Raw genomic sequence first — 144,179 nt, forward strand, 5'->3', positions numbered from 1 at the left:
TTGAGGGTTTGCTGGAATCCGTGATCCGACAGCTCTGGTTAAATATGCTGAATCTGATAGTACCAAAGACCCTGAGTCTGATGATGATAAAGTAGGAAAGGGGAAGAGGAGCAGCAACGCTAAGGGGCATCAGTATAACCCGGGAGGCAACGGTAAGCACAAAGCTGATAATAGTTTTGACTTTGTGGCTAACACCAATGTGTAGAATAATGGTCAGCGTCATAAGGGTAAACCGCCCCCACAAACCGGCAGATCCGATATCAATCTTGAGCGTATGTTGAATCAGCCCTGCCCACGACATTGTATGAAAGAAAGACCATCCGGGCATCTATGGAAGGATTGTCACATCATGAAGGAGTACAAAAATTCAAACCTTTTCCATGACAACCATGGGCTAGGTGGCGGTTCTGGGCCCGGCTCTCACGGCCCGGGTTATGGTGGCGGCGGTTCTAACTCTGGTTTCTAGGGAAACCATGGTAATCACAACAACCAGGGTGGTTACAACCAGCAGAGTAATCAAGGGGGTCAGCAACAGCAACAGTCTGGTTACCAGAGCAACCCGAAGAAGTTGAATAGTGAGCAATATCATGTGTTTACCACTAGCTTGTGTAAGCGTGACCAGAAACTTCATAAGAGATTAGTCAATGCTGTTGAGCCGGCAGTTCCTCGCTATCTACGTTGGTTCGAGCAGCCCATCATGTGGAGTCGGGAAGATCATCCACCCTGGGTCGATAATCCGGGTCATTTGGCTTTGGTGGTGGCACTGTAGGTCAGAGGGTATAAGTTTAACAAGGTACTCATGGACGGAGGGAGCAACATCAATATCCTTTATTATGAAACTTTTCGTCGCATGGGGTTGATAGATAAAAATCTTAAGCCATCAAACACTCTCTTCCATGGCATGGTACCTGGTAAGTCGGCATATCTAGTCGATAAGATAGCTCTGGAAGTTTTTTTGGAGATGATCATGACTCTAGGTCAGAAACATTGACCTTTGAAGTGGTCAAGATCCACAGCCCATATCATGCTCTGTTTGGACGGCCGGCTTACGCCAAGTTCATGGCGCGACCGTGTTATGTGTATCTGCAGCTCAAGATGCCGGGTCACAAGGGGACCATTACAGTTCATGGGAGCCGTAAGATAGCTCTGGAGTGTGAAGAGGGAGATGCAGCTTATGCTGAGTCAGTTTGTGCAACGGAGGAGTTAAAGTTTTACAAGGACAATGTTGACCCGACAAATATGTTGTCTTTGAAAAATCCAACCACAGAGCATGATCTGGTGTTCAAATTTAAGTTGGGAGATGATACCAAGATGGTTGATTTTGTTCCTGGCGACTCATCCAGGCAGTTCAGCATCAGTGCTAATCTGGATCCGAAATAGGAAAGCACGCTCATCGAGTTTAACCGTGAGAACTGGAACATCTTTGCATGGAAGCCTTCAGACATCCCGGGTGTACCGAGAGAACTCACTGAGCACACTCTTAATATTGATCCAAAGTTTAAGCTGGTCAAACAGTTTCTTCGCCGTTTTAATGAGGAGAGACGAAAGGCCATTGGAGAGGAAGTAGACCGGCTCTTGGCACCTGGGTTTATCATTGAAGTTTTCCATCCTGAGTGTTTGGCTAACGTGGTGCTGGTACATAAGAAAAACGGCACTTGGCGTATGTGTGTGGACTACACGGATTTAAACAAGGCTTGTCCGGCTGGTCCTTTTGCTCTCCCTTGTATTGATCAGATTATTGATGCTACCACGGTTTGTGAGCGTTTGAGTTTTTTGGATGCTTATTCTGGTTATCATCAGATCAAGATGGCAGTTAAGGACCAGGAGAAGACGACTTTCATAACTCCCTTTGGAGCCTTCTGCTATGTGTCTATGACTTTTGGGCTCAAGAGTGCCCAGGCGACTTATCAAAGGTGTGTGCAAAATTGCCTTCATAACCAAATTGGGCGTAATGTTCATGCCTATGTGGATGATATTGTGGTGAAATCTAGAGAGAAAGAGACATTGATAGATGATTTGAAGGAAACCTTTGATAATCTCCGGGTCTACAAGATGATGCTTAACCCAGCCAAGTGTGTTTTTGGTGTGCCGATAGGCAAGCTCCTGGGTTTTTTGGTGTCTAACAGAGGAAATGAAGCTAATCCGGAGAAGATCAAAGCTATCACCTCTCTGGCTAAGCCGGCGTGTATCAATGACGTGCAGCGTCTGGCGGGTTGTATTGCAACATTAAGCCGGTTCATAAGCCGGTTGGGGGAGAAGGCTATCCCTCTGTATCAGATGATGAAAAAGACAAATTACTTTAACTAGAGTGATGTTGCTGATGCAACGTTTGAGGATTTAAAGAAGCAGTTGATTGAGCCGCCAGTACTCACAGCCCCTATTGATAAGGAGCCTTTGTTGTTATATGTGTTTGCTAATAGCCGGGTTATCAGTGTGGCTATTGTGGTAGAAAGAAAGGAAGCATGAAAGGAGTATCCGGTTCGAAGGCCAGTTTATTATATTAGTGAAGTGCTTATTGAGTCCATGCAAAGGTATCCGCACTGGCAGAAGCTTGTATATGGGGTGTTCTTGGCCAACCGGAAGCTTAAACATTATTTTCTAGGCCATCCCATCACCATGGTCAGCTCTGCTCCTTTGGGAGATATCATACAAAACAGAGAAGCAACTGGCCGGGTCGCTAAGTGGGCCATTGAGCTTGGGCCTCACGGGTTAAAATATGTGCCTCGCACGGCCATCTAGTCTCAAGCACGGGTGGACTTCATCAACGATTGGACAGAGCTGCAGATGCCTAAGGAAAAACCAGATAACACATATTGGACTATTCACTTTGATGGGTCCAGGCAATTGGAGGGCTCGGGGGCTGGAGTTATTCTTGCTTCCCCTCGAGGTGATAAATTTTGCTATGTTCTTCATTTAATTTTTCCTTGTACTAACAATGCAGCCAAGTATGAGGCCTTACTCCACGGTCTTCGGATGGCTAAGGAAATGAACTTAAGCTGGGTTAGATGCTTTGGCGACTCAGATTTGGTGGCTCAGGAAGTCTCTGGTACTTGGGATTCTAAGGATCCACTCATGGCGGCTTATCAGTGAGAGGTGGATGTTATTGCTGGTCACTTCAAAGATTATCCAGTTGAGCATGTTGATCGAAGAAAAAACGAAGCGGCAGATGCTTTAAGCCGGCTAGGCTCTCAATGTAAGCTAGTGCCGCCTAATGTCTTTCTTGACATCTTGCATAACCCATCGGTTAAGATTCCTACAGAGGAGGATTTGGCTATTCCAGACCCGGAGGCTCAGTTGGTGGCGGCTCTTCATGTAATCCCAGTCCCTTATTTGGCCTATATGACCCGGGGCGAGTTACCTAAGGATGAAAATTTGGCCAGGCAGATAACCCGGCGGTCTAAAGCAATGAAGATTGTTAATGGCGAGTTACATCATCGCAGTGTCACAAGGGCATTTCAGCATTGTGTTTCTCCAGAAGAGGGCTGTGAGATCTTACGAGAAATTCATGAAGGAGATTGTGGTCATCATGCCGGTTCGAAGTCCCTTGTGGCTAAAGCTTTCCGTCATGGGTTTTATTGGTTAACAACTCATGCTGATGTAGAGGACCTCGTCAGCAGGTGTGATGGATGCCAGAAATTTGCACATCGAACCCATGTGCTGGGTCAAGAATTGAGGATGATTCCAATTACTTGGCCGTTCGCAGTTTGGGGGCTCGATATGGTTGGGCCTTTCAAAAGATCTAAAGATAAGAATACCCACCTTTTGGTGGCGGTGGATAAATTCACTAAGTGGATAGAGGCAGAGCCGGTCAGTAAGTGTGATGCAGCAACGATGGTTCAATTCATGAAGAAGGTGATCTTCCGTTTTGGCTTTCCACATAGCATTATAATAGACAATGGCACTAATCTCTCTAAGGGTGCTACGGAAGAATTTTGTCAACGTGAGCATATCCGGCTTGATGTATCGTCAGTGGCTCACCCCCAATCCAATGATCAAGCTGAGAGAGCAAACCAAGAAATCTTGAAGGGTATCAAACCCCGGCTTATGGTTCCCCTGCAGAGGACGCCGGGTTGTTGGGTGGAGGAGTTACATTCCGTGTTATGGAGCATCAATACCATCCCAAACAGATCTACCAGATACACACCTTTCTTCATGGTTTATGTGTCGGATTTCGGGTTCCGGCAGACCCTTGAGGTTCGAACACTGGGGTGCGTGCGGGGATATCTCCCCTACCGATCTATGTCCGATCCTCTCGTGCGAACTAAGATGAAAACGATGAACAACACAAGAGACACGAGGTTGATACTGGTTCGGGCCACCGTTGTGGTGTAATACCCTACTCTAGTGTGTGCTGTGGTGGATTGCCTCTGGGCTGATGATGAATAGTACAAGGGAAGAACAGCCTCGTGAGAGGTGTTCTTAAGCTGGTGCGATGAACTGCTAGAGAGAGTTCAGTCGCCTCTCTCTCTCTCTCTGTTGGGGTTCTACCAGATTTCCAGCCGTCCCTCTACTCTGTGGTGGCTAGCTCTATTTATAGAGGCCCTGGGCCTCTCCCCAAATAATGAGTGGGAAGGGCGCCAACAATTGGCCATTTTGAAGGGGAACATGTAGTACAAGTTATCCTGACCAAAGGTGGTCTTCGGCTGACAAAAGCATTGGTGATGACGCTGTCTTGGGCTCCACGGTGACCTCCGTCCTGCTGCTCTGCTGGTCTTGGTCTTGTTGCACCGGAATGGCAACCTTTGCCTGATGCCTTGGCCTGTGCTTGCCCCCTTTGCACCAAAGGGGAAACAAGGACCCTGCGCAGGTCGGCGCCCGCCTGGCGCCCGCCTGGCCTTGATCGTCATGCCTTGCGTCATGGGATCTTTGCGAGGTACCCTTGCATTGATCTCTCCGCCTCCTCCCAAGCCTGCCTGATGAGGCCGCTCTTGAGGAAGCTTCCTGTCGTCCGCCCCGCCAGGCTTGGCCCCTCACGAGGGTCTTGAGCTTGGGCTGATGAAGATGGGCCGTGCTGGGCCCCCACCTGAGCCACGCCGCAGGCCATAGGCAGGCAAGTCTGGGGACCCCCGTTCCCAGAACGCCGACAGTAGCCCCCGGGCCCAAGGTGCGTGTGGGCTTGGCTTAGCAGAGAAGAGAAGGGGCAAGCGTGAAGCGCCATGGGCCCTAACATCCTGCGGTCTTGGGCGCCGCGTGGAGGTTGATTGGGCGTGGGTGTCTGCGCTTCCCCACGACGCCTCGGCGACCGCACGACTCGACGAGTCCCTGCATGCAGAGATATGGGTCATGATTACCTGTGATCGTGGTGCTCGGCGGTTGGCCTTCCCCGGCTATAAGAACGGGGCCGCGTGAGCTTCTTCAGTTCACCCCTTTCTGCTACTCCCTTCTTCTTCTTGGCCACTCGCCGTTCTCATGGATCCGAAGAGATTCTCGGCCGTAGAGAAGGGAAAAGCCCGCCAGGCAGTGCCCGACTCCCCCCCGGCCAAGCGCGGCCGGGGTCGTCCTCGCAAGCATCCCGCGGTCCCCGCAGCGGCTTCCCGCGGCCACGGAGGCGGCTCCCTGCACGATGGTGAGCGCTCGGCTGCCGAGGGGAAGCATGTCGGCGGCCGCGCTTTCGCTCGGCGGAGGTGCTGTCGGAGTTCGTCGTGTGGTCGGCAGACCCGACGAGCTCCTGGCTCCAGCTCCCCCGCTTCTTCGTAGGTGAACTGCCGGCCAGCGCCTGGTGCGGCTTCTGGCTCGAGCCAGATGGTTGCTGCAGCAGGGCCTTCTGGGCTTCGCTGGAGGTCTCCCCTTCCGAAAATGGGGCCCTGACTCGCGGCTGGCAAACGTTTGCCCGTGCGCGCGGCCTTAGTCGGCGGTGCACCCTGCACTTCAAGTTCGATGGCGACCCTCTACGTGAGGGTGTTTGGGGAAGATGGTCGCCGCGCTGGGTGCTTCCCCGAAGATGGTGACCGCGGCCGCCTGCCCAGCCCCGGCACCGACCAGGATGAAGACAACGCCAGGCCTGCCGGCGGCGGTGCTCGGGGCTCGCCAAGCTTCGGCGACTCTTCCTCAGGTAGCAGCTCCTCCAGTGGTGGTTGCGACCAGCCCCCGCGCCGTCGCGCCCGCCTGGGTGAAGGCAGCGGGTCCACCCACCGCCGCGCCCCGGTGAAGCGAGAGGAGGCGCCCACCTGAGCCCCGGGAGTAGCTCGAGCTTTTGCTGTAGGTTGGTGTTGGAAAGGTCGTGTCCATTTTTTTCCTTCCTTTCCTGCGTAAGAAGAAGGTAGTACAGGGCCCCGCGGGGGCGTGTTAGAACTGTTGCTATCAAGTGTCGCGTTTGCTTTTGCCATTTCTGCGCTATGTTTCCATGCTGCGTGTCCATGTGTGAGAGTCATTTGAGCTTCGTGGAGCTTGACGCGGCCCTCGCTTCCCGAGGCTGAGGCATCGCCGTGCGCTTCATGCCCTGCAGGGATTAGTTAGAGGGGTAACCTTTGGTCCCGGCAGCGGGGGCGATCAGCCCAGGTCCTGCGTTCGTGTTGCGATGCCCGTGAGGCACGGACTGGGAGGGGTGCTCCCGCAGAGGACTCAGGAAGGAAAGCTCCAGACGATCGGGGAAGAAGACGCTCGCGAGGGCGCCCGCGAACATCCCTCGCGAGACTTGTGCGAGAGAAAATGAGGCGCGTGGATGAAAAAGACAGAGAGTCACAAGCCGGGAACGCCAACAACTCCAATAAGACTCCAAACGGGAATAAACATGCCAACTGCAGAAAGCAAATGAAAAAGCCGCGTCCGGCACCTGTTCTAGTCTTCAACGTCTTCTCACCAGCGGAGCTAAGTGCTGCCACTGGGCGTGGGCGGGAGCCCTCGAGGCCCAAGGGCGGCACTCCGGAGACTCCGGGGCGTGTACATCCCCACTCATTATTATGTGAGAGTGTCATGGGTGGCGAACTTCACAGGCGTTTGCCTTCTTCATAGGCACCGGGCCTTTCCCAAAGCGCGATAGCTTCACAGGCATTGGCCTTCTTCACAGGCACCGGGCCTTTCCCAAAACGCGATAGCTTCACAGGCATTGGCCTTCTTCACAGGCACCGGGCCTTTGCCAAAACGCGATAGCTTCACAGGCATTGGCCTTCTTCACAGGCACCGGGCCTTTTCCAAAACGCGATAGCTTCACAGGCATTGGCCTTCTTCACAGGCACAGGGCCTTTCCCAGGCGCGAGGCCTCGCTCAGGGGTAGAACCTCTGGAGATGTTGAATGTTCCATGCGTTCTGGATGGGTACTCCCTCCGGAGTCTCCAAGCGCGCGGAGCCAAGCCTGGAAACATGAACAACCTTGAACGGGCCCTCCCACATGGGAGAGAGCTTGTGTAGCCCCTCCTTGGAGAGAACCCGTCTGAGCACAAGATCCCCTACCTCAAGGGTCCTGGGCGGATGTTGCGGCTGTGGTATCATCGTAGCGCCTGTTGATACCTTGCCGCTCGCAGTGCGGCTTCCCGACGGCATTCCTCCCCCAGCACGAGATCCGTTCCCCGCATGGCATCCTACTGAGCCTCGTCGAATGCCAGGACCCGTGCAGAGCGACGCCGGACCTCGTGAGGGAGAACAGCCTCCGCTCCGTAGACGAGGAAGAACGGGGTCTCGCCAGTCGGCTTGGTCACTATCATGCGGATTGACCACATCATGGACTGGAGCTCGTCGTGCCAGCCCCTGCCACAGGCCTCTAGCTTCTTCTAGAAGGTCCTGGCCTTGAGGCCCCTCAGGACCTCCGCGTTGGCTCGTTCAGCCTGGCCATTGCTCCGGGGGTGTGCCACCGAAGCGTAGCATATGTGCATTCCAAGGTTACCACAATACGTTTTGAAGAGATTACTGGTGAATTGGGAACCGTTGTCAGTGATGATGCGGTTAGGCACCCCAAACCGGCTCACGAGGCCCTTGATGAACTTGACTGCCGAGCCTGCCGGGATTGTGCGGACAACTTCCACCTCGGCCCACTTGGTGAACTTGTCCACAATGACGTAGAGGTAGCGATAGCCCCCTGGCGCCCGAGGGAACGGGCCTAGAATGTCCAACCCCCAAACTGCGAACGGCCATGAGAGGGGTATGGTCTGCAGACCCCCCACAGGTTGATGGATCTGTTTAGCGTGAAACTGGCAGGCCTCGCAAGCCTTCACCAGCTCAACGGCATCGTTAAGTGCTGTGGGCCAGTAGAACCCGCTGCGGAACGCCTTGCCGATGAGGGTTCATGATGACGAGTGGTGCCCCAGTCTCCGTTGTGTATGTCCGCCAGCAGTTCCTTTCCTTGCTCCCTGGAAATGCAACGTAGGGACACGTCATTGGGCCGCTTCCTGTAGAGCTCGCCATCCTGGATGCAATAAGCCGTGGCCTGCCGTGCCACACGCTCCGCCTCCTCCTCGTCCTCCGGCAGAATCCCTTGCATCAGGTAGTCCTTGAGCTCTGGGATCCGACATCCTTCCTGAGGCTCCAACGCCAGGAGCAGGCGTGCCCCTGAGGCTGGGCCGCAGACCAGAGCTCCTGAGGCAGGCGGCTAAGGACTCCTCCCTTGGTTGCGCCATGCCCGATAGCGATGGCACCACCAAGGGCTTGAAGAGCCGCTCCTCAAAGACGCCAGGTTCCTGCAGCAGCCGCCTTGATGCCCTCTTGGAAATGTTGTCAGCCTCCTGATTGGTGCCGCGGGGCACATGCTGCAGTTCCAGCCCCCAGAACTGTTTCTCCATCCTGCGAACTTCAGCGAGGTAAGCTTCCATGTGCTCGTCCTTTGGCTCGTATATCTTGTTGGAGAAGTTGACGAGGAGCTATGAATCGCCCTTGATGGTGAGGCGCTTTACCCCTAAGGCGATCATGGCTTTCAAGCCTGCTATCAGGCCTTCATACTCTGCTATGTTGTTGGAGACCTTCTCTCCGTGTTGGAAGCAGAGTTGCACAGCGTAATAGAGTTTGTCCTGAGTGGGGGATACGAGCACTGCGCCAGCTCCCGCGCCGTGTCGGGAGAACGCCCCATCGAAGTACATGACCCAGCCGTCTGGCGCTTCGCTTCCTGGGGAAGTGACCGCTCTTCGCCTGCCTCGAGACCCGGTGCTTCTGCCCATTCTGCCACGAAATCCGCAAGTGCGGCTCCCTTGATGACCCTGTCATACTGAATTCCAGCTGAAATGCTTGTAGTTCGATGTTCCATTCAGCGACCCTTCCATCTGAGTTGGGGCTCCTGAGTACCCTCTCCAAGGGGTATGCCGAGGCGACCTTGATGGGGTGGCCTTGGAAGTAGTGCTGCAGCTTGCGTGAGGCCACCAATAGCGCGAGGAGGAGCTTTTGAGGCATGGGGTACCGCGCCCTCGCGTCCCGTAGCACTGTGCTGACAAAATACACGGGATGCTTGACGAGGTTGAGGGTGCTGATGCAGATTGCGTCCTCCAGGGGTCGAGGCATCTCCTGAGGCAACGGAGCCCCCAGCCCTTGATCGTTTGAAGGGGCCTCCCCTGCCCCGGGTGTGCCCTCCTGCTGCGGCTGCCCCTCTCTGGCTATGGTTGTGATCCTCGCGAGGCCCTCCTGGCCTTGCTCTGCTTCAGCCTGGTCAGTCGATGTGGCCTTGGCCCGGCGCTCCTCCCTAACCGCCACCAGATCTGTGCTAGCGGAGTAGGGCGTGGCCGCAAGGTAGAGCACCAGGGGCTCCCGAGGGCGAGGGGCTACCATCACCGGTGGGCTGGTAAGGTACCTCTTGAGTTCTTGGAACGCTTTGTTGGCCTCTTCAGTCCATTCGAAGGGGCCTTTCTTCTTCATAAGCTTGAAGAAGGGCAGTGCTCACTCCCCTAGCTTGGATATGAAGCGCCCTAGCGCAGTTACACGCCCGATGAGCTTCTACATCTCCCTGAGGGTCTTCGACGGGCTCATGTCCTCGACCGCCTTGACCTTCTCTGGGTTGGCCTCTATGCCTCTGTGGGACACTAGGAAGCACAGGAGCTAGCCCGAAGGGACTCCAAACACGCACTTCTCCGGGTTGAGCCGTAGATCCACTTCGTTGAGGCTTGCAAAGGTTTCGTCCAGGTCTTGTATCAGGGTTCTTGCCTCATGAGACTTCAGCACAATGTCATCGACGTAAGCTTCAACGTTCCTCCCGAGCTGCCGACCTAAGGCGATGTGCATCAGCCGTTGAAAGGTCGCGCCTGCGTTGCGCAGCCCAAATGACATGTACATATAGCAGTACACTCCACACGAGGTCAAGAAAGCCGTCTTCTCCACGTCTTCTACCGCCATCTTGATCTGCTGATAGCCCGAGAAGGCATCCAGGAAGCACAATAGGTCACACTCTGCGGTGGAGTCGACTATCTGGTCGATGTGGGGGAGCGGAAATGGATCCTGCGGGCAGGCCTTGTTGAGGTTGGTGAAGTCGACGCACATGCACTCTTTTCCTCCCTTCTTAGGCACAACGACCAGATTAGCCAGCCAATCAGGGTAGCGAACCTCGCGAATAACCCCTGATGCCTCTAGCTTCCGGGTCTCTTGAATGATGAAAGCCTGTTTCTCAGTAGACTGCCGCCTTGCCTTCTGCTTCACGGGGTGCACATTGGGGCACACGTTGAGGTGACGCTCAATCACTTCCCTTGGGACCCCCGCTAACTGATCTGGTTCCCACGCGAACACCTTCTTGTTCGCGCGCAGGAACCTGATCGGGGCCTTCTCCTGCTCGGGCTCGAGGTTGTCCCCTATGGTGAAGGTGGTGCCAGTGGACCCGTCCTCATCGACTGGTACCTTCTTGGTTTCCGCCTTGTCTTGGGTGAACAACTGCTTCTTTTTAGCCGGCGCAGCCCCCTTGGGCTCAAGGGCGTCGGTGCTAGTGGGCTGCGCCACCGCAGCTGCCCTGAAAGCAAGCTGGAGCACCTGCAGCGCATCCCTTGTGTCTCCTGACACGGTGAGGACGCCGCTGCTCCCGGGCATCTTCATGAGGTTGTACGCCGGGTGAGTTGCCTCCATGAACCGAGCCAAGGCCGGATAGCCGAGGATGGCATTATAGGGGAGGACGATGGGGGCGATGTCGCAGTCGATCAGCTCCGTGCGGAAGTTGTCGCTGGTGCCGAAGGTCACTGGGAGGCGGATCTATCCCAAGGAGGCGGTGGAACCGGCTCCGACGCCCGAGAAAGGCCTGCTGGGTTGGAGCCGCTCCAGCGGCACGTGGAGGAGGCTGAAGGCCTCCACCGAGAGCACGTTGAGGCCGGCACCATCGTCGATGAGGGTCCTGGTGACGGCCACCTGGCAGATGGTGGGGGTGCATAGCATCGGGACCGCGCCCGAACCAATGGGGTTGAAGGGGTGGTCCTCAGAGTTGAAGGTTAGATCGGCCTCAGGCGCCACCCAGCCCGGGGGGGGGGGCTTCTCGGCGCTTGGAGGCGGTGCTGATCCGGCGGGCGAACGGCTTGATGTGATGACTCGAGGGTGGTGCCTGGGAGCCACCCAGGAGAGCTGCGACGACGGGCGGCGCTGGTGCGGCAAAACGGGCGAGGAAGAGGTCGCGCAGCTCCTCCCAGGAGGTGACAGAGGCCGTCGGTAGGTGGAGGAGCCACGAGCGTGGGATTCTGGTGAGGGCCATGGGAAACCAATTGGCCATCACCTGATCGTCGCCCCCGGCTCCGAGGACAGCCTCCTCGTATGCTAGCAGGAAAATCATCGGGTCCGTCGCGCCGTCGTAGCGCGGCAGCATCTCGGGCCTGAACTTGCGCGCCCACTGCACCTGTCGCAAGGCGGGGGCCAAGGCCCGGAGCCCCCTGGCCCTAGTGTCGGCATCTGTTGCTGGAGCGGGCGGCGCGTTGTCCGCCATGAGGGCGGGATGCGATGTCGGGGGAGAGAGGGTCGTCAGGAGGGAGGACTCCGGCGCACCCCTACCTGGCACGCCAAATGTAGGATTTCGGGTTCCGGCAGACCCTTGAGGTTCGAACACTGGGTGCGCCCGGAGATCTCTCCCCTACCGATCTACGTCCAATCCTCTCGTGTGAACTAAGATGAAAACGATGAACAACACAAGAGACACAAGGTTTATACTGGTTCGGGCCACCGTTGTGGTGTAATACCCTACTCCAGTGTGTGGTGTGCTGGATTGCCTCTGGGGCTGATGATGAATAGTACAAGGGAAGAACAGCCTCGCGAGAGCTGTTCTTAAGCTGGTGCGATGAACTGCTAGGGCGAGTACAGTCGCCTCTCCCTCTCTCTCTGTTGGGGTTCTACCAGAGTTCCAGCCGTCTCTCTACTCTGTGGTGGCTAGCTCTATTTATAGAGGCCCTGGGCCTCTCCCCAAATAATGAGCGGGAAGGGCGCCAACAATTGGCCATTTTGAAGGGGAACATGTAGTACAAGTTATCCTGACCAAAGCTGGTCTTCGGCTGCCAAAAGCACTGGTGATGACGCCGTCTTGGGCTCCACGGTGACCTCCGTCCTGCTGCTGTGCTGGTCTTGGTCTCGTTGCACCGGAATGGCAACCTTTGCCTGATGCCTTGGCCTGTGCTTGCCCCATTTGCACCAAAGGGGAAACAAGGACCCTACGCAGGCTGGCGCCCGCCTGGCCTTGATCATCATGGCTTGCGTCATGGGATCCTCGCGAGGTACCCTTGCATTGATCTCTCCGCCTCCTCGGGAGCCTGCCCGATGAGGCCGCTCTTGAGGAAGCTTCCTGTCGTCTGCCCCGCGAGGCTTGGCCCCTCGCGAGGGTCTTGCGCTTGGGCTGATGAAGATGGGCCGTGCTGGGCCCCCACCTGAGCCACGCCGCAGGCCGCAGGCAGGCAAGTCTGGGGACCCCCGTTCCCAGAACGCCGACATTATGGAGCAGAGGCAATTCTTCCTAGTGACATTCGTCATGACTCGCCTTGTGTAGCGGCTTATGTGGAAGTGGACATTGAAAGAGCACATCGAGAAGCACTCGATCTGTTGGATGAGGAGCGTGACATAGCAGCAGCTCGTTCAGCGATTTACCAGTAAGATTTGCACCGTTATCATAGCCGCCGGGTTAAAACCAGAACTTTTCAAGAAGACGACCTGGTGCTCCAGCTTATCCAGGATCAGACTGATATGCATAAGCTATCCCCACCTTGGGAAGGACCCTTTGTGGTCAGCAAGAATCTAAACAACGGGTCATATTACCTTATTGATGTTCGAGACCACAAGGACTCACACACGTCGGAGGAGGAGACCCGCCGACCCTGGAATATTGCTTAGCTTAGGCCATACTACACCTGAGCCACTGGCTCATTCAATGTACATATTTTGATGATGTATATATTATGATTAAAATAATAAATCCGGCATCCCTGCTAAAGCAGGGCCTCTACCATTTTCTCTCTCTAAATTGAGGAGTCTTCGATTACTTGGGGGCTTCTGCTTTATACAGCAAAGTTATAATTACCCTTTGATCCGGCTTATAGGTGATATATAAAAAAACTTGGGACGAAAGAGAGTCTTTGGCAAAAGCACGACTCAAACATAGGTACCCCCTGAGCACAGCTCAAAATGTCACTTGGGGGCTCTTTTGTTCTAAAGAATGAAGAGTTCATAACCTTGTGATAGGCTATAAAATCCGGGCTTGGAAGCCAGGTGTATTCACCTAAAACCCTGGGTTATCCTGCCTGTATGCCAGATGCTTCTCCATCAGGTAATCCTGATTGACCCACCGAACTCTTAATAGTCAATCTTTTAAACAAGACCCTGAACTCGTTAAGGTTATAACACCGGTTTGTTATGAGAGGGCACGGTTTTATGGATAGCATGGAGAAGCTCAGGCTGTAAAGCCGCCTTCCTTGAAACTTGGATAAATCGGCCTGTGATGCATGATGCTGCTCTAACCCCGCGTACTCCTGATAAGTCCATCTTTAAATAAGAACTGAACTTGCCTAGGTTAAAATGTCGATTGGGTCAATGAGGGCCGGCTCACGTAAAGCGCGTACCTTCCAGTGGCTAATGCTAGTTTCATTGAAGAAGATATTTTGGCTTGGTGGCTTATGAAAGCCTCGGATTTTTCTGTTGTTTTGATTTGAATGTATTTTTTGAGATTTTTTCTTTTGTGACATCGAAATACGAGGTTGAAAAACAATAAGGCTTATAATGCCTTCTGAGTCATATATGACATTAACCGGTGTTAATAACCCAGCCTGGTCTTCTACTATAAGTCACCAGTATAAAATAAAGGTAAATATCCGGTGTTTATTAACCCAGTCCGGTTTCTGTTCATAAGCCAGCAATCTCTGATAACTACCAGCATCCAAAGTCTTGGGTTATTACCTGTACTACACTGGCTTGGTAAAATCAACAAGTGTGATAAAAAATCACAGGTATGATATATTCTCATATATGATTAATATTTTGACCAGCTTTGGTTATGAATGATGATAAGTTCATGTTGGGGCATTATAACCCGTCCAGCGGTAAACCGCCAGGACACTTTTAGATGTTGTATGCAGGAACAGATTCAAACTTATTAAAATCATAAAGGATATATAGCATATCTTCATATAACGGATAAATAAGTGTTATAAGCAGCACAATATGCACAATGGCATAGCAGAGCAAGAAGTTTTTGGCTAGCCTATTACAAGGCGTTTGGAGCCCAAAATGATACTGTTTTTCAATCTCCCATACAACAGATGATAAACCGGAGCCGGTTCATGATTCTTGGCACGACTGACTTGATGGTTGCGCCTCACCCCTTGCCGGTTCTTTTTCCTCCATCGTCTAGAAGTTGGGTTTGGACCAGTCAAAGCCATGAAGGGCGACGAATTCAGCCTCATCATCAATCAGACCAGACGGGCCAATCTCAGGGGCGAAATTGTGCTTACGAATCGGCGGGATTAAGTCAATCACTTTATATGAAGGAGTCGCCATCTTCTTATTATATGCATCAAAACCTAGCTGGTACTTGGTGAGGTTGGTTTCTTCACCAATGATGGTAGCATGAGGACGAATTTCCTTGACACAAGCAGCAAAATCTTCTTGGTCGAAAGGCGTTCCATCTTCTTTGAGGCTGGGATACCCACTTGCTACGTCCGCTGGGTCTAATTCTGGCACCCAGGCTTTAGCACGGCTTAAAGCTGTTACAGCTCCGGCTCTCGCGCACGATCGCTTGATTTCTTGAAATCGAGCGAGCAAGATGGGCAGCTTCTTCAAGATGTCACTTAATAGAGTCCGCACTTGGTTCACGGGGGAGATGGTGGCAAGAGTCCGTTGGGCTCTGGTGTACAGCTGTTCAACTAGAGTGTAAACCGCCTTCAGCTTTACTATGGTATCTTGGCTCAGATTACCGCTCCTGGGACCTGTAAAGGTTACACAATGAGTTAAGTAGCGGCTTATAATGGAAAATACTCACTTTGAGTACGTAACAAGGTGATTTACTGAAGATTGCAGAAACCATCTGAGACACACGGTTCTTTAAACCGGTGAGTTCAGCGGTAACCTCTTCCAGAGCCGCCTCACCCGTCTCAGCGCGCTGCATCAAGGCAGTCTTCTTATTGGCCCAAGCCTCTTTCTCTGCCATGAAGCTGGTCTTCTGCTTTTCGGCCTTAGACGCAATCAACTGGAATTTGGATTCAGCTTTCTTTGTCTCAGTCTCTTGAGTCGCCAGCCAGGACTTGGCCTCAGATAATTGGGATTCCAGTTCTGCGGTCGCAACCTGCATACAGCATAACATTGTTCAGTTTCATGGCAGTTTATAAAAGACAAGTCCCAAGTGCTTTGCAAGCAATAACACTTGGTACTTGGGGGCTAATGTCTGTCAGCGCAAGTTTTTCAAAGGAAACAGCTCTTTCTAAAAAGTCCCAAGTGTTTTGCAGGCAACAACACTCGGCACTTGGGGGCTAATGCATATTGCTTGACTTTTTTCTACAAACGAGCCGGATAAGATGTCAACAGTCTCAGCCGGCTCATGAGGGCTATACGGTTCAGTTCTATGCAATAATTAGTAGGACCGTCTCATTCATACTGATTAAACCGGCCCTTGGGGGATACACATGCAAATTGAAATACTATAAGCATCCGGTTTAGTTGCAAACCGGACTTGGAAGGAGTCTACGACAGAGGTTTCTAAGGTATTCTAAGTCTACAGATCATTCAATATTTTCATAATCAGAAGACTTGGAGGCTAGCAGGGTATATAACTTATATAAGCCGGAGAACGTACCTCATATTTTTGGTGCATCAGCTTGACCATCTCAATTTCTGAATCACGGCTAGAGTGCACTTGACTGAGTAAACCAGATAACACTTCACTAATACTGAGGTGAGCATAGTGGGAGACGTCAAACCTCACCTTCCGCCTTTCCATAACTTCTTGTTTAGCAGAGTGTCTTGCTAGAGCAGTTGGGTTCCCTGGTTCAACAAATCTGGTACCAGTGATTAAAACATCATCACTGTGTTTCTCCGGCGGGTTAGCTGAGCTTGACGGCTCAATACTTGATGGACCGATAGCTGTTTCGTCCACAGATGGTTCAGGTATGTACGGTTGAACGTTGAAGGCAGGGTCCTCTGGTTGTTCAGCGTGTTCTGGCACAAAAGTTGACTGCTCCGGTTCTTTAGGATGTTCTGGTACAAGGTTTGGCTGCTCTGGTTCAGTGGTTTTTGGATTCTCAGTCGGCTTTGTCACCTTTGCTTTCATGGGATTTGCTTGACCGCTAAAAAATGATTTAGACAAGTCAATATATTGATGCATATGTAAAGATATATAAGAAGGGAAGTTATCTTTACCCGGGGGTGGTTTTCAAGGCCAACAATTGAGTTTGTGATGAATTGCCAGAGGAGGATCAGGAAATCTCCTACAAAGATAGACTCGAAAATGAGTAATGAAGGTAATTCATGGAAAAAATACAAGGGTTGAAGGTCAAAAAGAACCTCATTCTGGCGTTTCTGAGGAGTCTTTGGTAGGCCGGAGGGTAAATCGTCATCTCCACCAGACCGGGTCTGCCGGTGGCTCTCATGTTGCTATCGTTTCAAAAGAAAATGAGGATCGAAATAAGCCAAGGGGTGTGAAAACCTTACTTTCTGGGTTACCTGGCAAAGTTTCTGCCTTGGTAAAGGTTCTGAGTCGGAGGAAATGATATTTACCTCTTCTTCAACTGCCTGGCTGTCCCCCGTGTCATCCTGGCAATAGTCAGTGTCAATAAGGTGGTTAAAAAACATACCAAGACAGTCAAGAGCTACCTCGGACTCAGAGGTGTCATCCAGGTTGAGTAACTCAGAGGCGGTTGGCTTCTTCTTAGATTTTCTGACGGTCTTCTTGGCGGCTGTCACTGTAGCTCTAGCTTTTTTCGCAGCCTCATGGTCATATTTTACTTTCCAAAAGTCAGATTTGGCCTGTGGAAAAATAACTTGTTGAAATTCACGCAAATACATAACTGCTAAGGAAAAAGAAGTTAAGAAGATATACCTCTAGCGCCGAGTTAAGCTTGCAGAAAGGATTCAACCCTACTATGCTGCAGTCTTCATACTTGTTATTGACAAGAGTGGTTGCCATTTCAATAATGGCCTCTTCAGTCAAACGCATACACTACAAAAAATACACTTCCGTGATGAAACGTGTTTGTCATAGTAGGTCGCGTTTTCTGTCATACATGTACATCCATGACAAATTTATGACAAAATCAAGATAGTCATACCTGTGCTGTCGTAGAAGTGTTCCATGACATTGCCAAAATTATCATCACGGAAGTGTCCACTTCCATGACGATAAATCGCGCGTCACAGAAGTGCTTTCGTCAAGGGTGACCGACACGTGGCATCCACCATAACGGAACACCGTTAAGCTATCGGGTCGGATTTTGGATCCGATAACCCGTTAACAACCACGACCAATGCCGATTTTCCACGTGTAAAATTCTCATTGGCTGACAGATCCATGCGCCAGCTCCACGTTGGCACAGGTGTCACTCATCCAATGGTCGAGATGGGCTTATGATATGTTGACACGTGGACCGGCCCAAAAGTGGCCCACAAAGATTAAATGGGCCGGCCCAACCGAAGGCCCATAGGATTTAGAGGACCATAATGGGCCGGCCCAGCTAAAGGCACACAAAATTTAGCAGACCATAATGGGCCGGCCCAGCTAAAGGCCCACACGATTTTGCAGACCATAATGGGCCAGCCCAGCTAAAGGCCCACTAGATTTTGTGAACCACAATGGGCCGGCCTAGCTAAAGGCCCACAAGATTCTGCCGACCATAATGGGCCGGCCCAGCTAAAGGCCCAACATTCTCTGTCAAATCAGCCCGTCAACGGCCTGTCCTAAACTTTTCATCAACGCGTCCCATGGTCATTTCTGGCCCGTTAACAGCCCGCTAAGTAATTGGGCCGAATTACGGCCCGGTGTATTTCCGGCCTGTTAAAGGTCCAGCTTCATTTGGGCCCATTTACAGGCCATCAAAACTTTCGTCCCATAAATGACCGTGAAGGATTTGGGTCATATTCGGCCATGTCTGACATTCGGCCTGTTAGAGGCCCACTATAGCTTTGGGCCACTTTCGGCCTGTTGTCATTTTTGGCCTGTTAATGCCGGACGTAAACCATGGGCCATATGTGGCCCAACGTCATATGGGGCCCATTAACGACCCATATAAAAATGACAATAATCTAGCCTGACCGAAGTTCCGGCCTGTTAAAGGCCCGTGTATTAGGTCGGCGCACTTACGGCCCGTCCGAATTTTGGCCTGTTAAAGTCCAGTGGGTTATTTGGCACAATCAGGGCCCAATCTCACTTTCGGTCTATTAAAGGCCCATGTATTTTATGGCCTCGAGATATTTACACCTGTAAACGGCCTATTTTTACTGAGGGCCCAAATTATGTTTAGGCCTGTTAAAGGCCCACTATGGGCACAGGCCTACCAGAAAAATATGAAAGCTTATGCTGATTTAGGCCCAGATATTTTTAGTGGGCTAGATGCCAATTTCGGCCCGTAATCGTTTTTAGCCCAATTGGAATGGGCCCGACGAATGTTGGCATGTTGGGCTCCTATGAAGCTTTCGGCCGAATACATTACTAAGATAAACCTACACTATACAAAAACAGCGTCGTAATTACTGCAGCCTGAGGCAGCATCATAAATGTTGTATCACAACAAAATAAATTCCGACCATACAACAAATGGCCTGTTGGCATAAAGTTTACAGTCCTTCCAGATAAAAGCACCATCAGATGTATAGAAGCACAGATCATTTGACCTGAGTGCTAATGTTTCAGGCTGTAGAATCTGATGGAACAGCACGATCTCCACCTTTTTTTCCGCCATTGGTCTTGAACAACGAAGCGAATGTCTGATAGTCTGGTTTCAAAACCATTCATATCTTGACGACATTTCTCAACCACTATTCTTGTTTCCGAAACAAAGTCCATTAGGGATTGGACTTGTGTCTGGAGCACAGATATATCACTCTGTCTAGCAGGAAAATTTTGTTCAGTAGGTGATTTGGACGAGGTTACCTTGACAACCAACCCAGAATTACGCAGGAAGGTGCTTTTTGCACTGTTAGTGGAGAGATAGTGACGCACTACAGCAAGAGGTGACATTGTGCCTGTAGTAGCCTCGTCACCTTCAGGTGGTTGTGGCTGTTCAATTATTTGTTCCATAGCTTCCTGAAAGTTCGAACTTGTAGATTAGTGTACCAGATAAGTTACTAATGAGACAAAAACAAACAAAGTAGGTTAAACGTTTATACATAACTTATTTTGGTGAACTACTGTAATACATTAGCATGTATTGTAGTGCCAACTACATAATAAAATCACTTTCAGAACATATGTCCATGTAGCATGCCTACTGTATTGTCTATTTCCTCACATTCATTGACATCTAAGGATAAAGAGACATGGTTTAAAGTAGGATGAACATAGTATGACATCATTCATATCATGGGCAAACAGATATAAAACAAACAGGCTATTTTATCATTGTGTGCGCACGTGAACATAACAACTAGATTACAGATCAAGACCAAAAGAATATCCTTCATCTCTTTTAAACCATGTAAGGTGAAATGATACGTTAAGACAACTGTGAATAAAAGTGAACATAGTAACGGACATTGGCTGCAAACCAAGTAGTTAAATGAACACATCACAGTACCAATCAGTTCAAGGCAGGAGGAGTAAGGACTTACAACAGCGGCTTGAACTGGTGTGCTCACGCCCTTCATCTTGCTGGTGTGGCAATCCTTGAAGATTTGCACTGCATTCGGTTTAGGTTCTTTTTGGTCCGCACAGGATTTCCTCTGTATTTGGAACAAGTCAATATAGATATGATAATATGGCACAAAAAAAGAAGGAAGTAGTAGCTATTAACAAGAGCTTCGAAGTGTCCAATATAGCTACGAGATCCTGTGGTCTGTTGGAATTTCACTTTAGAACGGTTGGTTTTGTTCTTCAAACAGTTAGCCTAGAAGAAGATACACTTGTAAGGCACATACATAAATACAAGTTCAATATGTGGTCTAATCAAATACATATAGCCTACCTGATACTTTGGATCAGACCGGTGTTTAACAAGGGCTGTCCAGTCTTCATCTGTAATATATTAGACTGGAGATGTTTGGGCAATTTCATTGTTAGCCTTGCCTTCAAAGTGAGATTTTCTAAGGTGGTATCGATACTATCGCAGAGCAGACTGAAAAACATGAGTGCATGCTTGTCTAGTTGCATCATCTTTCGGATCCAACTTGAACCTCATCTGTTGAAAAAAGAATGTAAGTCTTATTAGGAGGAAGCTAGAAAGTATAGGACATAGCAAGACAATATTACTAATTGCAATGAATAACATTACTTACGGATAAATGGTCAAGGAAGGTGTTAAACTTGGTATTGTCTTTCTCATTCCTGTACTGGATCCACGTTGGGAGGATACGTGCATGACACCTAACGGCAATGGCTGCCTCTGATACTAACTTGGCTGACTCTGTAGCATCACGTGGCCTTTTTAAACCTGCCTCAAAATGGATCTCCATTCTTCCTCCTTTAGATTTTGTTAATCTGTCAAGCATTATCCCTGACGTCTGTTTCTGCTTGCGCCGTGGTGCTAGTTCAACAACGAATATGGAAAGTGTTAGTGTACATCAAACTGTGAGAGTACATATAAAGGAGCATGCAACTGCAACTTGACTCGGTCAGGTACCGTCTTGGTGTTGATGCTCATGAGGTTCATCTGATCTTGCCAAGTCCTGTTGTGTCAGCAGTGCTTCAGAAGTAGTGTTAGGTGTGAAGGCAGCTTGGGAACTGGCCAGTTCCGGAGCAAACGAACGAGTAACTGGTTGAGATGCTGGTACAGTTGAAGCGGATGCTGCAGCTGGTGGAGCAGGTGATACTGTGTTTGTAGATTTAGCCGGTGAACTTGGACCTTCTACTGCACTATAAGTACCAGCAGAATCTCGACGGCAGAACCTTTTCCATTTCACCCGATGAGTAATAGCACTTCCCTACTATATTATTTTCCTTGCTCTTTTTTGACTTTGCCATGTCAAGCTGTACCCACAACACAAAAGAATAAAATCACTCTTCAGAACTCATTGATGCATGATATAGACAAGCAATACTTTGATGTAAGACAACTATATGAGGATGGAATATGTAAGAAAAACAGGACGGCATGACATATTCATAGCTACGATGTGCAAACTAAGTAGAAGGATTTTCAAGAAAATAGAAGTAATGCAAGCTAGACACCATATGAAAGATGCAACCAATATTACTCTGCCAAGTTAAAAGTGTCTTGTCATAAGTGGCAATTCAAAAAATTAGAAGCAGTACAACATAGAAATCAATCCAAGATGCAACCACTATCAAACTGCCATGTTAAAAGCGTCCAATCATGTGTGACTGATGCGGGATACACAACAACAGTACTTTGATGTAAGAACATGGTATGACAGATAGATGCAGTGTATTCTAGACACAGAAAAGCCATGTCATATGCACATGTATAACGTATAAACTCAGCAGGTGCAATTTAATCAAAATAGAAGAAATACAGGCTAGACAACATATGCAACAGGAAACCAATTATCACACTGTCAACTTAGAGCAAGCAGCTGCGATGGTGGAGTACGGGAGATGAACTCATCATGTAGACTTGGGACTTCAACTTCATTAGCAGTAGCAGTGGCAAATCTAGAGAGTCTCTGTTTGTGTCGGTGCGGAGGACCACCAACATCCCCTAACTTACTATTTTCCTTCCTATATTCTGATATTGCCTTATGAAGTCAAAACCACAAGAAGATGAATAAAATTAGCTCTGCATAACTGGTTGATGCATGATACAGACGAACACTACTTTGATGTAAGGCAAGCACAGGATAGGAGGATGGAATATATACAAAAAAGACAGCATTTCATATTCACACGTATGATAGGAGGATGGAATATGTATGAAAAAACAGTAAGCGGAAGGCATTTCAACAAAATTAGAAGAAATGAAAGCTAGGCACCATATGAACATGCAACCAATATCACTCTATCAGGTAAAAAGTGTCTCGTCATAAGTGCCATTTCAATAAATTAGAAGCAGTACAAGCTAGAAGACAATGCAAGATGCAACCTACATCACAGTCCCAATTTAAATGTGTCTTATGGGTAAGTGATCGTTGCAGGTATAAGTTGTAAGCTACGCAGATGCAATTCAACATAATCAGAAGCAATACAAACTAGACATCATACGGAAAATGCAACCACGTACAACAGTTCCAAGTAAGAGCAAGCACCTGTGATGGTGGAGTAGGGGAGATGTGCTCATCATGTACACGTATGTTCTAGAAACAGGAACATGTGTCATATTCACAGGCATTATGTGTAAAGTAAGCAGATGCAATTCAAGTTAGAAGCAATACAAGCTAGACATCATACGCAACATGCAACCACATATAATAGTGTCAAGTTAGAGCAAGCACCTGTGATGGTGGAGTAGGGGAGATGTGCTCATCATCTACACAGCTACGTTGACTGTCCAGCCTTGTGTTGTCTTGCGAATCTTGTTGGGAGGATGGTGGAGTAGAATCTGTAGAGACCCCCTGTTTGAGTTGCTCCGAAGGACCACCATCATCCACTGTCGGACTAATTTCCTTCAGCTATAATGATTTTGCATTGTGAAGTCAAACCGATAAGAAAAAGGAATAAAATTCGCTCTTCAGAACTCATTCATGCATGATACTGACGAACACTACTCGGATGAAAGGCAAACACATGATGCGAGGATGGAATATGTATGAAAAATAGGATGGTGTGACATATTCACACCTATGATGTGGTAAGCAGAAGGCATTTCAACAAATTAGAAGCACTGGAAGCTAGACACCATATGAAAGATGCAACCAATATCACTCTGCTAAGTTCAAACTATATGGTGTTTCAACAAATTAGAAGTAGTACATGCTAGAAATCATATGCAAGACACAACCAATATCACAGTGGCGACTTAAAGGTGCCTTATCATAAGATATAGTATGTACCAAAAACAAGAAAGCGTGTCATATTCACATGTATCATGTGTAAGCTAAGCTGATGCAGTTTACACTAATTAGGAGCAAAACGAGCTAGACACCATATGCAACATGCAACCAGATATCACACTGCCAAGTTAGAGCAAGCACCTTGGATGGTGGAGTAGGGGAGCGGAGACATGGACCTTGTAATGCACTATCAGTACAAGGAGAATCGGTACAGATGCTCCGTTTACGTTGCTGCAGAGGACCACCATCATCACCTTCCTTACTCTTTTCCTTCCTCTTTCTTGATTTTGCCTTGTCAAGTCAAACCCACAAGAAAAAGGAATAAAATTTCCTCTTCAGAACTCATTGATGCATGATACTGACGAACACTACTTTCATGTAAGACAAACACTACATATCACACTGCCAAGTAAGAGCAAGCACCTGTGATGGTGGTGTGGGGGAATTGTCGTGATCAACTAGAGAGCTACGTTGACTATCTTCATTTAGCCTTGCTATTTCTTGAGAATCATGTGGGAAGGATGACACTGCACTGGTTAAACGAGTATGGCGTCTCACAGAAACCCACCTGGGTGACTGTCTCATCATAAGTGATTGACGAGGGATACAAAAGAGCATTAGTTTGATGTACGAACATGGTTAATAGACATATGTAGTATGTATCAAAAACAGGAAGGCATGTCATTATCAAAGGTATAATGTGTAAAGTCAGCAGATGCAATTTAACCAAATTGGAAGCAATACAAGCTAGACACCATATGCAACATGCAATCACATTTGACAGCGCGAAGTTAAAGCAAGCACCTGGGATGGTTGTGTGTGGCAATTGAGATCATCAAATGCAGAGCTACGTTTATTGTCTCCAACTGTTGACATTGCACCCGTTAGAGCGCTGGAACGCTTAGTGCTTATCTTCGAATTACACTAGAGCGACTTCTGTCTTTTCTTTTTTGCATTCATCAACACTGTGTCAGAGTCTGAAATACCCATGCATAAAAAACAATAGTGTGAGTATGGGTGAAGTGTGTGCACAATTAGTATAGTGTAAAGGTAGCAGATAGCAGGTCGGTGAGAAATAAATGATGGGAGACATATGATAGCTCTACAACATGCATGACACACTAAATTACTATAGGATTATATGAAAATAACAGTCGACTGAAAGCAAATAGGTCAGTCCATTTTTTCTGCACCGTCCGATGTACATAGAACGGGCTGGTCGCCTTCATCTACCTCCAGCGAGTCAGTGTTGACGATCTTCCTCAAAACGCCAGCGACCACCGGCCCAGTATTCCACCCCTGCCTGCGCCCTCCCCTCGACCTCACCGCACCGCCGTGCTTGGCACCGCCCCCCGGCCATCCATTCAAGCCCCGCCGACCTCCAGATCGGGCGCAAGCAGCTCCTGCGCCCCACACCCCTATGATAGACACCGATGCGCCGCTTCCCCGGGGAACAGGCGGACTAGGTGCTCCGCGCGCCTAAGCGGGTGCTGCTTCTTTTAATTGCGGTTCGACTGACCCTGAATTGAAATCCAAGCGAGCTACTGACCTCTAGCATAGGTGAAATAGTAAAAGGGAGGAAACCTTGTGCATTTAGTATCACGAAGAAGATGCAGTAAGAAGCGCTCAACTAGTTTCTTTCGTGGGATGAATACGGTGTGAGCGGAGACGTAAGATTTTCACGAATAAGGGAAGAGGAGTACCTCTTTCTGCTGGCAGTGTTGTGTCCTCCTTCTGTTTTTCCGACGATCTTCTTGTTGTTCGCCGGAAACCAGAAGTTGTGGAGAATGGTGCAGCCTTGGACGAACCCATGGCCAAGTTGTTGAGTGTGGTGCGATGGCCGTCGGTCGGTGGCGGGGAAGCAGATCCGAGGCCGCGAACGATGGCGTAGCGGGAACAGCTCCGGTGCGGCAGACGGTTGCGACAGTGGAGCCGCAGCAGTGAGGCGCAGGACGGCGTGGTCGGCGTGGTTCTGGTACGGCGCACTGTGGCGTCGGCATCGTGGAGGCAGCTCTGCCTCGGCTTCAGCTGCTAAGTCCTTGAGGGCGTTGCGGTTGCGTTGGATGACGACGTCGGGGTACCGGCTCCGGCGTGATGGAGGAGGGCGGCGGTGGATTGGCCGCTATGGGGTGGAGGACGGAGGAGGTTGGGGTTTCGCGGCTAGTGGAGACGGCGTTTTCGCGCCCACGGAGTATGAAAGGGGAAACGGAGGGAGGCAGGGAACTAAGGGGGAACAATGTTTCGGTTTGAGACGCGCTTGTTTGAAATTTGGGGAAAGTTACAAACTTCCCCCCCCCATCTAAAATTTCGGACATGTTGCGGGTTAGGGGTAGGACAGTCATGTCAGGTGTCCCAAATGTGGGCGGGATAGATTTCGGCCGAGAGCATGGGTAGGCGCCCACGGCATATGATTGCTTCTCTGGCGTCTTGGTAAAGTTACAAACCTACCCCGGTTTAGACCTTTGGACATCGGGCCGATAGGCTACGCGGGCCAGAGTCAGGACAGTAATTTCCTACCACCAAAACATTACTCTCGCGCGGTTTCGGGTGACCAGAGGCCTATTTGGCACTTCGTTCAATATTTGGGAGCAGAAGCATTAACGTTTTCGGTTCTCTTGAATTGAACTTTCAGGATTTGTCAAACTTCACAAATCTTTACTCTTGAAAATCCTAAAGCTACGATTATTTTGGAATGGAGGGGGTACATTTGAATATACATTGTACACGAGTATATATTAAAAAATATGCAACTTACCTCAGTTCATGCATGGTTCCAGATATAATCTCCTTGGTTGCAAAAAAAAAGTTAGATATGCGTATGAATATATATAGCATGTTCAAACTCACAACAAAGATTGATGCCCCCTTTTACATCTGATTTACAAATGCCATTATCACGGGTTCAAATAGATGAATGCACTTCCTATGAATTCGAATCTTCGAAACCCCCTTTATGTTGAATTCGACATGTATTCTATTTCGTTGCTAGCAATTTGGAATGTATCTGTGCAAGTGACAAATGTATAAAGTGCTTCACACTAACAACATGGAGTGCACTAATTAATGTTTATATATGAATTGCAAAAGCATCCATTGCATGTATTTCAAATCGCTCTCACTCTATGGATCAATAATATGAAATAAACACATGCACATGCTAGAATTCAATTGCAGTTGAAGAAAGAGTCTACTCCTGGTACTGTATATATTAGTGATAGGGGTGTGTACAAAGTACACGTGAATACCATGCATTGTGCGTGTGTGTATACTATTGACGAACTCGCCCCCAAGCTTGTATAACATACTGAGGGCCTAGGGTTACAAATCATATATAGTCGGCTTATCACCAGTGGGGATAGAGTCCTCCGTGACTCTGGTAGCTTCGTGTTGTACGCCGAGTCGTCCACATGGGTCTTCGTATAACACGTCTCGGTCCAACCTATATGTGGCGCAGGATGGAACCGACCCATGAGTCTTCATGTTGACCCACCACAACTAGAAATGATGTGCCCACCACACCACACACGCAATCGGCCACTAAGAAAATAAGCATATAAAATAGTACAACGGTATCTAGCTCACGATACGTCTCCATATTTTGTTGATGACACTGGCGGACTTTGCATTTGATGCGTGCTCCGTATTTTGTTGACGACACTTATGGTCATTGTATTTGAAGCGAAAGCACGATATGGTCACTGGACTTCAGAATAAGCTCATCACGATCACCACATACATTTCGTCATGCTAACCAACATGTGGTTGGATGGTTAGAGGACAGTGATTTCTCGAGCCCACCAAGGTTAAAGTCTCGGTGCTCGCATTTATCTTGTGTTAATTTCAGTATTTTCTAGCGACGTACGTTCAGTGGGAGGAGACGTTCCACTCGACTACGAGGCACCTATGGTGACTTTGTAAAATCTCAAGATCATATATGCTGGCCCACTCTCTCGAAGGTGCTCATAGGGGTAGGGTTCGCGTGTGTGCGCTTATAGCGGTGAGTGCTTGCGCTTATATATGAGCCCTTGCGTCTGTACCGTGTTAAACAAATACATATCATGATTATACGGTCACTGGCTCACCCGTACGACTCCGTATTTTCTTGATGACACAATCAATTGACTAGTCAAACGTTCCACGCGGCGCAACTAGTGTTGCACCATCAGGGCGCGTAATCGTGGGGCCCACCTGCCAGCCCGTATATGAAAGAAAGAAATGGTAGTTTGAGTCCGTACTGTGTTAATAAAATAGGAGTACATTTTAGGGTGATCATAAGGTCACTGGCTCACCATACAGCTCTGTAATTTGTTGATAACACGGTCAATTGACCAGTCAAACGGTCCACATTCAGCAGCGCACATTACCATAGGGCCCACCCGTCAGCGCGTATATGAAGGACTGAAATGGTAATAAATTAGTGGTCGGTGGGTGAGGGAGTCCCTGGATTAGGGGGTGTTCGGATAGCCGGACTATACCTTCAGCCGGACTCCTGGACTATGAAGATACAAGATTGAAGACTCCGTCTCGTGTCCGGAAGGGACTTTTCTTGGCGTGGAAGGCAAACTTGGCGATACGGATATGAAGATATCCTACCATTGTAACCGACTTTGTGTAACCCTAACCCTCTCCGGTGTCTATATAAACTAGAGGGTTTTAGTCCGTAGGACAACATACACATCAACAATCATACCATAGGCTAGCTTCTAGGGTTTAGCCTCCTCGATCTCGTGGTAGATCTACTCTTGTACTACCCATATCATCAATATTAATCAAGCAGGACGTAGGGTTTTACCTCCACCGAGAGGGCCCGAACCTAGGTAAAACTTCGTGTCCCTTGTCTCCTGTTACCATCTGGCCTAGACGCACAGTTCGGGACCCCCTACCCGAGATCCGCCGGTTTTGACACCGACATTGGTGCTTTCATTGAGAGTTCCTCTGTGTCGTCGCCGTGAGGCTCGATGGCTCCTACGATCATCAATAGCGATGCAGTCCAGGGTGAGACCTTCCTCCCCGGACAGATCTTCGTCTTCGGCGGCTTCGCACTGCGGGCCAATTCGCTTGGCCGTCTGGAGCAGATCGAAAGCTACGCCCCTGGCCGTCAGGTCAAATTTGGAAGTTTAAACTACATGGCGGACATCCGCGGGGACTTGATCTTTGACGGATTCGAGCCACTGCCGAGCGCGCCATACTGTCACGACGAGCATGATCTAGCTCTGCCGCCGAACACTTCCCTGGAGGCCGCACCCGCATCGGCTCCGACCCTTAATTCGGAGCCAACTGTGCCGATCGGGGATGGGCGGTTGGACGCCACCTCGGGGGCTGTGACCCCAACGGCGATTGAGCCGAACACCAGCCCCGTACTCTGCGAGACTCGTGACTCCAAGGAGCCGGACTCTTCTCCGGACTCTGAACCCTCCGCGCCCCGGCCGATCGAATCCGATTGGGCGCCGATCATGGAGTTCACTACCGCGGACATCTTTCAGCACTCGCCTCTCGACGATATCCTGAAGTCACTGAAGTCTCTCTCTTTATCAGGAGAGCCCTGGCTGGATTACGGTCAGCAAGGTTGGGGTACGGACGATGAAGAAATTCAAAGCCCACCCACCACCCACTTTGTAGCCACTGTCGACGACTTAACCGACATGCTCGACCTCGACTCCGAAGACATCGACAGTACGGATGCTGATGAAGGAGACGATGAAGAACCAGCGCCTATTGGGCCCTGGAACGCCACCTCGTCACATGACGTATACATGGTGGACGCACCAAAAGATGACGACGAGGAGCGGAAGGACACACCGAAGGCTTGTTCCCTCGAAAAGCAGTCAAAGCGGCGACGCAAGCGCCGCCCCAAATCCCGCCCCGATAGAAATAGCGATCATACAGACCCAGCGCTGGAGCAGGGCGAACCGCTGCCGGACAGCGGCAATCCGGATAAGCAAACCGAACAAACAAATCCTATCAAGGATCATGGTCCGGACGACATAACGCCGGACAGGCACCCGGAGCAGCAGACTGCCCGTAAAAGGCTTGTTGCCACCGCGAGGAGTCTGAGAAAGCAGAAGCAAAGGCTCAAGGCCGTGCAAGACACACTCCAAATCAGATGGAGTAAAATACTTAACACAGCAGCAAGGTACGGCGACAATCGCCCCTACAAGAGCTACCCAAAGCGGAAGCTGCTACCCGAATTCGATGAGGAGGCCTCAGACCCCCCACAACCAAATATCAAAGCAACCACCTGGTTGGATGGACGAGCACTCTACCAACATAGAGCGGCATACAATGTCGCTCACCATACAACATGCAACCAATGCGAGGGCTCGCACACGAAGAACGGTGCAACAAGATCCATCTATGGACCACACAAGCGCGCCCCAGCATACAATGCAACACAACAAACATCCGAACAACGCGATACACCCAGCTACAGGGGTGCCGCACACCCCCTATGTTTCACCGATGAGGTGCTGGACCACGAATTTCCAGAGGGATTCAAGCCCGTAAACATAGAGGCATACGACGGAACAACAGACCCTGGGGTCTGGATTGAGGACTACATCCTTCATATCCATATGGCTCGAGGAGACACTACTAGGAAAAGGCCTACTAATGGCGCACCAGTTTTTCCTACTAATGGCGCATCACTGGTGCGCCATTAGTATCATGCCACTAGTATTTATTACTAATGGCGCACCACATGTGCGCCATTAGTATCTGGTATACTAATGGCGCACCACATGTGCGCCATTAGTATCTGGTATACTAATGGCGCACCACCCAGTGCGCCATTAGTATATAACACCATGCGCCATCAGTATGCCTCCCAGGGCCATATTTAACCATGTGCTTTGGCACACTAATGGCGCACTGCGGATGGATGCGCCATTAGTATACTTGGCATACTAATGGCGCACTCTGTAGTGATGCGCCATTAGTATGAATATTAGGTTTTATTTTTTTAATTTTCTGATTTTTGCACAGGTTACAAAATATATTATTTGACTGAATATAGACAGTAGCACACAACAACAGCAGATTCATCGAATACAATAGAATATTAGTCTCCGAATACAATTCATCATATTAGTCTCCGAATTCAAAAGACCGAACAAAGATAAAACATTACAAGTCTCGAGACCACGAGTATCGAGTTTGTCGGAAGTAATACTAATCCTAAGAAGTCCTACTAATCATCATCGTACAACTTCTACTCGTTATTCATAACAAGTCATACGATCATCATCTTGATAGTCATCGAACCAACCCTACTTAATTGTTCTTAGCACATGATCATCAGTATGGGCCGGAACAGAAGTTAATCGACATTCCGGCAAACTCAAGGGCCTCTCGGGGTACCTGCAAATTCATCACGACACAATGGTCGGAGACAAAACCCAGCAAACTAGCAAGATGATCATCATCTTTAAAAGTCATTACATGTCAAATACAGAAGAAGGAACAATTTATTTGTGACATAGTTGGCCCATACAGAAGAAGCAACACCCTGCACTAGCCTAAATACAAGTGAAGTTTCACCCATATAAGAACAACTTTATAAAAACAGAGAAGTTGCTATGTTTTTTCTACTGCTAGGAAAAACATCACTCATTGGAAATGAAAATCTCAGTACCAGCATTTTGAACTTTGAAATGAAATACAGTAGTAGTATTAGTAGTATATGGAGTAGTATCTTGTCTAGTAGTAGTATTAGTTGTATATGGAGTAGCAAGTTTTGCCTCAGAGACCGCAAAAGCTATGTTTTTTCTCAACTCAGATAGCTAAGTGGAAAACCATGTCAAGTCCTGTTTTAATACTCTATTTCTCAATGCATGCAATTGGTTTCATCTGGACTACATCATAGAACCACCAATAAAGGACATTGAAAAAATATATAGAGATGCCTACGGTTCCTATCCTTGAATAGCATGATTAGAGATGAGTAGATCTCCTAAAGGTGTCATAAGCACCTACTGTTACTCTTGGAAGCAATGCAAACATGTAAAAGTTATTACTGTTGACAATAATACTCAAATATCCAACTATCAGGACACAAGGCATGATAATCCATCTAATCTAATGAAATCTGAACTCAACTTGATCATGGTTCATGCCCTCAGACACATCAGCACCTCAAGAATGCCATGACAAAAATGAAAAGGACCAAGAGAATCACCACACAAGTGAAGAGAGAACTCGGGGCCTCTTTGACAAAAATGAAAAGGACCAATACAATGAAAAGGAACACTGAGATGAAAAAACTAAGGTAAGGGGGGACATCAAAACGCAGAAGTGCATAACACAAGCTCACCGACATAGACACACATAACAGCCGCACAACATCATAGACATTAAACATGTGCAGAGATCACAATCAACAGAGGCATAACAGTAGAAATTACAGGTGTAGATTTCTCTATTCAACAAACTTCCTATTAGTCCAACAATGTTTCTAAGTCTAAACTTTTTCAGTTAACAGAACCTAAACCTGACAATGTTCAGTTAACAGAAAGGGGGGGGAGGGGAACTGGTGCAGCTCACCGAGAGGAAGACGATGGCGAGCTCGTGCGGGGATCGACAGTGAGGCCGCGGTGGCCGGAGGTGGAAGAAGGCGCAGGCGCCCTCGACGGTGGAGGCGTCGGTGTCGTAGAGGTGCCGGAGACCTTGCCCTGCGAGACAGAGAAGGGGCCGTCAGCCCCGGCGCAGGCGGGGGGCAAGGGGAGGAGGAGGGTCGGGGGGGGGGGGGCGTACGGTGCTGCGTCGCTGCTCGGCGCCGACGGCGAGGAGGAAGGCGAAGATGTTGAGGGTCGGGGCGGCGGGGGTTGGGCGCGGGGGCGGTGGGGGCGGCGGGGGTGGGGGCGGCGAGGGTGGGGGCGCGGGGGCGCGTGGGCGGCGGGGGTGGAGTCCGGCGGGGGTCGGGGCGGCGGCGTCTTGGGTCTGGCGAGGGAGAGAGGGATGAAAGGGGATCTCTGGCGAGGGAGAGGGAGGACTTAGCTATAGGGGGAAGCTTACTAATGGCGCACCACCCGTCGGTGCGCCATTAGAAATCTTTTTTTAGATAGCAATGGCGCACCCACCGCCGGTGCGCCATTAGAAATCTTTTTTTAGATAGAAATGGTGCACCACCAGGCCGATGCGCCATTAGTATATTTATTATTATTATTTTTTAATAAATGAATATGAATATGAAACAGTAATATTTTTTATAAAAACAGTAATAATTGTTGTTTAACAACAATTGTAGTCTACAATTTTTTATAATTATTTTTTAGAAAATGAATATGAATATGAAACAGTAATAATTTTTTATAAAAACAGTAATAATTTTTTTAAATATATCATCAAATTTGTTATTTGAAAATATCATCGGCGGCGGCGATGGAGCGGGGGAGGGTGCGGGGGGTCGTCGGCGGCGGTGGAGCGGGGGAGGGTGCGGTGGGTCGTCGGCGGCGGTGGAGCGGGGGAGGGTGCGGGGGGTCGTCGGCGGCGATGGAGCGGGGGGAGGGTGCGGGGGGTTGCTCGGCGGCGAGGGGGATATCACGAGGGGGATAGCTATCGAGAGGGAGGGGGATCGAAAATATCATCAAATTTGAAAAAATATTCATGAATTCAAAAAGTGCCCATGAAATTTAAAAATATTCATGATATCAAAAAGTAAAAAAAAAGTGCCCATTACTAGTTTAAACTAGTAATGGCGCACTATGCAACGGTGCGCCATTAGTAGTTTTGCAAAAAAGTAAAAAAATACAGTAGTGGCACACTCTACGGCTGGTGCGCCATTAGTAGTTCTAACTACTAATGGCGCACTCTGCCCGGATGCGCCATTAGTATGTTTGAAAAAATGAAAAAAAACATTTTGTTACTAGTGGCGCACCGTGTGCCTGGTGCGCCATTAGTGTCTTCCACACTAATGGCGCACCAACAGATGGTGCACCATTAGTATATAGTAATGGCGCACCACATGTCTGGTGCGCCATTAGTGTCATTTCCATCTATAGCCCTTTTCCTAGTAGTGAGATAATCTCCACGCCATCAAGTACCTACCCCTCAAGCTCAAAGGGCGAGCTCGTCACTGGCTCAAAGGCCTCCCCGAAAGCTCCATTGGAAGTTGGGAAGAGCTCGAAGACGCCTTTCGAACAAATTTTCAAGGGACTTATGTCCGACCTCCGGATGCGGACGATTTGAGTCATATAACTCAACAGCCCGGAGAGTCAGCCCGAAAGCTTTGGAACAGGTTTCTTACTAAAAAGAACCAGATTGTCGACTGCCCGGACGCTGAAGCCTTAGCGGCTTTCAAGCATAGCGTCCGTGACGAATGGCTCGCCAGACACCTCGGCCAAAATAAGCCGAGAACGATGGCTGCATTAACAAACCTCATGACCCGCTTTTGCGCGGGAGAGGACAGCTGGCTAGCCATATGCAGCACCAGCGACCCCAGTACATCTGAAGTTAGAGATGGAAACGAGAAATCACGGCGCAACAGCAATAACAAACGCCGGAATAAAGAAGACAGCGCGAAGGGCACGGCAGTAAATGCCGGATTCAAAAGCTCTCGGCCATGACAAAAGCCGCCCCCTAAAGGTACCAGGGATGAATTTTCCAGCCTCAACAAAATTCTGGACCAAGTATGTCAGATTCATAGTACCCCTGTAAACCTGCTAATCATACCCACGGAGAATGTTGGGTCTTCAAGCAGTCCGGCAAGCTCAACGCCGTACATAAGGGGGAGGATACACCAAGTGAAGACGAGGACGAGCCCCCCAAGCAAGACCCAGGGGAGCAAAAGCAATTTCCACCAGAAGTCAAAACAGTAAACGTGTTACACGTAATCAAGGGAAAAAACAAGGCGGCACTCCCCAGGAAAGTATACCCAAGTGCCTGTCACCACGAAGTCCTACCACTGGTCATCTCAACCGATCACTTTCGACCATCGCGATTACTCAGCAAGTATCCGGCACGCAGGATGGGCTGCCCTGGTATTAGACCCAGTAATTGGCGGATATCACTTCACAAGGGTCTTGATGGACGGCGGCAGTAGCCTAAACCTAATATATCAGGATACAATCCGCGGGATGGGGTTAGACCCAACCCAAATTCGCCATAGCAACACTACCTTTAAAGGAGTAATGCCAGGCCCAGGGGCTCATTGTACGGGCTCCCTCCTACTACAAGTTACATTCGTCTCCTCCGATAACTTTCATCGTGAGCATTTAACTTTCCACATCGCTCCGTTTCAAAGTGGTTATCAAGCACTGCTCGACGCGAAGCTTTCGCTCACTTTATCGCAATACCACACTACGCCTCCCTCACACTCAAGATGTCCGGTCCACGTGGCATCATCACAGTGCACGGTAATATCAAGCGATCTCTACGCGCCGAAGAGAGTGAGGCTGCCTTGGCCGCCGCAAAATAAAGGCGCCCGGACAAGCGAAAGCATCCAATAGGTCGTCAAGACCTCAGATACAACTAATCAAGTCCGGCACCGCTATTTATACGGAAATAAGTGGTCACACCCCTATTTGTCAATACAAGGGGCTCAACACGCGCAGACAAGTGGCAATTACTTATCATCTTGAATTATACATGGTTTCTTCGAAAACTATCATTTTGCACGACAACTTTTTCACTTAACTTCCTCTCTTTTACAGACGATCATCGTGCTACACCCGTCCAAGATACGGCACAACGGAGACACAGGCGCAGACGTGCAGTAGGGACCCGCTCCAAGGATTCTTTTTATATTAAGACCCTGCGTAAACCTTTTTTACTGTCTCTTGTTGATACATATCCACCGTTGAGGAGGATGCTAACGTCTTGGCATGTGGCCACGCCATAACAATGTACATACCTGGACACACGGGGCTTCTTACAAAGGCCACTATTAAGGCCCGGTTTATACCACAAAGATCAAATACCTTAGGGAGTGTTCGACATCGCGACTTTGGCCCTATATGCATCAGCTCCGAATCATTGTCTTTGGTCAAATGTTGGGCTTTCCTAGCTCCTGTGTTTTGGTGCCTTATGTTCTGCCTTGCCGGCTAAGGTAGCACTAGGAGAACTGCTGTGATTGTGCCCTGGTTCATCCGGACGAGCACCTTAGTAGAGAAAGCCGAAAACTGACTGTCATGATATAGCGTGAGACTGGTCAACCACTCTATGACCTGTGGGAATGTTAGGATTCCTCCACCTTAACGAAGGGCCATTTCTTGGCCAGGCATGTACGCACCCCGAGATCGGGAGAGTGCGGAGCCACCAGGGGCTATCTAGTAGCCCCACTATCAAACTCCTATGGCTAAGTGAAAGTGCTAAAGCATTATAGTCCGGTTGCCTCGCTCGCTCCGCTATCACCTCCTTAAATAGGACCAAGACGTTGGGTTAAGTGTGAATGTTTGTTTTTGCGAACACCTCCACATCACATGCGTGAGGGTTGAAGACGACGGCTGCAATCTTTTAGGTTATACACATGTATACATAAACGGCGCCCAGGAGGCATCATATTACTTTCAGGAAAAAGTATAAAAATAGCCTCATAAAAATTTATAAAAGCATTTCGGTTACAATGAGATTACATATCACTCAAACATAATATTTTTTGAGCACTGGGTCTCTATCAAACGGGCACCCTCAAGAACTTCTTCAAAGTAGTGCTCGGCAGCCTTTCGACCTATAGCCGAATCCCGCGCTGCAACATTGGTAGCATCCATCTCCGCCCAATATGCCTTAACACGGGCAAAGGCCATCCGTGCGCCCTCTATGCACGCCGACCTCCTCATCGCATCAATGCGCGACACCATGTCAAGGACCTGCTGCACCAAGCTGAAATAGCTGTTCGGTTTTGGCCTTCCTGGCCATAGCTGATCCACAACAGACCTCATAGAGAGTCCGGACAACCTATTTAGTTCGGCCCATTCGGCTAATTGGTCAGTCAATGAAGGTGGACGCTCGGGAGAATGGAATTTTCTCCAAAACAGCTAGTCTACTCCACGGTCTGTCTGAGCCTGGAAGTACTTGGCCGCATCGGCAGCGCTCGCCGCCAAATCCATATACGCATCCTTCGAACTCCACAGCTGATCCAGAGGGGCATACCGTGGATCTCCGAATTTCCTCCGCAACATAAAGGATTTCCCAGCTACAATATCCCCAGCTTCCCGCAGCTCCTCCTTCTTTGCCCTCATAGCAGAGCGGAGATCCTTTTTTTGTCACAGCAGCCTTCTCAAGGTTCGATGCCTTCGCTTGGTTTTACTTTTCAAGAACCCGGCAACGGTCGGCGGCGGCTTTTAATTCTATAGCCATGTTGGCCATCTTGTCTCGGGTCTCGCCATGCGCGGCCTTCTAGGCTTGCAACTCTTCGGCCGCCTTCACAGCAGCCGCATTACCTAACCTCGCTTGTTCCTTGGCTCGGGCAAGTTCTGCCGGCAAGGCTTCAACAGTGACAGCTCCATCTGCAGTCACAACATATTTAAGATACTGGCATCATGCTGCTCTTCCTATGTGGCATTTACCAGATATTGACACTTACCCTATGCCTCGTCAAGCCTTTTGTTAACAAGCTCGATGTCGGCTTCTACCGCATCCAACTACCGTTCTAAATGGGCAAACTCGCTAGTCCGGCTAGACACCGGAGCTTCCATCACCTGCACATAAAGGCAGTATGGTTATTTCCTGTAAATATGATCCTCTATTGGTCGTCGTTTCCGACGACAACCAGAGTCTCAGGGGCTACTACCTACACAGGGCACACCTAGCATATGCAGGATTATCATACATTCTTTTACATACCTCAAAGCCTGTCAGTAGATTCATAAAAGCTTCATGCAATCCGCTTTTGGCGGACGATATTCTCTCCATCATCGTATTCATCATCACACGGTGTTCATCTGAGATGGCCGCTCGCCCCACCAACTCCCTCAGAACATCCGATCGCACACTAGATGAGGCCGGACTCTTTTGTCTGCTCCCTTCGGGAGCCGGACACTGGGAGCTTCGGGGGTCAATGGGATTATCTTCTGGCCTCACCGGACTCGGAGAGGCCCTCCGCGACGACACTTCAGGGTCGCCCGCTTTTGGAGCAGAGGAGTTCAGAGGAGGCGTTTCGCTCTCCATCATCTCTGGAAGAAGATCCCCCGAAGATGAGCTCATTTGAGAGGGGCTAAGGCCCGAACTGCAAAATATATGCGGTGATTATCTTCTCAGAAGGAAAAAATGGCATATCTGTACTATTAAAGGTATTTCAGGGTCACTTACGACTCGTGGGAGAATTGATCCCCCCGCGGACTTTGTGCAGCAACAGCGCGCCCCAAGGTGGGACCCTCTGTGGGAGACTTCTTCTCCCGTTTGGAAGCTTCGGCTTCTGAATCCCCGGGCGCAGTCCTTTTCCTCTTCTGGTCGCCTTGGAGATGCTCGCTCCCTCGGCTAGAATGGACAGCGTTGGGGGCCGGCATCCGCCCGCATTATCCTCCACAGTATCTTCCTTCAAGGGCTCCGGGCAAGGTGCGGTCTGGAGCATCTTTTCAAATACCGGATTTTCCAAACCCTCAGGGAGGGGGGCCGAACACTGAATCAACTTCGCCTTTGTTAGCCAGTCCTGGTCAAAAAGCGAACTCTCAGAAATAACTTCGTAACAAAGTAGAGAAAGTATGTTTGGCCGGAAGATGCCTTACCTGTTCGGCGGTGCGGTTACTACTCAGGCCCACGTCCTCGGTGATTTCCGGACACTCCGTCTGAGGTCCGAAGAATGACTTGTACATCTCCTCATGCATCAGGCCGAGAAAATTTTGAATGGCACGCGGTCCCTCGGGGTTGAACTCCCACGGGCGAACAGGCCGACGTTTGCAAGGCTGGACTTGACGAACCAGCATAACCTCTATCACCACAACCAAACTGAATTCTCCATTGAAGAGATCTCGAATGCGGCCTTGCAGTATAGGCACGTCCTTGACTGGACCCCAGCTCAGACCTCTGCTGATCCATGACATCAGCTGTGGTGGGGGCCCGAGCGGAAAACAGGGGGGCTGCCCACTTGGCTCTTCTAGGAGCTGTGATGTAGAACCACTCCTGTTGCCACAATTTAGACACCTCTGGGATGGGACCTTTGGGCCACGGAGCTCCCGTTATCTTGCGTATTGAGGCACCTCCACATGCTGCATGTTGCCCTTCGACCAGCTTCGGCTTCACTTCAAAGGTCTTGAGCCATAGGCCAAAGTGAGGGGTAACCCGGAGGAAGGCCTCGCACACGATAATAAATGTCGTGATATGAAGAAAGGAGTCCGGAGCTAGATCATGAAAATCTAGCCCGTAGTAAAACATCAAACCCCTGACGAAAGGATCCAGGGCAAGGCCTAGGCCTCGGAGGAAGTGGGAAACAAACACGACGTTCTCGTTGGGTTCGGGGGTGGGGACGGCCTGCCCTCGGGGAGGCAGCCGATGCAAAATCTCGGCGGTCATATATCTGGCCTCCCTCAACTTCTTGATGTCTACTTCCGTGACGGTGGAAGGCATCCATCGGCCTTGAAGGCTAGATCCGGACATGACTGAAGGTTCGGGGCGCCTGGCCTGAACTTCGGGCGTTTTGAACTTGAGGTGGGGGAAGGATTCGATTGAGCACGGGGAAAAAAATAAAAGCCTTGTCCCCTTTATAAAGAGGGTGAATATCAAGCGTCCTCTCCGTGCCGTTTGGACTTGCCTATAATCTAGGAGTCCTAGACGCGGTTGGGTTACCCACGCCCGTATTGATGAGAATCCCGGGATATGGGGACACGATCTCTGCTTTAACAAGACGTGCCAAGGAAACCGCCTCGCATGACGCGTTGAGGTGGGATAATGAAACGACTCGGATAAAGGCTTGGTCGTGGTGTGACACGCTACGGAATAGGTCAGCATATTAGATTGGTGTAAATATTATTCTCTCTATGGCAATATGTGGAAACTTATTTTGCAGAGCCGGCCGCTATCTTTGTGTTCAAAATCTTCTATGAAGTACTTGGAGCAGGAACCAGCCTTGCAATGCCGAAGACAATCTGCGCACCGGACTCGTCGTCATTGAAGCCTGGTTCAGGGGCTACTGAGGGAGTCCCTGGATTAGGGGGTGTTCGGATAGTCGGACTATACCTTCAGCCGGACTCCTGGACTATGAAGATACAAGATTGAAGACTCCGTCCCGTGTCCGGAAGGGACTTTCCTTGGCGTGGAAGGCAAGCTTGGCGATACGGATATGAAGATCTCCTACCATTGTAACCGACTTTGTGTAACCCTAACCCTCTCCGGTGTCTATATAAACCAGAGGGTTTTAGTCCGTAGGACAACATACACATCAACAATCATACCACAGGCTACCTTCTAGGGTTTAGCCTCCTCGATCTCGTGGTAGATCTACTCTTATACTACCCATATCATCAATATTAATCAAGCAGGACGTAGGGTTTTACCTCCATCGAGAGGGCCCGAACCTGGGTAAAACTGCGTGTCCCTTGTCTCCTGTTACCATCCGGCCTAGACGCACAGTTCGGGACCCCCTACCCGAGATCCGCCGGTTTTGACACCGACAGTGGGTATTCGAAGTCGTGAGACCTCTCGTTGGTAGTCATCGGCGGTTGGGGGGCGTTCATTAGGCGGTGGGGTGGGGATCCCTGGAGAAAAAGCTCGGCGGGGGGGGGGGGGGGGGGGGCTAGAGGGATGGCCGGTGCGGCAGCGGACCGGCGGTGGGGAGTGGTTTCGGGGAGGGCGGGCCGGCCGCGGGCGGCAGGGGCTGGCGGTTCGGCCGGTGGTGGATGGCGGCTCAGGGGGGTGGAGTTTGATGATAAACTGGAGGCCCTTGATTTCGTATCCAACGGTTGGAAAATCTAATGACCAGAGATGAAAAAGTCCGTCGACTGACGTGTAGCCTCACCCCGCATGTACACATGCACGCACGCAAGAGACGCACGCAAGACACACACGCCGCGTGCAACACTAACGCATACACACACACGCATGCTGGCGTGCAACACTGACACGTACACATGCACTCACGAACACACGCACGTACGCAACACTGAAACGTACCCTTGCACGCACTCAACACTCGCATGCATGCATGCACACAGCACACTACGCAAGACACACGTTCAACCTATAAGTGCATGCACCCTTTGTTAAGGACATGGATTGTTACGGGTATTACTCAATCTTATCTGTGATAAGCTGAACATTGATGTTTGCAGCGGTCTTTATGAATCACAACGTATCGAACGGGATATCAACAAAGTAGGCTTATCTACATGAAAAAGATGACGTCACACTCAATGAACAATCATCGGTTTATGAAATGCCCGCTTCTAACCGCCCTGGCCCACCAAAGGTTCCTCTGCTGTGCGCTGCCTGCGTTGGGTCACCGACATGCATGCCATGCACCCAAAGAGCCCACATGTTAGTGGAAGAATGGCGCGGTGTCCTAGGTTAGAGTCGAGGGCGCCACTCGCGGCATGCCCGGCTGAACACGCCTCTGTGCCGCATTCAAACGCCTCCATGAAACCCGCCCGTGTGGAAGCCGAGAAACCCACTCTGGACACACGTCCGTTCATGACCAGGCCGGCGTTAAACGCAACGCCGGCCGAGCTCCTCCCATCCGCCATCTATTTAATCTCCTATTTAAACGAGGCCAAACGCCGGCCAAGAATCGCACACCTCTGCCGCTCCCCTATCTCCTCCACCATTTTGTCGACTCTTACAATGGCTTACGAAGAGTAGTTATTCCGCATCCAAGGCGGCTGGGTACCCCGCCGGATACGAGCTATGCAGCTCGCTGATCCACCTCCCTCCCCTCGCCCGACGGAGCCAGTTGCCGCCCCAAGCCAGCGCGGTTCAGCAACTCGCCGCTGCAGGCCAGCTCGACAAGGAGCGGCGCACGGGCGTCGTTGCTGCTGTCCATCCCGCCGCCTCGTACCACATCTCCCGTTTCTGTGGCCGAGGCTCCCATGCCGGCGGTCGCGCCATGCAAGCAGCGATAGAATTCGGGTGCACGGAGAGCGACGAGTCGGTGGCCAGTGCCTCCGCGTCTGCCGCCATCATCAAGGAGAAGTAGAACACGGGAGGCCGCCGCCGCTTGGGTCCCATGAAGGCCACTGCGGAGGCGACGCCAGGGTACATAGCAGGTGTCTTGCCGGATCCTTTTTTTGTGAGGACCTTCGTCGACCCCGCATGGGCTCCATGGAAGAGGGGAATGTTAGGATGAACTCAAGCCGGTGGCGGCCATGGCGAAGTAGTGGCCGGTGATGAACTCGAACCGGTGCCGGCCACCATCATCTTCGGCACCAGCCAATGATATCAGTTGGGCAGTGGGGAAGCGAGCCGTCCTTTGCGCTGAAGCATATATCTCCGGGGCTCCCGGCAGTCCGGTGATCGTGCTGCCAGACATGAGGAACACAAATCGATCGGCGGGCGACGATTTACGCCAGGTATTATATACCTGTGCTGTCCAGAACTAGCACTGCGTAGTTCATTTGAATGTAATGAAATCCGTCATGTTTGTATGAAAATCCAGTATTTTATATGATTTCCATCGTTGTTTATATGAAATATCAGTTTGTCAACGTGTTTGCGTGAATTTCGTCCGGTTGGTTGAGTTGCTGTCATAATGAGTGCGGCTACGGTTGGATGGCGTAATTTGCGGGTCGTCGGTCGGTCTGCGGGCGGCTCGGGCGACGTCGTGGGACAAAAAAACACAGCTCGTGCGAGCTCGTCTCCAATGTGCACGCTGGAGGATGCATGACAGCATGAGCACCCGAGCCATTCCTCGTTCATCGGTGGCAAAGGCACCGGTGGACAAAAGGGTGGCCAATATTTTGGCTACCCCGGGCAAGATCCAAACAACCCCTCCCAATAGATTCAAATCCCTCGTTCACCGCAGAATTTCACCATGTGTTGTTTTCATGGACTAGCAAGATGCCCGTGGATTGCACGAAACATCAAGATGTATTTTTTTACAAACTCCCGTATGCATGCAAGGGATAATTAATGTCCTCCTTTGCTAGTACCATGAGGCAAACACCATTAATATTGCATCGATTAGTGTTAGTGGCCTTGTATATTTGCAAATTGTAATTTTGATAGTGGCCCCTTGTATATAAAAATGGAGGGAGAAAGATGAGAGATAAGGCGAGGAGGAGTGGGGCGTGGTGGTGACTGGTGGTCGGACTGGGCGGAGGCATGGGGATGGACGATGCATTATGTCTAGGTTTGTATCTCTCTCACACACACCCACGTAGGTGGGGGACGTGCACGAAGAGAAGAGGTGCACGCACGGCGCACGTACTCCCTTCTCTTTCCCAACCACACCCACGCGGGTACACGGTGGAGCTCATTTCTGTACGAAAAAGGCAGCCCACGTGGTAATTTGGCACGTCTGCTGGTTGTCCACTTGGTGGAGGGAGGATCGTCTACCACAGGTGAACAAACAAATTGCGACTTGATGCGTTATGTTAAATTAAAAAAAGAGGCAAACCATGTGGGGCCTACCTTAGAGGCAAGGCTCTATACACTGGAGTACTTTTGATGTGTCCCGTCAACTCACAAAACGAGGAGAAGCTTGCTTAGTACGCCGTCTCCCCCGCCCACGGGCACGGTGGCTCGCAGGATGAGGTGAAGCTTGCTTACTACGCCTTACGCCCGCTCCCTCGCCCACGCGCGCGGTGGCTCACAGCACGAGGAGAAAATTTTACTACTCCCTCCGTTTACTCCTCGTCCCTACTACTTACATTGGTTAGTACTCCCTCCATTTACTTATACAATGCCACTATAAAAAATACATTTTGCATCTATACAAGGCCACAAATAGTAATCGAGACAAAAGTTACTACTCCCTCCTTTCTAGTTTATGGATCAATTTCAAAATCTCTCCAACCAAGGTAGACGGTGAGTGGTCAAATTAATTTCGTAGTTTGCACAAGTAATTAGTACGCTCGTTTTTCTCAAGAATTTATGTTTACCGAGGCATTAATTAGAATGAATGCATGAATGACCACTAAATTTCCATGAACTTGTACATGCATTGGTTAGTTTCCTCTTGACACTGCTTGCGTCGGGTGATCTAACGCACCTCGAAATCCAACATTTAATGGTACTACTACTAGTATAGTAGAATTGAGAGTTATCAAACGGAAAAATGAATGTTTTTTAGATGAGCCCTATAAACCCTAGTGGGTATGTACTCCGTAAAAACAGATTTTTCCAAAACTAAGTTGCTCCCTTTCATGAATTCTGTAGTATACTCCTCCGTCGACGCTCCCTTTCATGAATTATGTACTTCCTGTCGCCGACATGTGGGACATATAGAAACCGGGTCGACGTGTCAAGCACCAAATAACAGTGCAGAACAGCAGGTGGACGCACCCCACTCATACCGGCCCAGTAGTAGTAATGAGTAATGAGACGTCAAATCACAATGCCACACTTTCCCAGACGGACGAAGCAACCATTATTTCACACTTCGGTTCGCCATCATCTCAAACCACGTACTAGTATTGCTTCTGCCTCAAGAGGGACACGCGCATCGCCTTGGTACATCATGACACGTGGGACCGCATGACAGGCCATGCTCCCCCGCCGATCGCTCTATAAAATCACCTCATTTTTACTATACTTCCTCCGTATCAGTTTACTACATGGCATGCACGTCGTTCTAGGTTGAGAATTTAACTGGCTATATATGTGATGAACAGTACTCTAGCCTTTTAAAAAAATATACTTTTGTACAGTAGTACTATCGATGGATTGCGCCATGGAGCAAAAATTGAAATTAAAAAAAAGGTGGTACATATAGAGAGCGCTCGTCGCCAAATTATGCATATAGTACTATTAAAAAAGCTAGTACGTGCTTAATTGGGGTGCTAAATTCTATTAAAGGAATACTAGTAGTATGTACATACTGAAGAGTTAAAGTAACGAGAAGAAACATAACATAGTTCTGCTGGGGGCTCAGCACAACACACCCCTCAAATTAAACTAAGCACACCTGAAATTAAACTATGCAACTAATCCGGTAGACACTGCATAAGAAGTTTAGAACCACCATGAGCAACGACACTACCACCTTACTCCGAGTCCTCATCCACGTCCTCGACTTCGTCCTTGTTCCTATTCCTCTTGGCCGATACTTCTTTGCTTGAACCGCACACTCGGCTGTTGCTATTCATCCAACCCTTGTAGATATTCAAACGAAGGTAGCCATCCATTGCAGCATAGTGGATGTGGTCTATATCTAGTACATTCCGCTGCCATGCATGATGATGAAACGTGTATGGAGGTTTCTCCAGTTTACCGTACGAAGGATGAACCATGGCTCCTGCCAGGGTCAGCATTGAAGGCTGATGAGAGGGCACCAGCCGATTCTTATGGAGGTCGAAGGGGTTGCCTACAACGAGGCCTATTCGACCCAGGACTTCTTCGTCGTTCGTAAAGTCTACAGTAATGAATTTCACTATTTTGTCCTTGAGGAAGTTCTTAAAATCCTGGCACTCAACGTCGGCATGGCATATGTGGTAGACCAAGCAAACGTTATGTACGCAAACCTGGATCATGGCGGGCTTCTTCCTCTCTTCGTCCTTTAGATCCTTCTCTCATCCCAGGACTGTGGTGTACTCAACATCTAGCCCAGCGACCCACTCATCATCTGAGTTTTCGAACCTGCGTCTGAAGCGAGAAAGGCATCCTTTCACCGTCACGGAAGAACGGGTGTAGATGACGTCGAACTCATCGCTGGTCATGGTTCTAACCTTGTACTCACCACCGATTGTGGAAAATTTGGGATGCCATGGATTTGGGAGGAGGGTTAGTATTAGTGGAACTGCCGTAATGTTAATGGACGGGACAACTAGGAGCGAACCACCGTAGTATTGAAGGACATGCGGGGATGAGTAGGAGCGAACTGCCAGCGTGCGAATGGCAGGGTAGTGGCTTTCCATTCTCCCATGATACGGGCTTCCGAGAGCCCTTGGATCTGAGATCGAACGGTTGCATGGCGTGATTGTAGACCTATGGGTGAATATCCTATCCTGGAGGGTTATTCTGCAAATTTTCAGCAACTTAGCATGCGACCGTTTAATCTCAGATCCAAGGGCTGCCAGCAGCCCGTATCATGGTCGCGCCTACCACGACCGTCGCGTCGCTCGCGGCGGTCGCGCCCTTGGAGATTTAACACGGTGCGTTAGGCTATCTGATGTTGGAATGTCATACATAGTCATCACTTAGTCACTCATACTAGAACAAGGTTGGCTATAAGTGTATTTTTTTACTCCTCTCTATCTCTTTCTTCGTACTCAAGGAAGAAACGGTGCTAAGCGTGTGTATTTATTGCATTTGCCAAGGAGTGACCTCTTCCAATGAAATGGTGTTGCTAAGTTTGCTTCATTTAATTAGCTATAGACTCAAAATTGTCTTTTCACCTAGGTACACGCGCTTAGCATCGTTTCTTCCTTGGGTCACCAAACTATTCTCTCTCTTCTTGATTAACTTGCCACATCAGACTTTATGCCTATGTGGCAAGCTTAAGCACATGTAGGAGCAAGTAAAAGTAAGTACAATAGTGTGCTTTACATGGCATTTTTGCATATGTTGAGGAAAGGGAGGCAAGGAAAAAGTGGAGAAGTGGGCTCTCATGCAAGAGCCAGCCTCTACTACATGGTGGAGCATTGGGAGAGGCACCTGTATGGAGGTGGTCAGGAATCTGGGAGACTCACGCCGGTCGTAGCGCCGCAGTTAAAATGATAATGGCAAGTCAAATCACGGGGCCCCACCTATCTAGCAGTAACTCGCTGTCAAATCACACAGCCCTACGTTTGCAGCAGCCTACTCCGTCGTCTTCTCGTGTCTCTGTCAAACCGACTAGGCGGAACTGCCCTGCTGCCTACCGCGTAGAAAAGCCCCGCCCTCGACTTTTAAATACAACTACATCCGCTTAAGAATCCAATGATATACTCTTTCTGACATAGTAACTCATATTTAGTTAGTCAAATGGATGACCTAGAACTACGTGCAGGCCCTATAAACTGAGACGCCTAAAAATAAAAAAACCGAGACGGAGAGGGTAGTTCAGCACATATCTTTTTACATCAATATAGTCGGGATTCAGCAAGGAGCAAAACCAAGTGGTAGGCTGCTCCTGTCGTGTTGGCGTAGCAACTCAAGCAGGGTCAGTCTGCACACGAAATGGCGACACACTTAACAGGACCCCTTTGGCCGACATGTTGCTCATCCACCGTCTTGTTCCATGTGCGATGCACTAAATTATAGTTCGGAGCAGCGGTTGGAATTGGAGGCACCCCGGTCGTAGCGCCGCAGTAGTAGAAAATGAGCGACGGGGGTTCAAATCACAAAGCCCCACCTTTCTCGCATTAAGCTGGACGGACGAAGCAACCATCATTTCACTCTAGGGCGCAAGAGCATAAAGAAAAGGGAAAACAATGATGCATGCGGCAGCTACCTAGGGCACCCTAGGGTAGGGGTCTCCACTACAGATCCTTTTTTTGAAAGCGCCTCCACTACAAATCGGCTTCTCCCTCGTCCTCCTGAAGAAAACCGATGATGAGTGCGGCGGTAGGGTTTGTAGGAGTACTACGGTGTGCGGGGCCACGTCGTAGTAAACGGGTTCAAGCCGACGCCCTAAATATGTGTGGGCCTCTTGGTTTTACGGGAACGAGGCAGCATTTTGGGTTCGGGAACCAGTGGAGATATAGTACGCACGAAAATTGTGGACGTAGGTTCGACCGAAAGGCAATGATGCATGGGCCCTGCATTTTGATATACCCGGGGCCACGTGAAATTTGCTACTCTACTCAAAACTAGTAAGGTACACATGTATTGAACGCATGAGATTTCGAAACCAAATTATGAATAAATACACACTATAGCATGTAAAGCTTTGAGTCATATATGCATGATGTAGATCTTCGTTTAGTTTTTATAGTTCATCTCATTCAAAATCAATAAGTTTTATAAAAATGTTAAGATCCATGGGGTTGTGCATTGTACTGCCTCCGTTTCAAAATAGATGAGCCAACTTTGCACTAACTTTGTACAAAGTTAGTGCAAAGTTGGGTCATCTATTTTGGAACGGAGGGAGTAAATCATAAAGTAAAAAACAAATAATGGCAATTCATTTAGAAAAAAATAATCAATTATGATAGAGAAGATTCTAGAACAAAGGAGAAGTGCTGGTGTTTTGAGGTTTGTGTATTATGCTTAAGTTCAACCATGGAGTCTTCTAAATTGTACATGTGGCTGATCTGGTTGAATGTTGATGATATCCAACGACCAGTAGTGCTCAGATTTGCCTATCTCTGCACTGTCGGGTTAGCTTCATCCAGCGACCATCTTTCAAAGTTATTGGCTCACTATATAGTTCTTGTGCCGTAGTTGCATGTTTTCGAAAAAAGCTACTAGTGGGTTGTACTATCTATTTAGGAATAGAAGATGTATACATGGAAGTTGTAGGGAAAGAGATGACATGGAGCATCTCAATTCCTATGAGTAGGGATTGGAGAAGAGATGTCATTTGGTTCACATCATAGGAACTTTTTTATTGAATCTAGAGATGACATGTTTCTCAATTCCTATGAGGAGGGATTAGAAAAGAGATGTAATTTGGTTCATATCATAGGAACTTTTCTATTGAATATACGCTAATGTTTATTTTCCTTTGAAATTAAGGGAGTATAGGAATCCATTCATATGAACCAAGTGGCTCTAAAGCTATAGAAATGATATCATGTTTATTTCCTTTGAAATGTGGAGTATTTGAATCTATTCCTATGAACTAATTGGCTCTAAAGGAAAAAATCCTATAAAAATCATATCATATAGAATTCCTATGATATTACTCGACACTAAAGGATGCTTGAAATTGCTGCGGGTGATACGATGGTCTTTCTTTGTAGACTCCTCACCCAACTTTATAGTTACCTCTCGAAGATGAATGAAATGATATATACATGGTATTCTACATGTGCAATTTGGTACACGAAAACTCAGTAAAAGTTTGCGAGGTTTGAATTTTCAATAAAGCTATATGCACTGCATTTCGGAACGGAGGGAGCATACGGCAGTTGCTAACACTCATGTGGAGGATTTGTGTGTAGGAGGAGTGGCTGTTCTGTTAAATGACATGGCAAAACTGACACTGTCGGATGCCGATCTAACGGTCCTTACGGCGTTCCTCAGGAAAAGGCTTGTGGCGAACGTTTGTCAGATAATGATTTACGGACACATGCATTGCATTGATACGTGCCCCCCTCTCTCTCACGCACACGCACCCTCACAAGTCACAACTCTCCCGAGTCCTCTCACAGACTCTCACGTCGCACCCACCATCTATCTGCAGGTAGACGTCACGCACATATGTGCTCTTCACATCCTACCCTCAGAACTTCTAAAAAACAAAAGACGACGCGCACATTTTATTTTAGCTCACATGTCACACACTTGTACTATTACTCTTGCGTCGAACGTTCTTTGGGCATAGTATATTGTACTCTCACGAAGAGAAGCGGTGCACGCACGCACTAGTTCTCTCACACCCACTCGCGGGTACACATTGGAGCGCATTTTTCTGAAGTTGGTACAACAAAATCACTCCACTATATATAAAAGCAGGAGCCTTAGCGCTTGCTTTACTAGGGTTCCTCTCGTTCACTCTCTCATGCCCTCCAGATCTAAGCAACACATAGGTGGCCACACTCTCTCTCAGCTCACAGCTGGTCACAAATCCGGCCGGACAACCTCGACCGGGGCAGGGGTGTAGGTGCATTTTTCACGCTGTCGTCGGCGGCGAGGGAGGAGACCAACGGCTGCCCGCGCATCCCGATCGGCGGCCGTGCCGTTTTCTCCGAGAGAGCGCCGGCTCGGGAGGGCCTCCGACCCCTTGTTCCTCCCTACGGTATTGTGGCCAAGATGCGGCCTCCCGACGCCGTCTTTGCGACATGCCGACGACCCTCAGGTATATATTCCTTCGAAACCTACCTTGCTCTACTGCCCCAGCTCCCTTCGTGTGGATCCTTTTCTACTTCCGTCCGCTGTTCCAAAGCCACCTAGACTTCTACTATTATTAGAAGTAAAGCTATTTCATACAGTCGACTCAAAGCGTTGGTTCAAACAGGGAAGAAAGTGGGAAAGCTGTAGCATGAATCTAGGACTTGGTTCTAAGAGGAAACAGGGGAAAGTAGTAATATTTGTCACTGTTTAAATAACCGTATTTCTTATTTGCGCAAACAGGGATGTCTGTCTCCATATTGTTTTGGGATGTCTATCTCCGTACCGTTTCTATCCGCGCAATCAAAAGCACACACCTCAGTTTTAGTACAACTGCGCAAAATGAGATGGCTATCCCTCGCTGCCGTCATCTAACCTCCCGTCTTCAAGGTATCCCTACATTGGTAGTAACTAAGGTAGAATGACCAATGCAATCTAAAAGAAGCTGATTCGCACGTTTTACTTCCTGATTGCAGTGCAGGGACGAGCGAAAACAACTGCATCCTAGTCCGGAATGCACTTTCTACCAGTTCATCCATGGACCAAGGACTAGCTGGCACGGCTGCACGGTGGTTTTTTGGACAGGTGTGCGGACAAGATGCATTGTGGTCTGCTTATTTCTGCAAACAGCGGTGCTTAAATTTAGTGGAATGCACAAGCATTTCAGCTGGTCAGTACACTGCATGGTTCAGTTCAGCATTCCAGCTGAGACCACAATTATAATTGGTTATTCTGGAATGAGAGAACCTAACCCTGAATGGTGGCAACAAGAAAAAACCAGAGTGAACTCCAGGAAATTTAAGCCTGCCGGGAGGCCCTTTGCTCAGAGAGAAGCCTTGCTTGTTTTTTCCTGATTTGTAAACCTTCTCATAACTTTGTCTTTTGCTGTGAACTAGTATATGTTTGTTATGTTCTATGAATCATTGAGATGTATAAAATTGCTTAACTTATGCTTTTCATGTTTTTTATGAAGACGAGTTTAATGTGAGTGTTCCACATGAGCGTTGGACTAGCGTGTGAACGTTTGGAATTTATTACATTGTGGCCTCAATTAACTGCATCAACCATTGTAACAAGATACATAGTTGCTTATATGTCAGATAGCAGATTGTTGATTGTTAGCTGGTCGATAGCCTAGTGTTGAAGTGAGCTGAGCCAATGTGCCGTGTTTTGCACAACTGCTTACAAGTGGGGTAGCACCAACAATGTTTACAAGTACTTATGTATACATCGGCGCACGTTCTCGAACAAGTGCTCTATTTCATCAAAACACACACTGCTCGTATGATAAACCGTGACAACTTATGTCTTACCATGCCATATTCATGAAAAAACTAGTGAGGACGCATCTGTTTCGGCAACAATTACGATGGTTCTCACATGATTCACGGGCACACAAAAGTAGCAGCAGTTCCCATAGACGGATTCAAACAGAGTACTAGCCCCAGAGGGGTCGATAACATGCAAGGTTCGGATAATTAGACACAATCCAAACTACTATTAAACACTATCTGGGGCAACTATTTCATGCCGCGATCTAGTTTGGGCTGGACAGAAGACGGACCTTGCCATGAACATCATCGAGGACATCCCGCAGCAGCTCAATCCTGTGAACCTTCACGAAGACAACCTTGTGGCCTTGCCACTGATAAACTTGTTTGTGGAGGCATGCCACGTCATCTTCCTGCATAAGCTTGACAAGAACAGTATTCCTCACAAACGAAAGGGTAGCTTTGAACTTCTTGTGCTTCAGTACACCCTGGACAACACGCCTGACAATAGTGAGGCTGGAATACAACTCTTCATTAGTAAAATCGCAAATGGCTTCCGGGATCCAACAGCCTAAGAACTATGTTTTCCCAGTGCGTATATTCAGGTCTTCTGCCTCATAGCGAGTGACATGTACAACCACACAATCCTTGTCTGCATCAGGGCTCTAATTGAAAGAGAAACAAATTCTGAATTACTTTTCAGTATAACAAACACAAGTTATTTAAACCACTACGTATACCATGGCATTGAAGCTAATAAAATTTTGCATTATTAATCACCACATACTTCCTTTTCTAAAAAAATCACCACATACTTAGATGAAAAACCACAATCGAGATCGGCAAAGAAGGAAATCACCTTGGGTAGCTCAGCGGGGGGGGGGGGGGGGTACACATCCTCGAAGAGGGAAAACTGCTCCTGCAGTGCCATGGGGGCTGTAACCTCAAACGGGGCATTGACCATCTCAGTATCTGGAGTCGCCTCGGTGGTTGCCTCCATCTTCTTGGAGCTCTGTGTCTCGTGGGGATCAGCCTCCCGCGTCTGCTCCGATATCGGCAGATCTTTGCCTGGTTCTCCTTGGTCCATCATGAAACTGACGAATACCAGGAGACCACTGAAAGGAAAACACAATCGCAATGACAATGAAACAAAAAAGAGAGTGAGGATCGGTTACTGCTTTGCAAAAGTTCTACTTTTTTCCTCTGAACGAAAATATACCAACATCACGGATCCGCTTACCTTCCCTTCGTTCGGAGAGAAGAACAGTGGCAGATGCAAGTATTGCCTTTCTTGAAGACGGTGAGGGAGAAAGGGATTCAGCGAAGAGTGAAATGATGGTTGCTTCGTCCGTCAAACTTAGACTGCGGGGAGGTGGGGTTTTGTGATACGACGGCTCGTTACTGCCGCGCTACGACCGGGGTGACTCTCTGCCTGCATACTGCCTTCTAATTTGGTGGATAGCATTTGGGCCCGCGCGCTGCATGGCTCGCATCTCGGTGAACAAAAGTATAACGACATTCGGTAGAGGGAGACGTTTCAATGACCTAGGAGGAGCTAGAAGCGGAAGAGTGTCTCCACTGTACTAGTAGTAATTGTTTTTCTGGGTAGCTGTAGAGTGTCTCCATTGTACTAGTAGTAATTGTTTCTCGGGCCCCAAGACAAAACAGCCCATCCACACTAGTAAATAGTAAAATCAATTCAAAAGCCCATATATTTACTGAATGAGAGGCGCTACCCACACCCAGCACACCCCCCCCCAAAAAAACCTGGGTGCTTTTCTTCCTCCTCGCTCCCACCCACCTCACGTCAGCTCGCTCCACTTGTACCCCCAAATTCCTCACCTCACTCCTACAGAAAACCCCAGCTCCCCTTCTTCCTCACTCCTACAGAAAACCCCCAGCTCCCCATCTTCTTCGCTCGCACTACAACTAGGCTCGTCATTCGTTACTCTGCTCAAATCCGTGAGCGCGACGCGATGCCCTCGAGGAAAATGGAGTCGGCTGACCCCAGTGCCAAGAAGATGAGGCTCCCGCTAGCGGCGACGCCTGTTGTAGATCCCGCACCTGGCAGCGCGGGGAGAAGCGGCGACCCCGCCCCCACCGGATCCCAGGAACCCATAGAATTTCAGGTGGACCGCATCAGCGATCTCCCAGATGCCATCCTTGGGGAGATCATCTCGCTTCTCCCCACCAAGGATTGCTGCCGCACCCAAGTCCTCTAAATTCGGTGGTGCCCTCTATGGCGCGCCGTTCCCCTTAATCTCGACTGTCGTCAGCTATCTCTCTTCAATTATTTTGAAATCCCCAGAGCCATCATCTCCTCCCACCAGGGCTCCGTTCAAAGCCTCTGCATCCCGTCATGCTACCTGAGCAAGCATACCATGCCCTGCACGGTGGACGCTTTGGCTGGAATCCCCTGAATTCATAGAACTACAGCTGCTTGAGTCCTACTATTCCCCTGTGTCGGTGTCAAAACCGGCGGATCTCGGGTAGGGGGTCCCGAATTGTGCGTCTAGGCTGGATGGTAACAGGAGGCAGGGGACACAAAGTTTTACCCAGGTTCGGGCCCTCTTGATGGAGGTAAAACCCTACGTCCTACTTGATTAATATTGATGATATGAGTAGTACAAGAGTAGATCTACCACGAGATCAGAGAGGCTAAACCCTAGAAGCTAGCCAATGGTATGATTGTATGTTGTGATTGTTGTCCTACGGACTAAAACCGTTCGGTTTATATAGACACCGGAGAGGATTAGGGTTACACAAGGTCGGTTACAAAGGAGGAGATATCCATATCCGTGTTGCCTAGCTTGCCTTCCACGCCAAGTAGAGTCCCATCCGGACACGAGACGAAGTCTTCAATCTTGTATCTTCATAGTCTAACAGTCCGGCCAATGGAGATAGTCCGGCTGTCCGGAGACCCCCTAATCCAGGACTCCCTCAGTAGCCCCTGAACCAGGCTTCAATAACGATGAGTCCGGTGCGCAGTATTGTCTTCGGCATTGCAAGGCGGGTTCCTTCTCCGAATACACCGAGAAGAATTTGAATACGAGGATAGTGTCCGACCCTGCAAAATAAGTTCCACATTCCACCGTAGAGAGAATAATATTTTCCCAGATCTAATTTGCTGGCTTGTTTTGGTAGCATGACATTATGTCATGGCCCGGTGATTATTCGAACCATTTCTTTTAACCAGCCCCGCACATAATGCGAGGCAGTTTTTCGACACGTCTTGTCAAAGCAGAGATCGTGTCCCCTTATTACGGGATTCTCATCAATACGGGCGTGGGTAACCCAACCGCGCCATTAATTGTGGCGCTTGGGGGATAAGCGAGTTTTACTAGGCAAGTGGGGACGCTTAGTTTCGTCCGCCCATATAAAGGGATAAGGATTCCCCTTTCTATCCACGCCTTCTTCCTCCTTTGCTCATCCGTTTTCACACACTCGAGCTCTAGCGCCCAAGTTCGCACTTCCCACCTCGACCTTCTCCAATCATGTCCGGAGCGGGAGGCAAGTGGATGGTCTCCTCCTTCATGGGGGGAGACATCAAGAAACTGAGGAGAGTCGGATACCTGCCCGACGACATCGCGCACCGGCTCCCAGATGAGGGGCAGCTCATCCCCACCCCCAGGCCCCATGAGAGGGTAGTATTCCTCACCCATTCCCTCCGCGGACTGGGATTCCCTCTCCATCCCTTCTTCCCGGGGCTCATGTTTTATTACGTCCTGGATTTCCACAATCTGGCCCCGAACTTCAACCTCAACATCCCGGCGTTTATCTCGTGTGCGAGGCCTTCCTCCGCATCAAGCCCCACTTCGGCTTATGGCGGAAGACCTTTAATGTTAAGTTGAAGGTGGTGGGCGGCCGCCAGGCGGAGTGCGGAGGCGCCATGGTGGGCAAGATGCCCAACATAACATGGCTCGAGGGCTCATTTGTGGAGACCATAAAGGGGTGGCAATCGGGGTGGTTCTATATCATCGAGCCGCGCGACCCTGCATCGGCAGCGGCCCCCGATTTCTGATCTGGCATCCCCATGCGGCTCACCTCCTGGAAAGAGAAGGGCCTGTCCTAGGGTAGTTCGAAAGAGCTGACCGGACTCCAAACATGTATTCAAAACATGGTGGACAAGAAGCTCAAGCTTGTCAACATAGTCCAAGTTATGCTCATCCGCCGGATACTCCCGTGCCAACAACGGGAGTTCAACTAGTGGGAGTTCAATCCAGTGCAGCACCGAACTCTGAACAGGCTCTTCGACATGACTCATGGAGACTCCTGGAGGGTGTTGTTCAAAAGTGTAGAGGTCCCTCCCCCTATTACTAAGGATCGCAGATTCAGCGCGAAACGCCAAGCTAATGCGGTAAGCTGCTTTACCTTTCACAGGATACTTATTTTTTATATAGATTGACTCTATGCGGGATCTAAACTCCCGTACCTTTGACAGGACGGGCAGAAGATGGCCGGACAGATCGACTATCCGGCTCCTTTGCCCGAAGGCCCCGCCGACACTCTTCTGCCGAAGATGCTGACTCCGACCCCTTATAAGGTGCCGGAGAAGACCAAGAAGGCCAAGGGAACCCGAAAGAGTTCCCAACGCCAGGCGTCGTCGGACTCACCGTCCGATGACTCTGTGATGCACTCTTCCCCCGAAGACGAGGAAGAAGAAGAAGAAGATGCTCCCCCACCGACTGGGGGAGACAAGAAAAGGAAGGCCGCCCCTTCTGGGGAGGCCGGAGGGTCCAAGAAGGGAAGGACTCTCCTTCCGGACAGTTCCACCGCCGCCGACGAAGGCGAAGGCGAGTGGATGCCCAGGGTCAAGCCCCCGGGGAGATTGTAAGTATTCGGTTACCAGAGTAACTCCTAGGATTCCTTTGTCGCACTGCTTTCCCTAACGCCGAACGCAATTATGCAGGCCAACACGAGCCAGTATCGATGTATCATCGGACGGCTCCTTGGGCTTGTCGGACATGGATAGCGATCCAGTCCTGACCGCCACCTCCCCTCATCCTGCAGACGACGCCGAGTTGTTGTCTCAAGAGGCACCGGATCGGGGGGAGATAGTCCTGGAGGCGCCTCAAGGCGACCTTCCGGACTCCAGGAGCTGCGGGGACGGGGCCCCCGAGATCTCCGAGTTCGGCCCTCAGCCGAACACCATGCCGGACCCTCCAGTGGTTCCGGGCTTGGGCGGGCGGCCTCCTTCTAAGAGGGGCAAGACGCCTGTGTCGGTGACCTCTGTCCATCCAGAGGCACCGGACAATCTGCTGGAAGCGCTTCGCAGCGCTTCCATCGACGAGGAGCACCGCACTATCATGAGTGTGGTGATCCAAAAGGTTCAGTCTGCCAAGAGCGGATTGACTGAAGCCTGTGCCAGCCTTCTAACAGGCTTTGAGGTAAGTGTTTTAAAATGTAGTAGAAATATTACCACATAGACAGTAGCCCCTGATGCTCTGTTCGGTGTTCACAAAGAAAAGCCGAACAGAGGATCAAATAATATCGCAGGAGTCTAATATAAGTATGTCAATATGCGTATGCAGGCTTCGCTGCTGGCGTCCGCCGCACTAACTGCGGAGCTCGCCGTATTGAAGCAGGACCTCGAGGGGTCCAAGAAACAGCTCGGCCTTGCCAAGAGGCAGCTCGAGGAGAACAAGGGTAAGTAATACCCCGTCTATAGATATGTATATATAAAAAAGAACACGATTGCAAAATGACAGGATCATTGTATGTTTGCCAGAGGTCACGACTGAGGTGGCGACCCTGAAGCAAGCACTGACAAAGGCCGAAGATACAGCGGCCAAGGAGCACACCGACCGAGAGAAGCATGAGGCTCGGGTGGGTGAGGTGCAGCAAGAGCTCCAGGCTCTTGTGGCGAAGCACGAGGCGTTGGAGCTTGACTCCAAGACGCGGGAGTCTGAGCTTGCCGCGGCCCTCGAGAGTGTAAAAAGTGCCAAGGCCGAAGCCCAAAAGGCCCTCCAAGAGATCGACGCGATGAAGAAGATAGCGGCGGGTAAGGCTTTCTATATGCAAAGCAAGCATGTAAAAGTAAATTACCGATTACTTACCCGGATCCGGAGCTCTTCAGGAGCATTCGCAGATTTGCCCCGCAGTGTGTCCGATGCCGCACAATTTTACCAGGCCGAGGGCGGAAGCTCGATGGAGAAGTTGTTCTGGTCTCAGTATGATGAGGCCGAACATCCGGTGCCAATGAGAGACCAGCTGAAGCAGATGGTCGAGCTACATAAGGCGGCCGATCAGGCCATGAAGAGCTTTATAGTCCGGGTGTGGCCTGGCGACGCCCTTCTGAACAGCTTTTTCGGCCTGGTGATGCAGCTTGTGGATGCCTACCCATGGCTGGAGGTCGTCAAGCGATCCGTCTGCATTGAAGGTGCACGCCGGGCTTTCGCCCGTGTGAAATTGCAGTGGGTCAAGCTAGACGCCGTGAAGCTGATCAAGGAGGGGACGCTGGAGGGCAAGGAGCACCGCCACCCCGAGATGTACTACGAGGGTGTTCTGCCGGGTGCCCGTCTTATCGCGAATGAATGTTCAAAAGATGTAATATTTGAGTAAACTTGCTCGTTTTATCCTGTATTTATGAAAACTTGTTTCATATGCGCTATGCAACGCTTGTTGGAATTTAAAATATTACCTTCTGTTTGGCTGTTTATCCAATCTGAGAGATGGCTAGTCCTCGGCTTCTGCCCCCATGCCACGAGTGCTGGGGTGTTCAGGATAAACTTGATCACTCTTGTTCCCATGTTTGGGTCCTTCAAGGGAGGTGCTCAGCACAATGAACAAGGCAACCGGACTAATAATGCTTTATCACTCTCACTTAGCCATAGAATTCTATAATTTTAAATTTCGGCGAAGCCCCTGGTATTCGAAAGGCCGAATTCGGGGCGCGATACACGCCTGTAAGCCGGACAGGGCCGGCCCCTCGCCCTAAGCGGCGTAAGTCTTTAGGGACTCTAAAAACCTCGCCGAACATCGACCAGTCTCTCGCCTTATCATGACAGTCAGTTTTAGCTTTCTCTACTGAGGTGCTCAGCCCGGCAGAACCGGGGCACAATCGCAGTAGTTCTCCTAGCGCTACCTTAGCCGATAGAGCGGAACGTAAGGTACCAAAACATAGGAGCCGGGCAAACCCAACATTTGACCAAAGACATGATTCGGAGCTGATGCATATAATGCTATAAGTTCGGGGTGCCGCACTTGTGAAAGTGTTCAGACTTTTTACACCGCATTGTGGGGTACGTAAGCCCCTGGTGTATTGGCCGTACCAGAGTGTATGGTTGCAAGGCGTCATTAATGAACACATAGATATATATATATATATAACAAAAATGCAATAATAGTCATAATGTCATGCATTGTTTATTAAAAAATTGCGTTAAAGCAGAGTGATACAGATAGTGCGATAAGCAAAGAGTAGGACTAAGTCCCTTCCAAGGGCAAGCTGAGGAATGATATTAAATTGAATATGTCACTCGTTACTGTAATCAACCTGGGAATTCCATGATATAACGTAGTTGTCTGCCTCCTTGGCTACTGCATCATGTGTTTGACAATAGTGCTGCCGGACAGTGTTTCCAGAGATTAAGGTCCTGAAAGAAAAAGGAAAATAACCGAACGGGAAGCCCCTAGTGCGGTTTAGGCCGCGTCTTGGGGCGTGCCGTAGTTGTGCCCCCTCCCCACCTGTGCCCATGGTATTTTTAATGCGTAATTATGTACGCACGGCACGAGTTTCGCTGTTGGGCTGGGATTGGGGTGGCCGCCGTATTGCTATGCGAGCTCAGATCGCGCCAGGCGGTCTATTTGCCAATTGCCCTGAGCGCGCCTGAAGGTGTCCGGGCTGTGAAGTGCCGAACTGGTTGATTGCCTTGAGAGGCTGCTTTGCGGTTCTGCTGCGAGGGTCGCGGTGTGCTCCTCTGTTAGGAGAGAGCGCTCTGTGTTTCCATTGACTGTAATAACTCTGCGAGGTCCTGGCATCTTGAGCTTCAGGTATGCATAATGCGGTACCGCATTGAATTTAGCAAATGCGGTTCGCCCGAGCAGCGCGTGAAAACCACTGCGGAACGGGACTATATCGAAGATTAACTCTTCGCTTCGGAAGTTATCCGGGGATCCGAAGACAACTTCCAGTGTAATTGAGCCTGTGCAATGGGCCTCTACACCTGGAATGACGCCCTTAAAGGTCATTTTTGTGGGTTTGATCCTTGAGGGGTCTATACCCATTTTGCGCACTATGTCCCGATAAAGCAGGTTCACGCTGCTGCCGCCATCCATAAGGACTCGAGTGAGGTGAAATCCGTCAATGATTGGGTCTAGGACTAGTGCTGCGAATCCGCCATGACGGATACTGGTGGGGTGGTCCCTGCGACCGAAGGTGATCGGGCAGGAGGACCAAGGGTTGAACTTTGGGGCGACTGGCTCCAACGCATATACGTCCCTGAGCACACACTTCCGCGCCCTCTTGGGGATGTGGGTCGCGTATATCATGTTCACCGTCCGCACTTGCGGGGGAAACCTCTTATGTCCTCCAGTGTGCGGCTGCCGGGGCTCCTCCTCGTCATCACTATGCGGCCCCTTGTCCTTGTTTTCAGCAATTAACCTGTCGGCCTGCTTGAACACCCAACAATCCCTATTGGTGTGATTGGCTGGCTTGTCTGGGGTGCCGTGTATTTGACACGAGCGATCGAGAATATGGTCCAAGCTGGACGGACCCGGCGTACTTTGTTTGAATGGCTTTTTCTGCTGACCGGGTTTAGAGCCTTTGAATCCGGCGTTGACTGCCGTATCCTCAGTATTTTCTCTGTTAATGCGGCACTTATGCTTGTTGCGACGTGACCTGCTATTGCCGTCCTTGGTATCTGAGGTACCATGGTTCTTTGATATGTTATTACTGCGAGCCAACCAGCTGTCTTCTCCCGCACAAAAGCGGGTCATGAGCATCGTGAGAGCTGCCATAGATTTCGACTTTTCCTGACCAAGGTGCCGGGCTAGCCACTCGTCTCCGATGTTGTGCTTGAAAGCCAGTAAGGCCTCCGCATCCGGACAGTCGACAATTTGATTTTTCTTTGTAAGGAACCGAGTCCAGAATTGTCTGGCCGACTCTTCTGGCTGCTGAATTATGTGGCTCAAATCATCGGCATCTGGTGGTCGCACATAAGTGCCCTGAAAGTTGTCGAAGAATGCAGCTTCCAGATCCTCCCAACAGCTAATGGAGTCCGCTGGCAAGCTGTTAAGCCAATGCCGCACTGGTCCTTTGAGCTTTAGTGGGAGGGATTTGATGGCGTGTAAGTCATCGCTGCCGGCCATGTGGATGTGGAGGAGGAAGTCCTCAATCCATACTGCGGGATCTGTTGTGCCGTCATATGATTCAATATTTACAGGTTTGAAACCTTCTGGGAATTGATGTTCCATTACTTCGTCTGTGAAGCATAAGGGGTGTGCGGTGCCTCTATATTGGGCTATATCTTGACGCAGCTCGAATGGGTCTTGCCCGCTGTGTTCGGCCCGGCCAGATTTGCTTTTACTGTATCCGGCATGACATTTGTCGTCTCGCAGAGTGGTGCGCCCTCGTGATCCATAGATTGATCTTGAATGCTTTGCCTTGTCCTCCAATATGTCTCGCAGGTCTGGTGTATCTCCCCAAGCCTTTTCATTTGAATGGCGTTGGGGTGGAGGCTGAGCTTTTCCCTGGAATGCCTCTCTATCGCGGCCACGAGGTGGACGATCAACCATATCATACGCTTCTTCCTCCAGCTAGGGTAGTAACCAGCGCCTTGGGTTACTCTTGGAGGGGCGCTTGAGTTTATATTCCTCGGCCACGAGGACTTCAGTCCATTTGTCAGCTAGCAGATCTTGATCAGCTTGAAGCTGCTGCTACTTTTTCTTCAGGCTATTTGCCGTGGCAATAAGCCGGCGCTTGAAGCGCTCTTGTTCGACGGGATTCTCTGGTACCGCGAATTCATTGTCGCCGAGGCTTGCCTCGTCTTCGGAGGGGGGGATGTAATTGTCATCCTCCTCCTCTCCGTCTGCCGCTCTCTCAGGAGAGCTGGCTCCTTCATCCTCCTGCTCTAAATTTTGCTAGAGGGGATTGTTGTTGTCTTCGGCACTATCCGGAGTGTTATTATCTCCTGTGCCGGTATCACCACTTTTGCTTAGGCAGGGCTTAGAGCAGCGCTGCTGACATCGGCGCTTGGGTTGCTTCTTGGAGGGGTCATCCTTCGCTATCTCGTCGCCATTGCCTTCGTTGGGTGTATCCACCATGTATATGTCATATGACGAGGTGGCTTTCCAGTGCCCTATAGGCGCTGGTTCATGTTCGTCTCCTACATCGTCGTCCATACCGTCGATGTCTTCGGAGTCGAAGTCGAGCATGTCGGCTAAATCATCGACAGTGGCTACAAAGTGGGTGGTGGGTGGGCGTCAAATTTCTTCATCGTCCGAATCCCACTCCTATTGGCCATAACCCAGCCAGGGCTCTCCTGACAAAGAGAGAGACCTTAGTGAATTCAGAATGTCGCCGAAGGGCGAGTGCTGAAAGATATCCGCGGCGATGAATTCCATGAACGGCGCCCAATCAGATTCGATTGGCAGGGGCATGGATGGTTCGGAGTCCGGGAAAGAGTCTGGCATCTTGGAGTCACGGGCTGCGCAGAGGGTTAGGCAGGTGTTCGGCTCGATCGCCATTGAGACTGCAGCCCCTGAGGCGGTGTCTAGCCACCTGTCCTCGATTGGCGCAGTTGGCTCCGAACTAAGGGTCGGAGCTGATGCGGGTGCGGCCTCTGGAGTACTGTTCGGCGGTAGAGCTAGGTCATACCCATCGCGACAGTGCGGCGCGCCCGGCTGTGGCTCGAATCCGTCGAAGATCAAGTCTCCGCGGATGTCGGCCGTGTAGTTCAAACGTCCAAACCTGACCTGATGGCCAGGGGCGTATCTTTCAATCTGCTCTAGATGGCCAAGCGAATTAGCCCGTAGTGCAAAGCCACCGAATACGAAGATCTGTCCGGGGAGAAAAGTCTCACCCTGGACTGCATCGCTATCGATGATAGTAGGAGCCATCAAGCCTAACGGCGATGACACAGAGGAACTCTCAATGAAAGCACCAATGTCGGTGTCAAAACCGGCGGATCTCGGGTAGGGGGTCCCGAACTGTGCGTCTAGGCTAGATGGTAACAGCAGGCAGGGGACACGAAGTTTTACCCAGGTTCGGGCCCTCTTGATGGAGGTAAAACCCTACGTCCTGCTTGATTAATATTGATGATATGGGTAGTACAAGAGTAGATCTACCATGAGATCAGAGAGGCTAAACCCTAGAAGCTAGCCTATGGTATGATTGTATGTTATGATTGTTATCCTACGGACTAAAACCCTTCGGTTTATATAGACACCGGAGAGGATTAGGGTTACACAAGGTCGGTTACAAAGGAGGAGATATCCATATCTGTGTTGCCTAGCTTACCTTCCACGCCAAGTAGAGTCCCATCCGGACACGAGACGAAGTCTTCAATCTTGTATCTTCATATTCTAACAGTCCGGCCAATGGAGATAGTCCGGCTGTCCGGAGACCCCCTAATCCAGGACTCCCTCACCCTGGAAATCACATACCACATACCGAACGCCATGAACTTGTGTCCTCAGCACTGATGTCCATCTCGGGGTTTTCGTCCTCTCTCCACACCACCACCTTTGCGTAGTGCTACCTACCAGACAATCCGGTACAAACCTTCGACTCCCATTTCTCAAGAAACTTTCACTTGTGCGGGTTCGCATATCGGAGGCCTCATTGCACAACATCATCTACTCCAGTTGCCCTATGCTGGAGTGCTTGGTGCTTGTTTTCACAGTTAGAATCGGCTGTCTCCAAATAAAGTCGCCTAACCTTGTAAGAATTGGAATTTCTTTTGACGGAAGGCAGCTCATCATCCAAGATGCCCCTTCACTTCAAAGGTTGATCATTGATTCTAGTTATTAACCGTTGCAAATAACCATCCTCTCCGCGCCTAAAATGGAGACCTTGCGTGTAATACATGATCTCTGTGCTCATTTCAATATGGTGTTTGGCTCCACAGTTCTTCAGGTACTTTATATTATCATCTGCACTTGTAACCATAAGCTGCATTTTAAATTTCTGCGCATAATTTATATATCATCTTGGAGTACACATTTTGTACTAATATTATGTTCTATGGTCAATGAAGAGTTTCTCCATGGATGGCCTATCAATGGTGCTGGATTCTATCAAGATCTTATATATCCACATGAATAGTTTTGATCTGAACAAGATTATTGGCTTGCTGCAATGCTTTCCATGTCTGGAGAAGTTGTATATAAAGGTGATAATTTCGCGCACATAAGAAGCCCGCATATAGTGTACTAGAATTAACCATTCAGCTGTTGCTCTTTCGACACTCTTCTTTTAGACCTTAACTGTTTTCAATCTTCATGTCTATTTAGGCAACATGACGGGGTAAGAAAGTTATAACCAATCGGTGGATTCCTAAGCATCGGGATTTTCTCACTTCTCATGAGATTCGATTGAAGACAATAACGCTAGAACGATATGTAGCCAACCGTGCAAACACAAGATTTGTCACATTCTTCCTGCTGAATGCGAGGTTAATATTGTCCATCAGGCTTAAGTTTATCTACAGCATGGTTTTGACGGATGGGTATGTCGAAGAGCAAAAAAAGGAGTTTCAGGTGGGCAAAAGAGCTTCTGAATGTGTCAGGCTTCTATTTACAACATATTGTGGTCATAATCCAGTAAATTTTATGACCCAGGATGTTCATTCTATGGACCTGACCGATCCATTTAACTGTGACTGCCGAAAACAGTGCTAGAGTTAGATGTTGTTGCCCTTTTCAATCTGGTTAATTTTGTAAACCTGATGAACAATTAACCCACGTGCTTTTGTACAGTTTATAAGCTGGAGTTAGATGTTCCTGCCCTTTTCAACTCGGCTGTGACTGTCATATTTTCTTTGAAACAAGGCAAATGGCTTGCCATTCGTTTAATTTAGAGTGAAATATTGTAACAAATCCAAATCAAGGGAAATAACATCACTCTCGCCGGCTGCTTGAGCTCACTGTGCATTACAGAAGCCAAGTGATTAGCCCCCACCAGCACCCACAAACTTATTTTGAACTAGCACATCAAATGGGCTGTAAATTTTCATAGGAAAGGTTGCATGACTGTGACAGATTTGGATTCTGACATTTGGGACCCGCGAGGAAATAGCCTATCCAAGGTGGTGTCGACTTACTAGCCAGTAAACAAACGATTCTGCCTACCAGCCGTTGGATTGACATCCAACATCTGTCGTGTATCTTCTATCTCTTGTCTTCTTCTTACTCCAATTGCCCAAACCAAACCACCCTGTCGGCTCCGCCTGGTCCCGCCTCCCATGGCTGGCTGCGCCTCCGCCACTCTACCGTACGTACCCTCCAACGTTGGCTAATCCCTCCCTCTATTCCCCCACACGTCCTGTTATTCTCTAGCGACGTCAGCCCCAACACACACCTGCGCCTGAACCAGTCAAACCTCGTACACCCCTCCGCCTGCGACTGGACCGGCGCATCTTCAACGGCTCCTGTTCCTCCTAATGGTTGCACATCTGGGGCTCACGCCATTGTCAACATAGTCAATAAACGACAGAATTACACTACGAGCGGCTGACACCAGGGACCCAGCAAGTCGCGCAGTTTTTTTTGAGGAACAAGCAGTTGTTATTTATACTAGTTTTAGCGACGGATCAGGGTAACAACGTGGCTGTGCGGGGGCTGTGGCCCATCTAGCCAGGGTTTTATTTATGTTTACCACATCATGAGCCCAGTTGTGTTTTTTTCTTGCTGAAAATGGCTAGCCCAGTTCTATTTTTTTAAAGAAATACCCAAACAAGGCCTACTTGCTTTATCGGCCCTGCTGGGCTGCAAATCTTTCAAGACGAGGAGAGTTTCATTCGGTTTGACCAGAAATGGGCTATACATTTTTAAAACACATCAAACCGGGAATTAGTTTCAATTTTTTTCATTACAAGATCTTAAATTCCATAGATTTTTATGCGTGGACAATTATTTGGATTTTATATTTATATAAATTATTTTTCAAAATAGTTTGAATGTGAATCGTTATTTCTGGATTAAAAACAGTTGGCCGCACTGAAATATGCAAAATTTCGTATACTTTTTAACCGTGGCCACAATATGGGGTGTGATGCTAACAAAAAGAAGATGGGCTCCAAAAAAATTCTTAAGAATTAGCAAATGGGCTGTACATTATTAGAAATAATGGCAGATGGGCTGTATGCTGTTTTCCACAGATTTGAGGCTAACTTGTGCGCCTACTACAGGTTGACCCGTATGCTTTCATAAAAAAAAGGTTGACGCACACGCAACGCCCTGTCAACTTAGTCAACACACGAGAGCATTGACTATTGGATGTCCATCCAATGGCTGTCGTGCTTCTTCAATCTCTCCTCTTCATGCTCAAGCCGCTCAAACAAGCGCCGGCGGGACTGCCTGCTCCGTCCTCCCGCGGCCGGCTATGTTGCCGCGCAGGCCTCACGGCCCCATCGTACTCCCATCACTGGCCTAGCCATCCCTCTACTCACCCACACATGCTATTATTCTCCGGCGACGGCAGACGAACCAGTAAACCCTCGTACTCCTCTGCGTGGGAAACAACTGCCGAGTATTCCCTAGCTCCGTGTAATTCCCTTCCTAGGCCTCGCCGTCGTCCACCGCCCTGGTGCTCTTGGCACGGCCTGGTCAACGTGGTCAAGGAACGACATCCATCAGAAGTGGACTATACGTGGAGAGGCTGACAGCTGGGTCCACGGCCGCACGTAAGGAAATTCCTTCCTTATTATGCGCAAAATAATGATTCCTCCACCTCACAGCTAGGACCCACAGGAAGGGCCTCTGTATTTCGCGAAAAAAACGTTCCCCCCGCTGACAGGTCGGACCCACCAGCTATATCTTCGCATGCAAGGAAGTGCCTCCTTATTACGCCCAAAAAACGAATACCCCCTGCTAGCTGGGACCCACCATATTGTTGGGATAACTTGTGGGCCTACTAAGTTGACAGGGACGGAGAGCTTTGTCAACATAGTCAATACTCCAGTGACCGTATGATGTCCATCCGACGGTCATAGTGCTTCTTCAACCTCTGGTCTTCTTGCTCCAGCCACCCAAAGCAGCGTCGGTCGTGCCGCCTACTCCTGCATCCCATGGCCGGTTGCGCTACCGCGGAGGCCTGACCACCCCCATACTACTCCCACCACTGGCCAGGCCATCCCTCCACTCACCCACACCCCCTGTTATTCTGCGGCGACGGCAGCCTCACACCGCAGCCGAACCAGTGAACGCTCGTACTCCTCTCCGCGTGGGCATCCACTGCCGTGTCTTGCACGGCTCCGCGTCGTCCCCTTCCTAGGCCTCGCTGTCGTCCACCGCCGTGGTGCTCTCGACGTGGCATGGTCAATCTGGTCAATGACCGACTTCCATCGAAAGAGTACTGTACGTGGAGAGGCTGACAGCTGGGTCCACGGTAGCCGCAAGGAAGTGCCTCCTTATTACGCGGAAAATAATTATTCCTCCACCTGACACCGGGGACCCACCGGACGGGCCACCAGTATTTTGTGAAAAAAATCATTTCCCCCTGAATGCTGGGACACACCGGACGGGCCACCGTATTTCGTGAAAAAACGTTCCCCCGCTGTCAGCTCGGACCCACCGGAAGTGCCTCCTTATTACGCACAAAAAAATGAATACTCCCCCAGCTAGCTGGGACCCACCTTGCTGGGAGGCTGACTAGTGGGCCTACTAAGTTGACGGGGGCGAAGGGCTTTGTCAACTTAGTCAATATGAACAAATTCTAGCTCCAGTGACCGTACGATGTCCATCCAACAGCCGTAGTGCTTCTGCAACCTCTGGTCTTCTTGCTCCAGCCGCCCAAAGTAGCGCCGGTCGTGCCGCATGCTCCTGCCTCCCGTGGCCGGCTGTGCTGCCGCAGAGGCCTCATCGCCTCCTACTATTCCCACCGCTGGCCAGGCCCTGCGGCGACGGTAGCCTCACACCGCAGCCGAACCAGTGAACCCTCGTAGTCCTCTCCGCGCGGGCTTCCACTGCCGCGTCGTCCCCTTCCTAGGCCTCTCCGTCGTCCACCGCCGTGGTGCTCTCCACGCGGCGTGGTCAACGTGGTCAAGGAACGACTTCCATTGGAAGAGTACTGTACGTGGAGAGGCTGACAGCTGGGTCCATGGCCACAACCCAGTTTTTTTGTGATTTGCCAAGTAAGTCGCATTGTCAGGCCTGTTGGGCTACAAATCTTTCAAGATGAAGAGAGCTTTCATTCGGCTGGCCGAGAAAATGGCCCATCAGTAATGAGAAATGGGTTGTACATTTTTAGAACACATCAAACCGGCAATTAGTTTCAAATATCTTTTTTTTCATTTCAAGATTTTAAACTACATTAATTTTTATGCATGGAGAATTTGTTGGATTTTATATTGATATACATTTATTTTTAAAATCAGTTTGAATGTGAGTCGAAATTTCGGGATTAAAAAAAGTTCGGACCGCACCGAAATATGCAAAATTTCGTATAATTTTTTAACCGTTGCCACCATATGGGCTGTAATGCTAACAAAAAGAATATGGGCTCCAAAAAAAACCTTAAGAATTAGCAAATCGGCTGAAATTATTAGAAATAATGGCAGATGGTTTGTATGATACTTTCCACAGATTTGAGGCTTTCCTAAAAAAGGTTGACACACAAGCACTGACTATTGGATGTCCATCCAATGGCCGTCGTGCTTCTTCAATCTCTGCTCTTCCTGCTCCAGCGGCTCAAACAAGCGCCGGCGGGACTGCCTGCTCCCTCCTCCTCGCGGCTGGCTGTGCTGCCGCGCAGGCCTCACCGCCAGCCCCATACTCCCATCGCTGGCCTAGCCATCCCTCTACTCACTCACACCTGCTGTTATTCTCTGGCGATGGTAGACGAACCAGTAAACCCTCGTACAGTCGTACTCCCCTCCGCGTGGGAAACAACTACCGAGTCTTCCCTGCCTCCGTGTCATCCCCTTCCTAGGCCTCGCCATCGTCCACTGCCCTGGTGCTCTCGGCGCTGCGTGGTCAACATGGTCAAGGAACGACTTCCATCGGACATGGACTGTACGTGGAGAGGCTGATAGCTGGGTCCACGGCCGCGGCAAGGAAGTGCCTCCTTATTACATGGAAAATAATGATTCCTCCACCTGATAGCTGGGACCCACCGGACGGGCCACTGTATATCGCGAAAAAAATGTTTACCCCTGACTGCTGGGACCCACCAGCTACATCTTCGCATGCAAGGAAGTGCGTCCAGGCAAAGAAACGATTCGCCCCCTGACTGCTGGGACCCACCAGCTACATCTTTGCAGGCAAGAAAGTGCCTGACAGTCGGGACCCACCTAGTCGAAGCATACGTAGCGTTGTCATTCTGGTCGCGAACGTGTACGTACATACTGGTCGATGTAGAGGCACGCACGTGTCGTAGTAGAGACGCACACGTAGCATGTACACGTACGTACAGCGGCCAGGGTGCAAGAAAGAAAATACGACCACGTATGCATACATACGGGCGGGGTCTCAAACGCCTACTCGCGCATACGTACGGCCAGAGCTCGTGTACATGGCTGGGTCGGAATAGAGAAACAGCGTCGTCATCGTGTTCATGGGGAGGCAATGGAATGCGTCGTGTTCATGGGGAGGCAACGGAATGCGTCGTGTTCTTGGGGAGGCAACGGAACGCGTGGGAGCCAACCGGCAGGGTCGGAACGGAATGCGTGGTCGTGTTCATCGGGAGGGCTTGGACGGAACAGGCGATGGAAACGAGGCTTGGCGTACCGCACAACGGAGGAAACGGACTTCCTACGTTCGGAACAGGGTCCTGTTGATCGGGAGGGGTCTGGCATACCGCAAAACGGAGTAAACAGACCTCCTACAGTTGAAACGGGGGTCCTGTTCATCGGGAGAGGTGTGGCGTACTACAAACGGACGAAGCAGACCTCCTACGGTCGAAACAGGGGTCCTGTTCATCGGGAGGGCCGTGGTGTACTGCAAAACGGGACTCCACAGGATACTATTCATCTCCACCATCGACCCCCTCCAGCCTCCACTAGCTACTGTTCATCCACCGTCAACCTCCTCCAGCCTCCACCTGTGACTGTTCATCCATGGGCTCCTGTTCATCCAGCCTCCACCGCGTGCTACTCCACCGGCTACTGTTCAACCAGCCCTCTCCACGGGCTCCTGTTCAACCACCCCTCTCCACGGGCTCCTATTCAACCACCCCTCCACGGGCTACTATTCATCCTTCCCTCCATCGTCTACTGTTCATCCTGCCCTCCATGGGGTGGTCCTGTTCATCTAGCCCTCCACGGGGTCCTGTTCATCCAGCCCCAACCGGCTCTATTGACAGAGGTCCTGTTCATCCAGAGGCAACACCACGGGGTCCTGTTCATCCACCCCCATCGGGAACTGTTCATCCAAACCCCCTCCCCCCCGCAACGCTCACTGTTCATCCAGAGGCAGCATCGATCAGCTTCAGTTAGCAGCAGTAGCGAAGGAATCGCTCGATCAGGTTCAGTTAACAGCCATGAATCGATTGCTCGGGTTTAGTAACGCGTAGCCTGCAGTGCAATCACTCGGTTCAGTTAGATCCCAACGCCTCGCTCGGGTTCAGTTAGAGCCAATGCCTCGCACACACTCACGTATGTGTACGAGAGAAACGCGCATCGCTCGGCCCCCAACCTCCCACCGTAACCGGGAACTCCCCAAAATTTTCCTCGCCCTCGCTTCTACCATGGTTTTTTCCATCATGGACGGCCCAAAGAATGTCATGCAGCTGCATCTCCGGCCCGCCCAGGACGAAAAGCCCATTTTCGGTCATGATTCTTTGTCATAGAAGTAGGAGCCCACCACATCTATGATGATACCGGGTTTTGTCACAATTATTGTCATAGAAGTGTCATATGTATGACAGAATTTTTTTCGTTCGGCCCAAAATGTCCCGGATGTGTCTTTTTTTTGTAGTGATAGAACGATGATGTAAAGGGTCATCAGTTCCTCCAGTGTATGAAAACATTAAGCCGGTTCGGCGGCTTAAAGGTATGATCTTCCATGTGACCCAGCAGCGGATCAAGTCAACTCCGGTCAAGGCATTTCCTAATAAAGCTTGGACTTTTCTGATTTTGGGGACAAGTTTCTTGTGTTCGGCGGCAGTAAGTTTGTCAGGGAGTGGGTGCTTTGCGTCAAGACGATCAGCTCGATAACCCGGCATCGGATTTTCATCAGACGACGAGGTATCTTTGCAGTAGAAGCACGTTTGATTCCAGTCCTTGGGATGGCTTGGCAGGACTACTAGAGGGAAGACGGCATCTCATCTGCGTTCAATTGAAATCCCGCCAAGTTCCAAACTAGGACCATTGGTATACTCATTCTGGTGGTTCAGGTAGAAGTATTCCCTGAAGAGTTCAACGGTAGGTTCTTCTTGAAGGTAAACTTCACAAAAAACTTGGAAGTTATAGATATTAGATACAGAATTGGGTCCAATATCTTGCGGGTGGAGTTTTAAAAAGTGTAGAACATCCCTGAAGAATTATGAGCTGGGCTGTGAGAAGCCCGGGGTCATATGGTCAGTAAAAATAATTATTTCACCATCTTTTGGCTGAGGTTTCTCTTCAAGTTCGGGAACACGATAATGCATGACACTCTTCTCTGGTAAGAATCCCAAAGTGACAAAATCCTTCAAAGTACTCTCGGTGACTGTGGAAGGAACCCAGGTGCAAGTTGTCATCCGAAAGTGCTAGTTATCGACTATAGGGGGGTGAATAGGCGATTTTTATGAAAGTCTTCAAAACATGGAAGTTTCGAAGACAATCGATAGAAATGAACCTATTAACATGTAGCGGAAGGTAGACTACACTAGGCAAGCCATAGTCAAGTATTCAATGAAGTGAAAGCACAAAGACTAATAGCAGCTAGGCAGTATGGATCAGGATGGAAGACAGTATGAAGCCAATCAGAACAAGCAGTCACATAGTGAAGACAAATAGATTATGCAAACAGGCTATGACTTCACAAGGACCAACTATAAATAAAGAGATGGGAAGGATAGAACCAGTTGCTCGTTGAAGACAATGATTTGTTGGACCAGCTCCAGTTGCTGTGACAACTGTACGTCTGGTTAGGGAGGCTGAGATTTAACTCAGAAGACCGTGTCTTCACCTTATTCCCCTTGAGCTAAGGACACCCAGTCCTCGCCCAGTCACTCTGGTAAGTCTTCAAAGTAGACTTCCAAACCTTCACAGACTTCATTCACTGGCGATCCACAATGATTCTTGGATGCTCAGAACGCGACGCCTAACCGGCTGGAGGATTCACAGTCCTCAAGTGTAACAAGTATTCAGATCACATAGACAGGAAGACTTCAGTGATGCCTAACACTCTTTGGCTCTGGGTGTTTAGGGCTTTGTCCTCGCAAGGATTTCTCTCTCAAAGGCTTCGAGGTGGGTTGCTGTCAAACGACAAAAGCCATGCACTAACTCTGAGCAGCCAACCTATTTATGGTGTAGGGGGTGGGCTATTTATAGCCACTAGGCAACCCGACCTAATTTTCTAAAATGACCCTAGGTCACTAAGGAACTGACATGTGTTCCAACGGTCAGATTTCAAAGACACGCGGCAACTTTACTTGGGCTACAAGTAAAGCTGACTCATCCAACTCTGGATAAGATTTGCTCTCATTGTCTTCGCTCGAAGACATAGGATTTTGGTTAAGCATCACTTCAGTCACTCTGACTTTGTTCACTGGGACCCCACTTAACAGTACGGTGGTTCCTAGACTCAACAAAGAAGAAAAGAAAACAACGAAACAACTAAGTCTTCACGCTCCATAGTCTTCACGCGATGTCTTCTCTTGTCATAGTCTTCAATGTGAATATCTTCACATACCACCTTTGTCTTCAATGTCTTCATACATTTTTAGGGGTCATCTCCAGTAGGAAAACCGAATCAATGAGGGACTACTACCTGTGTTATCCTGCAATTCTCACAAACACATTAGTCCCTCAACCAGGTTTGTCATCAATACTCCAAAACCAACTGGGGGTGGCACTAGATGCACGTACAATCTCCCCCTTTTTGGTGATTGATGACAAACTGGTTGAAGTTTTCAACGGGGATAAAAGTATATGAAATTGTAAAGGATTTAGGTATTGTCTTCTTAAGTAGCAGAAAGGCTCCCCCTGAAGATGTGCATATAAGTATTTTGCTTTTGAATGCAAATGCACATGGCAGGTTGTACTCGCGGAGCTCCTCTTCTACTTATGAAGACAATTCATCATGCATGAAAGGATATGACGAAGATAATGACATGCATAATGAAAAATGGATGTCTGCAAAATGACTTCGTGCGGAATTTATCGTCGCACATGCGGAATTTATCATCGCATCACATAGTGTCGAAAAGGTAGCAGACGACCATCAAGTTTAAGTGTTACAACTCAAAACGAACCAAATGTATCAAAAGCGAGAGTTGTAAGCACGTGGCAAATGTAGCAAAAGTATAGCAACCACCCATATGGACCCGCTTGAAGACTATCAACTCATATGCTTCTCCTCCTTTTGTCAGTAATGACCAAAAAGGTTTGAAGACATAGAGCTTCTACTCATCCCCATGAGGAGTAGGTGAAGCAGGGTCGTCGTTGAGGTTTGGTGGTGCATGTGAACTTGGTGCAGTGTCGACACGCGCTGAAGTTGGAGGTTGTGAGGTAGCATCATCTTGATCATCTATGACTCTAGCATTGACTATTGCAGCTGAGGAAGAATAGTCAGAGTCTTCAAGTGAGGGAGTCCGACACAAGTGAGCATTCCTTGAAGGAGTTGATTCAAACTTGAATCTCTCTGTGAATCCATCGTCTTGAAGATCAGCTTCAGCACAGAGCAATGTCAAACTCTTCCAAGACCTCCGACAGGTTTCATGTGTAACAAAGGCATTCTTGGTGGCAAGATTTCAAATGCGATTGACGTCCACCAAGAGTCTTTGCATCTGATGCTTAAGACAGTCATGATGCTTATCCTGTTTCTGATGTAGAGCAATGAGAAGCTCTCGGTCATTGAGAACACGAGATCGCTTCTGAGGCCTTTGGGAAATGGTACTTGCAGTGGCTTCAGTTTGGGTGCGAGGGGCACGTGTATTGCCAGCCAAGGGGTAAACATGAGAAACGGCCTGAACTCCTTCAATGGGCTGGGTGAAGCTTTGACGATCGACATTGTGAAGATAAATTGGCTCCTTTGCAGGCTCTGGGTAAATGGCTTCAACAAACCGATCAACCTCTGGCAAGAATATAAGATGATTGCGCGCAGACGGCTGATAGTTGATAGCAGAGTGAAGCTTGATGAGGCGCATTACCCATGGAGCATTGAACTTCAGACCAAAGATGTCGGAGCCAGATGCAGCTAACTGCCTAATGAAAAAGTCTTGAGCATTGAAACCGACGCCATTGAAGGTATAGAAAACCAAAGTCTTCATTGCTCCTTCAAGCTTCGCTGCAGATGAATGTCCTTTGACAGGACATAGAGTTCGCCTGATGATATGATAGATGGTGCAGGGCAGATACTCTAGGTCTTCAACAAAGAATTCCGTTGGTTATACAGCATCGCGTGGCAGAGGCTTCATCATGCTCAGCATTTGGCTCATGTTAGGCTCTGGCTTTTGAAAAATTCTCTCCAAAGCATTCTGGTGTTGCTGACAACCTGGTTCATAATATTTGCCAGGAGTGGGCAGGGCTGTGAGCTCAATGATGTCTTGGGCTTTAGCTTCATGATGTACATCGCCCGTCATCCACTCAAGGATCCAAGTATTTGAATCCCTGTTGTATCCACGAATGTGGAGGGTGGCATAGAATTGAAGCAGAAGTTCTTCATTCCAATGTTCCTTGTCAGTCACAAAGTTGAGCAGACCCGCATCACGGAAGCAGTCAAGAGCTTCTTCAAGGCAAGGCAATCTAGCAATGGCTTCGCAGTCTAGACGCATATGAGGGAAAATGCGCCCCTGATTGTATAAGATGCAAGAATAGTAGTTGAGCTGCTAATAACTCCAGAATCAATCTGAGGAGATTCTTGGCCTTCTGTAGGGGTTCTTGTCACTGTCAAAGAATGTGTTGTGTGCCTTGAAGCCATTCAGATTAAACGATCCTGGTGAGGTTGCAGTACCTGGAAACCGTGGTAGCCTTGGCTTTGGCTTTTGGACCTGAGGCATGTGCTCCACATGATAGTCAAATTGAGGTCCGGGAGTAGGCGGAGGAACCAGAATTGGCCAGTGGATGGTAACAAGCTGACCACGATCATATGCTTGCTCAATGGTGTGTGTGGCCTTGGAGGTGGTACAGGAGCAGAGGCATGGGCTTCAGGCTGCAGATTGTCTTCGGGTGCAATCACTTCTGGCACCACATTAGCTTCAGGCACCACAGTAGCTTCATCCATGACAACATCATTGGCTTCAATGTTGAGGTTGGTGGCCGCCTGAGTATTGGTAACCTCCACTTCAGGAGCTGGAGGGTCGGACATGTTCTCCTCGACAACAACTTCAGGGTTGGACGAGGGTGTAGCAACACGTTCTTCTTCTCTTGGTTCTTCTTCTTGGTCATCGGCTGATGCAGCCGGAATATCTTCAGCCACTTTGGCTTCAGATTCAGGGATGTTAGCAGTAGGAGAGGCTTCCGGAAAGACTTTGCGTGAAACGGATTGGCGCTCTTCTCCTTCTGGAACAATTGACAAAGTGACTTGTGGCCTTGGTCCTTTGCGAAGCCTGTGAAACGCTGGCGACGCCTGTGGAGATGGAGTTGGTTGGGCCTCAAAGTCTTCATTGTCAATCACCGGAGTGGTGACATGGGTTGGGGAAGTAACTGGTGTTTCTTCATCACGAGGGGATTCTTGAGGGTGATCAGCCCATGAGTCATCCTAAGCAATTGGCGTCAATGGATGACCAATGCTGATGAGTTTGCTGTTCGTGAGAACAGGCGATGATACCACATTGTGTTCAATCTGAGGAAGGACTTCATCATCTTCAACATTGTCTTGATGACCAATGTCTTTAGCTGCGGTGGGGTCAACAGCTGGAATGTCTTCAACTACTGGAGCTTCTGTGGAAGCAGCCTCATGAACGATCAACTGGCGCTCACGATGTTTAGATGCAGGATGAGCCACTGAGATTGGCTCGACAACAAGGGGCTCTGTGGGAGCATCCCGGTCTCTCTTCTTTGTCTTTCTCTTCTTGCTTGGCGGAGCATCGTCAATGGTGTGCTTGGTCTTGCGCTTGCGGGCTTCGGCTTCAGCTGCCCTTGTTTTCTTGAGTTCCAAAGCCACCGTGGGGACCTTAGGCTTCGAGCCTATTAGACTGGCCGGGAAGACAATGCTAGGTTCTTCCTGCCTCGATGCTTCTGGTTGGGCCACAACAGGCTTCTTCTTCTTCTTGGCATCCATTCTGGGGTTGATGCCTGGTCTCCCCAAAGCCTTGCGCTTTTCAGCTTCATTGTAGCCTTGAACACATTTGGCAGCGAGATTCTTGATGCGCTCACGAGAACCTCTTGCTTCTTCACATTTCTTGTGGAATGCCTCCTTGAGCTCATGCATCATGATCTTGAAGTTCTGGATGTCTTCCACGTTGAGCTTGTCCATGTGCTTCTTGAACTTAGCCTTCTCATAATCAATCTTGTTCTTCAGCTCAACAATTTTCTGTGCAAGAGCCAGCTCAGGAGCAATGGCTCCATGGAAAGAGACGTTGAGGCCAATTGGGAGCTGAAGATCTTCAAAACTGAGGTCTGGGCTGTCAAACCACTCATTAATAAACTTGTACAGGATCTCCACATCAAAGAGGGGAAGATCATTGAAGATTTCCGCCTCTTGCTTGCTCTTTATCAATTGCTCAAGAGCATCATCGCCAAGATCGTCGTCACTAGACAGATCAATGGCGTCATTCTCGTTTCTCAAAGCAGTAGCAGGAGATGCGAGAAAGATCTTCAGACTGCCCACTGGCTTCAGGAGGTGCAATGGCCCGTGAGACCTTTGGTGTGGAGGAGGGCTTTGAAGCCTTTGGTTTCTTTTGCTTCACTAGCTTCGGTGGTGCAGGCGCTTCGTCAGATTCAGCGTCATCTGTAGAGTGATCCACATCTGCCCCTTGAACCTGAATGTGAGTGATAAGACCTTCAAGGTTGTAGAAGGGCCCAACAAGATTGGGTTTAGCATCGCGTGTGCCATCGGCTCAAGGAGCAGATGGACCGGGGTTGAAGTCTAATCCCCAAGACTTCTTGTTTTCCCTGGCCGAGTTCTTGGCAAACTGAAAGTTGCGCTTGAACAGGTTGTCATCTCGACACCATAGCAATGACGATGGGTCGACATCAGTAGGCTGTGGCCCTCGGACCATGCAAGGGTAGAATCCTTGAGCAATGGCATCAGTTCTGGTCTTGGGTTGAAGATTTTTATAGAGAATATCTCCCCAAGGACGCGTGATAGCATTCTTCTCAGCATACTCCTTGGTGACGAATTTGTACTTGAACCATTGCTCGGCCCAATATCTTCGAATCCATTGGATTCGTGTCTTGCGCTGACTATAGCTTTCTTCGGGGTCAGTTTTGTATAGTTCATAGAGATCTTCGGGCAGATCCATTGATGTACCACCATGACGCTGTCTGCCACCCTACCTTGCTGATTTCTCCGTTGCCATGAAGTTTAGACTAAAAGGCTTCAACACTGTCAAAGTCTTCCGTCTGCTGGTCAGACAGGAACTGGCTTCGGGATAATTTATGTGATGCTGTAAGAACTCTGCAAATGAATGCAGACTATGAGAACCAAGGGATTCTCCCACGGACATGTACCTGTGACAGCATTAGAGATGCGAGGGAAGGGGAAGAGGTCATATGCATTCTCAGAAGATTTTGAAGATAAATCAGTTTAGAAGACATTGACCTCATAGTGCGAAGACATTCACTCATATGTAGAGAGTTGGTTCCAGATTTGTACGAATCCATGAATAAGTACAAGTGAGGAATCTAACTACTTTGTGAAGCATAAGTGAACATACTAGGCATGTTATGAGATGCAGAACAGGATAGATCCAACTTTGTAGGAACAGAAACCACTTGTGGTTGAAAAGGATGAATCTATTGGATCAAAAAGGATTGTAAAAAGAGTTTTTATTTACCACTCAAGGAACTGCTAGACGGAGTAGGAGATGAGGCCGAGTAGTTCGATCTTCCGTGCCCTAACTTGGCGACGGAGGACACCTACGGCGACAGCGGAGAAGACGATGTCCGCGGCCGGCGTGATGACGGCGTTAGTGAGGTCGGGGCAGCTAAGCGCTTCGTCGCCGGCGTCGTCGAGGGCTAGCGGTGGCGCAAGGGTTTGTGCGACAGAGAGAAGTGGAAGAAGAGATAATGACAGGGGTGTGGCGTGTATTTATAAGGACATGGACGGCGCAGCGTTATCACACAGGTGCCCCTGGCGGTTCACATCTGAAGGACACGTGGCGATCATGCAACTCATTGGAGGTTGTTCCACGTTCCCACGTACGCCTGGATTGTCGGGTGGTCGTTCCCGCTTCTCCGGGTTTCAGGCAAAAAAGATTGAGCATTTAAAATAGATTTAATGTTTGTCTCTGTATCTTCTGCTGACAAGGACGCAGCGAAGATATTCGACAGTTTCAATAGAGTGCATATGATTTGGATAGATAGACTTGAGACCGGAGCATAGAAAGGTTAGGGTCCGATCACATTCACTTAGTTCAAAAGATCCAACGAGAAGACATAGCTATAAGTGAATGCTACAGAGGACACAACTCAAATACATGAATATATACAAATGAGACCAAATCAAAATTGTGAAGATAAACATGAAGCCATGTTAATATTGAAAACAAACCAAATGCGAAGACTTTGCAAATATAACACCAATAGAAAATACTCCAAACAAAATTTTGGTGGTGGCGTTACCCACCGTATAGGAAGTATTAGACCCAGACACGGCGCACAATTATCGTAGCGCTCTGAAGTCAAATTCCATGTTAATGTATTCACACTTAGAGTGTAAGTCTTCATTATTTTAAGATATACGTTACTTCGTGTGTTGCACATCTAAGTCATCAACATGCATAAGTGTTAGGATGTGTGCATGATCACAGGACATTTGACGATTCCAAGATATTTAGCTCACACCACAACTTGCAAAACCTTTTCTCATCCAAGGGCTTTGTGAAGATATCTGCCAGTTGCTCTTCAGTGTTGACGTGAATGATATCAATATCTTCCTTCATGACATGATCTCTGAGAAAGTGATGACGGATCTGAATGTGCTTTGTCTTCGAGTGCTGAACTGGGTTGTTGGCAATCTTGATGGCGCTTTAATTGTCGCAGTAGAGTGGCACTTGCTTCAGATGAATGCCATAGTCTTTGAGTGTTTGCTTCATCTAGAGAAGCTGAGCGCAGCAAGATCCAGTAGCAATGTATTCAGATTCAGCAGTGGAGAGAGATACACAGTTCTGCTTCTTTGAAGACCAACACACAAGTGATCGTCCCAAAAAGTGACATGTGCCTGATGTAGACTTGCGATCCACCTTGTCACCAGCATAATCAGCATCCGAGAATCCAACTAGATCAAACTCTGAGCCCTTTGGATACCATAATCGTAGTGTTGGGGTGTAAGCCAAATATCGAAGAATTCGCTTCACAGCTAAGTGATGCGATTCCTTTGGTGCCGCTTGGAATCGAGCACACATGCAAACACTAAGCATCATATCTGGCCTAGATGCACATAAATAAAGCAAAGAACCAATCATGGAGCGGTATACCTTTTGATCGAACTCTTTACCATTGGCGTTAGGATCCAGATGACTCTTGGTAGGCATTGGCGTTGTATAACCTTTGCAGTCCTGTATTCCAAACTTCTTTAGACAATCTTTGAGGTATTTCTCTTGAGATATGAAGATGTCGTTGCGTTGCTGCCATATTTGAAGACCAAGGAAGAACTTCAGCTCACCCATCATGGACATCTGATATTGCTCTTGCATCATGTATCCAAACTCATCACTGTATTTCTGATTAGTGCAGCCGAAGATAATGTCATCCACATATATTTGGCACACAAACAGTTCACCATCATATGTCTTCGTGAAGAGTGTGGGATCCAGGGAACCAGGTTTGAAGCCTTTGCTCTTCAGGAAGTCTTTGAGTGTGTCATACTAAGCACGAGGGGCTTGTTTGAGGCCATACAGTGCCTTGTTGAGCTTGTAAACCATATCAGGATGTTTTGGATCTTCAAAATCAGGCGGTTGTGCAACATACACTTCTTCTTCAATCTTGCCATTGAGAAAGGCACTCTTCACATCCATTTGATACAGAAGGATGTTATGATGATTTGCATAGGCTAGCAGTATGCATATAGCTTCAAGCCTAGCCAAAGTAGCAAATGTTTCATCGAAGTCAATTCCTTCAACTTGAGTGTATCCTTGAGCAACGAGACGAGCCTTGTTTCTGACAACTTGACCATGCTCATCTTGCTTGTTGCGATATATCCATTTAGTGCCTATGATATTGTGTTTACGAGGATCAGGACGCTTGACCACTTCCCATACATTATTCAGCTCAAACTATTGAAGCTCTTCTTGCATAGCTTGAATCCATTCAAGTTCCATGAAGGCTTCATGAACTTTCCTGGGTTCAGATATTGAGACGAATGCAAAGTGCCCACAGAAATTTGCTAGTTGTGTTGCCCTTGAACGAGTGAGTGGACCAGGTGCATTGATGCTATCAATTATCTTCTCAATCTGTACTTCATTTGCAACACGAGGATGAACTGGACGAAGATTTTTCTCTTGCTGATCATTGTCATCGTTTGAAGGATTGTCTTCAACCTGAGCTGTATTCAGGTTGATTAGGTGCAGAGATGATAAGTTCCTCTTCAGGCTGTACTTCGGACGGTATGATTTCTCCAGTTCCCATAAGCTTGATGGATTCACTGGCTGGAATTTCATCTAGCGCATTTGGTAGGTGCTCTCTTTGCGAGCCGTTAGTCTCATCGAACCGCACATCCACAGTTTCAACCACTTTATAGTGAAAGAGTTTGAAGACTCTATAGGAGTGTGAATCCTTTCCGTAATCAAGCATAAAACCTTCATGTGCTTTTGGTGAAAATTTTGAAGTGTGATGTGGATCCTTGATCCAGCATCTAGCACCAAATACTCTGAAGTAACTGACATTTGGCTTCTTACCAGTGAGGAGTTCATAGGATGTTTTCTTCAGAAGCTTGTGAAGATAAACACGGTTGATGACATGGCATGCAGTATCAATAGCTTCAGGCCAGAACTTTCTTGGTGTCTTGTATTCATCGAGCATCGTCTGAGCCATCTCAATGAGTGTTCTGTTCTTGTGTTCCACGATGCCATTCCGCTGCGGCGTGTATGGAGCTAAGAACTCATGAGTGATTCCCAATGTATCGAGATAAGTGTCGAGGCCGGTGTTCTTGAATTCAGTGCCATTGTCACTTTTGATGTGCTTGATCTTGACGCCATAGTTGTTCATGGCTCGATTGGCGAAGCGTCGGAAGACATCTTGCACTTCAGTCTTGTAGAGGATTATATGCACCCATGTATATCTTGAATAATCATCAACAATGATGAAGCCATAAAGACAAGCAGTAGTAGTAAGGGCAGAGTACTAAGTAGGGCCGAAGAGGTCCATGTGTAGCAGTTCGAAGGGTTGAGTCATTGTCATGATTCTCTTCGAGGGATGCTTGGCCCTCCTCATCTTTCCAGCTTCGCAGGCACCGCATAAATGATCCTTCTTGAACTTGACGCCCTTGATGCCTATGACGTGCTTCTTCTTTGCAAGAGTATGCAAGTTCCTCATGCCAGCATGCCCTAGCCTCCGATGCCAGAGCCAGCATTCTGAAGCTTTTGCAAGAAGACATACGGCAAGCTGTGGTCCTACTGAGAAATCTACCATGTACAAATCATCTTTCCGATACCCTCCAAAGACTAGAGACTTTTCAGATTCCATTAGAACAAGGCAACGATATTTTCCAAATATCACAATCATGTTCAAATCGCAAAGCATTGAGACAGACATTAAATTGAAACCAAGGGATTCAACAAGCATCACTTTATCCATGTCCTGATCCTTTGAGATTGCAACTCTACCTAGACCCAATACCTTGCTTTTACCAGTATCAGCAAATGTGATGTGACTTTTGTCAGATGGACGTAAGTTTGAGTCCACGAGAAGACTTCGTTTGCCAGTCATGTGATTTGTACATCCACTATCAATAATCCATTCTGAAGCAGCCGGTGTCATACCCTACAGTGTAGTTAGGGGGATAGGCTTCGCGAAGAGCATTGTGAAGCATAAACATTTGATGAGCAAGGGGATTATTAAAGCTTAGATCGAGGTTAGGACTGATAGGGAAAGTAGCAAGCGACTCGGGAACAAAATACATAATAAGACCATTTGGGCATTTGATCTTGCACCCTACAAGATGTTTCAGGTCCCCAGCAATAGCTTCAGACTCATTTGATTTTCGGCTGGAGACCTTTCCCTGCAAAAGAGAGTTAAGCTTTCATAGCCACCCACATCATCAAGGGTGGCTTCGAAGCAATGAGTCTAAGTGCAACATCTGAGAACTTTGGCTTTGGAGCCCTAGCAAATAGTCTTGCAGGTGGAGAATAGTACTCATAAGAATAAGCAGGGTAGTTCTGGGTCTTATGAACATGGTGGTTTGATGAAACACGCTCATATTCATAGGCCTGAGTATGGTTTCCCTCCAAAACATTTGTGTTAGTGCGACTCAGGTGAGTCCTCTGTCTGTATGAAGCATTTGGACCATATGAAGCCTGTGGTCTGGGGTTTGTCTTCTTCCCCTGTGGTGTCATGACGACATTCACAGGAAGATTCTCCAGACACCTTTTCGGCACCTAGACTTTCTTCATAGGTGGCCCATTCCTGCAGTTAGTACCAATATACCTGCAAACACTTCACCATTCTGATTCTTAAACAGTTTATAGTTTGCATCAAAGGATCCATCAATGACGATGGGATTAGCACAAGTGAAGCCAGATAGGGTGGATGGATCCACTGAAGGTTCCTTTGCAGCAACCCATGTGGTTTTGGGGTACTGCTCAGGTTTCTAGTAAGAGCCATCAACATTCATTTTCCTTTCAAACCCAACACCCTCTTTCCTAGGGTTTCGGTTTAGAATCTGCCTTTTGAGGACATCACATAGTGTCTGATGCCCTTTGGGACTTTTGAACATCCCTGTTTCAAGCAATGTCTTCAACCTAGCATTTTCATCAGCAATAGCAGTGGCATCCTCAGCAGAGGGGTTAGTTTTCACATCAACAGTTGAAGATATTGCAATAGTGGCAGCAGTAGAACATTCAGCAAAAGAAGTAGCGTTATCACGCTCAAGGCATTTAAGACATGGTGGTTCAAATCCTTGACATGGTGGTTCAAGTCCGTGCTGCCCGCAAATGCAACAAGAATTATTGCGCTGACGCTCCTCATGCATTGGATTGGTAACAATATTCTTGACTTGGGTGGTGGTCTTGTTAACATTCTGTTGCCAATTTGGCCAGTATTCCACTTGAGTCTGCTGCCAGGTACGAGCCTTTTGCATAGGTGGCCCATCCTTCTTTGACTCAAACTTGCGCTTGTTGTCGTTAGCAGGCCTATTATCGGATATCAGCTTGTGCTCCCGTTCAGCAATGAACGCCTTGTCCACCAGAGTTTGGAAATCCATGAAATCAAACATACTTAGAGCACACCGAAGTTGCGGATTTAAGCCTCCAAGAAATCTGTCAATCTTCTTTTCTTTGGTGGCCACGTCATATAGAGAGTAACGGGCCAAATGATTGAATTTTTGCAGATATTCAGACACAGACTGATTTTCTTGGATGAGTGCGAGAAATTCACGTTGGTTGGTCTTCATAACTCCAGTAGGGATGTGGTATTTTCGAAACTTATCCTTAAATCTCTCCCAGGTGATTTCCTCATCACTCGGCCACATGGCCTTGGTATTTTCCCACCATATGGTAGCTGCGCCTTCAAGGTAATGAGTTACAAATGGAACTTTATCATTTCCTTCAGTACGGGAAATCTCAAGCTTTTTCTCCATTGTACGCAACCAATCGTCGGCATCCAATGGGTCAACAGCCCGAATAAAACTGGGTGGACTGGTCCTCTGAAAATCTGACAGCTTTGAATGATGACCATTCTGATTTCCATTCTGTCCAACCATAGCTTCAACACTTCTCAATATCTCAATCAGATCATTGTTTCTTTTCTCTTCAAACATACGCAGAATTTGCTCGGTGGAGGGAGGATCAGGCGGTGGAGGTGGTGGCTGAACGTACGGCTCGGGAGACTGTCCTGCCTGTCGTGCGGAACGACGAACAGAAGTTCCCTCACGAACGTTGCTACTGCTGCCTCCCCGCGTCATCCTATTGTTAATTTTTCCCAAGGCAACACAATCGAGATGAGAAAGACCGAAGAATAAAATTGGGGAAAAGCCAGCGACAAATCTCGAAAGAAAGCAGAAAAAGCGAAAAATACGGTGAATAAAGTCTCAACATAATTATACATAGACTCATACATGAAAAGTAAACAACATGACTAGTTCACTACTCTCATAGTGGCAATGAAACATCATGACTACATCCATACATCATCCAGACAACTGCGAATACTCAAAGATACTACTGCTCTACTGGTGCTGCGACGCCCTCCCCTGAAGTGGTCTCGGATCTCGAACTGACATGGTTAACGGAAACCTCCGGGTTAAAGGTAACACGACGGCACTGCCTCGAGGTCTCTTCCTCAGGGGCAGGGGTAGGATGAAGCATCAGGGCTACAGGGGTAGCGAGAAGTGAGACCCACTCGGCAGAAGTACTGAGAGGGTTCGCGGCCGAAACGCCTGTGCTACTCGGGGAGTAACCGGCGAAATAGGGGAGCTAGAACTGACTGGGACATAAGTGGTAAATCCCAGCGAAGACAGAGTAGTGGCGGATCTAGAAGTGACCAAAGTAGTGATTAAAGCAGTACGAGTATGAGTCAGCTCTCGAGCCAGCTCGTGGATCATGAGATAGCTAGCAGTGATATAACGAGCAAGGTGGCTAGCAACGCTATCAGACTCCGGATCAATGAGAGGGAAACGGACACGACCGTTGTCGTGCAGAGATGGGTAGTAGTAAAAACCTAGGTGGTTCTGCATTCGGACCTCGTTGTAACGAAGCTCGACAAGGACCTCGAATGCAGCAAACTGGACAGCCTGAGAAGCGGTGGAGGCATAACCGCTCCGAGAAGTGCGAGTGTAAGAGCTAGAATTGGAACTAGTGCGCAGAGTGACCACTGTGTGATACTCATATACTGAATCAGCTAGATGCTCCCGGTACACTGATAGTCTAGGTCGTCTCCGAGAGGATACAGCCGAAGCCACACGTTGCGAAGGAGGTGCGGTGACATGTAAGGCATCAGCTGCAACTGGCACGGATACGGCACCGGAGCCATCTACACCCACAACCATTAGCAGGTTAGCATAAATATATATATATAAACCGAATGCATGCAACTCAATAATCAACACAAATTACTACCGACACTCAACTAAAACTCGTATCTAGCGTGTCGTAGCCTAGCATGGTCTACAGTCAGCGCGGCTCTGATACCAAGCGTTGTGGCACCCCGGCTTAGAGCGACCAGTTTACCATACATTGCCAGCCCAGAGACCATGTCTTCTAGCAACACACAACATCTTGGTACAGAATAACAACCGCTTTATTGATGCTAGCGGAATAGAGTTACATTACAAACAACTGTCGAGGCCAAGAGGCACACTCGGTGCGGCTGAACAATATGTACATTATTTAGTGAACATAAATGGGCCTCGATCTAAACAACTACGTGGCAGCGGAATAACGTCGTGGCGGAAGCTCCATATCACAGGGACACCAATGTGGACACGATCTAGACTCGGACAACGCTCTCCTCCAATGATACTTTCCTGAAATCTGGCATGACACACCAGGTCAGTACATTGAATGTACTTGCAAGCTCACAACAGGCATCATCATAATGACAAACAATATCATGATATTTAACCAATTATTAAAAGTGCAATACTATATGCCAACATGGTGTGCTCATGCTCGAACGTCCCTCGGGACAGCTTACCAACCGTGATCATCTCTGGATCACAAACACACCACCAAAGTGGTTAGAACACACCACCAAAGTGGTCTTTCTCAAGAACAACTCGTGATCCTTACGGCGATCACAACCACGACCATCATTTGGTCCCAAATGTCTCGATGGCCTTTCTACCATCCATCAACAATGCAAAGTTCATCACTTAGTGTGCAATTTTTATTAAACATTGACTCATGGTGGGACCTACTATGAGGTGTCTATAATCGTGGACTCAGCTATCGATAGATTACACACTATGCAGAGGTAGCACACTGTACCCACACCACGGAACCCATGACCTCGCACTCCCATTCGGGTGGACCAACGACATCCCGACAAAACCCCTCCATTGCCACAGCACTCTCCCGGCCACTGCGATCCAAATCCCCCAACGGGCTGGTCCTGGGTGGCCGTGTCTACCAAAGAAACCCCGACCACCGTCGTGGATCCACTGAAGGTTCCTTTGCAGCAACCCATGTGGTTTTGGGGTACTGCTCAGGTTTCCAGTAAGAGCCATCAACATTCATTTTCCTTTCAAACCCAACACCCTCTTTCCTAGGGTTTCGGTTCAGAATCTGCCTTTTGAGGACATCACATAGTGTCTGATGCCCTTTGAGACTTTTGTACATCCCTGTTTCAAGCAATGTCTTCAACCTAGCATTTTCATCAGCAATAGCAGTGGCATCCTCAGCAGAGGGGTTAGTTTCCACATCAACAGTTGAAGATATTGCAACAGTGGCAGAAGTAGAACATTCAGCAATAGAAGTAGCGTTATCACGCTCAAGGCATTTAAGACATGGTGGTTCAAATCCTTCCTGAGCAGGACTGATCTATTCAGCGCGAAGTGACTCGTTTTCCTTTTGAAGATCTTCATGAGCCGCTCTCAATTTCTCAAGTTCTTGCTTCCTTTGAAGATAATCGTAGGAAAGCTTTTCATGAGTTGTTGAGAGTGTTTCATGACGACTTTCAAGTTCCTCATACTTAACATGAAGATTTTTTATGTCTTCAATTAATGACTGAGATCGAGTCATTTCAGCGTCCAACAGGTCATCGCTTTTGTCTAACAGTTTTTGAATATGTTCCAAACCTTTCTTTTGTTCAGTTGCAATTTTAGCAAGTGTTTTGTAGCTGGGTTTGGAATCACAATCAGAGTCATCTTCACTGGATGTTTGATAGTGAGTATTGCGTGAGTTTACCTTGGCACCGCGTGCCATGAAGCAATAGGTGGGAGCAGAGTTGTCTTTGTCATTAGCATCGGCATCGGTGACGAAGTCATTGTCTTCAGTGTTGAAGATGGACTTGGCAACGTAGGCTGTAGCAAGACTTGCAACGCCAGAATTGGACTCCTCCTCAATCTCCACCTCTGCCTCCTCAGAAGCAGACTCCTCCTCTGAATCCATTTCCTTGCCAACAAACGCACAAGCCTTGCCACATGAGCTCTTCTTGTGTGATGAAGATTTTGAAGAAGACTTGGAAGAAGACTTTGAGTATTTCTTCTTCTTCTTGTCGTCAGAATCATATTCCTTGTTCTTTGTGGCACCCCGACTTAGAGCGACCGGTTTACCATACATTGCCAGCCCAGAGACCATGTCTTCTGGCAACACACAACATCTTGGTACAGAATAACAAACGCTTTATTGATTCTAGCGGAACAGAGTTACATTACAAACAGTTGTCGAGGCCAAGAGGCACACTCGGTGCGGCTGAACAATATGTACATTATTTAGTGAACATAAATGGGCCTCGATCTGAACAACTACGTGGCAGCGGAATAACGTCGTGGCGGAAGCTCCATATCACAGGGACACCAATGTCGACACGATCTAGACTCGGACAACGCTCTCCTCCAATGATACTTTCCTGAAATCTGGCATGACACGCCAGGTCAGTACATTGAATGTACTTGCAAGCTCACAACAGGAATCATCATAATGACAAACAATATCATGATATTTAACCAATTATTAAAAGTGCAATACTATATGCCAACATGGTGTGCTCATGCTCGAATGTCCCTCGGGACAGCTTACCAACCGTGATCATCTCTGGATCACAAACACACCACCAAAGTGGTCAGAACACACCACCAAAGTGGTCTTTTTCAAGAACAACTCGTGATCCTTACGGCGATCACAACCACGACCATCATTTGGTCCCAAATGTCTCGATGGCCTTTCTACCATCCATCAATAATGCAAAGTTCATCACTTAGTGTGCAATTTTTATTAAGAGTTGACTCATGGTGGGACCTACTACGAGGTGTCCGTAACCGTGGACTCGGCTATCGGTTGATTACACACTCTGCAGAGGTAGCACACTGTACCCACACCACGGAACCCATGGCCTCGCACTCCCATTCGGGTGGACCAACGGCATCCTGACAAAACCCCTCCATTGCCACAGCACTCTCCCGGCCACTCCGACCCAAATCCCCCAACGGGCTCGTCCTGGGTGGCCCCGTGTCTACCAAAGACACCCCAACCACCGTCGTGGTCAAAACACTCCCACTCGGGGACACTACCACTCGGTGACTCGGTACCATAATCTCATCAACGAGCACACAAGATTATGTCTGCTCACCAGGCCAGGGCAAGCACGACATAACCTTCCCTAGATGGAGGCACCGACCAGAGGCCGTGTCAATGGACCGAATCAAGGCCTTCCCACAAAGGCAAATGTGGTTGCACTAGAAAGAAACTCGATTCACTGGCACCATGACCCAGTCAACGGTATATTCAAGTTGAGTTATATTCAGGTTTAACTTAAAAAATGACCGGTGTCATAGCATGCCATGAAATGCAAAATAACACATGCATCATATAATGATAAAAATGATCGATGTCATCCTTATACACACCAAGCATAACGTCAACAACTCAATTTACTGTACTTGTTCAAATGACTCACAACTTAACCAAAATATTTTTCCACAAGTTTTATTAACTTCTTACGCAAGAAAGTAACTCTGATAAATTTCTCATATGCTTGTCAAAAAGATTTCATTATCAACAACTCTTACTTTCTTCATCACTAAGTTGGGTTCAAACATTCTGTAAGACAAATAATATGATTAAACAAGTATTTAATAGAAAATTTTCTAACAACTTTTTTATCAATCTAAGAGGGCACAAACATAGCTTTAAATAATTGCTAACATACATACCAAAATTATTTCTAACATCACCTCAAATAAATCTTAACTTGCTCTATCCACTAAACTAGTTTCAACCATTATGTAACTCAAGCATAAGAACTAACCAATATTTAACAGAATATAAATAACTCCATAATCATTTAAATGCATGGATTAATCCTTTCATGCAAGTAAGAAAATCACACATATTGAAATGGCACCATGGAAATGTTGCTGTGGCTTGCCTTAGTGCAGATGAGGTTCACAAGCCTCCTGGTGATCCTCAAGACAAGCTTCACCTTCTGAAAATGGTTTTAAACACAACAAGAAAATATCAAGAACACTTCTGAAAATCACTAGAAATTCTAGGCAGCTTAGAAAAATCTCATCTTTGGTGAGCTGCTAGATTTCTTATCAAAGAACACAATGCAAAAAAATCAATTCATTTGGACTTATGGTTGAAGAGTTATGATTGCTTGAAGTTTTCTGTAAATTCAAATGAATTTTAAATAGATTGGGGGGGGGGGCTGACATCGAAGGCGTAAAGCCCAGGGGCGCCACCACTCGTACCGCTTCACGCGCGTACTGAGTGGCTGACTAGCGGGCCCCGCTATTTAGGTGGGGAAAGAGGGAGAGGGAAATAGAGGGGTCCGCGGCTTCACCCGAGCTCTCGCCGGTGACGAGGGCTCCTTGGCCCAAACGAGAGGGAGGGATGGCAGGAGGGGGTTGAGGCGCACCTGCCCGTACCCGTGGCGTAGCTAGGGGCGATCGAACGGCGTCGGAATCAACCTCGCAAGCGGAGGCAGAACGCGGAGGTCGCCGGAGTTGAGGAAGACGGCGAGCAGAGGCCACTCCAGGGGCTCCAAGAGGGCGGGACGTCCTCACTGGAGAGAGGCAGTGGCCCTGGAGGGGTCGCCCAGGCCTGGAAGGAGCTGGAGCTACCATGGTGACCAGAGGGGATCGCTGGTGAGCTCGAGCTCGGGGACGGCGGCCCGAGGCCTACCCGGCCGGGCTCCGGCTTCCTACTCGATCGTGGGGTGTGTGTGAGTGTTGGCTGGTGCTCGAGGAGGCTGGGGAGGGCTCTAGATATAGGCGAGCGGCGAGGGTGCTTCGAGCACCGCCGGTGGACACCTGTCCACGGCGCCCGGCGACGAGCGGTGTCAGTGAGAGGGGGAGAAGGCGACAGAGGTCACACGGCCACCATGGGCGGGCGGAGACGAGCACAGGATCAAGACAGTGGCGACGAGCACAGTGCGCTCCGCACTGTTGGGCTGGCCGGACCTTGCCCGTGCTCGCTGCGGCGAGCTCCGGTGTCGGCGAGCGCCAGGGAGGAGTTAAGAGCATTGAGACGATGATGGTGGCGAGGTTTGGCATGGTTGGGCAGGCGGGGAAGCGAGCACGCGAGCAACAGAGGCTCGGGCGCGTCGTAGAGCGCGTCGGCTGCATGCCAGCGTGCCTGGACGAACGCGGTCACCGTGTGAACTATGACATCAGGTCGATCTAAGCAAAAACTCAATGTCTGGCATGTTGTTCGTGGTAGTTTTGAGTGTTACGACAATTTGGTTTGGATCCAGGTGCAGTAGAGAAGTTTTCACACACCAAGTAAGTTTCTGGTCAGTAACTTTGTGATGTTACTGTGGTCAAATGGCTTGGAGTTTGAAGCTGTGCTTTGGAGGCTAGTGATAAGTTACTAAGGTAAAGATGCACCAGAAATTTCAGGTCAAATGGAGGAAGTAAAATGGTAGTTGCTGTAGAAACCACCATTTCTGTCCAGAATAGAGAAGATTTTCTGTAGCAAAAATATTCCAAAAAGTGATGAAATATTTTTTCTCAAGAAGGTGCACTAGGGTTCACAGAATATTTGTGAATTATCTCAGATTTTTCTGAGCCATAAAAATTGGGGTTTCTTTCAAGCAAACAGATCTGGCTTAGGATTTTAGAGAGAAAATGAATATTTTTCTTTTAAGAAAAATATTCCAAAGATTATTTTTCGGGGTGGGTCAGAAGTGAAATAATGATTTAGGAGGGAAGTGAAGCACTTGGGTGAAAGACAAGGATGCCCAAATGTTGAAGTCCATATGAAAAGATTCAGAAACTCCAAGTGTAAAAAATTTCAAATGAAAATCAAGCAAAAAAGAAGGGGCAAAACCCAGGCTGTCACATTCTTCTTCTTCTTCTTCTTCTTCTTCTTCTTGTTCTCATTGTCCCACTTCGGACACTCAACAATGTAGTGACCAGGTTTCTTGCACTTGTGGCATGTTCTCTTCTTGTAGTCATGAGCAGAAGCTTCATCATTCCTTGAGCTGGATCATGAAGACATTCTGAAGCCTGTCTTCTTGGTGAATTTTTGGAACTTCTTCAAAAGCATAGCAAGCTCCTTTCCAATGTCTTCAGGATCATCAAAACTGCAGTCAGATTCTTCTTCAGATGAGGAAACAGCTTTTGCCTTCAAGGCATGAGTTCGGCCATAGTTGGGACCGTAGATATCTCTTTTCTCAGAAAGCTGAAACTCATGTGTGTTGAGCATTTCAAGTATGTCAGACGGATCGAGTCTCTTGAAGTCAGGGCATTCTTGAATCATCATGGCTAGGGTGTCAAACGAGCTGTCAAGTGATCTCAGGAGTGTCTTGACGATTTCATGCTTGGTGATCTCAGTAGCGCCGAGAGCTTGAAGCTCATTTGTGATGTCAGTGAGGCGATCAAACGTGAGCTGAACATTCTCATTGTTGTTTCTCTTGAAGCGGTTGAAGAGGTTGCGAAGGACACCGATCCTTTGATCTCTCTGGGTTGAGACGCCTTCGTTGACCTTGGAGAGCCAGTCCCGGACTAGCTTAAATGTTTCCAAAGCACTCACACGGCCATACTGCCCTTTGGTCAGATGACCATAGATGATATTCTCAGCAATGGAATCTAGTTGAACGAACTTCTTGACATCAGCAGCGGTGACACCTTCACCAGCCTTGGGAATGCGCATCTTATTCTTCTAGTAGGGATATTTAGTTCCATCAAAGACGGGGCACGCAGCGGAGACTTTGATTATCCCTGCAGTCGACATAGCTAAAACTCCAGGTGGTTAAACCGAATCACACAGAACAAGGGAGTACCTTGCTCTGATACCAATTGAAAGTGCTAGTTATCGACTAGAGGGGGAGGGTGAATAGGCGATTTTTATGAAAGCCTCAAAACATGGAAGTTTCGAAGATAATCGATAGAAATGAACCTATTAACATGCAGCGGAAGGTAAACTACACTAGGCAAGCCATAGTCAAGTATTCAATGAAGTGAAAGCACAAAGACTAATAGCAGCTAGGCAGTATGGATCAGGATGGAAGACAGTATGAAGCCAATCAGAACAAGTAGACACACACAGCGAAGACAAATAGCTTATGCAAACAGGCAATGACTTCACAAGGACCAACTGTAAATAAAAACATGGGAAGGATAGAACCGGTTGCTCATTGAAGACAATGATTTGTTTTACCAGTTCCAATTGCTGTGAGAACTGTACGTCTGGTTAGGGAGGCTGAGATTTAACTCAGAAGACCGTATCTTCACCTTATTCCCCTTGAGCTAAGAACACCCAGTCCTCGCCCAATCACTCTGGTAAGTCTTCAAGGTAGAATTCCAAACCTTCACAGACTTCGTTCACCGGCGATCCACAATGACTCTTGGATGCTCAGAACGTGACGCCGAACAAGCTGGAGGATTCATAGTCCTCAAGTGTAACAAGTCTTCAGATCACACAGACAGGAAGACTTAAGTGATGCCTAACACTCTTTGGCTCTGGGTGTTTAGGGCTTTGTCCTCACAAGGATTTCTCCCTCAAAGGCTTCGAGGTGGGTTGCTCTCAAACGACAAAATTCGTGCACTAACTCTGAGCAGCCAACCAATTTATGGTGTAGGGGGTGGGCTATTTATAGCCACTAGCAACCCAGCTTGATTTGTCTGAAATGACCCTAGGTCACTAAGGAATTGATATGTGTTCCAACGGTCAGATTTCAAACACACGCGACAACTTTAGTTGGGCTACAAGTAAAGCTGACTCATCTAGCTTTGGATAAGATTTGCTCTCATTGTCTTCGCTTGAAGACATAGGATTTTGGTTAAGCATCACTTTAGTCACTCTGACTTTGTTCACTGGGACCCCACTTAACAGTACGGTGGTTCCTATGACTCAACAAAGAATAAAAGGAAACAACGAAACAACTAAGTCTTCGCGCTCCATAGTCTTCATGCAATGTCTTCTCTTGTCATAGTCATCAATGTGAATATCTTCACATACCACCTTTGTCTTCAATGTCTTCATACAATTTTAGGGGTCATCTCCAGTAGGAAACCCAGCTTGATTTGTCTGAAATGACCCTCAACCAGGTTTGTCATTAATACTCCAAAACCAACTAGGGGTGGCACTAGATGCACTTACATCATCGTCTTCGGCGGCATGGTGAAAGGACAGTCTAAAAAAGAAAATAATTGGGCGGTTCAAATCAGTTGATGGGATTGCAAGTTAAACAATTACAGTGCATATTTATGATGGCGGCTTAGAGCAAGGGCTAATGATATATGAAGAAAGGACAAGTCGGCAGGGTAAGCCACCATGACTAAGATGTTTAAAGAGTTGTCGGAAGCAACATTGGCTAAGTACTGAGAAAAACAAGTTCCGTAGATGGAGGTTACAAATTTGGATCTACGCTGTGTACGAAAAAGGATAAATTCATCTATAAAAGGCGATAGTGGAAAAACAGAGAAGCCCTAGAGGAGATCTGTCACGGTGGGGATGTGATCTGGTATTAAAACAGGTGCTAAAACTACCACCGTGCAAAGCTTTCCATATTTTTTGGATCTAATACGTCGATCTAAACTAAGGAAAAGAGATACGAGGATGAACACTAAAGAACACCGACGAAATCCTAACGACAGATTGGTGATGAAAAGAAATGGCTTACTGGAGCTGGTAGAATAGCGGAGTAGCACCGCAGTTCTCTTGTCTGTTCAGGGCGATGCAGCGACCGGAGTTGAGGTCGAGACGGAGGTCGACGGCGGCGAGGTTCATGCAGGACGTCACAGTGCGAGTAGGAAGAAAGAAGGAGAAGAATGGAAGATGGCTTTCAGGTCCTATTTATAAGGAGGCAGGAAAGAGGCAGGCGCGAAAGACGAGGAGGCCAAATGTAACACCCTCAATGCGACTATATCTCCCACGTGTCGAGGCACGACTTAGAGGCATAATCGCATTGAAGGCATATGTCGCAAGTTAGGCAATCTTCACAACATCCCATGTAATATAAATCATAAAGGGGAGATAACATAGTTGGCTTACACTCGCCATGTCAATCAAGTACATAAATAACATTACATCAACCAAACACTCATGGCCCGACTACGGCGCCAAAATAAAAGATAACCCAACATGCGACACGGTCCCAATCACCCCCAACTGGGCACCATTACTGATCATCAGGAAAGGAAACATAGTAATGTTGAGAGTCCTCGTCGAACTCCCACTTGAGCTCAAGAGCATCTCTTGGAGCAGAATCATCAGGCCCTACATCTGGTGTAATAGTAATCTATGAGCCACAGGGACTCAGCAATCTCGCACCCTCGCGATCAAGACTATTTAAGCTTATAGGTATGGCAAGGTAAACATGAATGGAGCTGCAGCAAGCGACTAGCAAGTATGGTGGCTAACTTATTCGCAAAAGAGAGCGAGAAGAGTAGGCAAAGCGCGAGCGAGAAACTAGAGAACAACCTGCGCAAGCATTACTCCAACACCGTGTCCACTTCCCGGACTCCGCCGAGAAGAGGCCATCACGGTAACACACTCAGTTGATTCATTTTAATTAAGTTAAGGTTCAAGTTATCTACAACCGGACATTAACAAATTCCCATCTGCCCATAACCGCAGGCACGACTTTCGAAAGTTCAAATCCCTGCAGGGGAGTCCCAACTTAGCCCATGACAAGCTCTCACGGTCAACGAAGGAATAGACCTCCTCCCAAGACGTTCCGATCATAATCGGTATCTCGGTTCTTCAAGACACTTCGACAGGTTAAAACAAGACCAGCAACACCGCCCGAATGTGCCGACAAATCCCGATAGGAGCGGCACATATCTCTTTCTCAGGGCACACTCAGATTGTCCAAACTTCCGGTAGGCCAGCCCAGAGTTTCCCCTGGTAGCCACCGGCGGCTGACAGTTTGGACCAACACTCAGAGGAGCACTGGCCCGGGGGGTTAAAATAATGACGACCCTTGAGTCTGCAGAACCCAAGGGAAAGAAAAGGCTAGGTGGCAAATGGTAAAACCAAGGTTGGGCATTGCTGGAAAAGCTTTAAACAAGGCGAACTATCAAGGGGTTACCATTATAACCCAACGGCGTAAGGAACGCAAAATCCGGGAACATAACACCGATATGACGGAAACTAGGGCGGCAAGAGTGGAACAAAACACTTGGCGAGAGGCCGAGCCTTCCACCCTTTGCCAAGTATATAGATGCATTAAGATAACATGGCAATATAATGATATCCCAACAAGCAAATAAATGTTCCAACAAGGAACGACCTTCAATCTTCACCTGCAACTAGCAACGCTATAAGAGGGGCTGAGCAAAGCGGTAACATAGCTAATCAACGGTTTGCTAGGACATGGTGGGTTAAAGGTTTGACATGGCAATTTAGGAGGCTTGAAAGCAAGTGGTAGGCATCGTAGCAATGGCATAGCAAAAGAGCGAGCAAACTAGCATAGCATAGATAGTAGTGATTTCGAGGGTATGATCATCTTGCATGCACAGTTGTCAGAGTTGACTGGATCCTCGAAAGCAAACTCAACGGCCTCCTCATTAGCAAACTCGTCTCCCGGCTCTACCCAAACAAGACAAACAAGCAACAAGGACACAATCAACCACGTGCAAGGATCAAACAAGATGATGCAAAGATGATATGCTATGCGGGATGCGATGCGGGATGCATATGCAAGATGTGACCGGGAATGCATGAACCTGGCCTCAACTTGGGAATCCAAGTGTGCCACTGGAAAGATGAGATGAAATCTCTTGAAAACGATATAAAGAACGCCGGAATTGGAGTTACGGTTTGGAAATGGCAAGCGATTCAAATATGACACCGGTCTGCGATTTACAGCAAGTAGCCATCTAAATGCGATCAGACGAACATGCTACAACACCCAAACATGACTACAAAATACATGACAGGTATGAATTCAAGATGCTTAACAAAAGTCTAGCACTGAGCTACGGCCAAATCATTCATTAACAGGTTCAAACAAGCATGGCAAAAATGCATATGACAAACAGATCTGAGACTTAGTGAAATTAACACTTGTCTGGAATTTCAGATCAGGTAGCATACTTTGGAGCAACAAAACTATATGCTACAGGACCTGAACATGCCAAAGTAAAGCATGGCATGGAGCTACTCAAATAGCTTAACAAAAGTCCCTTAATGACCTTGAGCCAAAAGGGATCAGAAAATACAATTGCACGCATGTGAACATAGCAAAAACATAATCATTTTTCAGACTTGGTGAAAACTGGAACATGCTGAAAACACATCTCAAGTAGGCATGTTTACGAGCTCGATGCACTCAATACGAAGAAAGTCATGACAAGATAAGCATACATCCACCAAGACTACACAAAATGCAAGCTAGACATGGCAAGAACAATAGCATAGCATGCACGGATCAACTACAACATCATCGGCAAAATTGCAAACAAGTTGACAATCTGCCCACATTCACAAAGTAGCAAAAGTAGAGCTCGATTGACTCAATCTAGGGTGCTCCATAATTGCAAACAAAGACATGGATGGATAGAGCACTACAAGAATAACAAGACATCCTTACTGGTCATCCTAAAAAGAGGCACGGAGCACTAGGAAACAACATGAACATATGGCAATATGAGATAAACAGCTCAAGGACTTAGTGGAAATGCTAAGTCCCTGAAAACAGAATTACCAAGTGCACCACTTTGCAAGCTTGTGCTAGTCACCACACACATCACAAAAATACATGGGTTGCACCTATGGAGAGATGACAAAACCCTTAACAATACTCTCTGAGATGAACATTTTGATATGCTATATGCATGAATCGGAGCTACGGATGCAAAGTTACGAGGCTATGAACAAGGGCACTTAGGCTAGGAAAATCCGGGGACTTAGTGAAAAAAACCACCTCCAGATCTAGGGTTTCATGGCACGCGAACCGAGGCGGCCGGATCTTCGCCGGAATCGCTGCGTGAGGTCGCCGGAGAGGTCAGAGAAGCAAGGGCCGGCCGGATCTCGCCGGATCCGGGCCGGGTGGCGGCGCGCGGCGGGCGGGCAGCGGCGCGTGGCGAGGTGGCGGCGGGGTGGCGCAGTCGAGGCGGCGGCGAAGGCGAAGCGAGGCGGCGCGGCGTCAGGCGAGGAGGCGCACGGGGCTCGGCCCGGCTGGCGGCGGGGAGGGCTGGCGCTGGGCCTCGCGGGCCCGCGCGGTCGGCGGCGAAGTGGGGCGCCCGCGGGGACACGTGGCGCTCCCTGGTTGGCGGCGGCGGATTGGGCGGACACGTCCGGTCACGGACGGACGTGTCCGCCCGGCGTGGAGACGAATTTTTTAGGGTTTTGGACGAGGGGTCCGAGATTTGGAATGGGGGTTCTTTAAATAGGCATAGAGGGAGCTAGGAGAGTCCAAATGAGGTGTGGTTTTTGGCCACGCAATCGTGATCGAACGCTCTAGATGATGGAGCGGGTTTAGGTGGGTTTTGGGCCAAAATGAAGGGGTGTTGGGCTGCAACACACACGAGGCCTTTTCAGTCCCTCGGTTAACCGTTAGAGTATCAAACGAAGTCCAAATGGTACGAAACTTGACAGGCGGTCTACCGGTAGTAAACCAAAGCCGCTTGGCAAGTCTCGGTCCAATCCAGAAATGCTTAATCCCCACACACGAAAGAAAGGTAGAAATGACCACCGGAGGAGAATGAAGCGCCGGAATGCAAAACGGACAACGGGGAAAATGCTCGAATGCATGAGACGAACACGTATGCAAATGCAATGCACATGATGACATGATATGAGATGCATGACAACGACAACAACACACGGAGACAAAAACCCGAACCCGAGAAAATAAAATAACTTAACGCCGGAAACGGCAAGAGTTGGAGTACAAATTAGGAAAGTTATATCCGGGGTGTTACAACACTCCACCACTACGAAAGGATCTCGTCCTGAGATCTAGGACCGAAAGAACGCCGGGTACTCAGAACGGAGGTGGTCCTCACGTTCCCAGGTAGTTTCACGGTCGGAATGGTGTGACCACTTGACTTTGAGAAATTTGATTGACTTGTTGCGAGTCTTGCGTTCAGTCTCTTCAAGAATAGCAACTTGGTGCTCACGATAAGAGAGGTCTTCTTGGAGCTCAATGTCCTCGAAGTTGATGGTGCGGTCAGGAGTCTTGAAGCACTTTCGGAGCTGAGAGACATGGAACACGTCATGAACATTTGCAAAGTTTGAAGGAAGCTCGAGTTGATAGGCGAGGTCGCCTCTCTTGCTGACAATCTTGAAAGGTCCCACGTATCTGGGGGCAAGCTTCCCTTTGATACCGAAGCGACGAGTACCTTTCATAGGAGAGACGCGGAGGTAAACATGATCTCCGATCTCAAAAGCCAAATAACGGTGCTTACTATCATAGTAGCTCTTCTGGCGGGATTGGGCTGCTTTGAGGTTATCATGAATGACTTTGCACATTTCCTCTGCCTCTGTGATTAAGTCATTACCCAAAAGCTGACGTTCACCGGTTTCAGACCAGTTGAGAGGGGTACGGCACTTCCTGCCATACAGAATTTCAAATGGGGCCTTGCCTGAACTTTCTTGAAAACTGTTGTTGTAGGAGAATTCAGCATAAGGAAGACAATCCTCCCACTTCATGTCGAAGGAGATCACACAAACCCTGAGCATATCTTCAAGAATCTGGTTGACACGCTCGACTTGACAGCTAGTTTGAGGATGGAAAGCTATGCTGAAGCGGATGTTGGTGCCCATGGACTTCGGAAAAGAATCTCAAAACTTCGAGGTAAAGATGCTGCCACGGTATGAAGAGATCACTTGTGGAATACCGTGCAGAGAGACAATTCGAGAGGTATAGAGTTCCGCCAATTGGGCTGCAGTGATCGACTCTTTGATAGGCAGAAAGTGAGCCACTTTAGTGAGTTTGTCGATGACAACGAATATAGCATCATTGCCATGCTTGGACTTTGGAAACCCAGTCACGAAGTCCATTTCAATGTGGTCAAACTTCCATACTGGAATGGCAAGAGGTTGGAGGAGACCAGCTGGCCTTTGGTGTTCTGCCTTCACTCTTCTGCAGACATCACATTCATTCACGAATTGAGCAATCTCGCGCTTCATTCGAGTCCACCAATAAGCTTGCTTGAGGTCCTGATACATCTTCATGCTCCCAGGGTGGATGGAGAGGAGAGAATTGTGAGCCTCGTTCATGATCACTTTACGGAGGTCACCTTTGGGCACAACAATACGATCCTCGAAGAAGATGTACATGTCATCAAGGCGGTAGCACTTGTACTTGGGCTGACTCTTGGCAATCCCAATCTTCACCTTTTTCACCATAGCATCAAGAAGCTGGGCTTGGCGAATCTGGTCTTCCAAGGTAGGAGAGACTTGAAGGTTGGCGAGGAAACCTTGAGGAACAATTTGTAGATTAAGTTTGCGGAAAGCTTCACAAAGCTCGGGTTGATAAGGCTTGAGAATCAGACTGTTACAGTAAGCTTTCCTGCTCAATGCGTCAGCGATCACATTGGCCTTGCCTGGAGTATACTCAATACTCGGATTATACTCTTGAATCATTTCGACCCATCGAGTTTGCCTGAGGTTGAGATTAGGCTGAGTGAAGATGTACTTGAGACTCTTGTGATTAGTGAAAATGTCCACTTTTCTTCCCAATAGAAGATGTCTCCAAGTCAAAAGAGCATGCACACCTGCCGCCAACTCGAGATCATGAGTGGGGTAGTTCTTCTCATTAGGCTTCAATTGGCGAGAGGTATAGGCAACAACTTTATTCTCTTGCATCAAAACTGCACCAAGACCTTGGAGAGAGGCATCACAAAAGACCTCGTACGGCTTGGATTCATCAGGCGGAGTCAGAACTAGAGCAATGATCAATTTCTCTTTCAAATGTTGAAAGCAATATCACACTCCGGAGACCAAACGTACTTGACGTGCTTCTGGAGAAGATTTGAGAGAGGATTCGCAATCTTAGAAAAGTTTTCAATGAATCTTCGGCAATAGCTTGCGAGACCGAGGAAGCTACGGAGTTGCTTCACGTTCTGAGGAGGTTCCCAATTCACAATTGCAGACACCTTCTCAGGATTCATGGCAATGCCCTTGGCAGAGATGATATGACCAAGATAAAGAACTTCATCAAGCCAAAATTCACACTTGGAGAACTTGGCGTAGAACTGATGTTCTCTGAGCTTATCGAGTACCAAATGCAAGTGCTTGGCATGATCTTCCTTGTTCTTCGAGAAAACCAGAATGTCATGGAGATAGACCAAAACGAAGTCATTGGTGTAGGCATTGAAGATGAAGTTCATCATGCGAGAGAACGTCGGAGGAGCGCTGACGAGGCCAAAAGACATGAGAGTGTATTCATATGAACCATAGCTTGTCCTGAAAGCCGTCTTGGGAATATCTTGCTCACGGATTCGAATCTGATGATAACCCATACGGATCAAGCTTGGAGAATACTTGGGCACCTTTGAGTTGTTCGAACAGCTCGTTGATGTTGGGAAGTGGGTATTTGTTCTTGATGGTCTTCTTGTTCAATGGACGGTAATCAACACGAAGTCGGTCCGTTCCATCCTTCTTCTTCACAAAAAGAACATCACAACCCCACGGAGAAGAACTAGGCCGGATGAGACCCATTTTCTCTTGAATATCGAGTTGCTTCTTCAGATCCTTCAACTCTTCAGGTCCGAGCTTGTAAGGACGTTTGCACACAGGTTCCGTGCCAGGCTCAAGATCAATAACGAATTCAACTGGCCGTTGCGGAGGCATTCCTGGAAGCTCCTCTGGAAAGACGTCTTGATATTCGCAAACGACTAGAATTTGAGAGATGGCATCCAATTCACCCTTCTCATTGAGAGAAAACAGACGGATGGTATTATCCCGAGCGGCAAAGACAATTACATCCTCAGACGAATGAGTCAATTGAATCTGTCTGGCTGCACAATCAAGCTGAGCCTTGTGCTTAGAAAGCCAATCCATTCCGAGAATAAGATCAATATCCGAGTTACCAAGAACCATTGGAGAAGCCAGAAACTTGAAATCACCCATCATGATAGAAACATCCAGAATCTCGTGATTAGCGAGCAAGCATTTACCCGGAGAGACAACTGCTAATGGTTTATGCATAACTTGGGAAGTCAACTCATGCTTAGATGCAAAAGGCTTTGAGATGAAACAATGCGATGCACCAGTGTCAAAAAGAACTTTTGCAGGAACATCGTTAACAGGAAGGTTACCCATGATCACATCTGACGAGTCCTCTGCCTGGGCTGCGTTCATCAAGTTGACCTTGGCGTGCTTGGGGTTATGCTTGACCACAGCTGTACTTGCCGATCTGACAGGAGGAGGAGGAGGAAGAAGCCTCTGGTTGAAACACTTGTTGGCATAGTGACCCTTCTGTGGGCACTTTTTACATGTGACCTCTGAAAGTGGACGGTGATACGGAGCACTCGATCTTGGAGGTTGAGACGAAGTCTTTTTCTGAAAGCCAGGGTTGGGTGGTTGGGAAGAACCACTACCACCTTTTCTCTTCTGCTAATACGGCTGATGGAACGGAGGAGGAGGAAGCCAATACTTCTGCTGCTTGGCCACTTGAGTAGAGGAAGGAGTAACATCTCTGACTCGCTTCTTGGAAGCATCACACCTCAACTGAGTAGCCTCTTGCTTCAATGCCATGTTGTAGAACTCATCGTATCTCAAGGGCTCAAAGAGAACAAGAGCTAGCTGAATTTCTTCTCTGAGACCACCCCTGAACTGGTATATCATGCTCTTCTCATCAGGGACATCCTGCTTGGCAAAGCGGGCGAGCTTCTGGAACAACTTGTTGTAGTCATAGACAGATAAAGAGCCTTGCTTCAGGTTGCGGAATTCCTCACGCTTGCTTTCAACCACGCTCTGAGGAATATGATGAGCTCGGAAATCTTGACGGAATTCATCCCATGTGATAACACGTCCACCTCTGGAGTCCTTGTACTGTTGGAACCATTCTGCAGCTTGATCTTTGAGTTGCAAGTAAGCGAACTTAACAAAGTCCTCAGGCCTGACGTTACTGCACTCGAAATGCTTGCACAGATCCAGAAGCCAATCGTCAGCATCGGTTGCCTCAACAGAATTGCTGAAAGTCTTTGGCCCGTTAGCAAGGAACTGGTTGAGTGTAGCAAAGTGATTCTGATTGCTGCCTTGATTCCCTTGGTTGCCTTGATTGCGCTCTTGAAGAATTTGCATGATCAACTGTGTGTTTGCATTGGTTGCGGCCATCACAGCTTGCCATGCCTCCGGAGGAGGTGGAGGTGGTGGCAGATCAGGATTCGGAGTTATGCGTGTTGGAGGAGCTATCCTGAAGAGGTTGACATCCATTAGCACATTGACAGACAAATATTAAAGCTGAATCCAACGGAATGAAAATTGCAACATATAGTCTTCACATCTGAACAAAATGAGCGAATGCATTCCTCTTGAAATGGTCACATATCCATAAATTGAGAAGCCACGTAGAATTAAGGTAGAGAAATAATTCAACAAGGTACGGATCAAGAACGAATAATCGGTAAGAAATCCCAATCTCAAACCAATATCCGTGGAAGAAGAACTAGAGCTACTAGAATTCCCACCTATGAAACTCCCGAACCTTTTCGGTTATGCAATTAGGTGTTGGGGATACAGGGGAAGGATAATATCTCACCCAAAATAGCAAATCCTACATCTAGCTGTATCCATCCTTCAACACATAACCAAGAAACCTTCGGAAACCATCTACCTCAACCTTCGAAAAGCATCCGTTATACAAGTTATGGCGATACTCCCGAACTCCCGCCCCACTACTGGGTGGCGTCGAGGTTATCTCACCAACGAACTACATAAAAGAGATTTTCGATGTCGGCGTACTAAACTCAGGTATTCCAGAACTGCAACGATAAAATTATGACGACAACACCTCAGAGCTCAACTTCCCGGGACACTTCCACAAAACCCCTGACAGGAGGCACCAATACAATGTTCTCATCATAACACCATCGGAACGATTCCAAGATACCCGCGTGATCCTAAATTTTTTTTTCGTGAAATTTGAGAAGAGAAGAGTCAAAACTCTACGTCAGGATGCCTTACCAGAGCGATGAGGAGACTGGGAAGTAAAAAAAAGGATTCCTAAACTCTTCGATATATAATTCCTAAATGACTCAAAAAAAAAATTTTGACACAACTCGGCCGCTAAAAACGATCAAGCAATGGGGTTCCTAAGGTCGGGGAAGGCTCTGATTACCAACTTGTAACACCCTCGATGCGACTATATCTCCCACGTGTCGAGGCACGACTTAGAGGCATAATCGCATTGAAGGCATATGTCGCAAGTTAGGCAATCTTCACAACATCCCATGTAATATAAATCATAAAGGGGAGATAACATAGTTGGCTTACACTCGCCACGTCAATCAAGTACATAAATAACATTACATCAACAAAACACTCATGGCCCGACTACGGCGCCAAAATAAAAGATAACCCAACATGCGACACGGTCCCAATCACCCCCAACTGGGCACCACTACTGATCATCAGGAAAGGAAACATAGTAATTTTGAGAGTCCTCGTCGAACTCCCACTTGAGCTCAAGCGCATCTCCTGGAGCGGAATCATCAGGCCCTACATCTGGTGTAATAGTAATCTGTGAGCCACAGGGACTCAGCAATCTCGCACCCTTGCGATCAAGACTATTTAAGCTTATAGGTAAGGCAAGGTAAAAATGAGTGGAGCTGCAGCAAGCGACTAGCAAGTATGGTGGCTAACTTATTCGCAAAAGAGAGCGAGAAGAGGAGGCAAAGCGCGAGCGAGAAACTAGACAACAAGCTGCGCAAGCATTACTCCAACACCGTGTCCACTTGCCCGACTCCGCCGAGAAGAGGCCATCACGGTAACACACTCAGTTGATTCATTTTAATTAAGTTAAGGTTCAAGTTATCTACAACGGGACATTAACAAATTCCCATCTGCCCATAACCGCAGGCACGGCTTTCGAAAGTTCAAATCCCTGCAGGAGAGTCCCAACTTAGCCCATGACAAGCTCACACGGTCAACGAAGGAATAGACCTCCTCCCAAGACGTTCTGATCATACTCGGTATCTCGGTTCTTCAAGACACTTCGACAGGTTAAAACAAGACCAGTAACAACGCCAGAATGTGCCGACAAATCCCGATAGGAGCTGCACATATCACTTTCCCAGGGCACACTCATATTGTCCAAACTTCTGGTAGGCCAGCCCAGAGTTGCCCCTGGTAGCCACCGGCGGCTGACAGTTTGGACCAACACTCAAAGGAGCACTGGCCCGGGGGGGTTAAAATAATGATGACCCTTGAGTCTGCAGAACCCAAGGGAAAGAAAAGGCTAGGTGGCAAATGGTAAAACCAAGGTTGGGCATTGCTGGAAAAGCTTTAAACAAGGCGAACTATCAAGGGGTTCCCATTATAACCCAACCGCGTAAGGAACGCAAAATCTGGGAACATAACACCGATATGACGGAAACTAGGGCGGCAAGAGTGGAACAAAACACTTGGCGAGAGGCCGAGCCTTCCACCCTTTGCCAAGTATATAGATGCATTAAGATAACATGGCAATATAATGATATCCCAACAATTAAATAAATGTTCCAACAAGGAACGGCGTTCAATCTTCACCTGCAACTAGCAATGCTATAAGAGGGGCTGAGCAAAGCGGTAACATAGCCAATCAACGGTTTGCTAGGACATGGTGGGTTAAAGGTTTGACATGGCAATTTAGGAGGCTTGAAAGCAAGTGGTAGGCATCGTAGCAATGTCATAGCAGAAGAGCGAGCGAACTAGCATAGCATAGATAGTAGTGATTTCGAGGGTATGATCATCTTGCCTGCACAGTTGTCAGAGTTGACTGGATCCTTGAAAGCAAACTCAACGGGCTCCTCGTTAGCAAACTCATCTCCCGGCTCTACCCAAACAAGACAAACAAGCAACAAGGACACAATCAACCACGTGCAAGGATCAAACAAGATGATGCAAAGATGATATGCTATGCGGGATGTGATGCGGGATGCATATGCAAGATGTGACAGGGAATGCATGAACCTGGCCTCAACTTGGGAATCCAAGTGTGCCACTGGAAAGATGAGATGAAATCGCTTGAAAACGATATAAAGAACGCCGGAATCGGAGTTACGGTTTGGAAATGGCAAGCGATTCAAATATGACACCGGTCTGCGATTTACAGCAAGTAGCCATAAATGCGATGGGACGAACATGCTACAGCACCCAAACATGACAAAAAAATACATGGCAGGGATGCATTCAAGATGCTTAAGAAAAGTCTAGCACTGAGCTACGGCCAAATCATCCATTAACAGGTTCAAACAAGCATGGCAAAAATGCATATGACAAACAGATCTCAGACTCAGTGAAATTAACACTTGTCTGGAATTTCAGATCTGGTAGCACACTTCGGAGCAACAAAACTATATACTACAGGACCTGAACATGGAAAAGTAAAGCATGGAATGGAGCTACTCAAAGAGCTTAACAAAAGTCCCTTCGTGACCTTGAGGCAAAAGGGATCAGAAAATACAATTGCACGCATGTGAACATAGCAAGAACATAATCAGTTTTCAGACTTCGTGAAAACTGGAACATGCTGAAAACACAACTCAAGTAGGCATGTTTACGAGCTCGATGCACTCAATACGAAGCAAGTCATGACAAGCTAAGCATACATCCACCAAGACTACACAAAATGCAAGGTAGACATGGCAAGAACAATAGCATAGCATGCACGGATCAACTACAACATCATCGGCAAAATTGCAAACAAGTTGACAATCTGCCCACATTCACAAAGTAGCAAAAGTAGAGCTCGATTGACTCAAGCTAGGGTGCTCCATAATTGCAAACAAAGACATGGATGGATAGAGCACTACAAGAATAACAAAACATCCTTACTGATCATCCTCAAAAGAGGCATGGATCACTAGGAAACAACATGAACATATGGCAATATGAGATAAACAGCTCAAGGACTTGGTAGAAATGCTTAGTCCCTGAAAACAGAATTACCAAGTGCACCACTTTGCAAGCTTGTGCTAGTCACCACACACATCACAAAAATACATGGATTGCAACTCTGGAGAGATGACAAAACCCTTAACAAAACATATGTAGAGCATCAGGGCATATCATGCACACAATAATCATGGCAAAAATGACAAAAACCCAAATGGAGTAGCAGATCTGACAATTATCTCAAGTAGCCCTCTTCTAACAGCATTTCGGGTATCAAGATGAACTCAAATGAAAATGATGCAATGGAATGAAATGATGTACTCTCTGAGATGAACATTTTGATATGCTATATGCATGAATCGGAGCTACGGATGCAAAGGTACGAGGCTATGAACAAGGGCACTTGGGCTAGGAAAATCCGGGGACTTAGTGAAAAAAAACCACCTCCGGATCTAGGGTTTCACGCCACGCGAACCGAGGTGGCCAGATCTTCGCCGGAATCGCTGCGCGAGGTTGCCGGAGAGGTCGGAGAAGCAAGGGCCGGCCGGATCTCGCCGGATCCGGGCCGGGCGGCGGTGGGTGGCGGTGCGCGGCGGGAAAGCAGCGGCGCATGGCGAGGCGGCGGCGGCGGGGCGGCGCGGTCAAGGCGGCGGCGCAGTGGCGAGCTCGGGCGCGGCGGCGGCCGAGCGGCACGGCGGCGAAGGTGAAGCGGGGTGGCACGGCGTTGGGCTAGGAGGCGCACGGGGCTCGGCCCGGCTGGCGGCGGGCAGGGCCGGCGCTGGGCCTCGCGGGCCCGCGCGGTCGGCGGTGAAGTGGGGCGCCCGCAGGGACACGTGGCGCTCCCTGGTTGGCGGCGGCAGATCGAGCGGACACGTCCGGTCGCGGACGGACGTGTCCGGCCGGCGTGGAGACGAATTTTTTAGTGTTTTGGACGAGGGGGTCCGAGATTTGGAATGGGGGTTCTTTAAATAGTCATAGAGGGAGCTAGGAGAGTCCAAATGAGGTGCGGTTTTCGGCCACGCGATCGTGATCGAATGCTCTAGATGATGGAGCAGGTTTAGGTGTGTTTTGGGCCAAAATGAAGGGGTGTTGGGCTGCAACACACACGAGGCCTTTTCGGTCCCTCGGTTAACCGTTGGAGTATCAAACCAAGTCCAAATGGTACGAAACTTGACAGGCGGTCTACCGGTAGTAAACCAAAGCCGCTTGGCAAGTCTCGGTCCAATCCGGAAATGTTTAATCCCCACACACGAAAGAAAGGTATAAATGACCACCGGAGGAGAACGAAGCGCCGGAATGCAAAACGGACAACGGGGAAAATGCTCGAATGCATGAGGCGAACACGTATGCAAATGCAATGCACATGATGACATGATATGAGATGCATGACAACGACAACAACACACGGAGACAAAAACCCGAACCCGAGAAAATAAATAACTTAATGCCGGAAACGACAAGAGTTGGAGTACAAATTGGGAAAGTTACATCCGGGGTGTTACACCAAATGATAGTTATCCAGCTAATTGGATGCCTCGATTTTCAGGAATACATTAAGATAAAGATCCGTTAGGGATGGCATCGTGGCTGGTTTCCGAAATTCTTGGAAGATGACGTCATGGCGGGTTACAAGGTTTTTGCAGCAGATATGGAAGGATTTTTCTAAAGTCTTGAAGGTTGACATGAACAAGTCCAAATCAACATGTGGCCAAATGTTGGGGATATAACTATTAGGTATGACCCGCCCAGGAGGGGCCGGGTCAACCCTATGAAGATTCATCACAATGAAGCCCAAGGTCACATGACCATTCATAGATAGGCTTAGTAGAGGGCCCAGACCCAAAGGCGGCTTAAGGCCCATGAGTGTAAATCACCTTGTATGTAAACTTGTATAGTAAGGCATATGTAAAAGGTCACCGAGCCGGATACGTTGTATAAGCCTGCTGGGACTCTGAGGGCCGCAGGGCGTCAACCCGTGTATATAAGGGGATGACCTAGCGGCGGCTTAGGACAAGAAACAACAGATCGAGAGCCGGGTCAAGCGTATTCGCCCCCTGCTCATCAAAACCCTAGCAATACCAACAAGAAAATGGAATAGGCTTTTACCTTCATCTTAAGGGGCCGAACCAGTATAAACTCTCCGTGTCCTTTGCCCTAAGTAAACCTTTAAGTTAACCTCAACGCAATGGCTCCACGACTAAGTCCTCACACTAGGACATCTGCCGTGACAATTCCACGACACCATCCGAGATGGTGTCTAGATTGGATCTAGTGGTTCTGGACTCTGCGGCGGCTGGATGAATATCTCGTCGATTCCTTTAGGGTTTCTGGAATATTGGGGTATTTATAGGGTAAAGAGGCGGTCTGGAGGGCACCCGAGGCGGGCACAACCCACCAGGGCACGCCTGGGCCTCCTGGCGCACCCTGGTGGTTGTGCCCCCCTCGGGGTACCCCCTAGGTGCAGCCAGGGCCCGTTGTGTTCCTTCTGGCCCATAAAAATTCTCCGTAAAGTTTCGGGGCATTTGGACTCCGTCTGATATTGATTTTCTGCGATGTAAAAAACATGGAGAAAACAACAAGGGGCCTTGGCACTATGTCAATAGGTTAGTTCCAAAAATGATATAAAATGACTATAAAATGATTATAAAACATCCAAGATTGATAATATAACAACGTGGAACAATCAAAAATATAGATACGTTGGAGACGTATCAGGGTCTCACAAACTTTGACACAAGTATTTCTCAAATTCGCAATTACGCACTAGTATGACTCTAATATCACCATAATTATATCTCAAAACAATAATAAGGAATCAAACTTCTCATAGTATTCAATGCACTTTATATGAAAGTTTTTATTATATCCCTCTTGGATGCCTATCATATTAGGACTACATTTATAACCAAAGGAAATTACCATGTTGTTTAAAGACTCTCAAAGTAATATAAGTGAAGCATGAGAGTTCAATAATTTCTACAAAATGAAACCACTGCCGTGCTCTAAAAATATATAAGTGAAGCACTAGAGCAAAATTGTCTAGCTCAAAAGATATAAGTGAAGCACATAGAGTATTCTAATAAATCACAATTCATGTGTGTCTCTCTCAAAAGGTGTGTATAGCAAGGATGATTGTGGCAAACTAAAAAGCAAAGACTCAAAGCATACAAGATGCTCCAAGCAAAACACATATCATGTGGTGAATAAAAATATAGCCTCAAGTAAAGTTACTGATAGACAAAGATGAAAGAGGGGATGCCTTCCGGGGCATCCCCAAGCTTAGGCTATTGGTTATCCTTGAATATTAACTTGGGGTGCCTTGGGCATCCCCAAGCTTAGGCTCTTGCCACTCTTTATTCCATAGTCCATCAAATCCTTACCCAAAACTTCAAAACTTCACAACACAAAACTCAACAGAAAATCTCATAAGCTCCGTTAGTATAATAAAATAAATCACCACTTTTGGTACTGTTGTGAACTCATTATTTATTTATATTGGTGTGATATCTACTGTATTCCAATTTTTCCATGGTTCATACCCCCTGATACCGATCAAGAACCGAACATATGGCACCTCTGAGTTCTGCACACGTTCAGCTCGATGACGTCCCTCGAACTCTTGATCCTGCAAAGTGTCAAGGGAGAGTTTTGTTTGCACGACGGCGTGGTGAAGGCGATGGTGAAGTGATCCGCGCAGGGCTTTGCCTAAGCACTACGACAATATGACCGGAGGCGTAAACTGTGGATGCGGGGGGGAGGGGGGCGCCGCACATGGCTAGGAATCAATGTTGTGTGTTCTAGAGGTGCCCCCTCCCCCCTCCCACATATATATAGGTGGGAGAGGGAGAGGGGCTGCAAGGGGCGCCCCAAGTTGGAGTAATCCTACTTGGGCGCATCCTCCAAGTCGGCCTCCCTCCTTCCATGTCCATCCGAGGGGGAAGGAAAGAGAGGGAGGAGGGGTAGGAAAGGGGGAGGCCGAATCCTCCCCTTTCCTTCTCCCTTTCCTTTCTTTCCTTCTCCTCCTATTCAGCCTATAGGGGGCGCACCAGCCCCTTTTGGGGTTGGTCTGTCCAACTCTTGGCCCATTAGGCCCATATAGTTTGCCGAGGGTTGCCCAGAACCCCTTCCGATGACCCGATACACTACAAGAAAAAAGACACATCCATGACATTTTGGGCCAAACGAAAAAATATTATGTCATACTTATGACACTTCTATGAAGATAATTGTGACAAAACCCGGTATCATCATAGATGTGATGGGTCCCACTTCTATGACAAAAAGTCATGACAGAAAATGGGATTTTCGTCTTGGGCGGGATGGAGACGCAGCTGCATGACATTCTTTGGGCCGCCCATGCCGGAAAAAACCATGGTAGAAGCGAGGGCGAGGAAAATATCGGGGAGTTCCCGGTTACGGTGGGTGGTCGGGGGCCGAGCGATGCACATTTCTCTCGTATGTACGCGCGTGTGTGCGAGGCGTTGGGCTCTAACTGAACCAGAGCGATTGAACTGTAGGCTACGTGTTACTAAAACTGAGCGATCGATCGATGGCTGTTAACTGAACCCGATCAAGCGATTCCTTCACTACTGCTACTAACTGAAGCCGATCGATGCTGCCTCTGGATGAACAGTGAGCGTTGTTGGGGGGTTTGGATGAACAGTTCCCGGTGGGGGTTAGATGAACAGGAACCCATGGTAGTAGAGGTCGTTGCCACTGGATGAATAGTACCCCGACCGATCGAGCCGATGGATGAACAGGACCCCGTGGTGGGATGGATGAACAGGACCCCGTGGAGGCTGGTTCGACAGCAGCTAGTGGAGGGCTGGTTGAACAGTAGCCGGTGGAGGGCTGGATGAACAGTAGCCTGTGGAAGGGTGGTTGAACAGGACCCCCGTGGAGAGGGTTGGTTGAATAGTAGCCGGTGGAGGAGCGCGCGATGGAGGCTGGATGAACAGGAGGCCGTGGATGAACAGTCGCAGGTGGAGGCTGGAGGAGGTCGACGGTGGATGAATAGTAGCCCGTGAAAGCTGGAGGAGGTAGACGGTGGAGATGAACAATATCCCGTGGAGTCCCGTTTTGCGGTACGCCACACCCCTCCTGATCAACAGGACCCCCGTTTTGACCCTAGCACTCCAACACAAGTCCGTTTCCTCCGTTTTGCGGCACGCCACACCCCTCTCGGTCAACAAGACCCCGTTTCGACCGTAGGAGGTCCGAGAGAAGTCCGTTTCCTCTGTTTTGCGGTATGCCAGACCCCTCTCGTTGAACAGGATCTCGTTTCGACCATGGCCGATCGAACACAAGGTCGTTTCCTCCGTTCTGCGGTATGCCAAGCCTTGTTTCCATTGGCTATTCCGTCCAAGCTGGTTGGCTCCCGATGAACATGACGACGCATTCCGTTCCAACACAGCCAGTTGGCTCCCTAGGAACACGACGATGACACAGTTTCTCCGTTCTGACCCAGCCATGTACACGAGCCATGGCCGTATGTATGCGCGAGTAGGCGTTCGAGACCCCGCCCATATGTATGTACGTGGCCGTATTTACATTCTTGCACCCTGGCGGTTGTACCTATGTGTACATGCTATGTGCGTGCCTCTAGTGTGACACGTGCGCGCCTCTACTACGACACGTGCCCTTCCTTGCACGGCCACGGTTCATCGCTGCAGCCTGTAGACAGCCTGCGACCAGAATGATGACGCTACGTACACTTCGACCAGGTGGGTCCCGACTATCAGGCACTTCCTTGCGTGCGAAGATGTAGCTGGTGGGTCCCAGCATTCAGGGGGGAACGTTCTTTTTGTGAAATATGGTGGCCCGTATGTTGGGTCCCTGCTGTCAAGTGGAGGAATCATTATTTTGCGCGTAATAAGGAGGCACTTCCTTGCTGCGGCCGTGGACCCAGCTGTCAGCCTCTCCACGTACAGTACTCTTCCGATGGAAGTCGTTCGTTGACCACATTGACCACGTCGTGCCGAGAGCACCAAGGCGGTGCACGACAGCGAGGCCTAGGAAGGGGACGACGCGGAGCCGGGGAAGACGCGGCAGTGGATGCCCACGTGGAGAGGAGTAAGAGGGTTCACTGGTTCGGCTGCGGTGTGAGGCTGCCGTCGTTGTAAGACCTAGCCAGCGGCGGGAGTAGTAGGGGGCGGTGAGGCCTCCACAGTAGCATGTTTGGCTACGGGAGGTAGGAGCAGGCAACACGACCGGCGCTTCTTTGGGCGGCTGGAGCAAGAAGACCAGAGGTTGAAGAAGAACTACGGCCGTTGGATGGACATCGTACGGTCAATGGAGCTAGAATCACTCATATGGACTAAGTTGACAAAGCCCTCCGTCCCCGTCAACTTAGTAGGCCCACATGTCAGCCTCCCACTATGCTGGGTCCCAGCTAGCAGGGCGAGTATTCATTTTTTTGTGCGTAATAAGGAGCCACTTCCTTGTGTGCGAAGATATAGCTGGTGGGTCTGACCTGTCAGCGGGGGAAATGTTTTTTTCGCGAAATATAGTGGCCCTTCCGGTGGGTACCAGATGTCAGGTGGAGGAATCATTATTTTGCGCATAATAAGGGGGCATTTCCTTGTGTGCAGCCGTGGACCTAGCTGTCAACCTCTCCACGTACAATCCACGTCCGATGGATGTCGTTTGTTGACCATGTTGACCACAACATGCCGAGAGCACCAGGGCGGTGGATGACGGCGAGGCCTAGGAAGGGAACGACACAGAGCCAGGGAAGACTCGCCAGCTGTTGCCCACGCGGTGGGGAGTACGAGGGTTTACTGGTCCGGTTGCCGTTGCCGGAAAATAACAGGAGGTGTGGGTGAGTAGGGGAATGGCTTGGCCAGCAATCGAGTAGGGTGGGGTGGTCCGGCCTGTGCGGCAGCACAGCCGGCCATGGGAGGCAGGAGCAGGCAGTCCCACCGGCGCTGGTTTGGGCGGCTGGAGCAAGAAGATCAGATATTGAAGAAGCAGCACGGCCATTGTATTAACATCCAATGGTCACTGCTGCTAGAATCGTTTGTAGACTAAGTTGACAAAGCCTTTCTGTCAGGTGGTTGGTGCGACATATGCCAAAGGATGGCTTATCGTTGTGGGAGCCAATAAAACATCGCCGGTGCCTGGAAACGGGATAAGGCGAAGACATGCACGCAGGCGAATCTTACCCAGCTTCAGGGCTCTCCGTGGAGATAACACCCCTAATGCTGCTCTGCGGGGTCTCCGCATGATCACTAACTCGATGGGTAGTTACAGAATGCTCGTTGAGCTGTTCGGTGAAAGGATGAAGGAGGGCCAGGCCAGCCCACTCCTCTTGTCCTTGTGGTGTCTAAAGACTATCCAAAGAGCGATCCCCCCTACATGGGAACCCCGGGGGGGTTATATAGGCCTACCCCCCAGGGGTACAATGGTAAACCGGCTGGGCGTGGGCCCTAGCCTTCTGTGTCTACGCCCGCCGGCTTCTCCGCCGACTGGTGGAGCCCGCCGACTGGTGGGCCCGCCGGCTGCCGACCCTTTGGTCGACAGGCCGACCCCACCGCTCCGGGGTCCTGTCGGGGGCTGATTACTGTTACCTTGCCCCTGGTGACGATGGCTTTGTCGTGGTAAGCATGGCTACAGTGCCGCCGCGAGGCGGCTCATCACTGTAGCCTTGCCTTCTCCTGTCTCCTTAATGAAGCACCTCCTTGGAGGGAGAGAGCTGGCCGGCTATTGGAAGCCGGCCATACCCTTGGCCAACTGTGGGAAGCCTGGCCGCCCTCGAGATCTCCCTGACCGAGGGGGCCTGCCACCCACGGGTCGTACTGACCGCTCGCCATGGGTGACGTCACGATCATCGTGGCAACAGTGCCGCGCCGGATGGGTGATGGCTGCCCCGTACAGTGCACTTTGGCCATGCATGCACCGGGATCCGAGGGTGGCAGGTTTTACTGTAGCCACGCCCTGTCTTGTCGCCATTATGTGGGTGCAGACTCTAAGGGCAAGATCTTAGTCGCCTGCTGAGGGGCCAGCTCCTAGGAGTCGGCCTTTTCATGGCCGGCTTCTGGAAGTCGGACCTCTCGTGGTCTTGTTCCTCAAGGATTTCAGGGCTGGGCCGCCTTTGCGTAGCCGGCTTGAGAGCTAGCCGGCTAGGGGAAGGCGGCCCCATGTCTTGGACGCTTGGAGGCTTGATCGGCCTATAATTTTTTCTGAATTGCCAGGGGAAGCCGGCTAGGCTACCCGTGGTCATTTACTCCGACAGTAGTCCCCGAAGCTGGTTGGGCTCCGAGGCAGAAAAAAGACGAGGAGCTCAGTCAGCTTCCTATCTTGAGGAGCCGGGAACTAGGAGCCGGTTTCGACTAGGCACGCCGTCTCCTGGAGATCTCGAAGCTTGAAGGAGGGTGCCAGTTGGCGCGCGGGTCCGGCTGTGAGCTGACCGTTCGTCGTCTGTGCGCCACGTGGCACCCTCCGGCTGGAAGTGGCCTGCCAGCCCATGCGCGCGATGGGACGCCGCCGCAGTCTGGGGCCCGCCACTATAGGGCCTCGGCCCATGGACAGATCTTCTGCGGCCCGGACGGACCGCGCACGCCCCAGTGGCGGTTTCCTCACGCCGTGATGGCGCAATAATCACGGGGCATGGGGGAGTGGGTGCAGTTAATCCCACATCCCCCCACGTCCTGCCTCCTCGGCTTCGCCGCACGAGGCTATAAGTAGGGGAGAGGAGGGGAGCGCTAAACGCTCGCGCTCTCTCCCTCGCTCTGCCCCCTCCTTCTTCTTCCTCCTCTCGTCGCGACAGCTACCTGCTGTCGCTCGACCTTCCTGCCAATCTTCTTGGCTTGCCGTCACTTTGTCGCAACTGGGTCGTGCGCCCTCCTTTCGCCGCATCTTTCTCGCCGCCGCGTCGTCCCCATGGCGTTGTCGAGCTCCTGGGACGGCTCCAACGTCCATGACGACCACGTCGACTTCCTCCGTCGGACGCGGCGGCTGCCGGGCGCGGATCTCGTGCGGGTCCGCCTCGCGTCGGAGAGGGAGATCTCGCCCGCGCTGGAATAGGACGAGCGGGTAATCTTCTGCTCGCACTGCCTGCGCGGTTTCGGCCTGCCGGCGAGTGGGTTCCTCCGCTCGTTCCTTGAATTTTATCATCTCCAGCCACATCACCTCACTCCCAACGCGGTGATGCTGCTGTCGGCCTTCGTCACCCTATGCGAGGGTTTTCTTGGTGTCCTCCCCACTCTTGAACTGTGGGGAGAGTTCTTTCCGTGTAAGCTCGGCACCGTCGTCGCGGGCGTGCCCGCCCCATGCGGCGCCTTCATCGCCATGCGGAGGACGAGCGACAACAACCCGTTTCCGCCCATCCCACTGATCCAATCGTTGAAGCTCTGGCAGAAGTCCTACTTCTACGTGAAGAATATTGCTTCGCAAGGTGACTTCGTCAACCTGCCGTATACATAGCTAGCTTGCCGGCTGGGAGGCAGCCTTCATGGTCCTTCCGGTCCAGGTCGCTGTCTCCGGGCGGGTCCGCCTCCGTTGCCCGGCTCCGGTAGATGATCCAGTCGGAGGGTCTGTCCGGGGCTGACCTGGTGGCCGCCTTCGTGGAGCGCCGGGTGCTCCCGCTCTAGGGCCGACCTCATATGATCTGCCAGATGAGCGGCCGCTTCGACCCGTGTCGGCTAAGCACCAAGGAGATGCCTCACGCCGAGGTGTCTTACATGGTGAACTACATTTCCAACTGCAAGCTCACCGAGGAGTGGCAGTATGGCAAGGTGCCGTACTCTCGCGCCAATCCTCCGCCGGTGGTAAGTTTCTCTTCCTCTTTCTCTTTGATTGTTGCCAAGTTCATGGTGGCCGACTCCTGACCAGCCGGCCTTTCTTTGGCAGAACCCCATGCTTCCGCCAGGAGCCAGGGCCGCGGGGGTGGAACGCCAGTTCCTCCCCGACTGTACGATGGACGTTGTGGACGACCCAGACCTGGGGGCGGCCACCATGGAGGACGACGTCGCGGGGGAAGGCGGTGACGCAGGCGGGTCCGGGCTCGGGGCCGGCTTTGAGGACTGGCCAGATGACGACGATGCCGAAGTCATTCCGCGCCGTCGACCGGCGCCCGATTACCATGGTGCGGGCCCATCCGCCAGGCCGACTGCCCATGGCGGCGCGCAGAAGCGCCGGGCCGCGCCGATCCACTTCGGCAGTCGGCCAAAGAAGCCCAAGAGTGCCGCGGCGGCGACCAAGCGGGACGAGGCGGCCGCGAAGGCAGCCCGCTTCCGCAAGGTGGTGAAGTAGCCGCAGGCGGTTTCAGCGTAAGTGTCGCTATTCTCATGCCTTTCTTTTTTCTTCTTCTTCGGTTGATTTTTTTCCAAACCCATTTTCTTGATTTATCAAACAGGGCCCCTCTTTCCCTTGGGCGAGTCCCGGCCGCCTCCATAGTCGGAGCCGTAGGAGGGTCTTCAAGCTCACGCCGGGTAGATCCCCGCGCCGACCTCCTAGAGGTGCGGAGCGGAACGCGCGAGAAGTGTGGGAGGAGAGGGAGGCGGGAGAGCAAAGGGCAGCTCGAGAGGTGGAGCAGAAGTTGGCGGAGGCGCGAGCCGTTGCGGCCGCCAAGGCCCAGGCGGAGGCCACAGACGCGGCGAGGGAGGCGGAGGCCCTGCAGAACCAGCCTCCGCAGTTTGTCATTCCCCTCCGCGCCGTGGCTCCCGACGCCCCAGTGCCCCCATTGGAGGAGGCCGGCCGCGGCTAGCCGGAGATGGAGAGGGAGGCGGCGCCATCGCCGCCGACTGGAGCGGGCCGAGGAGGCCGGCCTGAAGTGCCGCCAGCGTAGCCGGCTGGGGGCGAGCCGATCGTGGGAGGGGATCTTGTGATCTCGTCACCGCTTCACCGGCGCGCAGGGAAGGCGACTTCAGCGCCGGACGCGCAAAAGACCATGGACGCCGGCTCGTCGGCCCAGGACCTAGAAGTGGCCAGCGATAGCTCCTCCGGGTGGACGCCGGGCGGCGGGACAGCCGTGCTGAATGTGGCGGCGCAGGACGTCCGGAACCGGCTTCAGGCCCAAGCCACATCGCTGAAGCAGTACACCCAGGAGTTTCTCACGACGCGATCGGTTATTCAGCTGAGTCCTCCTGCTCTTTGTTGATTGCTTTTGATTTCTTCCGTGGGGGCGCGTCAGCGCACCCACTGGGTGTAGTCCCCGAGTTCCGAGCCGGCTGCTGAGCAGACGGCTTGGAACTTCTTGGAAAGCTTGATTGCCGTCTTGTTCTCACCTGCGTCCATTGTCTTATCTGCAGGAGTACCACAACCTCCGCGCGGCCGCTTTCAACTCCCAGGCCCAGGAGTTGCATCAGAAGGCCACTGATCTGACCGAGATCCGGAGTAAGTGCTTCGTTTTTCTTTTAAGTGGGGGCGCGTTAGCGCACCCACTTGGTGTAGTCCCCGAGATTCGGGCTGACTACCGAGTAGTCGGGTCGGATCTTTTCCTGATGACTTCTTTCTTTATATTTGCAGGGGTCAATGTTGACTTGAGGAGCCAGTTGAGCGGAGCCCAGACCGCCCTTCGTGCCAAGGAGGCCGAGTGCGCCGCCCTGGCTCAAGAGCTTGACCGCCTGGCCAGGAGGCTGGCTGACCAGGAGGAGAGCCACAAGGTGGCCCTGAAGGCGGCGCAGGACAGCGAGGCCGCCCTCAAAGCCGAGTACGAGACCGAGGCGGCAAACTGGGCCGAGACGAGGCAGGCACTGAGCCAAGGCTACAGCCGGGTGGAAGACTTGATTGATGGTAGGCCGCCTTCTTCTTTGCTTCCTTGCCTGCCTTCTACTATCTGATTCATTTTTTGACTTTGTGCCACTGCTTTCCTCTTTATGCAGATTACTTTCCCGGCTACTCTGCCGCCGCCACCCAAGCCATCGAGGCCTATCGCGACGCGCGACGGCACGCGAGGGCCGAGATCGCGCCGAATGCCAGCCGGTCACTTGAAGAGCAGCTTCTGGGGCTTCAAGCCCGCCTACAGCCGGCCCATCGCATGCTCCACCATCTTCAGCGCGCCGGGGCGCAAGTGCTGGCCGCCCTCTGGCCTGGCAAGGTGATTCCGCGCACCCCAAGTCGGACCGCCGACTGGCCGGAGGTCGCAGTCGGCTGCTTAGAGGCTTGGAAGGTGTCAGCGGCCCGGCCCGGCGCTGGGCGGGCTCTGGAGTTCGTCCGGGCTTGGTATCCTGGGCTGAACTTGGACCAGCTGACCACCTGGCGGCAGGAGGCTGACGAGGAGCTGGAGGCGGTGCGGCCGGCTATCATCCAGCGCGCCTCGGCGATCGCCGAGTATACCAACACCAGCGCCTTTGCTCCTGAGGTGGATGACGCCGGCATCACTCAGCCGGAGGAGTGGTTCGGCCTGAACCCGGCCGACGGTGAGGACTCGGCGGAGGAGATTGCCTCAAGTGATGAGGGCGAAGGGGAAGAGGGAGAGGATGACGAAGACGCTGCGCCGGATGGTGAAGCGACCAGCCCGCCTCAGCCCGATCATGCCTCTAGCAACGACGAGACTTGCCAGCCGGCACCGCCGACTCCGCCAATCTGCCCAACTCACCGGTTGTTCCCCTGGCTTGATCCGCCGTCCTAGCTTTCCTGCCTGTTACTTCTTTGAACAATCTTTAAATTTGCGCAGTTCCACCCACTTGGGGTGTATTCAGACTATGTTGAATGCTGGCCTTTCGAAGGACTTTTGTGTAAATATTATGCATGTGTTTGGCTTCCATTTATGTTTGCTTTTTATCCTTTGGCCTTTTCCTTTGCCGCCTTCCCCTGGCCGCCACCTTCCTAACCGGACAGCTGCTCTGCAGTCTGTGGCCGAAGAAGGACTTGGTCGTTTTGGGAAGGCAAGTACTCGAGCTTTCTCAGATTGCAGCAAGGTGAATGGGAAGCCGGCCAGTCAGCTGCTCTGGTAGCCGGCTGGCGGGTGGGAGGCCGGCTCGCGTTATATAAGTTTGTTGGTCCTTAGCCGTTTTTCACGTGGGCATCCTTTCCTGCCCTTGGCTCTTGCCAGTCAGATAGTCGGTTCTTCGAGCTGTGACTTTTTGGCAAGAGGGGGCTTGGGTGCCAGCACACTACTTGTCTGACTGCAGGTGGAACTTCAGATATAACTTGAGGTGGCGAGTCCCCGGGCCGACTGGTCGAACCCGGTGCCGGACGAAGAAAGCAAGTGTAGTAACATAATCGTATGCGTGATACTCGTCATTCATAGATAAAATAGGGTAGTCCCCGAGTGCTCCTCGGGGCACCCCTTGTCTCGTACTTAGTACAAAAGGTAGTGTGCTACGTACTATTTTTTAACTGTAAAATCTTCGTAGGAGATTGGCGTTCCACGGTCGTTCTAACTCCTTGCCGAAATCATCTCTCTTGCGTGCCTTCGGCTTCTTCGTATCGATTAGGTAGTAGGACTCGTTTCCTAAAGCTCTGCTGATGATGAAGGGGCCTTCCCAAGGGGCCGAGAGCTTGTGCTGGCCGGCTGTTCGCTGGATCAGCCGGAGCACAAGATCGCGCTCTTGGAAAGATCTTGGCTTGACCTTCCGGCTGTGGTAGCGGCGCAGACCCTGCTGATAGATGGCGGACCGACCGAGAGCTAACAGCCGGCCCTCTTCCAGTAGATCAACGCCGTCTTCTTGTGCTTCCTTGGCTTCCGCCTCCGTGTACATGGTGACCCGAGGCGAGTCGAACTCGATGTCAGTTGGGATGACAGCCTCGGCGCCATATACAAAGAAGAAAGGGGTGAAGCCGGTTGACTTGTTTGGGGTAGTGCGCAAACTCCAGAGGACAGCCGGGAGCTTGTCGAGCCAACAGCCGGCCGAAAGCTCTAGTGGCACGACCGGTCGGGGCTTGATGCCGGAGAGGATGAGGCCGTTTGCCCGCTCGACCTGGCCGTTTGACTGCGGGTGGGCAACGGATGCTAGGTCCAGCCGGATGCCGTGTGTTGCGCAGAAACGTGCCAGTGCTCCCTTTGCAAAATTTGTGCCGTTGTCGGTGATGATGCTATGCGGTACGCCATACCGGGTTGTAATATCTGCGATGAAGGTGACGGCAGTCGGCCCATTCAGCTTCTTGATCGGCTTTGCCTCAATCCACTTGGTAAATTTGTCCAAAGCGACAAGTAGATGTGTCAGGCCGCCGCGTGCCGTTTTGAATGGGCCCACCATGTCCAGCCCCCAGACGGCAAAGGGCCAGGTGAGGGGGGTGGTCTTGAGTGCAGAAGCCGGCATGTGTTGCTTGGAGCTGAAAACTTGGCACCCTTTGCTGTGTTTGACTAGTTCCTTGGCATGTTAAAAAGCAGCCGGCCAGAAATATCCATGGCAAAAAGCTTTGGCGACGAGTGATCTTGAGGCTGCGTGGTGGCCGCATTCGCCTTGGTGGATGTCCCTGAGGATTGCTATGCCCTTTTATGGTTCGACGCAGCGCTGGAAGACTCCAGTGACGCTGCGCCTAACAAGCTCTCGGTTGGCGATTGTGTAGGCTCCGGCTCGGCATTGAACTTGTCTTGCTGAGATCTCATCGGTTAGCAGCTCTCTGTTTACTAAGAAGTTGAGGATGGGCTGGGCCCATGATGGAGCTTTGACTTCTTCTATTATCAGGACTGCCACTGTGATAGGGGCAGGTGGGCTGGGTGGTGAAGAGTTGGAGTCGGAGTCGGCCATCGCCTGTTGTGTTGATGTAGTCCCTGGGCCGGCTGCAGTAGCCCCCGGGCCGAGTTCCGAATTCCCCGGGCCGGGTGTGACTATGGCAGTCCCCGGGCCGGCTGTTGGAGTCCCTGCACCACCTACTTGGTTTCCCAAGTCGGATCCGACTGCGTTGGGGTTAGGCGGCACGAAGATGGAATCAGATTCTGGAGACGGCTTGATAGACGGTTTGAGGAGGCGGTGGAGAGAAACGGCGGCTGGTATGGCTTGCCGGGTGGATCCTACTCGCGCCAGGGCATCTGCTTGCATGTTGTCGGCACGTGGTATATGAAGGAACTCACATCCTTAAAAATATCCACTGATTTGCTGGACGAGGAAGCGATAGCTCGCCATGTTTGCGTCTTTGGCATCCCAGTCACCGGATGACTATTGGACCACCAAATCCGAGTCACCGTAGCACAAGATCCGGCGGATGTCGAGCTCTTTGGCTAGCCGGAGCCCATGTATGAGTGCCTCGTACTCGGCCACATTGTTGGAGGCGGAAAAATGAATTTGCAATGTATACTTGAGCTTGTCACCCTTGGGAGAGGTGAGGACGATGCCGGCTCCCAAGACGGTGTGCGTCTTGGACCCATCGAAGTGCATCCGCCAGTGAGTGGAGTCGGGAGCCGGTGGCAGGTATTGGGTTTCGGCCCAATCGACGAGGAAGTTGGCCAGTGCCTGGGACTTAATAGCGGTGCGGGGCTGGTAGAAGATTGCATAGGGGGACAGCTCAATGGCCCATTTGGCCACTCGGCCGGATGCATCCCGGCTGCCTATGATCTCGGCGAGCAGGGCAGTACATACGACCGTGATGGGGTGCTCTTGAAAATAGGGCTTGAGCTTCTTGGCAGCGAAGTACACACTGTAGCACATCTTATGGTAGTGTGGGTAGTTCTGCTTCGAGGTGGATAATACTCCGGTTAAATAATACACCGGCCTCTGAACCGGCTGAGCCCGGCCTTCTTCCGGGCGCTAGACTACGATGACAGTGCTGACCACCCGGCTAGTAGCAGCAATGTAAAGGAGCATGGGCTCCTTTTCAGCCGGTGCCACCAAGACAGGCAGCGTAGTCAGCATCTTCTTCAGCTCGTGGAAGGCTTGGTCCACCGGGTTGTTCCACTTGAAATGAGTGGACTTCTTCATGAGTCGGTAGAGGGGGAGGGCTTTCTCTCCGAGCCGGCTGATGAAGCGGTTCAGGGAAGCCAAGCATCCGGTGAACTTCTGGACATCCCGCAGCTTGGTGGGAATCTCCATTCTCTCTATGGCCTTGATCTTCATTGGGTTGCACTCGATGCCGCGTTCGGAGACCAGGAAGCCTAGGAGCTGGCCGGCTGGTACTCCGAACACGCATTTCTCGTGGTTGAGGTTGATTTGGAATCGGCGCAAGTTTTCAAATGTTTCTCTGAGGTCTTCCAGCAAGGTGTCGCGCTTCTCCGTCTTCACTACAATATCTTCTACATAGACGTGGGCATTTCTGCCAAGCTTCTTGAGGAGGCATTTCTGCAAGCAACGCTGAAAAGTGGCACCGGCGTTTCTCAAGTCGAATGTTATAGTCAGGTAGCAGAAGGCTCCGAATGGTGTGATGAAGGCGGTTTTCAGGCGGTCAGCTGGATCCAACTTTATCTGGTGGTAGCGTGAGTAGGCATCCAAGAAGCTCAACAGCTCGCATCCGGCTGTGGTGTCTATCACTTGGTCAATCCTTGGTAGGGCAAAAGGATCTTTGGGGCAGGCCTTGTTGAGGCTAGTGTAGTCTATACACATGCGCCACTTGTTATTTTTCTTTAGCACGAGGACCGGGTTGGCGAGCCACTCTGGGAAGAAAACTTCCGTAATGAAGTCGGCTGCCAGAAGCCGGGCTATCTCTTCTCCTACAATCCTTCTCTTCTCCTCTGATAGTCGGCGGAGAGGCTGTTTGACTGGTTTCGCACCTTCTCGGACATGTAGCTTGTGCTCGGCGAATTCCTTCGGCACAACCGGCATGTCCTTGGGGGACCATGCGAAAATGTCCCGATTCTCACAGAGGAAATCGGTGAGCTTGCCTTCCTATTTGCTGTCTAGGTTTGCCCCGATGGTGGCAGACCTTTCTGGGTGATCTGGGTCCAGAGGTACCCTCTTGGTTTCTTTGGCCGGCTGAAAAGAACCTTGGGCAACACATTCCTTGGGGTCGGGGGACAGGGCCGGATGCTTGCTGGTCATGGCCACGACTCGGTCCAGTATCTTCTTCTCTTCAGCAATCACAAGGGACTCGGCCAGCCGGCTGGTGGCAGCCGCACACTCGGAGGATTTTTTGTAGTCTCTAGCTATGGTGATGATGCCCTTGGAACTTGGTATCTTCATCTTGAGGTAGGCATAATGGGGTACAACCATGAACTTGGCCAGGGCAGGTCGGCCAAGCAACGCGTGGTAAGGGATCTCTAGATCCACCACTTCAAACCACACCGCCTCTCGGCGGAAATGATCCTTGTCCCCGAAGAGGACATCTATCTTGATCTTGCCGATTGGGGAGCAGGACAAGCCGGGTACGATGCCATGGAACACAGTTTCACTGGGCATGAGCTGCTTTGTCTTGATGCTCAGCTTCTGCATGGTGTCACGGTATAGGATATTGATGCTGCTCCCACCATCTATTAGCACACGGGAGAAACGGGCGGCCTGCCTTTCCGTAGCGAGGGTGGCGTCCAGAACCAATGCGTAAGAGCCAGGAGATGGCATCACCTCTGGGTGATCTGTCCGGCTCCAGCTAATAGGCCTTTCGGACCAGTGCATGAAATCTGGGTTGTTGGAGGCGACTGCGTTGACTTCTTGGTGTTGTCGGCGCCGGCTGCGCCAATCTTCGGGCTGGCTCGTAAATACGACGTAGGCGGCATGCTCATCGGGGTACTCGTCTTGAACTGCCCCAACCACTGGTCGAGCAGCCGACTACGGAGGAGCCGGAGGCGGCTGACCAGCAGGCAGAGGTGGCGCCATCCCCTCACCCTTGGAGATCCGTGTGAGCCAATGGCATTTTCTGGTCATGTGGTTTGAAGGCTTCGCGCCGCTGTGAAACTTGCAGGGGGCATCAAGTGCTTGCTCGTAGGAGAAAGCCGGCTGCCAAGCCGGCCTGCCGCCCTTCTGCTTCTCGGGTGCGGGCCGCCCTTCAGGTTGTTCGTCTTCGACTGTGCCCACCTGCCGACTGGTGGAAAGCGGCTGGGGAGCCTTGCGCTTGTGGTCGTTCTGGTGCGGTCGTCGGCTGGACTCTCCAGCCGGCGTCTTGGGACTTGGAGCGAGCACCTTCCCGGAGGCGTCCACTCGGAGCTCTGTCTTCATTGAGGAATCGGCCGTGGCGTATTTATCAGCTATGGTCAGCAGCTCGTCAAGCGTAGTCGGCTCGTCGCAGAGGAGTCGGTGCTTGAGGAGGGTGCCTTCTCGGCACCCGGCGGTGAAGTACTCTATAGGTTGAACCTCGTGCACTCCCTCGCAGGAATTGCGGAGCTCAGCCAAACACGTGAGGTAGTCGCGAGTCGATTCATTGGGCCCTTGGACACACAAGGAGAGCTGTCGGGGCTTGGGAGCCCGCTTGTCGGTGCTGGTGAAGTTGCGTATGAAGGCTTCAGTGATGTCTAGCCAGTTGTTGACACTGTAAGGCTTGAGGCTGTTGAGCCAGGTGCGCGTCGTGCCTTGGAGCTTGAGGGGCACATATTTTACGGCAACACGCCTGTTGCCGTTTGCGATGCTAACCGCGGTGGAGTAGTCGATCAACCAATCTTTCGGCTTCACGGAGCCGTTGTACTTGGGCGTGTCTCTTGGGAGCGAGAACCCTTTGGGGAAGGGCTCGTCGCGGATGCGGGGGCCGAAGCAAGACGGGCCGACATCATCTTCTTCTTCCAGGGCCAGGGACCGTGCAAGGCGGTCGATCCGGTGGCGGGCATCATTCTTGCCGACTCCTTCGTGGCAACCCAGCCAGCCGCTGAGAGTCGGATGCCTGATAGGCGGCGGGGTAGGCTATCTCTCCCCACGAGGCGGTGGAGGAGGGGGGTTTCCCCGCCACTCCACGGCTCGAGGGCGGCCCTCTGCATCACGCTCGATGGAGATTCGAGTCCGGCTGCGGCTGGCAGCCGGCTCCTTTTCTTTTCTCGCACGGGTGTTGCCCGCGGTTGGTGTTCGGGACATCGCGTCGTGCTCTCGGCGTGGGGGAGGACTCTCGGCGCGGACGCCGGCTTCATGCCGCTCTGTGGCCGCGTCGATAAGTTGCTGGATGCGTTTGGTCATGTAGGGGAGCTCATCAGGCCCCAGCCCATTCAACTCGTCTGCGGCGCGCAAGTTCTCGAGAGGCATGGCATAGACTGGGCGGTCTGCTCCCAGCATATCAGCGATAGCCGCGCCGTGTTTCTTGACGATGCCTACGCGGCTCGGCCCGTCGGGAGGCGGCATGCCGAAGGCGGCATGGTCGACCTCGCGCTGGTGAGCCTCGGTGAGGCGTCTCATGGTGGCGAGCTTCTGGCCCTCCGCAACGAGGGCGAGGCGGCGTGCCTCCAATGTCTTGGTGTCCGCGTCGGCCGGGACGGGGACGGACAAGTCGTGCAGCACCGTCTGCAGAGCGTCGTGGGTGCTTTCGCCTGAGGAGGCGCCGTGGCTGATGACCAGTACCTCGGTGATGGCACTGCCGCTGCTGTCGGCTCGAGGAAGAGGGTCATTGATGACCACGACTTTGGTGGGGAAGGCGTCAAGGGATGCCATGTCGGAGTCGACAAGCATCGGGTCGGTGGAGCCAACCGACTCCAAGTCCGCGGCAAGCTCGCCGGAGACGTGGGTTGGTCGAGGAGGTTGACGAGGTGGCTCTCGGGGCAGTCTGTGCCCGCGTCGAATGCGGGCTCGTCGGAGATGCGGGCCTCGCCAAGAAGATCGGCGAGGCAACTTGCCGCGCAGGCGTCGGCGACGTCTTGCAGCGCGTCGGGGCAAGCGCCATCGTGCGAGCCGGGCTGGCTACGCACATTGGGAAGGAAGAGGGTTCCCGTCCAGAACAGGTCTCTGGACGACGGTGCACCTGGGCCCATGGTGGGCGCCAAATGTCGGGTGGTTGGTGCGACATATGCCAAAGGATGGCTTATCGTTGTGGGAGCCAATAAAACATCGCCGGTGCCTGGAAATGAGATAAGGCGAAGACATGCACGCCGGCGAATCTTACCCAGCTTCAGGGCTCTCCGTGGAGATAACACCCCTAATGCTGCTCAGCGGGGTCTCCGCATGATCACTAGCTCGATGGGTAGCTACATAATGCTCCTTGAGCTGTTCGGTGAAAGGATGAAGGAGGGCCAGGCCAGCCCGCTCCTCTTCTCCTTGTGGTGTCTAAAGACTATCCAAAGAGCGATCCCACCTGCATGGGAACCCGGGGGGGGGTTATATAGGCCTACCCCCATGGGTACAATGGTAAACCGGCTGGGCGTGGGCCCTAGCCGTCTGTGTCTACGCCCGCCGGCTTCTCTGCCGACTGGTGGGGCCCGCCGACTGGTGGGCCCGCCGGTTGCCGACCCTTTGGTCGATAGGCCGGCCCCGCCGCTCGGGGGTCCTGTCGGGGGCTGGTTACTGTTACCTTGCCCCTGGTGATGATGGCTTTGTCGTGGTAAGCATGGCTACAGTCCTGCCGTGAGGCGGCTCATCACTATAGTCTTGCCTTCTCCTGTCTCCTTTAATGAAGCACCTCCTTGGAGGGAGAGAGCTGGCCGGCTATTGGAAGCCGGCCATACCCTTGGCCGACTGTGGGAAGCCTGGCCGCCCTCGAGATCTCCCTGACCGAGGGGGCCCGCCACCCACGGGTCGTACTGACCGCTCGCCGTGGTGACGTCACGATCATCGTGGCAACAGTGCCGCGCCGGACGCGTGATGGCCGCCCCGTACGGTGCACTGTGGCCATGCGTGCGCCGGGATTCGGGGGTGGCAGGTTTTACTATAGCCACGCCCTGTCTTGTCGCCGTTATGTGGGTCCAGACTCTGAGGGCAAGATCTTAGTCGCCTGCTGAGGGGCCAGCTCCTGGGAGTCGGCCTTTTCATAGCCGGCTTCTGGAAGTCGGTCCTCTCATGCTCTTGTTCCTCAAGGATTTCAGGGCTGGGCCGCCTTTGCGCAGCTGCCTTGAGAGGTAGCCAGCTGGGGGAAGGCGGCCCCATGTCTTGGACGCTTGGAGACTTGATCGGCCTATAATTTTTTCTGAAGTGCCAGGGGAAGCCGGCTAGGCTACCCGTGGTCATTTACTCCGACACTTTCCTACACGTCAACCTAGTAGACCCACAAGTCAGCCTCCAATTCTGTCCCAAACAACATACAACCCAAAATTTCTAGCTGGATTAAAATTAATTTAAAAACTAAACATACCTTAATTTAAATCCAATAAATTTTACCCGCACAAACACAATGAAATTTAAAATATCAAAATCCGAAAGAAAAAAGTATTTTGGAACTAATTGTCTGTTTGCTATATTTTTTCATTTTATAGCCCATTTAATATTACTTATAGCCCATTTTTTATTACTTATAGCCCATTTTTTGGGCAAAATGCATCCCTCCTCGTCTTGAAAGATTTCCGGCCTAGCAGGGCATAGAAAAACAAGTAGGCCTCCGTTGGTTATTCTGTAGAAAAACAAAATAGCTGGGCTAGCCATTTTCAGAAAGGAAAAAAACAAACTGGGCTGGTCATGTGCTAGACGGGCCACAGCTCCCGAACAACCCAGTTGATACCCTTCTCCGTCCCAAAAAAACAAAATCACCACGGCGCTGCTGGGTCCCTACTGTCATCCTCACCATGTACAGTCATCTCCTTATTCCTTTCGGTTGTTGACCATGTTGACAACACCGAAGGACGGCGCCGCGGCGAGTGAACCAAGGTAGAGGACGATGGTGAGGCCTCGGACGGGAACGAACATGAGTCGAGGAAGATGTGCAGAGTTTTAGGGTGCGATGTGGCCACGATGCATGCGCGGTAGCACAACCAACCATGGGAGGCGGGAGCAGGCGGTCCCGCCGGCGTTGGTTTGGCTTTGGCGGCTAGAGGAAGAAGAGACTGAAGAAACACGACAGACGTTGAACGTCAATCAAACGGTCAAGGTTGGCACAATCGTTTGTTGACTAAGCTGTCACCAAGTAGCATACTTTTTTATATATAGGAAGAAAAGAAAAACTGGGCTCGTTGCCTGATAACATTCCCGAAACTGCGATCGTTCGATCTTGCATCGCAACTAAAACTGTGAGGAAAATGCATTCGTCTGCCCTCCTCCTCCCAGGGAACGTTCACCACATAAGTGACTAGCACCCTTGGTTTTCAACCAAGAGGTTTGGGTTCGAGTCCTAGGAAATCTCAATTTTGTCCTCCTTCCTTCCTCGCAAAAAAAGAAAGAAAATCAAAGACTTGAGAAGGAGTACATAACAAGCTAGTGTACTAGTAAAGAGACGTTGCTGAGTTTTAGAAAAAAAGAGACGTGCTCCTGTAGCTGGTTCGAATCCAAACCTAGACTATGACTATATATGGTGCTATGCTACTCTTCAAGTAATGAAACTGACATATCCAACGTTCGCTTCTCCTCTTCTCTACTTACTCTGCCTAGCATCAGAAGCTCTGGCCGCAGTAACCATGTCCGCTGGCTGCTCATCCACCTACTCTTCAGCAGGCACCAACCAAATATGCGCCAAGTTGCCACCTGTACCATCGCATGTGGGTCTCATCACACCCCCGCCGGCACACGCACCGCAGCCGGTTGCTCATCGCAACCCGCTGCCATTGGTGTGGTGCCACTACTGCAAATCACGCAGAGTCATCCGCCGCGTCTCAACCACAATCCTCAACCCTGGCCGAGTCTTCTACAAATGCCCGTATCATGGGGTAATAATATGTTTAAGTGTTGTTCTACTGCTTTCAGTTGTTGATATTTTTAATAGTTTGGTTGATGATCTTCCAATTTGATTCGTGCAGAAAAGGGAAGATTCGTGTGATTTGTATTTCTAGGAAGTTGCTGATGTGGGGGAACGCAACTACGCTGCTTATTTGGTTAGCCGAGGAATCCCAATACCAGCAGGTTGGGGTGTTGGACAAGTAACTGAGGGAACGACAGAAGAGGAATATGGATAGCAGAAGGTTAAAGATGTGGTTCCTCTGATCATGGCCAAGCAACAGCTGCTGAATGGCCTTGACAGCAATGAGGAGATGAAAGAGCTTGTGAAGATAATGGGCAAAATCGATGTGCTCTGTAGGATGATTGTCTCTTTATTTGCAGTGTATGTAGCACTCGTGATGTATTCAGTGGCTATGACATGAGCACTTTGCTGAAACTAGTAATGAATGAAACCTGTGTAGCAGGCTGGGCATAGTGTTGTGAACATCTAATGATTTCTATTAACAGAAATGGGGGTACCCCCTTTTTCTCATAAATAAATAAATAGAATAGGCCCTTTTGGTAATAAATAAATAAATTAGCAGAGGCCCTGTCGGGTCAGCTTTGTTCCCATTCAAAGATGTCGAGCAAATTGTAGTCCAACAACAAACTGTGTCATCAAATTCAAGTTTCACAGCCAAATATGAGTACAACTAAACAACAATGTCATCATGTTTTAGTCGTCATACAATCACCAAACAAAAATGAACATACATAACAAGTGATCTCCCCATAGCAAAATACTAAACCACACGTTCATCAGGTTTCAGTTGTCATAGCAAACACCATTTCACATAGTAGATAAAAAACGTCTTCTGATAGGCAAATACGACAAAAGCAATCTAATCATCATCCGCAGCAGCAGCGTCAACATCTTCGCCATGTGTATCAGTCTGGATCGTAATTCCCCAGAGTGTCATCTTCCTCTTCATCCTCAATGTCCTCGAACATTGGCTTCTTCTTGATCAACTCTTGTATGTCCACAGCACGACAGGCAATCTTTTTGGAAGCATCATTGACGTGATGGTTCTCAAAGATATTAGGAACATCTGTGGAATCTTGTACATCAGGAGCAGTGTAAGCATCATCTTGTTGTGCAACTTCATTAAGCGAATTCCTCTGCTTAAACCTTTGCAATACTCTCCAGTCATCGCTACGTGCAAATGTGTCTTCCAAGAAAAATATATGTGTTGCTTGATTTGCTAAAATAAAAGGCTCGTTGGTCTGGTACGCCGCCTTGACATTGATGGATTTGAAATAATCATCAGCTCTAGGTTTTGCGATCTTGGAAAACAGGTTATACCAACGACAGCACAACAGAACCACACATCGATGATCCTCGAAACTGGAGATATACTGCAACTGAACAATGTCTATTATGTTAGTATACATTTCAGTTGTCTCTATGCCATACGTATCCATGCTCATGATGGCACTGTTTTGTGTCTTCCTGCCTTCATTGTGTGCAAGGGTGTTGTAGCGCACATCTCCAGGAACGCAAGATTCATAATGTCTTACCCGAGTATCAGGACCCATTGCTAGTGCGTAAAGGGCATCATCAACTGCTTGCCCATCCTCCCGCATCTTCTTAACCTATATATATTAAAAAAAGTTTAGTAGACAAGATGATCATCTTATGTACTCAATATATTAAAAAACTGACAATGCAATTCAAAAGCTTACATGGCTCTTGAACCATTTCGCAAATCCTGCCATAACCAGTTTGTCAATGTTTCTTGGATTTTGCGGCAGTAACTCCTTTTTGTAGATGCTGCACACATAATGATCGCGTCAAACATCTAAATATATAAGAATGTGCTGCAAGTTTAGTAGATTACGATGTATAAGCTGCAGTACTTAGCACTTAATTGATATAAGGTACTATCTCAGGACAGTTATTCAACACATACCAAATGTCAATGCTTCTGTAGCAATGTAGGCCTATGCAATGGAACCCTCGAGTCTAGCTCTGTTCCTAACATAGCCCTTGAAAGTGCCGAGCCACCTTTCAATAGGGTACATCCAGCCATACTGTGCTGGACCTCTAAGTAGTGCCTCATCAGGTAGATGAACAGCCAAATGCACCATCACATCAAAGAAGGCTGGAGGATATATCTTCTCAAGGTCGCATAGTTTAGTTGGTATCTTGTCTCTAAGATGCTCTAAAGCATCTACCCTGATATTTCTACTAAAAGTTCCCTAAAGAATTGTCCCAACTCTGCAATTGCTCTGTATAAGTCCGGGCGGCCCAATCCTCTAAGGATAAAAGGTAAAACCCTTTGAAGTAGGACATGGCAGTCATGAGTTTTCAACCCTTGTACCTTGTTTCCATCTGCACTGACTCTCCTTTCAGGGTTGGAAGCAACTCCATGTGGGAATTTCACACGTGAAAGGACCTCGCAGAATTCTTTTCTTTTTGCCTTGTCCAAGACATACACAGCTGGTGCCATATCCCGTGGTTTACCTTCATCTTGCACCTACAAATTCTTTCTGATACCCAGGTGTGTCAAATTAATCCTAGATTTTAAGGTATCTTTTGTCTTGCCTTCAATATTAAGAAGTGTGCCGATAATGCTGTCACATATATTTTTCTCGATGTGCATCACATCAAGATTATGCCGCAGCTCCAAATCTTTCCAATACTCCAAATCCGACAAAGTGGACCTGCGAGTAAACAATAATATCTCTTCTGCCCTGCCATGCTTCCTTTTCCCGCTACCATTTTTAGGATGGTATCATGGTGTAATATGCCTGACCTTCTCTAATTCCACTTGCAACTCATCGGCGGTGAGCCTCTTTGGCATGTCGCGGTTTTCATGCTTTGCATTGAACACATGTCTTTGGTATTTTGTAGGACGCAGCTTGTCCTTGCAAGGAAACGACGGTCTCCAATGTAACAGATCTTGATAAGTATTGCGTATGAAAGTGGATTCCTGTCACAGCGAACACATGCATTGTAACCATGTGTCGTTCGCCCTGACATAGTGCCCAAAGCCGGATAATCATGGATGCACCAAATTATAACAGCACGCAGAAAGAAATCAGCTGGTGGGCTGCTATATAGGTATAGAGTGAGAACACCCCTCCGTAGCTGTTGAAGTTCCTCCACAAGAGGCTCCATGAATAAATCAAAATCCTTTCCAGGACTTTTTGGATCTGGGATGAGCAAGGCCATCATGTAGTTTCATTCTTTGGTGCAGAAATTTGGAGGCATATTGTAAGGGATAACAAGCACTGGCCACATGCTATATGTGGCGCTCTGGTGGCCAAATGGGTTAAATCCATCTGAAGCTAAGTCAAGTCTAATGTTTCTCGGGTCAGCTTCAAACTTTTTATGTTTCTGATTGAAGCTTTTCCACTCACTACCATGTGATGGATGGCTCATTACATTCTGATCTCTGTACTCCTAGTTCCTAGAATGCCACAATACATCCTCTATTGTTTCAGCATCAAGAAACAACCTCTGCAATCTTGGTGTAATTGGAAAATGTCTCAAAACATTATGAGGAATCCTCTTCACAGCATCGCCATCTTTCCTTCTTGATGATTTGCATTTCGAGCATTCACTTAAGTTGGCATAATCCTTCTGGAACAGAACACAATTATTCTTACAAACATGGATCATATCATATGCAATTCCAACTACATGAAGGAAATTCTTCATTTTACTGTAGGTGTGTGGCAGCTCAGACGCATCTGGGAAAGCTTTGCGGAAAGCAGCCAACATCGCATTGAATGATTTGTTGGTCATCACCTCAGATGTCTTTACCTGAAGAAAGGTGACCATAGCTGAAAATACTGACAGCTTATTCCTGGGGTGACAGCCATGCATGTTGCATTGTTCCAACATGCGGGCCCACCATTTTTCTTCTGCAGGTGAAAGTTCACGAAATGCATGAGCATTTCATAGCATTGTTTCAATGTTGGTCAAACTCACTGGCTCCACTGCCACCACCTGCTCCTCCTCTTCCACCTGAGCATCAGGCAGATCAAGATGGTGATCTGCTGCTTCCACGTAGTCAGTAACATTGACGTTCACAGCTTCACCATGATGAACCCACCTAGTATATTTGACCGACATCCCATATAAGTGTGGATGATTTTGCACAGTTGACTGGGGTCTTGTAACTGAATTCATACAACTACTACATAGGCAGAGCACATCTCATTTTTGACCACCGTAATCAGCTCTCATAAAGTTCATGAAGTTTTCAACCCCCTCGACATATGCAGCGGACAATCGTCGAGCAGAAGTTATCCAAGTCATGTCCATCTGTTAGACATACAAATTAGTTCTTCTACTAGATATTACAGGAAAAACATATATGCATTTTTATGAAGTCCAGAAAAAAAATACCTAGGTCGATGTCTAAAGCTATGGCAAGATATTTGGACGAGCAGATCTAAGTAACGAAATATATTCAAATCTAATACAACAAACAGATTTTAGTGCTACATTCAGCGCTACACCGACATGCACGGGCCCTCAGTCTAGAATGCGCATACTGTGGGAGAAGCTGACCGCCGTGCGTCTCCACACGAACGTCGCCAGCGGTGGCGGCGCTGACCGCCGTGTGCCTCCACAAGAACGTCGCCAGCGGTGGTGGCGCGACTCGAGGACGGCAGTCTATGAGAGCGTACTGTGGGAGCAATGTTGGGTTCTACGGCACGGTGCGTTGACTGCAAATAAAAGTTTACTACACGCAGAACAACCAAGAACATGCTACGAGAGATGGATCACAGTTCGTTACCACTAGACGCATAGTGTCGTGCAGAAGAAGAAGAGTTGGGGCAGCGCGTCCGCGTGAATCGTCTCCTCCTCGTCCGATCTCACTCAAACAGCCGGTTGTCGGTTCCCACGTACAAGTTCGCCAGAGCGGCACAAGTGCAATGCCTCTAACGGTATCCGCGCGTGCAGGAGGAACATCGTGCGGTGGACTGCTAGGTCCGATCACACAACCGGCGGTGAGTGGAGGTGTCTATTCTCAACACATGCAAACCCTAGTGACATTGCCGAAGCGATCAACCACATGAGTGTGCCACACCCCACTTTATATAGGCGTCCATCATGGGCTCAACACTTGGGCCTCGCATGGACCCTAAAGCCCATAAGTCTACTCGGCCACAATTCGAATACAGCTCGGACCACATCCGACCAGTGTCCTCGGATCCGACCTAGTAGGTTCCTTCCCTTAAGCGCGCGACCCCTTAGGTTCAAGCCGGCTTGGTCATAGTTCGGATCACCTCCGAACTGCATGGTTGGTAGCGGCCCCTAGCAAGGCATGCCGAACACCAAGCAGACTATGAAGCTAGTTAGGTGAACCTATACATCATACTTCCATTCCTTTTTCCACACGATATATGTTGTCGGGCTCAAGGCTAGTCTGTCATCCTTGTGCTAGCCCGACCTCTGTCTCATTCCAGTGATGCCGACCACAAACCGGATCATCTCATAATCCTTGTCGCATTGCCATGCTTATCTTGGTCAGATCACATGAGGGGCCCGGAGTATATCTCTCCTGATTGGAGGAGAAAATCCCATCTTGCTCGACCATGTCTCGCAGCATGTGTCTAGACAAGACCGAAACCTACCTTTGTAACTACCCAGTCACGGAGTAGAATTTGGTTGGCCCAAAGCAAGTCTGTCACCATCCCGAGTTCATACACCAGCTCAGGTCTTAGGACATAGAATGTACGTTGTACTAGAGACTCACAGATCACATATCGCTGCATCTCATAGTTGACCTTATCTTGACTCGGATCCGACTACGTCGAGTCCGACCAGATCCTTCCAGGTCCATATTATCCGGTTAGCACCCACTGCTCCATGGCTAGTGACACCAAGCCATCGACCGTGTCATATGCTAGTCTAGTCGGCTGTGCGTCCACACAACCCTTTCGACTAGGGACCTTTTAGGACAGTCATCATACAATGCATAGTCCCACAAACAAGTCACGTACTTGCTGATACACATCATTGATAATGTCCAAGGACTATCTTTATTCATAAACACATAGGAAATACCATCATACATGATTGCCTCTAGGGCATATCTCCAACAGTCTCCCACTTGCACTAGAGACAATCAAATAGACATCGAATGCCCATAGCTCTAACATTCCCCTCATGCTTGGTTTGTGGAAGTGGCTTAGTCAACGGATCTGCAACATTTGCATCCGTGTGAATTTTGCATAACTCAACATCACCATTCTTTACGATCTTTCGTATCAGGTGATATTTTCGATCTATGTGTCTGGTCTTGTGGTGATCCCTCGGCTCCTTGGCTTGTGCGATGGCACCAGAATTATCACAATAAAGGTCCAACGGTTTTACCGAGGCTGGGAAAATACCAAGGTCATCGAGAAAGTTCCGGATCCAAACACCTTCCTTTGCAGCTTCACAAGCTGCAATGTATTCGGCTTCTGTGGTAGAATCGACCATCGTATCTTGCTTGGAACTCATCCAGCTCACTGCTCCTCCATTCATGACATACACGAATCCGGACTATGATCGACAATCATCTCTGTCGGTTTGGAAACTAGCATCGGCGTAACCTCTTACGGCGAGCTCTTCCTCACCTCCATAAACTAGGAACATTTCTTTAGTCCTTTTCAGGTACTTTAAAATAGTCTTTACCGCTGCCAAGTGACTCTCACCTGGGTTGGCTTGGTATCTACTTGTTAGGCTTATTGCAAAAGCAACATCAAGCCGTGTACATATCATGGCATACATGATGGATCCAATTGCTGAGGCATACGGAATCCGACTCGTCCTGCTTTGCTCATCAGATGTCGAAGGACTCTGAGTCTCGCTTAGCCTTATACCGTGTGAGACAGGCAAAAACCCTTTCTTGGACTCACTCATGTTGAACCGCTTCAACACTTTATCTATGTACGTGCTTTGGCTCAAGCCGAGAAGCCTCCTCGATCTATCTCTATAGATCTTTATGCCTAAAATGTAAACTGCCTCACCAAGGTCCTTCATTGAAAACTTGCCATTCAATGATTCCTTGACCGAGTTCAGCATCGAAACATCATCTCCGATTGGTAGTATGTCATCCACATACAAGATCAAAAGCACAATCAAGCTCCCACTTAACTACTTGTATAAACAAGTGTCCTCATCGCTTTTGATGAAACCGAGACCAGTGACGACCTCATCAAAACGAATGTTCCAACTCCGAGATACTTGCCTCAACCCATAAATGGAACTCTTGAGCTTGCATACTTTACTAGTGCTAGTCGGATCAACAAAACCTTCGGGCTGGATCATATACACATCCTCGGTTAAATTTCCATGAAGGAAAGCCGTTTTGACATCCATCTGCCATATCTCGTTATCGAAATATGCAGCTATAGCTAGTACGATCCTCACCGACTTCATCTTCGCTACCGGCAAGTAAGTCTCGTCGTAGTCAATTCTTTGAACTTGTCCATAACCTTTACCGACAAGCCGATGGATCTGAACATTTCCATCCACGGCAGTTTTGTTTTTAAAGACCCATTTGCAGCCAATAGCCTTTACGCCAGGCAGCGGATCAACCAGGTCCCAGACTTGATTTTCATCCATGGACATTAACTCGGATCTCATGGCCTCTAGCCATGCCTCGGAATTCGAGCTCACCATCGCTTCTGCATACATGGCCGGCTCGTCACTTTCTAGCAACAATACATCACACACTCTGGACAATCTTTCCGACCTCCGTGGTTCCGGTGCCGCTTCTACTACGGGTTCCCTGACAGACTCCGATAAGATCTCATCACTCGCCGAGCCGTCCCCGAGTGGTGCTCGAATTTCTTCGAGTCGGATTGTCCTCCCACTGGCCTCCCGACTGAGAAACTCTTTCTCAAGGAAAACCCCATTCCGAGCAACAAATACTTTGTTCTCTTCCCAGTTGTAGAAGCTATATCCCAAGGTTTCCTCGGATATCCCATGAATATGCATTTGTCTTACTTGGGTGTAAGCTTGTCTGACATAAGTCGCTTGACAAATGCTTCACAACCCCAAATCTTTAGAAAAGACAAATTGGGAGTCTTCCCGGTCCACATCTCATGTGGTGTCTTATCTACGGATTTTGATGGTACCCTATTCAGTGTGAAAGCTGGAGTTTCTAGAGCGTATCCCCAGAATGACAAGGGTAAAACCGATTTTCTCATCATTAACCGAACCATGTCCAACAAGGTACGATTCCTCCGTTCCGATACGCCATTTCTCTATGGCGTACCCGGAGGTGTGAGCTGAGGTACTATACCTTGGCTTTTCAGATGATCATCAAACTCTTGGCTCATGTACTCACCTCCACGATCAGATCGTAGAAGTTTTATAGTCTTGCCGAGTTGATTCTCAACCTCGTTCTGAAACTCTTTGAACTTTTCAAAAGTTTCTGACTTGTGCCTCATCAAATAGATATATCCATATCTACTCAAGTCATCGGTAAAAGTCACGAAGTACTAATAGCCACCTCTAGCGGTTGTGCTCATTGGACCACACACATCGCTGTGTATAAGCTCCAACAGCTCGGATGCCCTCTCGCAACTCTTTGCGAAAGGAGACTTAGTCATCTTGCCGAGAAAGCATGATTCGCATGTCTCGAATGACCCAAAGTCGGTCGAAGTTAGGAGTCCATCATCATGGAGCTTCTTCATGCGTTTTAGACTAATGTGTCCAAGCCGACAATGCCAGAAGTATGTTGGATTTATCTCATTAGGCTTATGCCTCTTGACATTCATGTTATAGACCGGTTCCTGTTCCAGATTCAATATAAATAACCCATCAACAATGGGTGCATAGCCGTGGAACATCTCATTCAAATAAATCGAACAACCATTGTCCTTTAAATTGAATTTATAACCCTGAGTCATCAAGCATGAGGCAGAAATAATCTTCTGACTAAGTGCAGGAATGTAATAACAATTATTTAATTCCAAAATAAATCCAGAAGGAAGCTGGAGCTGCATCGTGCCGACTTCCAACGCAGCAACTCTTGCTTTGTTGCCAACCCTAATGTCAATCTCCCCTTGTGCCACATGACTAGTTCTTACCAGCCCCTACAATGAGTTGCAAATATGAACAACCGATCCGGTATCAAATACCCAAGAGCTACTAGGTATGTCAGCAAGGTAAATGTCTATAACATATGCAACAAGTGTACCTTTGCTTGAAGAAGCATTTCTGTCCTTCTTGCCATGCTCTGCAAGCCACTTGCTACAGTTCCTCTTCCAGTGACCAGTCTCCTTGCAATGATAGCAAATGGTCTTTGAGTCCGGTCTAGACTTCGGCGCAGCGGCAGAGGTTACCGTCTCCGTGCCCTTTGCCTTAGCCTTTTTCTTGGACCAACTCTTGTTGAACTTAACCAATTTCTGCACCATCAACACTTGATGTGTGCCTTTCTTAATATCCTGCTCTGCCACTTTGAGCATCCCATGCAATTCAGTGAGCTTCTTATTCATGCCATGCATATGATAGTTCGAGATGAACGTCCCATAGTTGGGCGGAAGAGAACCCAGAACTGCATCAGTAGCCAGCTCATCCAAGAGCAGGAAGCCCAAACGATCCAAAGCTTGCAAATATCTGATCATCTTGATCACATGTGGGCTCAGTGGATCACCTTCCTTCAGCTTGCAATCCATCAAGGATCGCCATACGTTGAACCTTTCGGGTCCTAGCCTGTGTCTGAAACATGCTCTTGCGACTTTCGATCATATCGTAAGCCTCAACATTTTTTAAATGTTGTTGCAAATCGGGCTCCATACAAGCCAGCATCAGACAGCTGATCTCCGTTGATTCATCAACGAATTTTTGGTAGGCATTCTTAGTTGTGGTGCTAGCGTTATTGGCAGGTTCCTCTGGAAGTTGATCCTCTAGAACATGTTCCTTTTTATCATGCTTGAGAACAATTCTCAGATTTCTATACCAGGTGGTAAAGTTTGTTCCATTCAGTTTATCCTTTTCCAGAATTGATTTCAATGTGAAGTTGGGTTGAGCAGGTGGTGCCATTGATCTACAACAGAAAATATGCAATCACTAAGCAATGTGTTTATGTAGAGTAATTCAAGCCTTAGATATAAATACTCCCACTGAAGTTGGCATCCCTCTGCAAACTCTCAGTGATTCAGGATCCGAGTAGCACATACGACTAGTGAGCTTTAGCATCACTACTAGACAACTTGCCTATCCGGTAAGCAACTCCTTGCTAACTGTATCTCTATACGACTCATGTCGGTCGGGAAGGTATATCATACCCCGGCCCCCAACCTTCCTTGCCACAAGGCCCAAAACGGTTTTGTTAGCCTTGTCAAGTTAACCAGATGCAGCGCATGTCCGTGTCCGACACGAACCCTTCAGTTCAAGGACACCTAGCAGCACCCCAATTTTATGAGCCCGCTACTAGACGTACTTGACGTGCGAAGGTGCAACATCGGGAATGGCAAAATTCTTGATATTAACAAGGGATATTTATATCATTCTAACATGCATAGAAAACAAGAAGCATAACAATCACAAATAAAACATATATTGTGAAATAATATGGCTCCTTCATAGCAATTCTTCCAGGTCGGTTCCGACTCCGATGACCATCTAGGAACTCCATCTTATTCGTCACGCCGGGAAGCCAAGCTACCAACCTGATCTCTATAATCCAACTACTACAACTAGTAGTGAATTTTACATAGAGTCACAAGTCGACACGCAGGTCGTTATACATTATAACGACAGCACTTTGGCTCCTGCCGCCTGACAAACATGACACGCAAGCCATGTATAAATTACACACATGCATCACATGCACATGAGCCATACTATTCACATCAAACCTGCAAAACAAAGTGTAACAGCCCGGATGTAACTTTCCCAATTTGTACTCCAACTCTTGCCATTTCCGGCGTTAAGTTAATTTATTATCTCGGGTTCGGGTATTTGTCTCCGTGTGCTGTTTTCGTTGTCATGCATCTCATATCATGTCATCATGTGCATTGCATTTGCATACGTGTTCATCTCATGCATTCGAGCATTTTCCCCGTTGTCCGTTTTGCATTCCGGCGCTTCGTTCTCCTCCGGTGGTCATTTCTACCTTTCTTTCATGTGTGGGGATTAAACATTTCCGGATTGGACCGAGACTTGCCAAGCGGCCTTGGGTTACTACCGATAGACCGCCTGTCAAGTTTCGTATCATTTGGACTTCGTTTGATACTCCAACGGTTAACCGAGGGACCGAAAAGGCCTCGTGTGTGTTGCAGCCCAACACCCCTCCAATTTGGCCCAAAACCCACCTAGCTCTGCTCCATCATCTAGAGCGTTCGATCATGATCGCGTGGCCGAAAACCGCACCTCATTTGGACTCTCCTAGCTCCCTCTATGCCTATTTAAAGACCCCTTCCCCGAAATCCGGATCCCCCCTCGTCCGAAACCCTAAAATCCACCTCGCGCGCCGCCGGACACTTTCCCTGCCGACGGACGTGTCCACCGCCACGTGGCAGCCTCCTATACGCCCACCTCCCTCTCTCTCCACCGCCGCCGCCGGAGCCCGCCGTGGCCCGTGGCTGGCCCGCCCGCGCCCGCGCACGGGCCAGAGGAGCCGCCGCCGCCGCCTCCTTCTTCCTCCTCCGCCCGACGCCCCTCGCCGCCCATCGCCGGCGCGCGCGCCACCGCCCGCCGCCCGGCTCGGCTGCCGCCAACCGCGCCGCCCTGACGCGCCAGGCCGCCGCCACCTTCGCCCATCGCCACCAGCCACCGCAGCCGCCCGCTCCGGCCACCGCGGAGCACTCCGGCGAGCGCCACCGCTCCGGCCAGCCCTCCCTCCTTCTCCGGCGATCCCTCGTCGCTGGCGAGCGCCGGAGCCGCCGCCGCTATAGTGTTTTCGCGATATCTAGATTCGGATGAACAGTAAACCCTAGAGGTTGATTTTTTTTGTCTAAGTCCCGAAATTGCAGATCCAAGTGCACATGTTCACGGCTCCGTAACTTTGCAACCATAGCTCCGATTCATGCATATAGCATATCAAAATGTTCAACTCAGAGAGTACATCATTTAATTCCATTGCATCATTTTCATTTGAGTTCATCTTGATGCCCGAAAATGCCATTAGAAGAGGGCTACTTGAGATAATTGTCAGATCTGCTACTCCGTTTAGGTTTTTGTCATTTTTGCCATGATTAATGTGTGCATGATATGCCCTGATGCTCTACATGTGTTTCGTTAAGGGTTTTTTCATCTTTCCAGAGGTGCAACCCATGTATTTTGTGATGTGTGTGGTGACTTGTGCAAGCTTGCAAAGTGGTGCACTTGCTAACTCTGTTTTCAAGGACTTAGTAATTCCACTAAGTCTTTGAGTTGTTTATCTCATGATGCCATATGTTCATGTTGTTTCCAAGTGATCCGTGCCTCTTTTGAGGATGATCAGTAAGGAAGTTTTGTTAATATTTTAGTGCTTTATCCATCCATGTCTTTGTTTGCAATTATGGAGCAACCTAGCTTGAGTCAATCAAGCTCTACTTTTGCTACTTTGTGAATCTGGGCAGATTGTCAACTTGTTTGCAATTTTGTCGGTGATGTTGTAGTTGATCCGTGCATGCCATGTTATTGTTCTTCCCATGTCTAGCTTGTATTTTGTGTATTCTTGATGTATTTATGCTTTTATTTCCATGACTTGCTCTGTAGTGAGTGCATCGAGCTCGTAAACATGCCTACTTGAGTTATATTTCAGCATGTGTTAGTTTTCACTAAGTCTGTGATCTGATTATGTTTTTGCTATGTTCACATGCTTGTAATTGTATCTTCTGACCCCTTTTGGCTCAAGGTCACTAAGGGACTTTTGTTAAGCTCTTTGAGTAGCTCCATTCCATGCTTTACTTTGCCATGTTCATATCCTGTAGCATGTAGTTTTGTTGCTCCGAAGAGGGCTATCTGATCTGAAATTCCAGACTAGTGTTAATTTCACTAAGTCTGAGATCTGTTTGTCATATGCATTTTTGCCATGCTTGTTTGAACCTATTAATGGATGATTTGGCCGTAGCTCAGTGCTAGACTTTTGTTAATCATCTTGTTTTCATCCCTGCCATCTATTTTTTTGTCATGTTTGGGTGCTGTAGCATGCTCATTTCATTGCATTTAGATGCCTACTTGCTGTAAATCGCAGACCGGTGTCATTTTTGAATCGCTTGCCATTTCCAAACCGTAACTCCGATTCCGGCGTTCTTTATATCATTTTCAAGCGATTTCATCTCATCTCTCCAGTTGCACACTTGGATTTCCAAGTTGAGGCCAGGTTCATGCATTTCCTATCATATCTTGCATTTCGCATCCCGCATCGCATCCCGCATAGCATATCATCATTGCATCATATTGTTTGTTCCTTGCACGTGGTTGATTGTATCCTTGTTGCTTGTTTGTATTGTTTGGGTAGAGCCGGGAGATGAGTTCGCTAATGAGGATCCCGTTCAGTTTGCTTTCAAGGATCCAGTCAATTCTGACAACTGTGCAGGCAAGATGATCATACCCTCGAAATCACTACTATCTTTGCTATGCTAGTTTGCTCGCTCTTTTGCTATGCCAATGCTATGATGCCTACCACTTGCTTGCAAGCCACCCAAATTGCCATGTCAAACCTCTAACCCCCCATGTCCTAGCAAACCGTTGATTGGCTATGTTACCGCTTTGCTTAGCCCCTCTTATAGCATTGCTAGTTGCAGGTGAAGATTGGAGGCCGTTCCTTGTTGGAACATCATTTATTTACTTTTTGGGATATCATTATATTGCTATGTTATCTTAATGCATCTATATACTTGGTAAAGGGTGGAAGGCTCGGCCTCTCACCTAGTGTTTTGTTCCACTCTTGCCGCCCTAGTTTCCGTCATATCGGTGTTATGTTCCCAGATTTTTGCGTCCCTTACGCGGTTGGGTTATAATGGGAATCACTTGATAGTTCACCTTCATTAAAGCTTTTCCAGCAATGCCCAACCTTGGTTTTACCATTTTCCACCTAGCCTTTTCTTTCCCTTGGGTTCTGCAGACTCAAGGGTCATCTTATTTTACCCCCCCCCCCCGGGCCAGTGCTCCTCTGAGTGTTGGTCCAACATAGAGCCCCTTGCAGCGCCACCTCGGGGAAACTCGAGGGCTGGTTTTAGTTGTACAGATTGCTTATCCGATTGTGCCCTGAGAAAGAGATATGTGCAGCTCCTATCGGGATTAGTCGGCACATTCGGGCGGTGTTGCTGGTCTTGTTTTAACCTGTCGAAGTGTCTTGAATTACCGAGATACCGAGTCTGATCGGAACGAATTGGGAGGAGGTCTTTTCCTTCGTTGACCGTGAGAGCTTGTCATGGGCTAAGTTGGGACTCCCCTGCAGGGATTGAACTTTCGAAAGCCGTGCCTGCGGTTATGGGCAGATGGGAATTTATTAATGTCCGGTTGTAGATAACTTGAACCTTAACTTAATTAAAATGAATCAACCGAGTGTGTTACCGTGATGGCCTCTTCTCAGCGGAGTCCGGGAAGCGGACACGGTGTTGGAGTAATGTTTGCGCAGGTTGCTCTCTAGTTTCTCGCTCGTGCTTTGCCTCCTCTTCTCGCTCTCTTTTGCGAATAAGTAGCCACCATACTTGCTAGTCGCTTGCTGCAGCTCCGCATATATTTTTACCTTGCCATACCTATAAGCTTAAATAGTCTTGATCGCGAGGGTGCGAGATTGCTGAGTCCCTGTGGCTCACAGATTACTATTACACCAGATGCAGGGCCTGATGATTCCGCTCCAAGAGACGCGTTTCAGCTCAAGTGGGAGTTCGACAAAGACTCTCAACGTTACTATGTTTCCTTTCCCGATGATCAGTAGTGGTGCCCAGTTGGGGGTGAACGGGACCGTTGTCGCATGTTCGGTTCTCTTTTATTTTGGCGCCGTAGTCGGGCCATGAGTGTTTGGATGATGTAATGTTATTTATGTACTATGTTATCTCCCCTTTATGATCTATATTACATGGGATGTTTGTGAAGATTGCCTAACTTGCGACATATGCCTTCAATGCGATTATGCCTCTAAGTCGTTCCTCGACACGTGGGAGATATATTCGCATCGAGGGTGTTACAAGTTGGAAATCAGAGCCTTCCCCGACCTTAGGAGCCCCCACTGATTGATCATTTTTAGCAGCCGAGTTGTGTCTAGAAAAATGTTTTGAGTCATTTAGGAATTATATATCAGAGAGTTTAGGAATTCTTTTTACTTCCCAGTCTCCTCATCGCTCTCGTAAGGCATCCTGACGTAGAGTTTTCACTCTTCTCTTCTCAAATTTCACAAAAAAAAAATTTAGGATCACGCGGGTATCTTGAAATCGTTCTGATGGTTTTGTGATGAGAACATTGTCTTGGTGCCTCCTGTCAGGGGTTTTGTGGAAGTGTCCCGGGGAGTTGAGCTCTGAGGTGTTGTGATCATAATGTTATCATTGCAGTTCTAGAATACCTGAGTTTAGTACGCCGACATCAAAAATCTCTTTTATGCAGTTCGTTGGTGAGATAACCTCGACGCCACCTAGTACTGGGGCCGGAGTTCGGGAGTATCGCCATAACTTGTATAACGGATGCTTTTCGAAGGTTGAGGTAGATGGTTTCCGAAGGTTTCTTGGTTATGTGTTGAAGGATGGATACAGCTGGATGTAGGATTTGCTAGTTTGGGTGAGATATTATGCTTCCCCTGTATCCCCAACACCTGATTGCATAACCGGAAAGGTTCGGGAGTTTCATAGGTGGGAATTCTAGTAGCTCTAGTTCTTCTTCCACGGATATTGGTTTGAGATTGGGATTTCTTACCGATTATTCGTTCTTGATCCGTACCTTGTTGAATTATTTCTCTACCTTAATTCTACGTGGCTTCTCAATTTATGGATATGTGACCATTTCAAGAGGAATGCATTCGCTCATTTTGTTCGGATGTGAAGACTATATGTTGCAATTTTCATTCCGTTGGATTCAGCTTTAATATTTGTCTGTCAATGTGCTAATGGATGTCAACCTCTTCAGGATGGCTCCTCCAACATGCACAACTCCGAATCCTGATCCGCCACCACCTCCACCTCCTCCGGAGGCATGGCAAGCTGTGATGGCCGCAACCAATGCAAACACACAGTTGATCATGCAAATTCTTCAAGAGCGCAATCAAGGCAACCAAGGGAATCAAGGCAGCAATCAGAATCACTTTGCTACACTCAACTAGTTCCTTG

General features: G+C 49.3%; 1 pseudogene; it reads right to left on the minus strand.

Moving 5' to 3' along the window:
- Window positions 1-14,700: 14,700 nt before the first annotated feature.
- On the minus strand, window positions 14,701-101,757 carry LOC147965509 (uncharacterized; annotated as a pseudogene).
- Between the last annotated feature and the right edge of the window lie 42,422 nt (window positions 101,758-144,179).

The sequence above is a fragment of the Triticum urartu genome, chromosome 6A (assembly GCF_056163025.1).
Source record: "Triticum urartu cultivar PI428250 chromosome 6A, HENAU_Tu73, whole genome shotgun sequence".
Classification (NCBI taxonomy): domain Eukaryota; kingdom Viridiplantae; phylum Streptophyta; class Magnoliopsida; order Poales; family Poaceae; genus Triticum; species Triticum urartu.